Source organism: Salmo trutta, chromosome 36 (assembly GCF_901001165.1).
Source record: "Salmo trutta chromosome 36, fSalTru1.1, whole genome shotgun sequence".
Taxonomy (NCBI): domain Eukaryota; kingdom Metazoa; phylum Chordata; class Actinopteri; order Salmoniformes; family Salmonidae; genus Salmo; species Salmo trutta.
This window is the reverse complement of record NC_042992.1, coordinates 33,708,177-33,818,653: the sequence shown is the minus strand read 5'-3', so window position 1 is coordinate 33,818,653 and position 110,477 is coordinate 33,708,177. Positions and strand designations below refer to the sequence as shown.

General features: G+C 42.3%; 4 protein-coding genes and 3 long non-coding RNA genes across 23 annotated transcripts; 5 read left to right on the top strand and 2 right to left on the bottom strand.

Annotated features, from left to right (window-relative positions):
- The first annotated feature begins 2,948 nt into the window (after positions 1-2,948).
- On the top strand, positions 2,949-11,318 carry LOC115176195 (vesicle-associated membrane protein 2-like). The gene is made up of 5 exons (XM_029736072.1): positions 2,949-3,200; positions 4,217-4,334; positions 5,960-6,118; positions 10,646-10,697; positions 10,926-11,318. Coding segments are annotated over exons 1-5 (348 nt in total). The 5' UTR covers positions 2,949-3,198; the 3' UTR covers positions 10,943-11,318.
- A 5,639-nt stretch (positions 11,319-16,957) lies between these two features.
- On the top strand, positions 16,958-17,685 carry LOC115176202 (uncharacterized). The gene is made up of 2 exons (XR_003872173.1): positions 16,958-17,064; positions 17,293-17,685. It is a non-coding gene; the product is annotated as an uncharacterized LOC115176202 (long non-coding RNA).
- A 6,451-nt stretch (positions 17,686-24,136) lies between these two features.
- LOC115176158 (uncharacterized) lies at positions 24,137-35,772 on the bottom strand. Of its 2 annotated transcripts, XM_029735990.1 has the most exons (8): positions 34,931-35,745; positions 31,726-31,928; positions 29,419-29,523; positions 29,244-29,336; positions 28,903-29,013; positions 28,632-28,755; positions 26,654-28,126; positions 24,137-26,470 (listed from the first exon to the last, which is right to left on the bottom strand). In XM_029735990.1, the coding sequence occupies exons 1-8, from the start codon at positions 35,268-35,270 to the stop codon at positions 24,582-24,584; spliced, it is 4,338 nt and encodes a 1,445-aa protein (XP_029591850.1). In that variant the 5' UTR covers positions 35,271-35,745; the 3' UTR covers positions 24,137-24,581. The 2 variants fall into 2 exon arrangements, with proteins under 2 accessions (XP_029591850.1, XP_029591851.1); XM_029735991.1 differs by lacking the exons at positions 24,137-26,470; positions 26,654-28,126; positions 28,632-28,755; ... (1 more) ...; positions 29,244-29,336; positions 29,419-29,523 and having other exon boundaries at positions 31,614-31,928; positions 34,931-35,772.
- Positions 35,773-58,555: 22,783 nt separating this feature from the next.
- Positions 58,556-61,788, top strand: LOC115176131 (uncharacterized). The gene is made up of 14 exons (XM_029735965.1): positions 58,556-58,721; positions 58,932-59,017; positions 59,101-59,172; positions 59,262-59,345; positions 59,471-59,617; positions 59,696-59,776; positions 59,902-60,051; positions 60,177-60,226; positions 60,347-60,416; positions 60,518-60,604; positions 60,703-60,801; positions 60,926-61,006; positions 61,097-61,201; positions 61,359-61,788. The coding sequence occupies exons 1-14, from the start codon at positions 58,556-58,558 to the stop codon at positions 61,488-61,490; spliced, it is 1,410 nt and encodes a 469-aa protein (XP_029591825.1). The 3' UTR covers positions 61,491-61,788.
- Positions 61,789-63,059: 1,271 nt separating this feature from the next.
- LOC115176199 (uncharacterized) lies at positions 63,060-67,727 on the top strand. Its single transcript, XR_003872170.1, has 3 exons — positions 63,060-63,098; positions 66,506-66,605; positions 66,735-67,727. It is a non-coding gene; the product is annotated as an uncharacterized LOC115176199 (long non-coding RNA).
- Positions 67,728-74,970: 7,243 nt separating this feature from the next.
- Positions 74,971-100,432, bottom strand: LOC115175952 (chromodomain-helicase-DNA-binding protein 4). Of its 16 annotated transcripts, none has more exons than XM_029735622.1 (42): positions 100,346-100,432; positions 99,471-99,618; positions 96,972-97,078; positions 96,432-96,686; positions 95,765-95,883; positions 95,219-95,609; positions 94,451-94,598; positions 92,446-92,615; positions 91,896-92,129; positions 89,247-89,450; positions 88,771-88,979; positions 88,308-88,439; positions 88,091-88,190; positions 87,658-87,849; positions 86,927-87,127; positions 86,618-86,755; positions 86,210-86,331; positions 85,880-86,053; positions 85,491-85,632; positions 85,178-85,309; positions 84,813-84,930; positions 83,465-83,589; positions 83,098-83,190; positions 82,714-82,867; positions 82,574-82,597; positions 81,541-81,716; positions 80,667-80,856; positions 79,603-79,692; positions 79,388-79,488; positions 79,045-79,178; positions 78,794-78,938; positions 78,475-78,643; positions 78,225-78,284; positions 77,929-78,032; positions 77,482-77,713; positions 77,298-77,363; positions 76,986-77,141; positions 76,706-76,814; positions 76,258-76,390; positions 75,852-76,047; positions 75,362-75,531; positions 74,971-75,255 (listed from the first exon to the last, which is right to left on the bottom strand). In XM_029735622.1, exons 2-42 carry the CDS (start codon positions 99,532-99,534, stop codon positions 75,241-75,243), a joined length of 5,994 nt encoding a protein of 1,997 aa, XP_029591482.1. In that variant the 5' UTR covers positions 99,535-99,618; positions 100,346-100,432; the 3' UTR covers positions 74,971-75,240. The 16 variants fall into 16 exon arrangements, with proteins under 16 accessions (XP_029591482.1, XP_029591481.1, XP_029591484.1 ...); XM_029735621.1 differs by lacking the exon at positions 100,346-100,432 and adding an exon at positions 100,108-100,334; XM_029735624.1 differs by lacking the exon at positions 100,346-100,432 and adding an exon at positions 100,108-100,334 and having other exon boundaries at positions 77,929-78,029.
- On the top strand, positions 89,965-91,030 carry LOC115175954 (uncharacterized). The gene is made up of 3 exons (XR_003872124.1): positions 89,965-90,062; positions 90,774-90,836; positions 90,943-91,030. It is a non-coding gene; the product is annotated as an uncharacterized LOC115175954 (long non-coding RNA).
- Positions 100,433-110,477: the final 10,045 nt, after the last annotated feature.

Sequence of the window (110,477 nt, the reverse complement as noted above, 5' to 3'; positions counted from 1 at the left end):
TGACATCAATAAGGGATCATAGCGTTCACGCAGGGGTGGGCAACTCCTGTCCTCGGGGAGCCTGATTGGTGTCACACTTCTTTTCCATCCCTAACAAACACAGCTGATTAATCAAACTGTATTCTGAACTGAAGATCATGATTATGTGATTATTGGAGTCAGGTGTGTTAGCTGGGGCAAAACTGTGACACCAATCAGGCCCTGGAGGACTGGAACTGCCCTCTACCCCCGACCGGTCAGTCTATGTAATGGAAAGAGCAGGTGTTCATCATGTTTTGTACACTCAGTGTATATCGGTCAACATGATTGAAATGCAGGTGACTTACAAATATGAATTTGTCAAACAACAGCATTGTATAGAGACATTATAATGATTAAGTGGTTGCAAACAAAGACTTGTACTCCGTTGAGACCAATACAATTGATCTGGGACTGTGTATACAATGTATCTGTGTAACATCACAACCTCCAGGTTTCTGGAAACAATAGGAAAACAATCAATGTGTTAATGGAAGTGGTGTACAGAATAAAATATCTTGAAGGAGACTGTGGTCCCTGGAGTTGTATATGTTTCCATTCATTTCTATGACAGTAATTTGTTTTGCTTACTCCCTAATGATTTTATAATTCGCTTTCCATTTAGACTTTCCTCAAAGAATGAAATGATGTAAAAAGGAGGAAGCACCAAAGCCAATCAACGAGTGAGCACTAAAACAGCACTAAAACAGCACTAAAACAGAGAACAAGCCCATTGCAAAAACATTCATTTACCAGTTCAGCGCATTTAAACATTGTACCAGTAACCCTTTGTGCCCTCTGGCTGAAAAGAAAAGTGTTGTATTGTGATCTTTGAAGTCACTGTGGACTCCGAGGAGACATTGCTCGAAAGCATGTCTGCTAAGTGGCCTCGGCAGCAGCTGAGCTCAACGTCATCATGATCTGCTGCCCACACTGTATTTCTTGCTTCTGCATGAGCTCGAAGCGGCCTGTAGACACACGAACACAGACACCCACAAAACACTTTATGTTGAGCTCCATTTCTGTTTTGCAGTGGATTTACTTAGACACTGACATGGTTTACTTTCAAGCGTTATTGATCTGAGAAAAACAAAACAAAGCAGTAGGCTATCCCTAGAGGTTCGCAAAAGCAAGTCAGAGCAACTGTTGTTTTTTTTAATGGAATTATCATTTCTGAGAGACGTTTCTTCTGGCGCAAGCAAGTGAACGCTTCCATTTCCGTTCGCTATATTTTTACAATAGTCGACAATGTAGCTCCAAAACCTTGGTCCTAAAAAGTTTTGACTTAAAAAAAAAGTATATAAAAATATATGGTTGTAAAATATATACAGTACAAGTCAAAAGTTTGGACACACCTACTCATTCAAGGTTTTTTCTTTATTTTTACTATTTTCTACATTGTAGAATAATAGTGAAGACATCAAAACCATGAAATAACACATATGGAATCATGTAGTAACCAAAAAAGTGTGAAACAAATCAAAATATATTTTATATTTGAGATTCTTCAAATAGACACCCTTTGCATTGATGACAGCTTTGCACACTCTTGGCATTCTCTCAACCAGCTTCATGAAGTAGTCACCTGGAATGCATTTCAATTAACAGGTGTGCCTTCTTAAAAGTTAATTTGTGGAATTTCTTTCCTTCTTAATGCGTTTGAGCCAATCAGTTGTGTTGTGACATGGTAGGGTTGGTATACAGAAGATAGCCCTATTTGGTAAAAGACCAAGTCTATAATATGGCAAGGACAGCTCAAATAAGCAAAGAGAAATGACAGTCCATCATTACTTTAAGACATGAAGGTCAGTCAATACGGAAAGTTTCAAGAACTTTGAAAGTTTCTTCAAGTGCAGTCGCAAAAACCATCAAGCGCTATGATGAAACTGTCTCTCATGAGGACCGCCACAGGAAAGGAAGACCCAGAGTTACCGCTGCTGCAGAGGATAAGTTCATTAGCGTTACCATCCTCAGAAATCGGCAATTAACTGTACCTGCCAAATAAATGCTTCACAGAGTTCAAGTAACAGACACATTTCAACATCAACTGTTCAGAGGAGACTGCGTGAATCAGGCCTTCATGCTGCAAAGAAACCACTACTAAAGGACACCAATAATAAGAAGAGACTTGCTTGGGCCAAGAAACACAAGCAATGGACATTAGACCGTTGGAAATCTGTCCTTTTGTCTGACGAGTCCAAATTTGAGATTTTTTGTTCCAACCGCCGTGTCTTTGTGAGACACAGAGTAGGTGAATGGATGATCTCTGCATGTGTGGTTCCCACCGTGAAGCATGGAGGAGGAGGTAGGCTGGTGTGGGGGTGCTTTGATGGTGACCCAAAACACACCTGCAGGCTGTGTAAGGGCTATTTGACCAAGAAGGAGAGTGATGGAGTGCTGCATCAGCTGACCTGGCCTCCACAATCACCCAACCTCAACCCAGTTGAGATGGTTTGGGATGAGTTGGACCGCAGAGTGAAGGAAAAGCAGCCAACAAGTGCTCAGCACATGTGGGAACTCCTTCAAGTCTGTTGGTAAAGCATTCCAGGTGACTACCTCATGAAGCTGGTTGAGAGAATTTCAAGAGTGTGCAAAGCTGTCATCAAGGCAAATAGTGGCAACTTTGAAGAATCTAAAATCTAAAATATATTTTGATTTGTTTAATGCTTTTTTGGTTACTACATGATTCCATATGTGTTATTTCATAGTTTTGATGTGGTCAGTACTATTCTATAATGTAGAAAATAGTAATAAAAAAAAATAAGAAAAACCCTTGAATGAGTAGGTGTGTCCAAACTTTTGACTGGTACTGCATATGGTTGTAAAAAATAATATATAAAATAATATATAGGTTTATATACAGAATATTTTTTTAGAACCATCGATTGGGACCGTTACATCCATCGCTGTGTACAGACTGCGAATTGTGCGTCAAAGACGCATCGACATTTTCCACAGGCGTCGGCTCGCAGAGAGTTTGTAAGAAATTGGACAAAAGTGACAGAAACCGGCTGGATTTCTACGGAGTATTGAAACAATCGTTCCCTTGCCTGTGGATAGTACTACTTTCTCAAATATACTGTAGCTATAGTGTATCTCTCTCTATCTTTTTCGTGCGCGCCTTCCCCCACTCCCTACTCCCCGTTGACCGCGGATTATTATAAAGCTGCTACCATCGACATGTGAGTAAACGGAATTGTATCCAGTTTTTTAGTTCAGCTAAATGTATATGATAATATGTGTCCGATATATTTTGAATACGTATTTAAGGATGTTAGAGCAAGTGTATTGTTTTAGCGGTGTCAACTAATTGCAATTATGGATTGTTTTACTGCTAAGCTAAACATCTGTTGAAATACATAATTGCTCTTATATATTCATTTTAGTATTCGAATAGTCTACCCAAACGTAAAATATATCACAGAAAGTAGGCCTATTGCAAATTAATATTAGGCTACATGTCTCTCAGTCTCACCATACCAATAGTAGAATGACTCCTTCACAATGACTCAGTCAATATTCATCATCCATCTTCTTTATGAAGCTAGCTGTTGTAATATTAAAAAATATATGTTTTATAGTTTTTTTGTTATCTACTCAATCATTAGGTACAGCACCTTGCCTGGCTTGTTTATCTGGGGCAAAATGCATCCATCTTTGAAAAGAGCAGCCTTCAAGGCTTTTTCCCTCGAATCTCTCCCCATTATGCTAGTGGAAATCAAGCCTGTCTAATACAGACTCTGTACCAAATCAAACCAGAGTGGTTGTTTACTCAGGATGTGGCTCAGACATGATGAGAGAACAGGCCCCTGTGATTGGCTTTTGTAGTTTAAACATCACATGTATCATTTTCTACCATAGCCGATATATTTCATATTCATTCAGTCTGTGTGCTTATTAGTCCTTAGTGTTTGAAGAGGGCTACTTCAGCAGTTAAGTTATTCTTCACTTAGACACCATTGCTAGTATTGCCTACTTACTATACTGTATGGCTTAGCAAGATCAAATCAAAATCAAACCAAAGTCTATGCGGGTGCAGGGAAATGCTTATGTTACTAGCTCCTGACAATGCAATAACATTTCAAACAGGTACACAAATAATACATAATACATACTTTTATCATTCATTTTCCTTACCGGTTTTGGTGGGGTTTTGGTAGTTGTTGTTGTTAGTAAGTTAATGCCTCTCTCTACACAGGTCGACCACAGACGCAGGAACCCCGGGGGGCCCTGAGGGAGAAGGGGGCCCTCCAGCCCCAGCCCCCAACCTCACCAGTAACCGACGACTGCAGCAGACGCAGGCACAGGTGGACGAGGTAAGACTCAAAGGAGAGTATAATTTTTGAAGTGTTGATCTTTTGATATGTCAGTGCGATTACTCATTTAGGCAGTCGTGTAAACAAGCTTTATTTGTCAAAAATGTACAGAAGGCTTATATGTGAAGTCAACTATTATAAAGACCGTGTGGAAGGTGGGATGAAACGATAATGATGGGGATGAATAAAGGGGAGGATGAAAGGATAAAGCCAGGGGAAAGAAGAGATGAAAGAATGAAGGGACAAACGACACTGCATTTTACTTTATTGTTGTGTGACGAAAGATGAAAATTGGTCCTGAGAGAATCAAAGTCAAGAACGATGGGAGGACGGGGTCCTAAGTGGAGGAGATGGGCAAGGGGATGGGAGGCCGGAAGGGATTAAAGGATGAGTGGTCCGTGAAAGGAAGAATGATCGAAGAAAAGAGGGATGAGTCAGTGAGAGTTTACAAGGGCCTAAACATTGATCACAGAGAGAGACCCCCTGGAATATTCTCTGGTCATCTGTATGAGGTTTACACATCCTACACATTTCTAATCACTCATAATGAGGATGAAGAGGGCCCATAGAGGTAAACACTTTGCTAATGAAATACCGGATCATTCAACCAGCGTGTGCTATGCAGGTATTCTTATTTTTCCTATGGCATTGTTTATACACCGCACCTGTTTCTTGGATGTGGGTGCACTAGTTTTGAAATAACTCCCTTCTTGACCGTTCATTCAGAAATGCTGACTATCCTCACCACCTGTGGCATCAACAACTGTAGTGGAGGCTCACATCATTTCTACTCAGTCAATTGATTCCTTGACCATTGGGTAACTAATGCTGACTGTCCTCAACTCTCAGTGACATTGATATTTACATTCTGATAAGACGTGATTGATTACCTTCTCATTGGGCAATGCCGACTCTGTCCCTTCCTCGCCGTCAACTGTACATTAGTGACATTGGCAGTTAAAAGTTCACATTGTTTCTATTCAGTAAGAATTGATTTCTCGACTGTTAGGTGCAATGCTAGCCTCCACTGCAGATGTTCTACAGGTAACTGCCAAAATAACGGAAACACTTGAGTAAATGAAGGATACAAAGTATTTTGAAAGCAGGTGCTTCCACACAGGTGTGGCTCCTGAGCTAATTAAGCAATTAAAATCCCATCATGCTTAGGGTCATGCATAAAATTGCTGGGCATGCTATTATTTTGGTTACCTTGACTACGCTCCCCCAGGATGACAATGCCCCCATCCACAGGGTATGAGTGGTTTGTTGAGCATGAAAACGATGTAAACCGTATGCCATGGCCGTCTCAGTTATCAGTTCTCAACCCAATTGAACACTTAAGGGAGATTCTGGAGCGGCACCTGAGACAGTGTTTTCCATCAACAAAACACCAAATGATGGAATTTCTCGTGGGAAAATGGTGTCGCATCCTTCAAATAGATTTCCAGATACTTGTAGAATATATTCCAAAGTGCATTGAAGCTGTTATGTCTAGTGGTGGCCCAACGCCCTATTAAGACACTTTATGTTGGTGTTTCCTTTGTTTTGGCAATTACCTGTAGGTTTCTTCATGAACAAGAATACAATGTTGACTGTCCTCTCCACTCCACTCCTGTCCCCTACAGGTAGTAGACATCATGCGTGTGAACGTGGACAAGGTGTTGGAGAGGGATCAGAGACTGTCGGAGCTGGACGACAGGGCCGATGCTCTGCAGGCCGGGGCCTCACAGTTTGAGAGCAGCGCAGCCAAGCTTAAGAACAAGTACTGGTGGAAAAACCTCAAGGTCTGTCTGTCTGTCTGTCTGTCTGTCTGTCTGTCTGTCTGTCTGTCTGTCTGTCTGTCTGTCTGTCTGTCTGTCTGTCTGTCTGTCTGTCTGTCTGTGTATGTAACCGACGCTAATGCAGGAACATTGCCTTTACATTTCAATCACGCTGTAACGCTGAAGTTCCGAAATATGGATTGAATAGAGCCCTTACTATATAAAAAATGTAGATCCTTCTATCCAACTTTCCTTCAATCCATCTTTCTCACAGCATGAATTTATAAACCCTCAACCAACCCCCAAACCCCCCTCTCCCCCTCCCGCCTCTACTTTTGAGCACAGATGGCTGTCCCGTTGCCAGTCCAATCATGTGTGTCCATTGAGGAGGGGGAGGGGTTAGAAATCCCAATCTGGATTACAGTGTGATGCAAGATTAAAAACCCAAAACCCAGCTGTGGCTCGACTCGTGATGTAACCCCTACAGCTCATCCCTCTCTTCCTCTCACTCTAATGCTTCCTCTATTCCTCTCTTCCTGTCATGCACTCTCTCTCCCTTCCTCACTCCCTCCATCTCTCACTCTCGCTCCACTTGTTTCTCGCCTAATCTCAGTCATCTGATCTGCAGCCCCGTAGTTGATTTGTATTTTTCTCCTCTCTTATGCTCTACAGAGCCGGCTCTAATATAATATTCATCATGGCTAAACTCTCTCTCTGAAATCGAATCATTATTTGCCATACAGGCATAAACTACATCACCCAGGTGTGCCTGTTTAGGTCATTGGCTTGCAGTGTCATAGTCATGCTTACACCCTCTTGGCACATAATCCATGTGACGTACTGCAGCAGTATCACATTGGTGCTATTTGTTTATACTATGGTCGTGATTCCAAAAGGGCGTTATAGATCAGTATTTTTATGGTAATTTACGCTTGAACCGACATGCGCATCTGTTTACCGGGTGCGAATATTGGGGAAATTGCCTTTTAAAAAAGGTGCATTGTTGGCTTTCCTGTCACGTTGGTATGAATGGGAGACAGGCGCAGGAATGCGTAATAGGGTTTTTACAGTATACAACACACAGGGTTGAAACCCAAACAAAAGAGCGAGGAGTTCCTTGAATAAATAACACACGCGCACAATGATTATCACACGGGATGAGACCAGTAATCATCTGCGCAATCCACAAGGGCACGAAAGCTCAAAACACACAGCAGAGGTACTCACACACACCAACGGACATGGTAACAATAATCGACAAGACCATGGTGAACAAAGGGCACATATATACAAATACAATCAGTGGGAATAGGGGCCAGGTGTGCACAATGAAAGTTCCAGAGGGAGCCGTGACATTTCCAGTGGACTGTTCTATAACGCGTGCCTTGGCTTGAATCCCAGCCTATGTGACGCATGACAGTTTGGTCTGTTAATGATCGGTATCTATCAATTAATCAATGAAATGTATTTATAAAGCCCTTTTTGCATCTACTGTACATTGTAAATAACGATGGGAGAGAGAGAAGCAACTGAGAGCAATATACGCTGAACAAAAATATAAATGCAACACGCAACAATTTCAAAGGTTTTACTTAGTTACAGTTCATATAAGGAAATCAGTCAATTGAAATAAATGAATTAGGCCCTAATCTATTGATTTCACATGACTGGGAATACAGATATGCATCTGTTGGTCACGGATACCTTAAAAAAAGGTAGGGGTGTAGATCAGAAAACAAGTCAGTATCTGGTGTGACCACCATTTGCGACATTTCCTTTGCATAGAGTTGATCAGGCTGTTGACTGTGCCCTGTGGAATAGGTGTGTGATGTTGCAAAACACCAGTCTCAACGTCAACAGTGAAGCGGCGACTACGGGATGCTGGCCTTCTAGGCAGAGTTCCTCTGTCCAGTGTCAGTTTTTTTTGTTGCCCATCCTAATCTTTTCTTTTTATTGGCCAGTCTGAGATATGGCTTTTTCTTTGCAACTCTGCCTAGAAGGCCAGCATCCCGGAGTTGAGAAGGCCAGCATTCACTGTTGACGTTGAGACGTGTTTTGCAGGTACTATTTAATGAAGCTGCCAGTTGAGGACTTGTGAGGCATCAGTTTCTCAAACTAGACACTCTAATGTACATGTCCTTTTGCTCAGTTGTGCACCATGTCCACCCACTCCTCTTTCTATTCTGGTTAGAGCCAGTTTGCGCTGTTCTGTGACGGGAGTAGTACACAGTGTTGTACGAGATCTTCAGTTTCTTGGCAATTTCTCGCATGGAATAGATTTCATTTCTCAGAACAAGAATAGACTGATGAATTTCAGAAGAAGTTCTTTGTTTCTGGACATTTTGAGCCTGTAATCGAACCCACAAATTCTGATGCTCCAGATACTCAACTAGTCTAAAGAAGGCCAGTTTTAATGCTTCTTTAATCAGAACAACAGTTTTCATCTGTGCTAACATAATTGCAAAACGGTTTTCTAATGATCAGTTATCCTTTTAAAATGATAAACTTGGATTAGCTAGCACAATATGCCATTGGAACACAGGAGTGATGGTTGCTGATAATGGGCCTCTGTACGCCTATGTAGATATTCCATAAAAAAAATCTGCCGTTTCCAGCTACAATAGTAATTTACAACATTAACAATGTTTACACTGTATTTCGGATCAATTTTATGTTATTTTAATGGACAAAAAATGTGCTTCGCTTTCAAAAACGAGGACATTTCTAAGTGACCCCAAACTTTTGAACGGTAGTGTATATGTAAAGAGCGAGGTTACAGCTGTCATGATGAGAGAGTAATGTTGAATGGATTTTAGATTCAGCTCAATCCAGATTAAAAACAATAATAGATTAAGAATTTGCTATTAAATGTGTTTAATATTGAAATGTGTTAGAGAGAATATGGAAGTGGTTTTATATACACTGCTCAAAAAAATAAAGGGAACACTTAAACAACACAATGTAACTCCAAGTCAATCACACTTCTGTGAAATCAAACTGTCCACTTAGGAAGCAACACTGATTGACAAGAAATTTCACATGCTGTTGTGCAAATGGAATAGACAACAGGTGGAAATTATAGGCAATTAGCAAGACACCCCCAATAAAGGAGTGGTTCTGCAGGTGGGGACCACAGACCACTTCTCAGTTCCTATGCTTCCTGGCTGATGTTTTGGTCACTTTTGAATGCTGGCGGTGCTTTCACTCTAGTGGTAGCATGAGACGGAGTCTACAACCCACACAAGTGGCTCAGGTAGTGCAGCTCATCCAGGATGGCACATCAATGCGAGCTGTGGCAAGAAGGTTTGCTGTGTCTGTCAGCGTAGTGTCCAGAGCATGGAGGCGCTACCAGGAGACAGGCCAGTACATCAGGAGACATGGAGGAGGCCGTAGGAGGGCAACAACCCAGCAGCAGGACCGCTACCTCCGCCTTTGTGCAAGGAGGAGCAGGAGAAGCACTGCCAGAGCCCTGCAAAATGACCTCCAGCAGGCCACAAATGTGCATGTGTCTGCTCAAACGGTCAGAAACAGACTCCATGAGGGTGGTATGAGGGCTCGACGTCCACAGGTGGGGGTTGTGCTTACAGCCCAACTCCGTGCAGGACGTTTGGCATTTGCCAGAGAACACCAAGATTGGCAAATTCGCCACTGGCGCCCTGTGCTCTTCACAGATGAAAGCAGGTTCACACTGAGCACGTGACAGACGTTACAGAGTCTGGAGAAGCCGTGGAGTACGTTCTGCTGCCTGCAACATCCTCCAGCATGACCGGTTTGGCGGTGGGTCAGTCATGGTGTGGGGTGGCATTTCTTTGGGGGCCGCACAGCCCTCCATGTGCTCGCCAGAGGTAGCCTGACTGCCATTAGGTACTGAGATGAGATCCTCAGACCCCTTGTGAGACCATATGCTGTTGCGGTTAGCCCTGGGTTCCTCCTAATGCAAGACAATGCTAGACCTCATGTGGCTGGAGTGTGTCAGCAGTTCCTGCAAGAGGAAGGCATTGATGCTATGGACTGGCCCGCCCGTTCACCAGACCTGAATCCAATTGAGCACATCTGGGACATCATGTCTCGCTCCATCCACCAATGCCACGTTGCACCACAGACTGTCCAGGAGTTGGCGGATGCTTTAGTCCAGGTCTGGGAGGAGATCCCTCAGGAGACCATCCGCCACCTCATCAGGAGCATGCCCAGCCGTTGTAGGGAGGTCATACAGGCATGTGGAGGCCACACACACTACTGAGCCTCATTTTGACTTGTTTTAAGGACATTACATCAAAGTTGGATCAGCCTGTAGTGTGGTTTTCCACTTTAATTTTGAGTGTGACTCCAAATCCAGACCTCCATGGGTTGATAAATTGGATTTCCATTGATTATTTTTGTGTGATTTTGTTGTCAGCACATTCAACTATGCAAAGAAAAAAGTATTTAATAAGATTATTTCTTTCATTCAGATCTAGGATGTGTTGTTTAAGTGTTCCCTTTATTTTTTTGAGCAGTATATTTGAAGGTTGATATTTCAGTATATTTGAAGGCTTTATATTGTTTTTTCAGATGATGATTATAATGGCAATCATAGGAGTCATATGTGTTGGAGTTGTCTTCTGTAAGTACCATATATATCTACATTTTCACTTACAGACGAAGTCTGCTTCACTCGATTCTCACACAAAACAACATATGGAAAAATGCTTTTAGACAGTTTTGTGAAATTGTGAAACACATGCGCATGTAATTTTGTATTGCTGTAGCCTAGTAGTCTGATGTTCAAAGTAGGAAACAACTGTTTACTCTGTGATATTTACATGGTCTCTTTCTCATCTTCTCCCTGCAGTGTATTTCTATTATTGAGCTGGTCTCTTCAGGGACGGACAACAAGCGCAAGACGAGATACCAGAATGAAGCCAAATCCACGCTCAATTCCCTCTACTCCTCCTCTCCTTCATCCCTCTCTTCTTACCGATGCCTTCCATCCAAAACCACCATGCTCTTGTAGACGTTGGCGCAGTGCCTCTCCCTCTTCTTTCTTCACGGTCGCTCTCTGCCGTTGTGTCCTTGAGCAAGGTACTTAACTTCTACAATTGCTCTGGCGGCGCTGCTCTGTGGCTGACGCTGTGCTGCTCCGGACATTGTGGGTGTGTGTTGGTGTGTCAGGTTTGGTATTGTGACAGCAAATCGATAAACGTCTGTTGTTAAATGGACAATAAAGTATCTATTCTATTCTGTTGTTGGCGCTTTCTCCAACTCTCTTTTTTGTCTCTCTTCACCCCCCATTTGTAAGTGTGTTTTCCCTTCAAAGTCCAATGTATGTGCTATCCCAGAGGGCTTATCACATTTATGGACTGTATGGACTTCTCTAATACACTACCGGTCAAAGGTTTTAGAACACCTACTCATTCAAGGGTTTTTCTTTATTTTTTATATTTTCAACATTGTAGAATAATAGTGAGGACATCAAAACTATGAAATAACACATATGAAATCATGTAGTAACCAAAAAAGTGTTAAATAAATCAAAATATGATTCTTCAAATAGCCACCCTTTGCCTTGATGACAGCTTTGCTCACTCTTGGCATTCTCTCAACCAGCTTCACCTGGAATCCTTTTCCAATAGTCTTGAAGGAGTTCCCACATATGCTGAGCACTTGTTGGCTGCTTTTCTTTCACTCTGCGGATCGACTCAACCCAAACCATCTCAATTTGGTTGAGGTCGAGGGATTGTGGAGGCCAGGTCATCTGATGCAGCACTCTCACTCTCCTTCTTGGTAAAATAGCCCTTATACAGCCTGGAGGTGTGTTGGGTCATTGTCCTGTTGAAAAATAAATTATAGTCCCACTAAGCCCAAACCAGATGGGATGCCGTATCGCTGCAGAATGCTATGGTAGCCATGCTGGTTAAGTGTGCCTTAAATTCTAAATAAATCACAGACAGTGCCACCAGCAAAGCACCCCCACACCATTACACCTCCTCCTCCATGCTTTACGGTGGGAAATACACATGCAGAGATAATCCGTTCACCTACACCACGTCTCAGAAAACGATGGCGGTTAGAAACAAAAATGTCAAAACTTCCACCATTGCTTGTGTTTCTTGGCCCAAGCAAGTCTCTTCTCATTATTGGTGTCTTTAGTAGTGGTTTCCTTGCAGCAATTCGACCATGAAGGCCTGATTCAGTCTCCTTTGAACAGTTGATGTTGAGATGTGTCTGTTACTTGAACTCTGTGAAGCATTTATTTGGGCTGCAATTCCTGAGGTGCAGTTAACTCTAATGAACTTATCCTCTGCAGCAGAGGTAACTCTGGGTTGTCCATTCCTGTGGCGGTCCTCATGACAGCCAGTTTCATCATAGCGCTTGATGGTTTTTGCGACTGCACTTGAAGAAACTTTCAAAGTTCTTGAAATGTTCCGTATTGACTGACCTTCATGTATTAAAGTAATGATGAACTGTCATTTCGCTTTGCTTATTTGAGCTGTTCTTGCCATAATATGGATTTGGGTCTTTTACCAAATAGGGCTATCTTCTGTATACCAACCCTACCTTGTCACAACACACCTGATTTGCTCAAACATATTAAGAAGGAAAGAAATTCCACAAATTAACTTTTAAGAAGGCATACCTGTTAATTGAAATGCATTCTAGGTGACTACCTTGTGAAGCTGGTTAAGAGAATGCAAAGCTGTCATCAAGGCAAAGGGTAGCTATTTTGAAGTATCTCAATTATAAAAAATTTAAAAAATGATTTGTTTAACACTTTTTTTGGTTACTACAGTACATGATTCCATATGTGTTATTTCATAGTTTTGATGTCTTCACTTTTATTCTACATGTAGAAAATAGTACAAATAAAGAAAAACGTTTCACCAGTAGTGTATATTGAGGGGGGAAGGGGGGAGACTAAGGAGAAACAAAGAGGCAGAAGGCGCTACTATATGGAGAAAGGGATAGAGCTGGAACAACGGGGGAAATGAATATTGTTACCAATGAGAACCCCTAGATTGGCCCATGTTGAATGAAATTCCCTCCTTTTTACCCCCAATCTTCTATGTTTTTCAAATGAATATGATAGGTATTTTTTTGTCATGTTAACCAACTTGTTTGGTATTATAGTTGTCTTTTGATATCCACATGTCCTTTGTCTTTTTCTCTCTGTTAAGACCTGTATACATCCCCCCAGTCTAATCTCACTGTAAAAAGGCACAATAATAGTAAAGAAAGACAACAGGACATGAGAAATGATTGAGTTACAAATAAAGGGGATTAGAAATAATGCAAACAATTAAATTGATGGAATAATAAATACTAGAATGGTCATGAATCGTATGATGGTCCAAAGGTCAGCCATATTGGTCAGGGAGTTGGTCAACCATGGTTTGCCAGTGCTGTGTTAAGATAGTGTGTAAAACAATGAATGTGAAGAATATATCTGCTCTGTATTATGTGTTAGCCAGCCAGTTAGTTTGGGCTATTATGGAGAGCAAAGGCACAACTCCAGAGATAAATAAGTGGTGCAGCAGTGTCACATTTGGTAGCCTGCCTAAATCAATTGCAAAGCTTAGCCAACTTTGCTCGATAGGCATTCACCATTACGCCACTAGGTGGCACAAAAGGATCTCTCCCAAGACTGATCTATTTGAATGACGGGCGCAGGCCCCTACCTGGGAGAACACTACACTGACTAACTACATCATGTCCATGCATCATGCTTAGTTTGGGAAATTGATTTTTGTGTCTAGACAATTGTCTTCCTATTCGGAATCGGACGAAAAAGGTTACAGAATCATAAACTGACTATATTCTACCAACAGCTATGCTGTAATCGTTTGCAAAAAAAAATTCTGCTAGCAAGCCAGGCATCACTTTAACTTTTTTTTATACAGGGCTCTAGAGTGATGCGGCTACAAGAGTGTTCCGCCACTCAGTGGCGACACGTCGTTCAAGGCAGGTGGGGTTTTTGAGCCCCACATTTTTAGCACATTTCCTGAGCCATACATTTCCTGTTTTGCATGTTATTTTGGCATTAATACGTGTCACATCAGTTTGCAAACAATGTAAAAAAAAAAATATATATATATATATCATTGAGTTAATAAAGCTGAATACAAACATGATCTCTTTTTTGTTTTCTTGAGTAAGGCAGTTGCAAAATGCAGATGTTTCAGCCTAGCTCAGTGCTTTCTGTGGTGGTGTGACAGCAGTTGAAAATACGGAGCGTTGGGCCGTGATTGGCTCAGTGTTCTGTCACTCATGGGGACACAACTCAGAACTGTAAAATCTGACTTTGAGTTCAAGACAACTGGGTACTCAGGACAAATGAGCTACGACTAGGAAAATACGTTTTCAACGTTCATCCAACTCGGAATTGTAAATTCAGAACTCGGGCCTTTTTCTTGAGCTACGACCTGAAGATCACTGACATCATCATGATTCAACCTTTTTTTCCCTCTCGAGTTCCCAGTTGTCTTGAAAGCGCCATAAGTCCAGAAAAGGCCAGACTTTGATAACAAAATTTGCCCACGATGGACCGCCGCGCCATCTTCCTGTTCAAGTGAGTACAACACAACAAGGTGAGTCCAAAAATGTCTTGTGGCGGCTGAAACTTGGCCACAAGTGGATCTTCCAGCAAGACAATAACCCCAAGCACACATCAAAATCCACAAATAAGCAGATCAGCTTTAATATTCCAGATAGCTTGTGGGTTCTTATCCATAGAGATCATATTATATTACCAGAGAACTGTCATAATCCATCAAAGTTCCATAATGAGGCCAAAATGGAAGTAATCTTGGTCAGGGAGAAATCCAAAACCAGTTTAAATAGAATGAATGGCAGTAGAGCAGCGTTTGTCAAACTCGGTCCTCGGCACCCCAAGGGTTTTTTCCCTAGCACGACACAGCTGATTCAAATAATCAACTAATCATCAAGCTTTGATCATTTGAATCAGCTGTGAAGTGTCAAGGCAAAAACAAAAACGTGCACCCCTTAGGGTCAAGACGAGTTTAGGAAACGCTGCAGTAGAGGCATAGGTGATGCATTTCCTGCTTTTACTTATGCAGGAAAATAAAAGTAAGGCATGTGACGTATCAGACATGTATTTAACGGAATTAAGGTCAATATAAAATATTGTCATGATTATAAATACAGTTTATACGGCTTTTATACACATTTTCTGTATAAATAGCCAACAAAAATATGAAAACAGACCATAGATGTCTCAGATTTTGTTTTTTTGGAAAGCTGAGAGTGCTATTATATGATACAATATTAGTACTTGTTGCATTTAAAATTTGTTTAATAATGCTAAATAAAGGGAACACTTAAACAACACAATGTAACTCCAAGTCAATCACACTTCTGTGAAATCAAACTGTCCACTTAGGAAGCAACACTGATTGACAAGAAATTTCACATGCTGTTGTGCAAATGGAATAGACAACAGGTGGAAATTATAGGCAATTAGCAAGACACCCCCAATAAAGGAGTGGTTCTGCAGGTGGGGACCACAGACCACTTCTCAGTTCCTATGCTTCCTGGCTGATGTTTTGGTCACTTTTGAATGCTGGCGGTGCTTTCACTCTAGTGGTAGCATGAGACGGAGTCTACAACCCACACAAGTGGCTCAGGTAGTGCAGCTCATCCAGGATGGCACATCAATGCGAGCTGTGGCAAGAAGGTTTGCTGTGTCTGTCAGCGTAGTGTCCAGAGCATGGAGGCGCTACCAGGAGACAGGCCAGTACATCAGGAGACATGGAGGAGGCCGTAGGAGGGCAACAACCCAGCAGCAGGACCGCTACCTCCGCCTTTGTGCAAGGAGGAGCAGGAGAAGCACTGCCAGAGCCCTGCAAAATGACCTCCAGCAGGCCACAAATGTGCATGTGTCTGCTCAAACGGTCAGAAACAGACTCCATGAGGGTGGTATGAGGGCTCGACGTCCACAGGTGGGGGTTGTGCTTACAGCCCAACTCCGTGCAGGACGTTTGGCATTTGCCAGAGAACACCAAGATTGGCAAATTCGCCACTGGCGCCCTGTGCTCTTCACAGATGAAAGCAGGTTCACACTGAGCACGTGACAGACGTTACAGAGTCTGGAGAAGCCGTGGAGTACGTTCTGCTGCCTGCAACATCCTCCAGCATGACCGGTTTGGCGGTGGGTCAGTCATGGTGTGGGGTGGCATTTCTTTGGGGGCCGCACAGCCCTCCATGTGCTCGCCAGAGGTAGCCTGACTGCCATTAGGTACTGAGATGAGATCCTCAGACCCCTTGTGAGACCATATGCTGTTGCGGTTAGCCCTGGGTTCCTCCTAATGCAAGACAATGCTAGACCTCATGTGGCTGGAGTGTGTCAGCAGTTCCTGCAAGAGGAAGGCATTGATGCTATGGACTGGCCCGCCCGTTCACCAGACCTGAATCCAATTGAGCACATCTGGGACATCATGTCTCGCTCCATCCACCAATGCCACGTTGCACCACAGACTGTCCAGGAGTTGGCGGATGCTTTAGTCCAGGTCTGGGAGGAGATCCCTCAGGAGACCATCCGCCACCTCATCAGGAGCATGCCCAGCCGTTGTAGGGAGGTCATACAGGCATGTGGAGGCCACACACACTACTGAGCCTCATTTTGACTTGTTTTAAGGACATTACATCAAAGTTGGATCAGCCTGTAGTGTGGTTTTCCACTTTAATTTTGAGTGTGACTCCAAATCCAGACCTCCATGGGTTGATAAATTGGATTTCCATTGATTATTTTTGTGTGATTTTGTTGTCAGCACATTCAACTATGCAAAGAAAAAAGTATTTAATAAGATTATTTCTTTCATTCAGATCTAGGATGTGTTGTTTAAGTGTTCCCTTTATTTTTTTGAGCAGTATATTTGAAGGTTGATATTTCAGTATATTTGAAGGCTTTATATTGTTTTTTCAGATGATGATTATAATGGCAATCATAGGAGTCATATGTGTTGGAGTTGTCTTCTGTAAGTACCATATATATCTACATTTTCACTTACAGACGAAGTCTGCTTCACTCGATTCTCACACAAAACAACATATGGAAAAATGCTTTTAGACAGTTTTGTGAAATTGTGAAACACATGCGCATGTAATTTTGTATTGCTGTAGCCTAGTAGTCTGATGTTCAAAGTAGGAAACAACTGTTTACTCTGTGATATTTACATGGTCTCTTTCTCATCTTCTCCCTGCAGTGTATTTCTATTATTGAGCTGGTCTCTTCAGGGACGGACAACAAGCGCAAGACGAGATACCAGAATGAAGCCAAATCCACGCTCAATTCCCTCTACTCCTCCTCTCCTTCATCCCTCTCTTCTTACCGATGCCTTCCATCCAAAACCACCATGCTCTTGTAGACGTTGGCGCAGTGCCTCTCCCTCTTCTTTCTTCACGGTCGCTCTCTGCCGTTGTGTCCTTGAGCAAGGTACTTAACTTCTACAATTGCTCTGGCGGCGCTGCTCTGTGGCTGACGCTGTGCTGCTCCGGACATTGTGGGTGTGTGTTGGTGTGTCAGGTTTGGTATTGTGACAGCAAATCGATAAACGTCTGTTGTTAAATGGACAATAAAGTATCTATTCTATTCTGTTGTTGGCGCTTTCTCCAACTCTCTTTTTTGTCTCTCTTCACCCCCCATTTGTAAGTGTGTTTTCCCTTCAAAGTCCAATGTATGTGCTATCCCAGAGGGCTTATCACATTTATGGACTGTATGGACTTCTCTAATACACTACCGGTCAAAGGTTTTAGAACACCTACTCATTCAAGGGTTTTTCTTTATTTTTTATATTTTCAACATTGTAGAATAATAGTGAGGACATCAAAACTATGAAATAACACATATGAAATCATGTAGTAACCAAAAAAGTGTTAAATAAATCAAAATATGATTCTTCAAATAGCCACCCTTTGCCTTGATGACAGCTTTGCTCACTCTTGGCATTCTCTCAACCAGCTTCACCTGGAATCCTTTTCCAATAGTCTTGAAGGAGTTCCCACATATGCTGAGCACTTGTTGGCTGCTTTTCTTTCACTCTGCGGATCGACTCAACCCAAACCATCTCAATTTGGTTGAGGTCGAGGGATTGTGGAGGCCAGGTCATCTGATGCAGCACTCTCACTCTCCTTCTTGGTAAAATAGCCCTTATACAGCCTGGAGGTGTGTTGGGTCATTGTCCTGTTGAAAAATAAATTATAGTCCCACTAAGCCCAAACCAGATGGGATGCCGTATCGCTGCAGAATGCTATGGTAGCCATGCTGGTTAAGTGTGCCTTAAATTCTAAATAAATCACAGACAGTGCCACCAGCAAAGCACCCCCACACCATTACACCTCCTCCTCCATGCTTTACGGTGGGAAATACACATGCAGAGATAATCCGTTCACCTACACCACGTCTCAGAAAACGATGGCGGTTGGAACCAAAAATGTCAAAACTTCCACCATTGCTTGTGTTTCTTGGCCCAAGCAAGTCTCTTCTCATTATTGGTGTCTTTAGTAGTGGTTTCCTTGCAGCAATTCGACCATGAAGGCCTGATTCAGTCTCCTTTGAACAGTTGATGTTGAGATGTGTCTGTTACTTGAACTCTGTGAAGCATTTATTTGGGCTGCAATTCCTGAGGTGCAGTTAACTCTAATGAACTTATCCTCTGCAGCAGAGGTAACTCTGGGTTGTCCATTCCTGTGGCGGTCCTCATGACAGCCAGTTTCATCATAGCGCTTGATGGTTTTTGCGACTGCACTTGAAGAAACTTTCAAAGTTCTTGAAATGTTCCGTATTGACTGACCTTCATGTATTAAAGTAATGATGAACTGTCATTTCGCTTTGCTTATTTGAGCTGTTCTTGCCATAATATGGATTTGGGTCTTTTACCAAATAGGGCTATCTTCTGTATACCAACCCTACCTTGTCACAACACACCTGATTTGCTCAAACATATTAAGAAGGAAAGAAATTCCACAAATTAACTTTTAAGAAGGCATACCTGTTAATTGAAATGCATTCTAGGTGACTACCTTGTGAAGCTGGTTAAGAGAATGCAAAGCTGTCATCAAGGCAAAGGGTAGCTATTTTGAAGTATCTCAATTATAAAAAATAAAAAAAATGATTTGTTTAACACTTTTTTTGGTTACTACAGTACATGATTCCATATGTGTTATTTCATAGTTTTGATGTCTTCACTTTTATTCTACATGTAGAAAATAGTACAAATAAAGAAAAACGTTTCACCAGTAGTGTATATTGAGGGGGGAAGGGGGGAGACTAAGGAGAAACAAAGAGGCAGAAGGCGCTACTATATGGAGAAAGGGATAGAGCTGGAACAACGGGGGAAATGAATATTGTTACCAATGAGAACCCCTAGATTGGCCCATGTTGAATGAAATTCCCTCCTTTTTACCCCCAATCTTCTATGTTTTTCAAATGAATATGATAGGTATTTTTTTGTCATGTTAACCAACTTGTTTGGTATTATAGTTGTCTTTTGATATCCACATGTCCTTTGTCTTTTTCTCTCTGTTAAGACCTGTATACATCCCCCCAGTCTAATCTCACTGTAAAAAGGCACAATAATAGTAAAGAAAGACAACAGGACATGAGAAATGATTGAGTTACAAATAAAGGGGATTAGAAATAATGCAAACAATTAAATTGATGGAATAATAAATACTAGAATGGTCATGAATCGTATGATGGTCCAAAGGTCAGCCATATTGGTCAGGGAGTTGGTCAACCATGGTTTGCCAGTGCTGTGTTAAGATAGTGTGTAAAACAATGAATGTGAAGAATATATCTGCTCTGTATTATGTGTTAGCCAGCCAGTTAGTTTGGGCTATTATGGAGAGCAAAGGCACAACTCCAGAGATAAATAAGTGGTGCAGCAGTGTCACATTTGGTAGCCTGCCTAAATCAATTGCAAAGCTTAGCCAACTTTGCTCGATAGGCATTCACCATTACGCCACTAGGTGGCACAAAAGGATCTCTCCCAAGACTGATCTATTTGAATGACGGGCGCAGGCCCCTACCTGGGAGAACACTACACTGACTAACTACATCATGTCCATGCATCATGCTTAGTTTGGGAAATTGATTTTTGTGTCTAGACAATTGTCTTCCTATTCGGAATCGGACGAAAAAGGTTACAGAATCATAAACTGACTATATTCTACCAACAGCTATGCTGTAATCGTTTGCAAAAAAAAATTCTGCTAGCAAGCCAGGCATCACTTTAACTTTTTTTTATACAGGGCTCTAGAGTGATGCGGCTACAAGAGTGTTCCGCCACTCAGTGGCGACACGTCGTTCAAGGCAGGTGGGGTTTTTGAGCCCCACATTTTTAGCACATTTCCTGAGCCATACATTTCCTGTTTTGCATGTTATTTTGGCATTAATACGTGTCACATCAGTTTGCAAACAATGTAAAAAAAAAATATATATATATATATATATCATTGAGTTAATAAAGCTGAATACAAACATGATCTCTTTTTTGTTTTCTTGAGTAAGGCAGTTGCAAAATGCAGATGTTTCAGCCTAGCTCAGTGCTTTCTGTGGTGGTGTGACAGCAGTTGAAAATACGGAGCGTTGGGCCGTGATTGGCTCAGTGTTCTGTCACTCATGGCGACACAACTCAGAACTGTAAAATCTGACTTTGAGTTCAAGACAACTGGGTACTCAGGACAAATGAGCTACGACTAGGAAAATACGTTTTCAACGTTCATCCAACTCGGAATTGTAAATTCAGAACTCGGGCCTTTTTCTTGAGCTACGACCTGAAGATCACTGACATCATCATGATTCAACCTTTTTTTCCCTCTTGAGTTCCCAGTTGTCTTGAAAGCGCCATAAATCCAGAAAAGGCCAGACTTTGATAACAAAATTTGCCCACGATGGACCGCCACGCCATCTTCCTGTTCAAGTGAGTACAACACAACAAGGTGAGTCCAAAAATGTCTTGTGGCGGCTGAAACTTGGCCACAAGTGGATCTTCCAGCAAGACAATAACCCCAAGCACACATCAAAATCCACAAATAAGCAGATCAGCTTTAATATTCCAGATAGCTTGTGGGTTCTTATCCATAGAGATCATATTATATTACCAGAGAACTGTCATAATCCATCAAAGTTCCATAATGAGGCCAAAATGGAAGTAATCTTGGTCAGGGAGAAATCCAAAACCAGTTTAAATAGAATGAATGGCAGTAGAGCAGCGTTTGTCAAACTCGGTCCTCGGCACCCCAAGGGTTTTTTCCCTAGCACGACACAGCTGATTCAAATAATCATCAAGCTTTGATCATTTGAATCAGCTGTGAAGTGTCAAGGCAAAAACAAAAACGTGCACCCCTTAGGGTCAAGACGAGTTTAGGAAACGCTGCAGTAGAGGCATAGGTGATGCATTTCCTGCTTTTACTTATGCAGGAAAATAAAAGTAAGGCATGTGACGTTTCTGTATAAATAGCCAACAAAAATATGAAAACAGACCATAGATGTCTCAGATTTTGTTTTTTTGTAAAGCTGAGAGTGCTATTATATGATACAATATTAGTACTTGTTGCATTTAAAATTTGTTTAAGTCCTATCATCAATTGATTTCAGCCAGTCTATGGCTGTGGATTGACTGAATAGTTTGAATATCATTTTGGCATATTGGCAGTTAAATAAATTAATGGAATCATTCCTCTAAAACTGTCTGGCTAACACATAATATATTGTGTAAAACAATGGATTATCACTCCCTGACCAACATGGCTGACCTTTGGACCATAAGATTCATTCCATTCTAATTCCTAATTCTATCCATTTAAATTTGTGCATAATTTCTAATCACCTTTGCCCACTCCCCCCATTGCATGTCCATAGATTAACTCATCTTCCCAAGTATAACGCCATTTTGCAATGGTCATCTCAGTCTCCAGACTTGACAACCTGTGGTTTAAATTGAAAAGGGCAGTCCATAAACGCAGATGAAGGGTATCAAGGGTCTGGAAGGATTCTGTATGGAGGAATAGTCAAGATCCCTCCCGATGTGTTCTAAAATGTTCTATGAGTTGGAGAGAAATGTTCAGTGTCGTTATCCTCACAAGGTGAGGCATTGAAAACAGGGGTGTTAATCATTTTGACCCCTACCTTTGAGGAAAACAATTATTACTTGTTAAACAAAATGTCTTTACCTGAGCAATTGTATTAGTAAAAAATATAATTTTGCAACAAAAGAATGTGCACACTATAGCTCAGTATTTTATTTATTTTAAACAGTCGTTATTGCTTATCTTTATCAAAAGGTGTCAATTTCAGACCCCACTGTAGTTTGAATTTCTCCTGAGCCTTGATTATACTAGCTGTTCACCCTACACTTACAGGATATAGGCTATGCTTATAAACCATTTAATCATATTCCTCCCAATAACAAGAAGAATAATCCTTTATGACATTTTTATTTAGGTACCCAAAAAAGAAATGCAGGCAGACAGGAAACCCTTTCAACACCTGGCACAGTGATTTATCTTGGAATAAGAATAATAATGCTACCTTCAATAAAGACAATACATTAATGCTATAAAAACATCAAGCTAATGCTCATCAAGGCCAGTGTCGGAGGTAACGCGTTACAGTAATATATTACTTTTGTGAGTAACAGAGCAATATAACCAGTCCTTTACTTTCATCATCATCATCATCATCATCTCTCTCAGCGTGTTATACACTGTGTACAAAACATGCTCTTCCCATGAAATAGCATTCACCTGGTCAGTCTATGATCCCTTATTGATGTCACTTGTTAAATCCACTTCAAATCAGTGTCGATGAAGAGGAGACGGGTTAAAGAAGGATTTTTAAGCCTTGAGACAATTGAGGCATGGATTGTGTATGTGTGCCATTCAGAGGGTGAATGGGCAAGACAAAAGATTGAAGTGCCTTTGAACGGGGTATGGTAGTAGGTGCCAGGCACACCGGTTTGTGTCAAGAACTGCAACGCTGCTGGGTTTTTCAAGCTCAACAGTTTCCCGTCAAGAATGGTCCACCACCCAAAGGACATCCAGTCAATTTGACAACTGTGAGAAGCAGAATCCCTGTCCATGCCCTGATGAATTAAAGGTGTTCCTAATGTTTGGTATACTCAGTATATAAACTCAGAGAGGCTGGACTGAGGGCTTGTAGGCCTGCTGTAAGGCAGGTCCTCACCAGACATCACTGGCAACGACGTCGCCTACGGGCACAAACCCATCGTCGCTGGACCATTCAGGACTGGCAAAAAAGTGCTCTTCACTGACTGAGCTTGTTGTCATTGCAGGCAATCTCAACGCTGTGCGTTACAGGGAAGACATCCTCCTCCCTCATGTGGTACCCTTCCTGCAGGCTCATCCTGACATGACCCTTCAGCATGACAATGCCACCAGCCATACTGCTCGTTCTGTGCCTGATTTCCTGCAAGACAGGAAAGTCAGTGTTCTGCCATGGCCAGCGAAGAGCCCGCATCTCAATCCAATTGAGCACGTCTGGGACCTGTTGGATCGGAGGGTGAGGGCTAGGGCCATTCCCCCCCAGAAATGTCCGGAAACTTGCAGGTGCTTTGGTGGCAGAGTGGGGTAACATCTCATAGCAAGAACGGGCAAATCTGGTGCAGTCCATGAGGAGATGCACTGCAGTACTTAATGCAGCTGGTGGCCACACCAGATACTGACTGTTACTTTTGATTTTGACCCCCCTTTGTTCAGGGACACATTATTCAATTTCTGTTATTCACATGTCTGTGGAACTTGTTCAGTTTATGTCTCAGTTGTTGAATCTTATGTTCATACAAATATTTACACGTTAAATTTGCTGAAAATAAACACAGTTGACAGTGAGAGGACGTTTCTTTTTTGCTGAGATATATATATAGCAGCTGTGTCATATGAACCCTACACAAAATGCATTGTAGTAGTCATACCTCCTCTGTCCTTGACCTTTCCTAAATAAGTCCATTTAACACACTGACTGACGTTAGAATTTCGATATGACAATCAAGAGTGTGTTCTAAGCACTTTTAGGAGGACATGCATTCCTTTTTTTCCCACGCTGCCCTTCCTTCACCCGACAGTTGACTAACGGCCAATCGAAACACCTAAACTATATTGAAAATAATTTCACACATATAATAACAATAGACGCAGTCTAAAGACCAGATTAAATTCACAAGTCTGATGGGTGACAATATCAGGCTATCAATTGTAATTGTGAATGAAGGATTCAGCACCTAGGATAGCGCCTTAGGGGTGGCTTTGCTCATCTGATACAGGTAGGCCTATAGTGGAGCTCCATGGTGCTGAATGGACAGCGGCAGAAAGAAAAGAAAGAAAAAAAACACAATCCCAACAAGTAATATGTAATATACTACTTTTCATGCAACAATATTGTAACGTGACAAGATGAATTTTCTTAAATGTAACAATAGATTACTTTTCTAAGTAATGAATCCCAACACTGATCACGCCACACAAATCCCCAACATTACAATGATGTGTAATGTAGGGGAGTGTAATGTAGGGGACTTGTGTGGCTATATAAACACGACTTGTTTTTTTGGTGTACCCTCAAAAGTGCTTTACGGTTGAACGCCATGCCACATGCTTGACATTTGAACGGCTTCTCTCCAGTGTGTATGAGCATATGTCGTTTTCTATCTTTGCTGACATAAAAGCGTTTATCGCACACTGTGCATGGATACGGCCGCTCCCCCGTGTGCCTCCGCAGATGCTCCTGCAGCTCACTCTTCTGCCTACAACCTTTGCCACATTCTGGACACTTGAATGGCCGTTCTCCAGTGTGTGTCCGGGTGTGTATCCTCAATTCAGCCGTAGATTTGAAACCCTTCCCACAGAGGTCACAGAGGAATGGTCTCTCGCCAGTGTGCATTAACATATGCCTTCTTAACCATACCAACTGAAAAAACTTCTTCCCACAGTCTGGGCAGATGAAAGCAGCATCTGTGTGATGCAACATGTGTTGTTTCAATAGCTCTTTTCTCTGGAACCTTTTCCCACAAGTGGAGCAAGCGTGGGGTTTTCCCTCGACATGACTCTTCGAGTGTGATTGCAGTAGTTTTTCACTCCGGAAACCCTTTCCACACTCGGCGCAGAGGAACGGTTTCTCCCCTGTGTGAATTCGCTCGTGAATAGTCAGGGTATACTGTGTTCGGAATAATCGCTGGCACACTGAGCACTGGTAAGGAGTGGACTCGTTTCTTTGATGTAAGCGCAGCTCAGTTAACGAAACAAAAGTCTTCTGACAAGAAGGACAGGGGAACGGTCCCGTAAATTGATGAGTACGACTGTAGTGACTCTTCAGGTCCATGCCCTGTGAAAAGATCTCTTCACAAAAGGTGCACTTCAAGACGTCAGGGCACTTGTTGAGACTTTCCTTTTGGTGTGAAGCAATGTGCCTTACCATTGTAGCTTCAAATTTAAAAGTCTTATGGCATAGAGGACATGCTTTAGGAATTGTCTTTTTATTAGAGGACTGTGCTGTAGTGGTGGGGGCTTGAGAGATTGGTGGTTCCTGGGTTGCTGTACTGGAAGGCGGAGGAATGTCATTTTTATTTTCCCTTGGAGCCAGTGACCATGCTGGCTTAGTCCCATGTTTGTAAACTCTTTCTAACCGACAACCTCTTTTATTCTGCTGGTGTCTCTTCCTTTGACTGTGGGATACAAAAGCCTTCAAAGCACTGGGACACTTAAAGCGGCTCTTGTCTGGGGCGTGATGGTGAAGATAGTGGCTTTTCAAACTAGACGTTTGTGAAAACGTTGCATGGCATACAGGGCATGTTTTGGAATGATTTGCATTTAAGGAAAGTTCTGGAATGATGCGAGCAGAAGGGCTTTTTGATCTTAGCTCCTTCCTTTTTTTGACGGCTTCACTTGTAGGACAACCTCTTTTATTACTCTGGTGTTTCTTCAAATCACGGAGGAAGGCAAAACCCTTCAGACAAAGAGGACACTTAAAAAGTATTTTGCCTTTGTGAAATATAATAAGATGACTTCTCAACATATATTGAAATTCAAAAGTCTTATGGCATAGATGGCATGTTTTGGGATCACTACTTGCGTTACTGGACTGTCCTGATATCCTGTCATTCTTTCCATGCTGGTGTTCATTGACCTCCTGTTGTTTCATCATCTCCTCACACTCATGCTGCTGATGTTTATGTAAGTCGTCCTGATGGTCAAAGCCTTCCCCACACTGGGTGCACTGGTGAGGGCTCTGCTCAGTGTGAGTTCGCATGTGTGTTGTCAAATCCTTCGCTTCAACAAAACTCTTCCCACATAAGGAGCAAATTTTGGCACGCTTGCTTCTTTTAGGAGACTGCTCTGCGGTATGGGAAACAGGACCAGGAGCACCAACTGGTGTTGGAAGAGAGAAGTACCATTGTTAGAAGGTTACAGATGTCACTCTCCCCCCTAACTTGAGCCTTGGAATACATTTTCCACACACAACACTAACTTAAATCTTGGAATGAATTATACACACACACACACCTTCCATACATGTCAAAAATATATTGTTTTTAAAAATGTTTTACTCACCTGTCATAAGACTGTTGTCATCAAGTTGGGTCAGCAGCACTACGGGCTGAAGTTCTAAATCAGACACGTCTTCAACCACATGTTGTTTTCTGCTGTCACTTTCATCCCCTTTTCTCTCTTCTGTTTGCTCTCTGGGGAGTGCCTTGACTTTCACTTTTCTAGAAGCCATTTTCTCATGTAGATGCTCCAGCTCTACAGAAGGCCCTTCATCCTGATCCGAAGACACGACTTCGCCATCTGAAACCTTGCCAGTTCCCTTGGAATCAGGCATATCAGGCATGTTGGCGAGAAATGTGTGCAGTTCAGAAAAGAACGGACAGGTTGCTCGGCCACTAATGCTTGGGTTCCTCAGTGCTTGTCTGTAGCTGTGCTTCATGTGCTTAATCTTTGATTGGCACTGCTTCCACGTCCTTCTGATGCCAATGTTCTTTAGCCGCTCTGAAACTTCACTGTACGCATGTTTTTTTCGGTAACTTTGCTCCATCATCTGAAGAACGTGTTTGTTTGACCACACGGAGATCAGCGCTTTCGTCCCCTCCAGGGTCCAGGTCCGCGTGTCATTGTCTGCCGATGTTGTGGAAGACATGCCTTCAACCATCTGTTTGCGACAATGTTTTTTGGGGGGGCTTTTCATCTTGCTGTCGCTTTGAGGGATGCAAAATGTTTCATCCTCCTTTTTCTCTTTGGTTTGCTCTCCGGGGAGTGTCTTGTCTTTCACTTTTCTGGAAATCATTTTTTCACGTTGAGGCTCCAACTCGACAGCCACAGAAGGCCCTTTATCCCGATCCAAAGACATGACTCCTCCATCTGAAATCTTGCCAGTTTCCTTGGACTCAGGCATATCAGTCACCGCGGCAAGAAATTTGTGCAGTTTAGAAAAGAACGGACACGGTCGGCTGCTTGGGTTCCTCAGTGTTTCTCTGTAGCGCCACTTCAAGGCTTTTATCTTATTGTGGCACTGCTTGGTTGTCTTTTTGATACCAAGCTCCTTTAGACACTCTGAAATTTCACTGTAAACATGTTTTTTTCTATAGCTTTGCTCCATCTTATGAAGAATCTGTTCATCCGACCATACAGAGATAAGTGACTTTGTCTCCTCAGGTGTCCAGCAGGTCCATCCAACCTCGTCTGCTGTCATCGATGATGTTGAGGACATGTCTTCTCCATCTACAATCTCTACCTTTAAAACATCATAAGCCAAGTCATGTTGCAGTCTCTCCTCATAGACGTTCTCTCCCCATTCCTCTGTCCTTCCATCCACCATTTCCACTGCCTTCTTAACCGTGTCCAAACTCATCCCCAGCTCCTTCTCTGCATTATCTTGCTCTATCAAAGTGTCCCTTTCATTTCTGGATGCACACGTGGATAAAGACTGGCTATGCGAGCGTGCTTCATCAATGTCCATTTCTATCCTCTCTGAGAGCGAGTGAGACAGTGAAGAGAGGATGCGATCATCAGCACCAGATGAAGGAGCTGAAACATTGGAAAAAAAGATAAATATTTAGTCTGCCAGTGATTGCTACATACATTTTTGGATTTGAATGATATATGCTATGATGATATGATTCTTGAAGAATATAACTTGTAAATGCCTCATGAGCTTAGTTCAACTGTCGTAGCCCATCAAAATGAAAATATACGTTTGTTTTACTCAATTTTATAGCCTCAAATCATGGTTAAAACTATAATTTTGGTATGGATGGTCAGTCCTTGTATCCATAGCTTTGTCTATGAATATGAGAGTGGTTACATTTTTCCAACTCCATCCCTCAGATGTTTACTAAATGAATATCTTGAAAATAGAAACAAAGCATAAATTCCCCCAGAGGCCTCGCTGCTTACGCCCATGATTCCTTTCAAAACAAATGGGAGCGTCTCCGCAACAGTTACACGTCCAGTGTAGCAGCCGTTACATTTAGAAACGTCATGAAAAACTTATTTGCCACTGTATGAAAACAGAGCTGGGAAAAAAGCCTACCATTAGTGAACAAATGGCCATGGCATCTGTTGTGCTGGAGGAGAGTCTTCAAAGGCCGAGGTTGAGTCACAGACTGTGCACACTCCTTCAGCACAGATGGAGCAGGTCTGAGCCAGGATACAGTCTGTGAAGGGGAGGTGGTTTAAAATGAGCAACAAATTCAATTCACCAAATGACAAAAGTAAGGTATGGTATGGTAGACTCCGCAATATAACAACAACTCTAAATCGGCCAAGGTTGCCACTATTGGCTCTTCGCAAATTGCACCTACCTGTTGAAAGGTTGGCGTTGGAAGCAACTTCTCCAGCCTGACGAGGAACTCCCACATCAGAGTCTGCAGTGCTGCGTCATACTTGGGCCCGAATTCTTCTGGAAAAACATCCTACAGGAAACAGAGTGCATCTGAGTGGTGTATAACAGATTAAACAAATGCCTTAATTGGGTGTGAGGCATCCTATTGACATCATTAGTAGCTATACAAGTCAACTCAATATTAGCTAATGCAGGTTGGGGTTCAGCATTACTGAGTTAGCCAGTAACAAGGACTTTGCTGTACAGTTTACCTCTTTGATTTAAATGTCTGTTTAGCAGAAACATTGTTCTCACACCAACCTGGAAGAAGTGTTCCCTCTCAATTGGGTCATCTAGAAGAGTTTGGACGAGTTCCAAGAAGTTTGATTCCGATGCCTCCACCTCTGTATCTATCTACAGCAAGTATACATAACACAGTTAGTAAATGAACCTAGCCAACAGAGTTACAAGGCTTGATCACTTGAGTGGCACTCGCCTCCTTCTCTCTATGAGTGATGATGCAGGTTCTCATCCTGCTCAGGTGTGGCTGGATGGTCTCTGGGTCGGCTGAACAATCAGAGCGACACAACTCCAGAACCAGCTGTCAACAACAAACAGGTAACACTGAGGCATTTTAGATGCAAACCAATCCGGCAGTGAGTATGGTATAAGAATGTTAAAGTAAGTGTTACACAGTATATAAATGCACTTACAAATGCGTATAATATTGAACCCTTATGTATCATCATGCATACTTATTTTCAATGGTTGCACAGTTAAGCAATAGTTATTTTCTCACTTTTGGGTGTGATTGCATTGTTGCTCTGTCCCAGGAACAGAAGAGGTTGGTTTTCATAATGTGTCTTGACCCACATTTGAAACCCTGATGCCCTGATCAAATTTACATCCAGGACATTACTGAATCCTCGTTCCTAACACATTACCCATATGGTTCGTTTTCAGACCAATAGCCCCACATTTGAAACCTTGATGATTAATTGGTACACTTGTTTATTCCAGGGATGAAAGCCTCATCTGAAGATCTCAAGCCATATTATTGGTGTGGTTTGCTGGTTTTGGAGAATTTCCCACGACTTTGTGAGATGTGCACATCTGTGAAACATGCTTGAAATAAAGACGACCTGGAACGTGCCCAGAAGTGTGTTGACACAGACATAACCAGAGTGAATTTACGAATGTGCCCTATCTCCCCTGATTTCAGAGCACTCTCGTCTGTGTGCCAGAGGGCAGAATAACTGATGAATTTACAAAACGCTCAACACCCGTTGAATATGGCCGGTGACAGTAAACATCAGAAAAAAGCTTAATTAAATTGTTGCCAGCAGCACAGTTACCAATGATCTGGATAACATGAAAACAGCGTAACCAGCTCGGCTAGGACAAGTAAAATGGTCATTGAGGTGCTCTCTCATTTATGTCTTGAAGTAGCTAGCAAGCTAGCTAACGTTAGCCAGTTAGCTTGACTGCCTTTGTGAGATCAGAAGTCTTGGATCAACCCTACTTCTAGGCCAAAGCGATCAGTGTGTGCTCTAAACGCTCCTAGAGCGAAACGCTCCGATTTACAAACGGACAATTTACGAACGCCCAGAGCGCACTCTGAGCTCTCTCTGACACTCCAGAGTGAATTTACGAACGCACCCATAGTGCGGTGCACCCATAGTGCATCGTGTAGAATCAGGATGGACATGGATATGAAAAGCGTGCAAAGGCCAGAAAGAAGAGATTGAGCGAAAGGAACGTTCACAAGAAAAAACATTTCAGAGGGTACATTCTCTATACAATTTGTTTCATTTTTGGATACAGAAATCCTGTTGATTATTTAGAAGGAAAGAAATTCCACAAATTAACAAGGCACACCTGTTAATTGAAATGCATTTTCGTGAAGCTGGTTGAGAGAAAGCCAATAGATATTTTGGATTTGTTCAACACTTTTGCGGTTACTACATGATTCCATATGTGTGTTTTCATGTCTTCACTATTATTCTACAATGTAGAAAATAGTAAAAATAAAGAAAAACCCTGGAATGAGTAGGTGTGTCCAAACTTTTGACTGGTACCGTACATGAGAGAAGATGACACTAAACTTCAATGAATGGTGGGTATGAAGAGCAAAACATTAAACATTGTGAGAAGATACCCCCACTGTTTCACCAAACAAAAGTATTACGGTTACCATTTCACACCAGAGCATTCCCCATACTTGGACCATCACAGAGAAGTGGTAAGTGTGTTGATATCATCTAGTAAGCGGTAATATGTTGTGAATGATGATTGAATAATGTCCTGAATGTAAATTTGGCCACGATTTCAAATGTGGGTCAAGACATCATGAAAACCAACCTCTTCTGTTCCTGGGACAGAGCACCAATGCAGATAACTAATTGTTCAACTGTGCAACTATTGAATAGAAGGTTGCATGATGGTACATAAGGGTTAATCTTACATGCATTTATTAAGTGCATTTAAACATTGTTAATAACTGGATGTAAATATTGGCTCACTATTTGGCAAACACAGACCAGTTATTGCACTATTTTGACCAATGCAATATAACTATTTATTCATGATTTATAATGCATTTACAAATGATGAAATGTTAATAACATAATTATAACCCCTTTACAAGTGGAACCTTATAGTAAAGTATTACCGGATTTGTTTTATTTTACCTTTCTTTTAACTGGGAGTCCCATTGAGACCAAGGTCTCTTTCTCAAGGGAGCCCTGCATGCACACAAATGTCACCCTACGTTCTACTTCAGTCATACCCCTCCATCTCTCACCTGTGCTCGCAGCCCCATGATGAGTTGTACTTTCTCTCTGTAACTCATCAGATCAGGGATCATCTCCAACACAGTGGTGACAAACTCCTCCACCAACCCGTAGTCCATTGTGTCTCTCCGCTGAACAACTTGCCATAGAGCTGCCGACACCAGCCGCAGTGGAGGAACCAAAAGACGCAGAGACGACAGAGGAAGAGGAAGACCTGGTAGGAAAGAAAACATTTGGTGACATTCCAGGCCATCTTTTATTGCGATTGTCACATACAGATTATCAGATTGTACACGTCATGGAGTGGTTTTGTTGCTGCGTAGCTAAATGTGGGTGGCAGTAGCCTAGTGGCTAGCCATCTACTGGACAGGTTATGTTCCTACTTCTACACCGTCATAATGAAACAGACATTTGTTAACTACATGAATGAAGGCAACTAAGATTACAAATAATAGAGCCTGCATTTCACTTATAAGTAGCCTACATATATTGAGAAGTGTCAAATAAATGTAACAACTGACCTATACTACAATCAATTTAACATAATGAAGCTTTGGTTTTCAGATGTAAGAAAGGTTTTTTAAGCCTCCCCACCTTAATTACCAAGAAATATCACAGTAGTGCCTTTCTACTTTCTAAATCCATCCTTCCTGTGGGATCAAGATTATATGGATTTTCTGCATTAAAACCAACCTAACCTAATCCTGATTAAAGGTCAGACTGGATTACCACATCCGTATTCGGAGGATGAGAATCTTATTTTTCAGTTTTGAAATACCCAACATTTAATCCAATTAGGGCTGTGACTGTCATGGAATTTTGGATGACTGTAATTGGACAGCCAAATGACCGAGGTCACCATAATAACAGTTCAAAAAACGTTGACCCATATTTTGTCCTCTCCTCCGCTCCTGACTGCATGTGCTGCTATAGAAATTCAATGGACGTCCCCATTCAATTCAATGATGGTGGACTGGCGGCCATTGCGAGTGTACACAGAGCAGCAAAGCAGGAAGTAAAATATGTGCTAAAATATGTGCTGTGATTTTTGGATTCAACTCAACTGACATTACAAAAAAATAAAATGCATTCTATTGAATGAACATTCTACATACAAACACTTACTCCATCATTTGCTCACACACACACACACACACACACACACACACACACACACACACACACACACACACACACACACACACACACACACACACACACATTTATACTGACTATCATCAAAAACGCTGCTGCTACTCTGTTTATCATATATCCTGATGCCTAGCCTAGTCCCCTTACCCCTCTATCTACCTCTATCGATGCAGTATCCCATCACATTGTAAATATGGTACTGGAACTGACCCTGTATATAGTATGCTTACTTTATCTTGTTCTTATTTCTATATCTTGTGTGTTTTTGTTCTAGCTTGCTATTTTTGCATTACATTGTTATAATTACTGCATTGTTGGGGTTAGAGCTTGCAAGAAAGGCATTTTTCACTGTAATTGTGCATGTGATTTTAAGGAAGCGTTCGTAAAATCACTTTGGCCATCTACTCCGATTTCAGTGTGCAGAATAACGGATGAATTTACAAACGTGCAACAACCGTTGAATATGACCGGTGTCAGTAAACGTCTGCAAAAAAACTATGAAATTGTTGCCGCAACACAGTTACAGTCACCAATGCTCTAGATAACATGAAAACAGCTCAACCAGCTCTGCTAGGGCAAGTAAAATGGTCAGAGTGAGGTGTTCTCCGTGTGTCTGGAAGTAGCAAGCTAGCCAACTTTAGCCAGGTAGTTTTGGTGCTTCAGCGAAACGCTCTGAATCTGGATTTATGAACTCCCCCTAAAACTTGAAATTATTGCATCACAATACCAGGCAGCCATTGTGAGTGTACCCATGAGTTTACCAGTCAAATTGCCAGGGTTAGAGGTTATATTCATTATATTCCTGTGTGCTGCTGCTGCATTGTGGTCATTCAGTCAGCTGTTTGTTAGCCTGCAAATTCTGACCCTATCGTTATACTTGTTGACACTACTGCACTGGGGTCTGAACGCAGTCATGGTTAGATTAAAACATTACGGAGCCGGCGTGAGATATGGGTCGGAAAATGTACCTCAATGCAGGGATGGGATGTGCCACTCAAATTTTATCTATATCCAAACTGATACATTGAGAGGATTGAAATACTGCTAGTTTTTCCAGAAAACATACCTTTTCGCCTTATTGTTGGCTAGCAGTAGCCACACTAGCCATTTAGGAATGGCACGTCATGTTGATCAACAAAGGAGCTGATTGGCTGACAATGCCATTCCAAAATGGTTGCAGTGACTACTGCTAGCTAGCATGAGGACGAAAAGGGCAGTTTCCCATAAAAACTAGCAGTATTTAAATCTTCAACGTATCAGTTTGGATATAGGTAAAATTTGGAGTACATCCCATCCCTGCATTGAGGTACGTTTTCTGACCGGGCCCTGCTGTTGTGTTTTTGAGCAAGGCACTTAATCCACCCAGGGTGCTGTGTGCACACTGTGCCTTAATGTGTGTGTGTGAGTGTGTGTGTGTGTGTGTGTGTGTGTGTGTGTGTCTGGGGTTTTGGGAAAGACTGAGGACGAATTTCCATTCTAACTAATCTTGCCCACCTGCCGCTCATCAAATCCGCAAAGTTTCTTAGGAGCTAGAAGCAGAACTGTCATGTTTGTCGGCGCCATCTTGCCATATCGAACCTATATGTGATACCAATTAAGCCTGGGGACAGGTTACATTCTTTACAAAAAGCCCAATACGGATGTTTTTTTTTTTACTAATTAGTGAAAATTAGCTAATCAAACCAGCTCTTAAAAAGATCTGATGTAAAAAGATCTGAAGTGAGGAAAACACCAATTTGTGGGGAAAATATCATAATTGGGCAACCTGTCTAAACATTGCCTTAAACTCTTGAAGATTATTATGTTGAGCTGTTTGACAGAGTTTACACAGGCAGCCACATTTTTATATATTTTTCCACTAATTAGTCTTTGACCAATAACATCAGATCTTTTCACATCAATATATATATTTTTTGAGCTTGTTATGATTGGTCCATTGAAAACAATATCAGAATTGGGCTGCGAATTCTAGAAATTAATATCGCGCCACATTTTTTTTTTTTTTTAAAGAAAACAATTGTCAAGTTTGACACTGAAACTATGAATGTAACCTGATTTTCTTACCAGTATCTTCCTCCTCGTCAGTTTCCTTGGACTCAGGCATGTCAGGCATGGCGGCGAGAAATTCGTGCAGTTCAGAAAAGAACGGACACGGTCGGCTACTGCTTGGGTTTCTCAGTGTTTCTCTGTATCTCCACTTCAAGGCCTTAATCTTGTTTTGGCACTGCTTCCACGTCCGTTTGACACCAAGGTCTTTTAACCGCTCCGAAATTTCGCTGTAAACATGTTTGTTTCTGTACGTTTGCTCCATCTTCAGAAGAATCTGCTCGTCTGACCATACCGAGATCAGCGCCTTTGTCTCATCCGCGGACCATGTCCATCCGACATCGTCTGCCAATGACATTGTCGATCTAGTTTTTTGATAGTAGCCTACAGCAACTAGTAAATGAGATAATACAAGGTTAATATTAGTGTAGCTAAGTCCAAAAGCTTTGGTCGTCTAAACAAAGTGGCGGTCTACTCCCTCTTTGGCTGGCTACTTCGACGTGACGTCATCTACAAGAAAACATGGTCGATTTCCAGGTGGGCTTTGCAGTCGTGCTGTGAATCTGCATTTTGCCAAATATGTTATAAATAGAAAGTAATACGAACTAACTTGCGTTTGATTAAAATGTATCAGTAAAACAGTCCCGAAGATGGCATCAATGTCTGCACACTGAGTTAAATTTTATCATAAGCGGGAAAAAAAACCTAGATCACCTTTACTCCACATAGAGAGAAGAATACAAAAGCTCGCCCTCCACTTGGCAAATTTGATTAACGCTTACAAGCAAAAACTCAAACAGGAAGTACCAGTTACGCACTCAATACGGAAGTGGTCTGACGAAGCAAACGCTAAATTAGAGGACTGTTTCGCTAGCACAGACTGGAATATGTTCCGGGATTCATGATGGCGCTGAAGAGTTTAGCACATCAGTCAACAGCTTTATTAATAAGTACATCTACGACGTTGTCCCCACAGTACATACATAGTTGATTTGCAAATACGAGCACTTTTGTTAAATGCTTTAGAAAATGAAACGTTGAAACGGCTTTTTATCTATCTGAATATTTTCTTCACTCTGTCTGTAGACAAGATAGATTATTGGCTGAGACCATACTTTAAAAAAAATATAAAGATTTGTATTGGTTTCCCCAAATACCTGAGGGGAAATGTCATTACTTCCACGTCATAAAATTTGCTATTTTAGTTGAAAAGGAAGGTGTTTTATATAACATTTCACATGACATTTGTGTTTTATAAAAAAAATTAAAATTACTATTTGTAAGTTTTATCATTGTCATGTCTAAATGTCTATATATGCCTTGATACTCAGAAACATCTATTTACCTAATCAAAATCTTAATATTTTACATTATTTTAGGAAATATCTTAAGAACATACATATAAAGTTCACATATGGGAAAAATCATCAATATCAATTGTAATTTAATACACCCTTTCCTGACTGAGTGTGGTAATGACAGAGTGTGGTGGAAATGACATTTCATATAAAACAACCAATGGAAAATTCCATTAAACATTGTCACAGTTGTACAGGTTTAATTTTATTGAAGATATAGAACAGACCATTCAAACCCCCCAAAAACAGCATATTTTATAACAATTTGGCATTAGGCATAAATACACATACAAGGTTGGAATCACTGGTTGACATTAAACACATGATTGTTCACTGGCTGCAGTCTATTGATTCAGACTCATGAGACAGGTGTGTGCTCACACAAGATTAGGTTTTGCCCTTAATGCACTCGATTGCTTAACAAAAACAAATTTCCTCCCAGACTGCGCCATCAAGCATCACATGCCGTTTTGTCACTGGATGAGGCTCAGGGACGAGCCCAAGCACATTCCCTGGTTGGTACCATACTGTACAATGTCCTCTCATTGGCCAAAATAAGCGGTTGACTCCCACATGACTTTTGACTAGAGCACAGCTCTCTGCATCAACATCTTGTATAATACCAGGGTAAGGGTCTTCATCCTATTTCACAACACACCACTTTCCAATCAGTCCCTCATATATGTCTGCAATGGGCTGATTTTCTCTAGGAGATGGCTGTGATGCTGTTCAAGTTTAAGTGGAAGGTTGTGCTTTGTCTGCCTCTGTTGAATTATCACGGTCTGTGGGCCAAAACAATTACATAGATTTGGAGTCATTTGAGGGGCAGATAGGTCATCATTGTGTAGCTGTAAGACTTAAGGTGATTTTTTTTGGGGGGGGGGGGGGGTGTTCCTTGACAGGTATGACTCCATAACCACTATTTTCTGGATAGCTGATCTTCTGTTACATTGGTTTATTTTCCTTTGTTTCCTTTTTCCCCCCTTTTTTTCCTCACTGGGATTTCAGTTCAACACTTTCTTTTGTCTTGAGGTATCTTTCTTTTTGTTTCTTAAGATACTCCTGGTATCCTATAGGATCTTGTTTGATTTTGTTTTATATACACTACATGACCAAAAGCATGTGGACACCTGCTCGTCAAACATCTCATTTCAAAATCATGGGCATTAATATGGAGTTGGTCCACCCAGTGGCTATAACAGCCTCCACTTTTCTGGGAAGGCTTTCCACTAGATGTTGGAACGTTGCTGTGGGGACTTGCGTCCATTCAGCCACAAGAGCATTAGTGAGGTCAGACGCTGATGTTGGGCGATTAGGCCTGGCTCACAGTCAGCGTTCCAATTCATCCCAAAGGTGTTCGATGTGGTTGAGTTCAGGGCTCTGTGCAGGCCAGTCAAGTTCTTCCACACCGATCTCGACAAACCATTTCTGTATGGACCTCGCTTTGTACACGGGGGAGATATCATGCTGAAACAGGAAAGGGCCTTCCCCAAACTGTTGTCACAAAGTTGGAAGCACACAATCGTCTAGAATGTCATTGTATGCTGTAGTGTTAAGATTTCTCTTTACTGGAATTAAGGGGCCTAGCCCGAACCATGAAAAACCGTTCCAGACCATTATTCCTCCTCCACCAAACGTATCAGTTGGCACTATGCATTGGGGCAGGTAGCGTTCTCCTGGCATCCGACAAAACCCAGATTTGTCCGTCGAACTGCCAGATGGTGAAGCGTGATTCATCACTCCAGAGAATGCATTTGCACTGCTCCAGAGTCCAATGGCAGCTAGCTTTACATCACTCCAGTCGACGCATGGCATTGCGCATGATGATCTTATGCTTGTGTGCGGCTGCTCGGGCATGGAAACCCATTTCCTGAAGCTCCAGATGAACAGTTCTTGTGCTGACATTGCTTCCAGAGGCAGTTTGGAACTCGGTAGTTTGTTGCAACCGAGGACAGACAATTTTTACACGCTACGTGCTTCAGCACTCGGCGGTCCTGTTCTGTGAGCTTGTGTGGCCTATCACTTCGCAGCTGAATCGTTGTTGCTCCTAGACGTTTCCTCTTCACAATAACAGCACTTACAGTTGATCCGGGGCAGCTCTAGCAGGGGAGAAATTTGACGAACTGACTTGTTGGAAATGTGGCATCCTGTGACGGTGCCACATTGAAAGTCACTGAGCTCTTCAGTACATGCCATTCTACTGCCAAAGTTTGTCAATGGAGATTGCATGGCTTTGTGCTCAATTTTATACACCTTTCAGCAATGACTGTGGCTGAAATAGCCAAATCCACTAATTTGTAGGGGTGTCCACATACACTATATATACAAATATATGTCCTTGTCTTCTTCTTGGTTAATTTATGACATCCATGTGCTCCACTGTCACTATTCACATCCATGGTAACCAAGAACACAAACTTTTGAAAGAACGTTATTATCATGTCATTTGCTTGTCGTGGTGGTAATGACCCAATTTAAACATTTAAGTGCCTGAGCTTGACCCATATGTTTTTCTGAAAGTCAAACATGTCCTTTTTCTGATAGAATACTTTTCGTTTTTTGAAGATATAACTTTTTGAAAATAATGTGAGGTCCAAAAGGCTACGCATAGTAGGAATGACCCAACTAACAGTAAAAGATGCTACACCAGCAATGCCCATGCCTGTAAAATACAATTTAATAACAGTCACATACATAACATGTCCTTGTTTTTTTTTTTTACTTGTTTTTTTTAACAAAGCCCCGGGGTTTATGATTTCTTAATCTGGTCCTGGCTATTGCTCCCGATGTTTATATTTTTGATAGCACGTTGTATTCAAATGCTTTTTCTTAGCTTCATATTATTGATTGATGGTATGCACATCTTAGAGTGATGCTTAAAGGAACAGGTCCATTTCAGTCACAGTCAGGAAACCCTTTCAACACTCGGTACAGTGATTCATCTAACTGAACAAAAATATAAACACAACATGTAGGATGTTGGTCCCATGTGCTGAATGAAAGATCCCAGAACTGTTCCATACTCAGAAAAACCTTATTTCTGTGCACACATTTGTTTACATCCCTGTTAGTGAGCATTTCTCATTTGCCATTGTAATCCATCCATCTCACAGGTGTGGCATATCAAGAAGCTGATTAAACAGCATGATCATTACACAGGTGCACGTTGTGCTGGGGACAATAAAAGGCCACTCTAAAATGTGCAGTTTTGCCACACAACACAATGATACAGATGTCAACAATTTTGAGCTAGCGTGCAATTGGCATGCTGACTGCAGGATTGTCCACCAGAGAGGTTGCCAGAGAATTGAATTTAACTTTTTCTACCATAAGCCGCCTCCAACGTTGTTTTGGAGAATTTCGCAGTACGTCCAACTGGCCTCACAACCGCAGACCACGTATATGGTGTCGTGTAGGCGAGCGGTTTGCTGATGTCAACGTTGTGAACAGAGTGCCACAAAATGGCGGTGGGGATATGGTATGGGCAGGCATAAGCTACGAACAATGAACACAATTGCATTTTATCAATGGCAATTTGATACCGTGACGAGATCCTGAGGCCCATTGTCGTGCCATTCATCCACCACCATCACCTCATGTTTCAGCATGATAATGCACAGCCCGATGTCGCAAGGATCTGTACACAATTCCTGGAAGCTGAAAATGTCCCAGTTCTTCCATGTCCTGCATACTCACCAGACATGTCACCCATTGAGCATGTTTTGGATGCTCTGGATCGACGTGTACGACAGCGTGTTCCAGTTCCCGCCAATATCCAGCAACTTCGCACAGCCATTGAAGAGGTGTGGAACAACATTCCACAAGCCACAATCAACAGCCTGATCAACTCTATGCGAAGGAAATGTCACGCTGCATAAGGCAAATGGTGGTCACACCAGATTCTGACTGGTTTTCTGAGCCACGCCCCTAGGTACAGTGCCTTCGGAAAGTATTCAAAAAAGTTAATCAGCAATCTACACACAATACCCCATAATGACAACATGAAAACTGTTATTTAATTTTTTTGTTGAAATCTATTAAAAATAAAAAAACAGATACCTTATTTACATACACTACCGTTCAAAAGTTTGGGGTCACTTAGAAATGTCCTTGTTTTTCAAAGAAAAGCACATTTTTTTGTCCATTAAAATAACATAAAATTGATCAGAAATACAGTGTAGACATTGTTAATGTTGTAAATGACTATTATAGCTGGAAACGGCAGATTTTTTTAATGGAATATCTACATATGAGTACAGAGGCCCATTGTCAGCAACCGTCACTCTTGTATTCCAATGGCACGTTGTGTTAGCTAATCCAAGTTTATCATCTTAAAAGGCTAATTGATCATTAGAAAGCCCTTTTGCAATTATGATAGCACAGCTGAAAACTGTTGTTCTGATTAAAGAAGCAATAAAACTGGCCTTCTTTAGACTAGTTGAGTATCTGGAGCATCAGCATTTGTTGGTTCAATTACAGGCTCAAAATGTCTAGAAACAAAGAACTTTCTTCTGGAACTATTCTTGTTCTGAGAAATGAAGGCTATTCCATGCGAGAAATTGCCAAGAAACTGAAGATCTCGTGCAACGCTGTGTACTACTCCCTTCACAGAACAGTGCAAACTGGCTCTAACCAGAACAGAAAGAGGAGTGGGAGGCCCCGGTGCACAACTGAGCAAGAGGACAAGTAACATTTGTGTCTAGTTTGAGAAACAGACGCCACACAAGTCCTCAACTGGCAGCTTCATTAAATAGTACCTGCAAAATACCAGTCAAAACGTCAACAGTGAAGAGCGACTCCGGGATGCTGGCCTAGGCAATATCCGCTCTATTTTATTCAGCTATGTTCAATTGTATTCTTCATACTATAAAATAATGCCACAGAATTCTAAGCAAATCTTGTCTGCTAAATGAACTAGTGTAGCCCACAGCCATATGGCATAGCCAGATCAGGGCCTAACATAAGGACAACTTAGAGTATGCTATCCTGTTCTTCTGAAATAGACCACATTTTCTTCTTAACATGTTTCTTTAGACCTGTCTAAAATAAACATTGGATTTATTGTGATGTGTTAACTATATTAAATTGATTTATTAGATGTTTTGAAAATGTAGATCTTCCAAAGGACTGCATCAGTGGCTTGTAGGCTATGCGTGGAAGCCAGGAGATGCTAAATGTGTTTGTTAATTAACGGTCAATTACCATGAGACAAGCAGTTATTTGCTTGACAATCACCGACTGACAAAATGTCATGACCGCCACAGCCCTAGCTGCAGGCAGCTTCTCATCCTCTGTATCCACTGATAAAGCCACTTTCTACCACTCTAAATTTCAAGCTTCTGCCTCTAACCCTAGGATAGTCTATTCCATCTTCTCCTCAATCCTCCACCCCCTCCATCCTCTCCGCGGATGACTTTGCCAATCATCCGCTCCTCATTCACTCAGCCTATTGAGTCCACTGGTCCCACTCACAGAGAACTACCCTACACCTTGACCTCTTTCTCCCCTCTCTCTCCAGATGAAATCCTGCAACTAATGAGGTTCGACCAGCTGACAGACAACCTGCCCACTCGACCCCATCCCCTCCTTTCTTTTCCAGACCATCTCTGGGGACCTTCTCCAATTCCTCCTCAACTCATCCCTGACCACTGGCTGCATCCCTTCTGACTTAAAATTGGCTTGAGTCGCTCCCCTCCTCACGAAACCAACACTAGACTCCTCTGAAGTCAAAAACGACATACAGGCAATGTTCCCTCTAATATTTCTTGGCAAATTTCAGGTCTGCTGAGCGCAAACTTTTCTGTGCAACTTCCAGCATGCGTTTACTGTGAATACTGAGACTGTACCTGCTTTAAATTACTGTTTTAACAGTGGCCATGTAGGCTACTGTGGCTATTTGATCATAATGTAGGCCTACTAGAGTGGCCTACCCATAAAAAAAACAAAGGAGAAAATGCATCTCATAACATTTTAACATGGAAATAGCGATTCTATCATTCAGCCTATAGTAGCAGCCAATGTGTGGTGTTCAATGTAGGCCTTCATTCCATGAGACTTTAAAAAAAAAACATGCACGGCTTGCCCCTTTAAGACATAAAAAAAGCACTTTACCTGACTCACATTTCTATCCGTCTTTGAAATGTACAGGTTTTGTGCTCTTATAGGAAGCAATCACTCCCATATTGCTGACTGCAAATGATCTATAACTGGGCTAATAACTCACTAACTAGCAAAGAATACAAACAAATGTGCAGACGTGGCTACGCTTTGATCTCAAACAAGCGCATAATAATCACGACCGCTCATGCTGTAAAACAGTCCCATTCAAAGTGAATTGCACCAATCCATATATGGTCTATTTGCATAAAGGCCTACTGTAGCTCTGATTGGTTATGGTGCACCGGTCTGTAGACTAAAGTATGGGGCCTGAGTCGTGTCTGTCATTGCAAAAGAATCCTACTACGATGCGCTCTGCCTACAACAAAAATTCTTGCATTTCTAGTTTTGCATACCAAGTCTTGCATAGTTTGTTTTGTTTCGGTATGTTGCATTGAAAGTGACAAATATTGTGTTGATTCGATCACAATTCCCACAGTAAAGGGAAACATTGATAGTTCATATGCGTATGTGAATATTGCTATATTGAAAGATGTTAAGAAATAGAGTGAAAGGAATATGAACTAACTTGCTGAAGAACTGGTGATGTCTGACATAATTCCATATTCCACATTACAGAGAAGTACTTCTGCTCTACATTTTATATTTATGAAGTACTTAGGAAAACTCTGAAGGAGTGCCATCTAACACCTTTACACAGACACGTGTGCCAACCGGGCCAATCTCCCTGCCATCCAGGGCCTCTTTATCAGGCAGTCAGAAGAAGGGCTGAAAAATTGCCAATAACTCCAGCCACCCAAGCTATAGACTGTTCATTCTGCTACCGTCAGGCAAACGGTACCGGAGCATCGGCTCTCGGACCAACAGGCTCTGAGACAGCTTCTACTTTCAAGCCACAAGACTGCTAAATAGTCCATTCATGGGACCCAAACTGTCTGCACTGACTTGCTTACACTGACCCTACACACACACTCACTTGACCATTCTAATGAATTAAACATGAAAAGATGAGATGTCTTGAGTCAATAAGTATTCAACCCCTTTGCTATGGCAAGCCTAAATAAGTTCAGGACTTGCTTAACAAGTCACATAATAAGTTGCATGGACTTCAGTAATAGTGTTTAACATGATTTTTATATGACTACCTCATCTCTGTACCCTACAAATACACATATCCGTAATGTCCCTCAGTCGAGCAGTGAATTTCAAACACAGATTCAACCTCAAAGACCAGGGAGGGGCACCTATTGGTAGATGTGTAAAAAATAAATAAAAATGCAGACATTGAATATCCCTTTGAGCATGGTGAAGGTATTAATTGCACTTTGGATGGTGTATCAATACAACCAGTCACCACAAAAATACAGGTGTCCTTCCTAACTTAGTTGCCGGAGAGGAAGGGAACCTCAGAGATTTCACCATGAGGCCAATGGTGACTTTAAAACAGTTACAGAGTTTAATGGCTGTGATAGGAAAAGCTGAGGATGGATCAACAACATTATAGTTACTCCACAATACTAACCTAAATGACAGAGTGAAAAGAAGGAAGCCTGTAGATAATCAAATATTCCAAAACATGCATTCTGTCTGCATCCTGCCTGCAAAAAATGTGGCAAATAAATGAACTTCATGACCTGAATACAAAGTGTTATGCTTGGGGCAAATCCACCACATCACTGAGTACCACTTTTCACATTTTCAAGCCTGGTGGGAGCTGCATCATGTTGTGGGTATGCTTGTCATCGGCAAGGAATAAGGAGTTTTTTTTACAATAAACAGAAACGGAATAGAGCTAAGCAGAGGCAAAGTCTTAGAGGAAAACCTGGTTCAGTCTGCTTTACAACAGACACTAGGAGACAAATTCACTTTTCAGCAGGACAAAAACCTAAAACATAAGGCCAAATATACACTGGAGTTGCTTACCAAGACAACTTTGGATGTTCCTGAGTGACCTAGTTAGAGTTTGGACTTAAATCGGCTTGAAAATCCATGGCAAGACTTGAAAATGTCTGTCTAGCAATGATCAACAACCAACTTGACAGAGCTTGAAGAATTAAAAAAATTATAATATGGAAATATTGTACAATCCAGGTGTGCAAAGCTCTTAGTAGATTTACCCAGAAAGACTCACAGCTGTAATCGGTGCCAAAAATGAGATATTTCTGCATTACATTTTCTAAAAACATGTTTTCACTTTGTCATTATGGGGTATTGTTTGTAGATGGGTGAACAAAAAAATATATTTAATCCATTTTGAATTTAGGCTGTAAGACAATAAAATGTGGAATAGGTCAAGGTGTATGAATACTTTCTGAAGGCTCCGTTCTTTTGGATTCGTTGTCATCCTCTGTGTGGACCAACACGAATCAATCACTCCCGCCCTCAACTTCCGGACTTGTCTCCGTGCTGTTGTGCTGTTTGTTGCTACTTGGTAATTTGCCAAACATTTCGGTTTACATGCTGACCAGACCACTCATGCTCGTGCGTCCGCGTGCGCCATCGCACGCATGTTGATTTTGTCCAACCACACCAGACACAATCAGGACACACAGGTTGAAATATCAAAACTAACTCTGAACCAACTATATTAATTTGGGGACAGGTCGATAAGCACTAAATATTTATGGCAAGTTAGCTTGCTGTTGCTAGCTAATTTGTCCTGGGATATAATCAATGGGTTATTATTTGACCTGAAATGCACAAGGTCCTCTACTCCGACAATTAATCCACAGGCTTCTTCTTTGGACTTTATATGGCTGTTTGAAACCAACTTTAAAGTGCGTTACCACTACCAACTGAACTGGAGTGTGGACCTCAGTTCATCTTTCAATCACCCACGTGGGTATATGCTCCTAAAAACCAATAAGGAGATGGCACATGGGTATATGCTCCTAAAAATCAATGAGGAGATGGGAGAGGCGGGACTTGCAGTGCATCAAGCGTCACAAATAGAACTAAGTTCTATTTTAGCTAGGGATGCATGATATATCGGTGAGCATATCGGAATCGGCCGATATTAGCTAAAAATGCCAACATCGCATCGCCCGATGTCTAGTTTAACGCCGATGTGCAAAACCGATGTCAAAGCTGACGTGCATACCTATATAACGTAAGTAGATAACGTAATGACGCCACAAAAAATACAGCGCTACACAGAACAAAAGCAGAAAGATACTAAGTGCGCACTTCCAACAACTAAACAAGTTCAAGTCGAGCATTCATTTGAAAGAATAAGAAAGTTTCAGTAAGACAACTCAAAAGGAAAATCCATTAACATCAAGATAATGGAATTCATTGCCCTTGACAATCAACCGTTCTCTGTCTTTGATGATGTTGGCTTTCGCCGACTGGTCGAGCACCGGTACACTCTATTTTTCAGATGTCTCTTGCAACAGAGGCAGGGTATATGCAGCAGTTTGGGCCGCCTGGCTCGTTGCGAACTGTGAAGACTATTTCTTCCTAACAAAGACAGCCGACTTCGCCAAACGGGGGAAGATTTAACAAAAGCGCATTTGCGAAAAAAGCACAATCGTTGCACGACTGTACCTAACCATAAACATCAATGCCTTTCTTAAAATCAATACACAGAAGTATATATTTTTAAACCTGCATATTTAGCTAAAAGAAATCCAGGTTAGCAGGCAATATTAACCAGGTGAAATTGTGTCATTTCTCTTGCGTTCATTGCACGCAGAGTCAGGGTATATGCAACAGTTTGGGTCGCCTGGCTCGTTGCGAACTAATTTGCCAGAATTTTACGTAATTATGACATAACATTGAAGGTTGTGCAATGTTACAAGAATATTTAGACTTAGGGATGCCACCTGTTAGATAAAATACGGAACGGTTCCGTAAGCATTCATTCAAACAGCACTTTCGTGCGTTTTGCCAGCAGCTCTTCGCTGTGCTTCAAGCATTGCACTGTTTATGACTTCAAGCCTATCAACTCCCAAGATTAGGCTGGTGTAACTGATGTGAAATGGCTAGCTAGTTAACGGGTGCGCTCAAATAGCGTTTCAAACGTCACTCGCTCTGAGACTTGGAGTAGTTGTTCCCCTTGCTCTGCATGGGTAACGCTGCTTCGAGGGTGGCTGTTGTCGATGTGTTCCTGGTTCGAACCCAGGTAGGAGCGAGGAGAGGGACACTGGCAATACTAAAGTGCCTATAAGAACATCCAATAGTCAAAGGTATATGAAATACAAATCGTATAGAGAGAAATAGTCCTATAATTCCTATAATAACTACAACCTAAAACTTCTTACCTGGGAATATTGAAGACTCATGTTAAAAGGAACCACCAGCTTTCATATGTTCTCATGTTCTGAGCAAGGAACTTAAACGTTAGCTTTCTTACCTAGCACATATTGCACTTTTACTTTCTTCTCCAACACTTTGTTTTTGCATTATTTAAACCAAATTGAACATGTTTCATTATTTATTTGAGGCTAAATTGATTTTATTGATGTATTATATTAAGTTAAAATAAGTGTTCATTCAGTATTGTTGTAATTGTCATTATTGCAAAAAAAAGAATAATAATTGTCCGATTGTTTATTTTTTTGGGTCCTCCAATAATCGGTATCGGCGTTGAAAAATCATAATCGGTCGACCTCTACTCCGGACCTACTCATTGCCACAGTCATACCCTGGATCTAGTTTTGTCCTGTGGAATAAATGTTGTGGATCTGTTTTTCCTCATAATCCTGGACTATCGGACCACAATTGTATTACGTTTGCAATCACAACAAATATTCTGCTCAGACCCGAACCAAGGATCATCAAAAGCCGTGCTATAAATTCTCGGACAACCCAAAGATTCCTAGATGCCCTTCCAGACTCCCTCCACCTACCCAAGGACGTCAGAGTACAAAAATCGGTTAACCAGCTAACTGAGGATCTTAATTTAACCTTGCGTAATACCCTAGATGCAGTCACACCCCTAAAAACAAAAAACATTTGTCACAAGAAATTTGCTCCCTGGTATAGAGAAACAATTTGAGCCCTGAGGCAAGCTTCCAGAAAATTGGAACGGATATGGCGCTCCACCAAACTGGAAGTCTTCCGACTAGCTTAGAAAGACAGTACCGTGCAATATCGATGAGCCCTCACTGCTGTTCGATCATCCTATTTTTCAACCTAATTGAGGAGAATAAGAACAATCCAACATTTATTTTTGATACTGTAGCAAAGCTAACTAAAAAGCTGCATTCAACAAGAGAGGATAGCTTTCACTTCAGCAGTGATAAATTCATGAACTTATTCAATGAAAAGATCATGATCATTAGAAAGCAAATTACGGACTCCACTTTGAATCTGCGTATTTCTCCAAAGCTCTGTTGTCCTGAGTCTGCACAGAACTGCCAGGACCTAGGATTAATGGAGACACTCAGGTTGAATGGGTCAAGTTTCTCTTGACCCATTCATGAAAATAGTTATGGCCTCTAAACCGTCAAGCTGCATACTGGACCCTATTCCAACTAAACTACTGAAAGAGCTACTTCCTGTGCTTGGCCCTCCTATGTTGAACATAATAAATGGCTCCCTATCCACCAGATGTGTACCAAATTCACTAAAAGAGGCAGTAATAAAGCCTATCTTGAAAAAGCCAAAACTTGACCTAGAATTTTTTTTTTAACTATCAGCATATATCGAATCTCCCATTCCTCTCAAACATTAAAAAAAAGCTGTTGCGCAGCGACTCACTGCCTTCCTGAAGACAAATAAGGTATAGAAAATGATTCAGTCTGGTTTTAAACCCCATCATTGCACTGAGACTGCACTTGTGAAGGTGGTAAATTACCTTTTAATGGCGTCAGACCAAGGCTCCGCAACTGTCCTTGTGCTCCTAGATCTTAGTGCTGCTTTTCACACCATCGATCACCACATTATTTTGGAAAGATTTGAAACCCTAGTTGGTCTACTCGGGCAAGTTCTTGCCTGGTTATAGATCTTATTTATCGGAAAGATATCAGTTTGTCTCTGTGGATGGTTTGTCCTCTGACAAATCAATTGTACGTTTCGACGTTCCACAAGGTTCCTTTTTTGGACCACTATTGTTTTCACTATATATTCGACCTCTTGGTGATGTCATTCAGAAACACAATGTCAACTTTCACTGTTATGTGGACGACACACAGCTGATCATTTTGATGAAATATGGTGAAGCCCCAAAATTGCCTACCCTGGAAGCCTGTGTTTCAGACATAAGGAAGTGAATGGCGACACATTTTTTTACTTTTAAACTCAGACAAAACAGAGATGCTAATTCTAGGTCCGAAGAAACAAAGAGATCTGCTGTTGGATCTGACAATTAATCTTGATGGTTTTACAGTCGTCTCAAATAAAACTGTGAAGGACCTCTGCATTAATCTGGACCCTGATCTCTCTTTTGACGAACATATCAAGAATATTTCAAGGACCGCTTTTTTTCCATCTTCGTAACATTGCAAAAATCAGAAACGTTTTGTTCCAAAATTATGCAGAGAAGCTAATTCATGCTTTAGTCATTTCTAGAGTAGACTATTGCAATGCTCTACTCTCCGGCTACCAGGATAAAGAACTAAATAAACTTCAGTTTGTGCTAAACACGGCTGCTAGAATCCTGACTAGAACCCAACAATTTGATCATATTACTCGAGTGCTAGGCTCTCTACATTGGCTCCCTGTTAAGGCTAGGGATAATTTTACTGCTAACCTTTTTTTTTATTGTATTTTTTATTTTTTTTATTTCACCTTTATTTAACCAGGTAGGCAAGTTGACAACAAGTTGTCATTTACAACTGCGACCTGGCAAAGATAAAGCAAAGCAGTTCGACACATAACAACACAGAGTTACACATGGAGTAAAACAAACATACAGTCAATAATACAGTAGAAAAATAAGTCTATATACAATGTGAGCAAATGAGGTGAGATAAGGGAGGTAAAGGCAATAAATAGGCCATAGTGGCAAAGTAAATACAATATAGCAATTAAAACACTGGAATGGTAGATTTGACAGTAGATGAGTATGCAAAGTAGAAATACTGGGGTGCAAAGGAGCAAAATAAATAAATAAATATAGTATGGGAATTTTTGTTGATATATTGAAGCAACATCTCAAGACATCAGTCAGGAAATTAAAGCTTGGTCGCAAATGGGTCTTTTTATACGTTTTATAAGTTGAGGTTTTCAACGCCCAAGTTCACTTCACACATAAACTATTGCAGCATAGATACTGGAGACTGAGACAGAGTAGATGTCCTAACCGACTTCCCAAAACTATAGTTTGTTAACAAGACATTTGTGGAGTGGTTGAAAAACGAGTTTTAATGACTCCAACCTAAGTGTATGTAAACTTACGACTTCAACTGTACATGCAGTACCAGTCAAAAGTCTGGACACAACTACTCATTCAAGGGTTTTCATTATTTTTACTATTTTCTACAATGTAGAATAATAATGAAGACATCAAAACTATGAAATAACACATGGAATCATGTAGTAATCAACCTTTGCCTTGATGACAGCTTTGCACACACTCTTGGCATTCTCTCAACCAGCGTCATGAGGTAGTCACCTGGAATGCATTTCAATTAACAGGTGTGCCTTCTTAAAAGTTCAATTGTGGAATTTCTTTCCTTAATGCGTTTGAGCCAATCACTTGTGACAAGGTAAGAGTGGTATACAGAAGATAGCCCTATTTGGTAAACGACCAAGTCCATATTATGGCAAGAACAGCTCAAATAAGCAAAGAAAAACAACAGTCCATCATTACTTTAAGACATGAATGTCAGTTAATCCAGAAAATTGCAAGAACTTTGATAGTTTCTTCCGTTGCAAAAACCATCAACCATGAAACTGGCTCTCATGAGGACTGCCACTGGAAAGGAAGACCCAGAGATTCCTACCTACCTTGTCACAACACAACTGATTATCTCAAACACATTAAGAACGAAAGAAATTCCACAAATTAACTTTTAGGAAGGCACACCTGTTAATTGAAATGCATTCCAGGTGACTACCTCATGAAGCTGGTTGAAATGTTAACTGTTTGTTAACTGCTGTTTCTTAACTTGGCTTTCAAAGTCCTTAGAAAGGCAGGGCAGGATAGATATAGGTCTGTAAGAGTTTGGGTCTAGAGTGTCTCAACCTTTGAAGAGGGGGATGACCGCGGCAGCTTTCCAATCTCTTATTGGAAAGCTCTTATTCTCCATGGACTTTACAGTGTCCCAGAACTTTTTGGAGTTTGTGCTACAGGATGCAAATTTCTGTTTGAAAAAGCTAGCCTTGGCTTTCCTATCTGCCTGTGGATATTGGTTCCTAACTTCCCTGAAAAGTTACATATCGCGGGGGCTATTCGATGCTAATGGAGAACGCCACAGGATGTTTTTGTGCTGGTCAAGGGCAGTCAGGTCGGGAGTGAACCAAGGGCTATATCTGTTCCTGGTTCTAAATTTTTTGAATGGGGCATGTTTATTTAAGATGGTGAGGAAAGCACTTCTAAAGAATAACCAGGCATCCGCTACTGTCGGAACGAGGTCAATATCCTTCCAGGATACCCGGGCCAGGTCAATTAGAAAGTCCTGCTCGCTGAAGTGTTTTGGGAGCGTTTGACAGTGATGAGGGGTGGTCGTTTGACCGCAGACCCATTACAGACGCAGGCAATGAGGCAGTGATCGCTGAGATCCTGGTTGAAGACAGCAGAGGTGTATTTAGAGGGCAAGTTGGTCAGGATGACATCTATTAGGATGCCTGTGTACAGATTTGGGGTTGTACCTGGTAGGTTCATTGATAATTTGTGTGAAATTGAGGGCACCTAGCTTAGATTGTAGGATGGCCGGGGTGTTAAGCATGTCCCAGTTTAGGTCACCTAACAGTACGAGCTCTGAAGATAGATGGGGTGAATCAATTCACATATGGTGTCCAGGGCACAGCTGGGGGCAGAAGGTGGTCTATAACAAGCGGCAACGGTGAGAGACTTGTTTCTGGAAAGGTGGATTTTTAGAAGTACTGTAGAAGCTTGAATTGTTTGGGCACAGACCTGGATAGTATGACAGAACTCTGCAGGCTGTGTTTGCAGTAGATTGCAGCTCCGCCCCCTTTGGCAGTTTTATTTTGTCGGAAAATGTTATAGTTAGGGATGGAAATTACAGGATTTTTGGTGGCCTTCCTAAGCCAGGATTCAGACATGGCTAGGACATCCGGGTTGGCAAAGTGTGCTAAAGCAGTGAGTAAAACAAACTTAGGGAGGAGGCATCTAATGTTAACATGCATGAAACCAATGCTTTTACGGTTACAGAAGTCAACAAATGAGAGCCCCTTGGGAATTGGGAGCTAGGCGCTGCAGGGCCTGGATTAACCTCTACATCACCAGAGGAACAGAGGAGGAGTAGGATAAGAGTACAGCTAAAGGCTATAAGAACTGGTCGTCTAGTGCGTTCGGAACAGAGAGTAAAAGGAACAGGTTTCTGGGTGCGGAAGAATAGATGCTTCAAACTACAGATTTAATGGTGGTAAACACAATGGCATAAAAAGGCCAAAAGCTTTAAAGATGAAAAAAATGTCTTACAATGGTTCTCTGTATTAGTATTACCCACATCAGCCCATTAAACACATTGGTAGAGCAGAGATGACTTAGAGCCTTCAAAATGAACTCTGGACCTCGAAGCCAGTTCGACTGCATTTTTTCCATTGCTCCCTTCTAATCATGGACTGATTTAGACCTGGGACACCAGGTGTGTGCAATTCATTATCAGGTAGAACAGAAAACCAGCAGGCTCTGGACCTCGTAGGGTAAGAGTTGAATACCCCTGACTTAGAGAAGCGTGACTTTGCAACACGTAGGTGTTTCATATCCCCACTGGGATGATTTTAACAGTGAAACGCCACACATGCCTCATTCTGCTCAGGTAGGAGGGTACCAGAAATACATTAAAAACAAAACGAATGAAAGAGAACACAGGGCCACGGTACTTCAGGAGCACACAGACCAAAAATATCCCTGGCATCAATATTTTCAACTAGCTCGGCTCGCTATTATAGCACCACCAAATTCCATTTATTAAAAGGCTGATTCAATTCCTATCGGGAGGGGTGGCCGGGAAACAGCCGATGAATCTGCCAAAGTCTGCAAAAAGCTCCAGTACCGTTTTGTAAAGTAAAAATCAGGATACACCGTATTTGTTTAAGCTCCTCTGAAAAAACCTGTTACATTCTAGTCTTGCATAGTATGCGACTGTCATTGCGTAGTGTGCCACTGTCGTTGAGGAAGAATATGAACACCATGATCATGGTCAAGTAGAGGATGGTAGTGGTGGTGATCTGTAGCTTGGAGAAGAAGTAGTGCACACCGAAGACTCACAAGACATCTCACCCATTGAGCATGATTGGGATGGTCGGAATTGATGTGCACGACAGTGGGTTCGAGTTCCCACCAATATCCAACAACTTCGCAAAACCATCGAAGAGGAGCAGGACAACATTCCACAGGCCTCAATCAACAACCTGATCAACTCTATGCTAAGGAGATGTGTCCCTCTGTATGAGGCAAATGGTGGTCACACCAGATACTGACTGGTTTTCTGATCCACACCCCTATCTTTATTTAAAAAGGTATCTGTGATCAACAGATGCATATCTGTATTCCCAGTCATGTGAAATCCATAGATTAGGACATAAAGAATGTATTTTAATTAACCAATTTCCTTATATGAACTATAACTCAGTAAAATCATTGGAATTGTTGCATGTTGCATTTATGTTTTTGTTCAGTGTAGATACATACTACACTGCTCAAAAAAATAAAGGGAACACTTAAACAACCCAATGTAACTCCAAGTCAATCACACTTCTGTGAAATCAAACTGTCCACTTAGGAAGCAACACTGATTGACAAGAAATTTCACATGCTGTTGTGCAAATGGAATAGACAACAGGTGGAAATTATAGGCAATTAGCAAGACACCCCCAATAAAGGAGTGGTTCTGCAGGTGGGGACCACAGACCCCTTCTCAGTTCCTATGCTTCCTGGCTGATGTTTTGGTCACTTTTGAATGCTGGCGGTGCTTTCACTCTAGTGGTAGCATGAGATGGAGTCTACAACCCACACAAGTGGCTCAGGTAGTGCAGCTCATCCAGGATGGCACATCAATGCGAGCTGTGGCAAGAAGGTTTGCTGTGTCTGTCAGCGTAGTGTCCAGAGCATGGAGGCGCTACCAGGAGACAGGCCAGTACATCAGGAGACGTGGAGGAGGCCGTAGGAGGGCAACAACCCAGCAGCAGGACCGCTACCTCCGCCTTTGTGCAAGGAGGAGCAGGAGGAGCACTGCCAGAGCCCTGCAAAATGATCTCCAGCAGGCCACAAATGTGCATGTGTCTGCTCAAACGGTCAGAAACAGACTCCATGAGGGTGGTATGAGGGCCCGACGTCCACAGGTGGGGGTTGTGCTTACAGCCCAACACCGTGCAGGACGTTTGGCATTTGCCAGAGAACACCAAGATTGGCAAATTCGCCACTGGCGCCCTGTGCTCTTCACAGATGAAAGCAGGTTCACACTGAGCACATGTGACAGACGTGACAGAGTCTGGAGACGCCGTGGAGAACGTTCTGCTGCCTGCAACATCCTCCAGCATGACCGGTTTGGCGGTGGGTCAGTCATGGTGTGGGGTGGCATTTCTTTGGGGGGCCGCACAGCCCTCCATGTGCTCGCCAGAGGTAGCCTGACTGCCATTAGGTACCTCCATGGGTTGATAAATTGGATTTCCATTGATTATTTTTGTGTGATTTTGTTGTCGGCACATTCAACTATGTAAAGAAAATTTTATTTCATTCATTCAGATCTAGGATGTGTTATTTTAGTGTTCCCTTTATTTTTTGGAGCAGTGTATATGAACGCATTCCTCTGCCTATTTGATCCATTCTGAAGGAAAGCAGTGAATACGTTTTGTGTGTGTGTGAGAGAGAGAATATGTGTGCCTTGTAATTCTAGCAGAGAATCGTTAATTCCGAATGCAAGTTAAACGCCATTCCGTCTATACTGATACCAGACAAATGCATACTTACAAGTATTTTCAAATGTATTTCCAACATACTGCAATGCTTTGTAACTGAAGAGCGGTGACACTGTCTAGGATAGGAGTGTCGATCAGTTTCTGAAGGTCTGTGTTCACTGGCATTTGCTCTCACTTCTGCATCAAATCAACCTCTACTAGAAGTCGACCGATTAATCAGAATGGCCGACTAATTAGGGCCGATTTCAAGTTTTCATAACAATCAGTATTTTTGGCCACCGATTTACCGATTGAAAAAAATATTTTTATTTTATTTAACTAGGCAAGTCAGATTAAGAACACATTCTTATTTTCAATGACTTTGGGGATTCGTTTTTGCAACCTTCTGGTTACTAGTCCAACGCTCTAACCACCTGCCTTACATTGCACTCCACGAGAAGCCTGCATGGCAGGCTGACTACCTGTTACACGAGGGCAGCAAGAAGCCAAGGTAAGTTGCTAGCTAGCATTAAACTTATCTTATAAAAAACTATCAGTCTTAACATAATCACTAGTTAACTACACATGGTTTATGATATTACTAGTTTATCAAACATGTCCTGTGTTGCATATAATCGATGCGGTGCCTGTTAATTTCTCATCGAATCACAGCCTACTTCGACAAACGGGTGATGATTTAACAAGCGCATTTGAGAAAAAAGCACTGTCGTTGCACCAATGTACCTAACCATTAACATCAATGCCTTTCTTTAAAATCCATACAAAAGTATATATTTTTAAACCTGCCTATTTAGTTAATATTCCCTGCTAACATGAAATTGTGTCACTGCTCTTGCGTTCATTGCCTGGCTCGTTGCGAACTAATTTGCCAGAATTTTACGTAACTATGACATACCATTGAAGGTTGTGCAATGTAACAGGAATATTTAGACTTATGGATGCCACCCGTTAGATAAAATACGGACCGGATCCGTATTTCACTGAAAGAAAAAAACATTTTGTTTTCGAGATGATAGTTTCCGGATTCGACCATATTAATGACCTAAGGCTCGTATTTCTGTGTGTTTATTATATTATAATTAAGTCTATGATTTGATAGAGCAGTCTGACTGAGCGGTGGTAGGCCAGCAGCAGGCTCGTAAGCATTCATTCAAACAGCACTTTCGTCACTCGCTCTGAGACTTGGAGTAGTTGTTCCCTTTGCTCTGCGTGGGTAACGCTGCTTCAAGGGTGGCTGTTGTCGATGTGTTCCTGGTTCAAGCCCAGGTAGGAGCGAGGAGAGGGACGGAGGTTATACTGTTACACTGGCAATACCAAAGTGCCTATAAGAACATCCAATAGTCAAAGGTATATGAAATACAAATCATATAGAGAGAAATAGTCCTATCATTTCTATAATAACTACAACCTAAAACTTCTTACCTGGGAATATTGAAGACTCATGTTAAAAGGAACCATCAGCTTTCATATGTTCTCATGTTCTGAGCAAGGAACTTAAACGTTAGCTTTTTTATATGGCACATATTGCACTTTTACTTTCTTCTCCAACACTTTGTTTTTGCATTATTTAAACCAAATTGAACATGTTTCATTATTTATTTGAGGCTAAATTGATTTTATTTATGTATTATATTAAGTTAAAATAAGTGTTCAATCAGTATTGTTGTAATTGTCATTCTTACAAATACATTTTAAAAAACAAGAAGTATGGTTATAAGTCGAATGTGAAGATCCTTCTTTAGGAAAGAGGCAAGAGGTGTTATTCATATACCATTCTCATACTCAAAATCAATATATTATACTGAACAAAAATATAAATGCCACATATAAAGTGTTGGTCCCATGTTTCATGAGCTGAAATAAAAGATCCCAGAAATGTTCCATATGCACAAAAAGAGTATGTCTTTCAAATGTTGTACACCAATTTGTTTACATCCCTGTTAGTGAGCATTTCTCCTTTGACAAGATAATCCATCCACCTGCTGACTGCAGGAATGGCCACCAGAGCTGTTGCAAGAGAATTTAATATTCCTTTCTCTACCATGTCGTTTTAGAGAATTTGGCTGTATATCCAACCGGCCATACAACCGCAGACCACATGTAACCACGCCAGCCCAGGACCTCCACATCCGGCTTCTTCACCTGCGGGATCGTCTGAGATCAGACAACCGGATAGCTGATGAAACTGGGATTGCACAACTGAAGAATTTCTGCACAAACTGTAAGAAACTGTCACAGGGAAGGCCATCTGCGTGCTCGTCGTACTCACCAGGGTCTTGATCTTACTGCAGTTCGGCATCATAACTGACTTCAGTGGGCGAGCAGTTTGCTGATGTCAATGTCGTGAACAAAGTGCCACATGGTGGCAGTGGAGTTATGGTATAGACAGGCATAAGCTACGGATGACGAACACAATTCCATTTTATCGATGGCAATTTGAATGCACAGACATACCGCTATGAGATCCTGGGGCCCTTTGCTGTGCCAGTAATCCGCCGCCACCACCTCATATTTCAGCACTTTAATGTGCGGTCCAATTGCGCAAGGATCTGTACACAATTCCAGGGAGCTGAAAATGTCCCAATTCCTCCATGTCCTAAATATTCGCAAGCATGTTTGGGATGCTCTGGATCAACGTGCACGACAGCGTGTTCCAGTTCCCGCAACTTTAAAAAACCAACGAAGACGAGTGGGACAACATTCCACAGGCCTCAATCAACAGCCTGATCAACTCTATGCTAAGGAGATGTGGGCTCCCGAATGGCGCAGCGGTCTAAGTTACTGCATCTCAGTGCAAGAGGTGTCACTGCAGTCCCTGGTTCGATTCCAGGCTGCATGACATCCGGTCATGATTGGGAGTCACATAGGGCGGCGCACAATTGGCCCAGCGTTGTCGTGTTTGGCCGGGTAGGCCGACATTGTAAATAAACATTTGTTCTTAACTGACTTGCCTAGTTAAATAAAATAGAACAAAAATGTATTCAATTAAATGTGTCCCGCTGCATGAAGCAAATGGTGGTCACACCAGATACTGACTGTTTTTTTGATCCACGCTCCTATCTTCGTTTAAAAAGGTATCTGTTACCAACAGATGCACATCTGGATTCCCAGTCATGTGAAATCCATAGATTAGGGCCTAAAGAACATATTTTAATTGACTGATTTCCTTATAGGAACTATAACTCAGTAAACTCGTTGAAATAGTTCAATGTTGCGTTTATATTTTTGTTCAGTGTAGATACATACTATTTATCCACATATTGCCAGATTATTGCTATCAACTGCTGGCTGCAAGGTATATTACCCTGTTTGTATCTTTTGGAACAATGGTAGTGAGGTTTATTAAAATGATGTAGAATAGATGGGCCACCACAGATGTCACAGGCATCCACAGGTCTTGACCACCATGTTGCGATGCTTCTTTAGGATCACATTGTTGTTGTCGTCGTAGAAGAGTACAGAGATGGGACTGAGCTTGGTGGGTCCGCAGCACGCTTTGGGAACCTCATCTGGCTTCAAAAGGTGAACCTACCATGAAAAAAAGGTCAATCACACTTATTCATACATACACTTTGATATAATCAATGATAATATCCTGTTTATATAAGAGATATGGATTATTATTATGCAGATGCTTCAGTGCTCTCCAACATCAGTGGGCTGTGGCTTTGCCCCCCTTGTCTGAATTTGGTCAATATGTTTTAACCCGGGTTGTTTGTGCTCCACAACACTTTATAGCCCACTGAGCCAAAGCCTAGACTTTCAGAAGTTCAACAACAACTTCCATGAAACAAGCTAAAACATGTCAATGGGCCATTGACCAAGCTAGTGACTTTAAAAAAAAAATGGTATTTTTATTTTACATTATACACACACAACATAGGAAAGCCTCTGGTGACAAAATAGGGTCAATAGAATTAGAATGATGACCAGGAACTGTATAGGATTCTAACGGTAACCATAGAGTTCCAAACTCATTTCTATGGCAACACAGCTGTCAATTTTGTAAACAACAATTTTCAAATATATGTGTTGCCATGAGACATCTAACCGTTAGAACATATCGGCGTTCTATTGAACGTTTTCTGTTCGAAAACAAGAACAACTTGAATTTGCTGTTCAACAACAACAAACTTGACTGATTTTTGAGACCTGAGATTGAAACATCGACTGGAAAATGCCTGGGTGCTTTTCAACATTGACGGAGAGACTGCGAGGACGTCGGCGGCCTACTGCGTCGACAGGTTGTTCAAATTCATTTGTGGTTTGTTTTTCTTCTCTTTTTCCGTTTTGCAGGGTTCGCGATCGTCGGGAGGTGGACAGCGACAGCGACTTCGAAGATGGTATGTGGAGTTTTAAACTTCTTATTTACCACATTCAATATCGACAATATGATTTGTGAAATGTTGTGTATTTCTGTAATCCAGACCTGCAAGCTAACGTTAACTTTAGTAATTGTTGCTAAACGATGCACTTTTGCTAGTAGTATTAGCTAGCGTGCTACATTTTACGTCCTAATAATTGTTTGTTTGTATTCCTTTTCCTAATTTTAGAATCAACTGTACTGGATGAGGTCCAGTTGGATGTGCCACTGCTGCCAGTTATCCTTCATGTCCAGGATGCTGCTATCATCCTTGAGGTACACTTTTCAGAAAGTTTTTGGTTTTATGTTTGAAAAGTATCCCACATATTCATTGTGAAAATCTTTGTTGTCTGCTTTAGGAGGCCACTGGTAATTGGCAGCTGATAGCGATTAGGTTCAGCCCCCTGTACTGTGGGCCTGTTGTGATCAGGGTAAGAGAACCACACACAGTCACATCACCATTACAATGTTTGCTGTTTCTAACCTGAATGTATTGTAATGTCACCCCCCTCTTGTGCAGAACAATGCCGGTCCGGTGGCTAAAGCCTGGAGGACTTTCCAGTTCATCAGCCCCATTATCACCTACATGCGTGGGGGATCCCAGGTATGTGTCTTTGTAACTGTCTAGTCCTAATCTACATTGTCAGAGTCATGTGATCTTGATGGAAATATGTTACAGCGATGGCTGATGTTGTTTTGTTGATGTTGTTTTGTTGTTTCTCTCCACAGCAGGTGGTGGTGAGGATGCACCATGTGAGTAGGGTTCGAGGCCTGGAGACTCAACTGGTGTGGGCCATCTCCAAGGAGACAGCCAGGCTTAGTCCAGAGGGCATCCCCTACTGTGCCACCAAGGTGCAGTCTGTCACTTGGATCCAGGTAAGGTGTAAATAGTATTAGATTAGGCTTTTCTTTACTTATTCCATTTGGCCTTAACATCTCGTCTCTCTCTGTCAGTATGTGGCTGGCAGGGTGACCCAGTATGCATCTCACCTCCGCCACGAGACGTCTGTGGACGTGACGCTTGGCTGCTACCAGGTAAATAAACGTTTTCCTATGTATATAGAATACAAATGACTGGGCATTTGTCCATTAGATATGCTCTGTTTTCTAATAATGTGTGTGTGTGGTAAACAGGTGTGTTGTGTGTGTTTTTGGAGCAGCAGACTGATGTCTCGGTGGTGTACACCACTCTCCACATGGGGCTGGATGGGCTGCTCTCCTCCTCGGCGTGGTCGGAAGCTGCCTCCGTCTCTACACCCACCAATCAGCAGTTCACTGAGCCAGAGCCTGAGGGCCACAACTGCTATGAGGTCAGATGTTAGACACACAGCTACACATTCTGTTGACTAGTAGCATTAAGATCCTTCCATTGACCCATTGTTTGTCATGTCATTGCATTCGTCACTGATGTTGAATGTTTGTTCTGTTGTTGTAGGGCTGGGAGGAGGACCTGCTACCTGAGGAGAGGGAGGTTCCTCTGCTAAAGTGAGTTCCTCTAAATGTCTGTGTAGTCCGGGCTTGTCAGATGCTGAAGGATAGTGGTCACCATGCTGTTATCCCCATTGACTCTAATGGTTGACATGCTCCATTCCCTCCCTCCCACAGCCTCTACCTTACCACCAAGAGAGTGGAGGACATCGCCCTGAGGCTCGTCTCCCTGCGCCAGGCCTTCACTGTGAGTGGACCCACTTTTATTTTTTCTCTCTGTATCTTCTTGTTCTGTCTGTCTCCTAGAGGAAGATGGATGTCTCACCCTAACTCTTCCCTCTTCTCTAGACACTGCTTGGTTCCACCCTGAGCAGGAACCATCTGTTTGTGGCAGGAAAGGTCCTAATGGGCGCACTGGTTCAGGCCCACCACATGGTAGCTCACTAACTCATTATTCATTCAAGGGAAAGAGAGCGTCCTCAGTGGGAAATGTCTTCTGTTCACTAACATCAATGCTCTTTGCTTTGTGATAGGACGAGGCCGAATTCATCCGTGCCTATAAGGACTTTGTAGACTACCTGAGTGACCCCTCCAAGAAGATTGACATTGAGAGGGAGCTGGCTGAGGCAAAGGTGAGTTCATTAACTCTTTCAAGTCTCACTTTGAGTTCTTCCACATGCATGTATTTTATACATCACAGTATCTGATCTATTTGAAATCCTTCCTATTTTCTCCAAACGTGTTTTCTTGTCCTAGATCCATCATGTTAACCTGATAGATGTCCTCTTTGAACTGGTGGTGTTTGGGATGATGACAGCTCAGAAGTCCATGATGGTGGTAAATAGCATCTCACTGGTACATGTTTCCATGTCTCCCTATTAGCAATTTCACTTCAATTTCTCTTCTCTCCTCCTCTGTTTCCTTTAGCACCCTGGTGGGTTCATGGAGCGTCTGTACGCTCTCCTGTACTCCTTCCTGCCCGTAACTTCCAGCATTGAGCCAAAGGCTGAGAGATACCTGCTGCTGCTCAATGTAAGAGTCGAGTTTACTTCCTTATTCCTAGTTTCCTTTTTCCTGATTAACATGGTTTCAATGACGTTTTACAGGGAGTAACTCTCATTGTCTCTTTCCTCTTGGTAAGCTAGTAACTCAGAGCCATTATCTATGTGTTGTGTGGTGTTCTCTTCAGGGCGGGCTGATGGCTCTGCTAGATGACATGTTTGGGCAGCAGCTGGCCTGGTACTTTAACCCAGAATCTCTGGTCACTGAGCTCTCCAGCCTCCTGGAGTACCACCTGGAGAACCTCATGGCCAGCATGTAGTCCTGCTGCAGAGATCTGAAAGACCACACTCTCTCTCTGTCTGTCCATCTCTCTCTCTCTCCGTCCATCTCTCTCTCTCTGTCCATCTCTCTTTCTCTCTCTCTCAGGATTTGAGGACATGAAGTGCTTCGTTGAGCCGTGATTAGTTAACACCCATTAAATTAATGTATTCCCTTGTTTTCTCTCCCCACAGGATTCTTATGACACTTTGCCACCTAACAGGGATCTAGACACTAATGCACTACATTACTTTGCACTGAATTTGACATTTTTAAATAAAATAACTGGTCATTTAAAAGTATTTGTCTCTGTCTTTTCATTTACTTCATCATTTTATCACTATTACCTCTTCCTGGAGTTATGAGGCTAATATTACATGAACAATTATGCTTTATTCTTTACATATGGAAATAAACAACAACGTTTAGTTGATTTACAGGTACTACAGGCCCACACTTTATGGCATTGTATTGTGATGTGTGACACTGTACTGACTCTACAAGCTGTCGAAAGTGTTCCACAGGGATGCTGGCCCATGTTGACTCCATTGCTTCCCACAGTTGTGTCAAATTCGTTCAATGTCCTTTTGGTTGTGGACCATTCTTGATACACCTACTACCATACCCTGTTCAAAGGCACTTAAATACACTGTTCAAAGGCACTTAAATCTTTTGTCTTGCCCATTCACCCTCTGAATAGCACACATACACAATCCATGTCTCAATGCTTAAACATCATTCTTTAACCTGTCTCCTCCCCTTCATCTACACTAATTGAAGTGGGTTTAATAAGTGACATCAATAAGGGATCATAGTTTTACCTGGTCAGTCTGTCATTTAAAGAGCAGGCATATAGTATAAAGTCGACCACTTCAGTCTTGAATGTAACTTCTCACTATCTGTACTCTACATAGGGGGCAGTATTGACACGGCCGGATAAAAAAACGTACCCGATTTAATCTGGTTACTACTCCTGCCCAGTAACTAGAATATGCATATAATTATTGGCTTTGGATAGAAAACACCCTAAAGTTTCTAAAACTGTTTGAATGGTGTCTGTGAGTATAACAGAACTCATATGGCAGGCAAAACCCTGAGACAAATCCTGACAGGAAACTGAAATCTGATGTGTGGATATCACTTCAAACATTTGCCATTGAAACACACAGGGGCTTGTGGATCATTTAGCACTTCCTATGGCTTCCACTAGATGTCCCCAGTCTTTACAAAGTGGTTTGAGTCTCCTACTATCAAAATTGACTGAAAGAGTGCCTGTTTATCTTGGTCACAGGGGATGGGCCATTACCATTGTGACGTCGGCGCCCATGGGTACTCTCCCTTTTCGAAACGTTTTGAAAGACAATGCAACCGTCCCAATGGAATATTATTGAAGCCCTGGTTGAAAAAGCCCCTAAAGATTTATGTTATACAACGTTTGACATGTTTGAACAAACTTAAATATATTTTTTTGCTCATTCCTGACGACAAGTCAGACGCACACGGTACAGCTAACACTATTGGGACATAAATTATTAACTTTTTTGAACAAAACTACATTTGTTATGGACCTGGGATACCTAGAAGTGCCTTCTGATAAAGATAATCAAAGGTAAGGGATTATTTACAATAGTATTTTTGATGGTTGATCGTTCCAAGATGGCTCCAACATTTATAGCCTAGACTTTTTTGCTGGGCATACCACTTCGTTTATTGCAAAGTGTGATTTCCCAGTAAAGTTATTTTTAAATCTGGTAAAGAGATGGCATTCAAGACATGTTAATCTATAAGTCTTTGAATGACAATATTACATTTTAACAATGTTTTCGAATAGTAATTTTGTAAATTGTAGCGCTAATAAACCGGAAGCATTTGAGGGAAAAGATTTTCTGAATGTCATGCGCCGATGTAAAATGCTGTTTTTATATATAAATATGAACTTTATCGAACGAAAAATGCATGTATTGTGTAACATGATGTCCTAGGAGTGTCATCTGATGAAGGTTGTCAAAGGTTCGTGCTGCATTTAGCTGTGTTTTGGGTATTTGTGATGCATACTAGTTGCTTTGAAAATGGCTGTGTGATTATTTCTGGCTGGGTACTCTGCTGACATAATCTAATGTTTTGCTTTTGCTGTAAAGCCTTTTTGAAATCGGACAACGTGGTTCGATTCAGGAGAGGTGTATCTATAAAACGGTGTAAAATAGTCATATGTTTGAGAAATTGAAGTTATAGCATTTATGAGGTTTTGCATTTAGCGCGACGCGATTCCACTGGCTGTTGATTAGGGTGGGACGCAAGCGTCCCACTGGCCCAGAGAGTCTGCCATTGTAGACTCAGTTAACATGGGGATTTTACTTTCAATCTGCCATATTTCCCATTAATGTCTGAGCCATTTACCATCTTTCCCACTGAAACCAATGTTAGTGTTCATGTGAGAGAGGGTGTAGTAGTGCATACTGACCACTAGTTGGATCATAGCGTGGTTGGTGGCGTTCATGCAGGAACCCAGAGGGTATAATAATGTGTACATCACTGTTAAAACCTCTACGGGCCACGGGGGCAGTATTGAGAATTTTGAAAGAAATATGTGCCCATTTTTAACTGCCTCCTACACCAACTCAGAAGCTAGGATATGCATATTATTAACACATTCGGATAGAAAACACTCTGAATTTTCTAAAACAGTTTGAATGGTGTCTGTAAGTATAACAAAACTCATATTGCAGGCAAAAACCTGTGAAAAATAGATTAAAAAAAATGAGAATTTTTTGACTGTACTATTTAGTGTCATTGTTTTAAAGATACCACAGTGAGAAAGGATTCAGTTCGCAACTCCTACTGCTTCCACTAGATGTCAACGATCTTTAGAAAGTTGTTGGAAGCATCTGTCATGAATACAGACCGAATTAGAAAGCTTACAAGTTGACACGTCATCACTTCATTTTTTGCGCCTGCGCATGAATCTGAGAAGAGTGCCTTTGTCATTATCGTTTATTCTAGACACTTGATAGGTTGTGTGAAAATATTACTGATGTTTACTGATGTTTCACGTTAAAAATGGAACAAAAGATTAGTGCTAAACAACGTTTGACATGTTTGAACAAACGTAAATAGATTATTTACTAGGTTTTCTTTAGCTTTTCGACGTGACTTTACACTGCCCACCTCATTTTGTGGGAGCCTACTGAACGCTAACTATTTGGACATAAATTATGAACTTTGTCAAAAGAAACCACATTTGTTCTGGACCTGGGATCTCTGGCAGCGCCTTCTGATGGAGATAATCAAAGGTAAGGGGATATTTAGAATGTTATTATCGATATTAGATGATGCTAATGCTAACGGTATAGCTTAGCATATAGCTTATTGTTGTTAGCATAGTAGTCAGTTTATGCAAAATGTGATTTCCCAGTAAAGTTATTTTGAGATCTGGCCATTCGGTAGCAATTACGAGATGATAATATATTATTCTTTGAATGACAATATTATAATTTACCAATGTTTTCGAATAGTAATTCCGTGATTTGTAATGCTGGATTCACTGGGTGCATTCGAGCCGAAAAAAATTCTGAATTTCACCGCGACTGTAAATGCTGTTTTTGGATATAAATATGAACTTGATGGAACTAAAAATGCATGTATTGTATAACATAATGTCCTATGAGTGTCATCTGATGCAGATTGTCAAAGGTAAGTGCATAATTCTAGCTAGTTTTCTGTCTGTTGATGCCCTTCTTTGAATTGGCTAAACATTACACGCAGCTATTGTCAATGTACTCTCCTCACATAACCTAACTTTATGCATTCTCCGTAATGCCTCTGAAAATCGGACAGCGTGGTTAGATTTAGGAGATATATCTTTCAAATGGAGGAAAATAGTTGATTATTTGATTTTTTGAAATGATTACTCTTGCAGTTTTGAATTCCCCGCCATGGTCACATGACAATGAATCCCAATACCGGGATAAGATCGGGATAAGATCCTCAACAGGTTTTAAGAGGACAATTTGTAGAAGACAGCTAGCTAGGCCTACGTTTTGAATTGTTGCATTTTGTTTTAAGTGGGTCGCCACTTCAATCAATCAAATGTATTTATAAAGCCCTTTTACATCAGCCGACGTCACGCTGAAATCAGTAGAATGGGGGTTAAATGTTGGTGGTGTAGCGCTGTTTGAAGTAACTATATTCACACTTGGAATAACCTAAACACGGTTGGTTAGATGAACGTGTAGCGGAATTACATTTTTATCTTGTAATGTCAGGTGTTGATTTCGGTAGGAAACAGACCACGTTTTTGTTAGTTAACTTTAAACGAATCACGTAGAATATCAACAGTGACAACGGTTTGCTGCTATTTAAGTGACCGTTTGACTGTCAAATCCATGTTGGTGTGTGGCCATAGACTTTTATAGAGACCGTGTTTAATCTTCTGTGCCATTTCATAAACCTATGTGGCATTTCTAAGTCCTGCATAACCCAACGCCTGTGACAAAATCATCGGTACAAAACCAAATATATTAATCTGTTTTAAGCAATCAATCATATGTCATCTTGAAAACTATACACTTTTATACTAGCATCAACAATCTGAGGTAAAATGGATGTGTAATTCCACAAGATTTTATGGGGTGAAAATGCAGACTTGTGGGAAATTAGTGTAATTTATAATAATTTACTATGGCAAAATAATTTAACATGTCAATTTAAGATGATAGTATACAGTATGTTGCCCACTCACAAACTATTGCAACAATGACATCTCTTTCTCACTCATTTAACCATTTAGAGAGTAAAATAATGCTCTCAAACACAATTTAACCAGGTGCTCTAGACTAGAGCCTCCATAGTCTGTACAGCAGCCTGAACGTTTGACATCCCTAACTTTTAGGTTTCTCTTTGTGTCTAGTCCATTGTACTGGCCTGTTATGTGGAGTAGTTTGATGCATCTTATTGCTTTGTTATCGTTTGTCACCAGTCAGTCTCGGCCAACAATTGTTGTTATCCTCAATTCCTTAGACATTCATGCAGTACTTTGAGAGCAAGCATCCCCAATGCCCCCAGAGCTGGATGATGTTGAGGCTTAAAAGACCAACACACACAATGGACCTACAGCTGGGTTAAGATGCTCTCATCATTCAGACTCCCAGTATACATGTTAGAAGCAAACTCTTTCCCCATGCTAAAGTTGTATGACTCAATATGTGGATATGTTGTCACTCATTGCCTTTCATGTTGTGATTCACAGACACACGATGACCACGATTAGAGCGCTGCAACTGGAACTTAATGGCGTCAAGAGACAAAACACCGAGACCCCTGGACATGGGTGGGGGAATATTTGTGTGACAATGGCCTAAATTGGGGGGCAGAAGCACACCAGCACCCCATCTTATATGTCCAACCATCCCTCAACTTCAGACTCTGTTGAAGCATCCATCTTAATTATATGAGCCCACTCTACCTACATCCCTTTGCCCTATGCTGCTTCCTTCATTAATACCTGATTCAATAACATCTAGACTGTTACACATCTAAAAGTGTCATGGTGTTACTGTTTTTGCAACTTTTTCTCAGTTGTGTACTGCTGTCTTTCTTTTACGCCCAACTCTTTTCAAAACCTCCTCCTAAACACTCTTGTGCAAATCATTTCTGCTTTCTTTGAGAATGGTGTCATAGTGGAAATGATTTGTTAATTGCCCAAGACTGAGCCTTGTTCTTCCTGTAAAAGGCCCTGGTCGAAACAGTGCCAAAATCACTTTTGATAGTCGCCGGGTCCACGTTGTAACAATTGTATTTTGTATTTGACCATTTCCAAGAAATGTAGCAATATAAATGAAAGCATTCCTCTGCCTATTTGATCCATTCTGAAGTAAAGCAGTGAATACGTTTTGTGTGTGAGAGAATATTTATGCCTTGTAATTCTAGCAGAAAATCGTTAATTCCGAATGCAAGTTAAATGCCATTCCGTCCATACTGATACCAGACAAATCAGTTTCTGGAGGTCTGTGTTCACTGGCATTTGCTCTCACTACTGCATCAACCTCTACAATAAATATTCTAGTTTATTTTATTACAAATATAGGGGTACACAGTCCTCCATAAATATGTTGACAATGACACATTCCTGTGTATTGGATCCTCTGTACATAGGAAATGGGAAAAAAAATAGAATTTGACATTTTCCATTGCTACTAACGTGTACAGGTTACAGGTAGAATTAAAGAAATGCACAAACTTATGGTCCATATATTTAGCGTTTTAATTGAACCATGTGTTGTACATCTAAAAGAGACAATGAGAAATTCATGGTTCAACAAGACAACAGCCATCGACAGAGTAGAAATGTAGCATTGCACTTACAGTATGTATATACTATACTCTATGCCATCTACTGCATCTTGCCTATGCCGTTCGGCCATCGCTCATTCATATATTTTTATGTACATATTCTTATTCATTCCTTTACACTTGTGTGTATAAGGTAGTTGTTGTGAAATTGTTAGGTTAGATTACTTGTTAGATATTACTGCATGGTCGGAACTAGAAGCACAAGCATTTTGCTTCACTCGCATTAACATCTGCTAACCATGTGTATGTGACAAATAAAGTTTGATTTGATTTGATCATGTTGTGGGGGGCATCATGAGGAACGAAAATTATGTGGATATATTGAAGCAACATCTCAAGAAATCAGTCAGGAAGTTAAAGCTTGGTCGCAAATGACCCCAAGCATACTTCCAAAGTTGTGGAAAAATGGCTTAAGGACAACAAAGTCAAGGTATTGGAGTGGCCATCACAAAGCCCTGACCTCAATCTTATAGAACATTTATGGGCAGAACTGAAAAAGCGTGTGTGAATAAGGAGGCATACAAACCTGACTCCGCTACCCCAGCTCTGTCAGGAGGAATGGGCAAAAATTCACCCAACTTATTGTGGAAAGCTCGTGGAAGGCTACCCGAAACGTTTGACCCAAGTTAAACAATTTAAAGGCAATGCAACCAAATACTAATTGAGTGTATGTAAACTTCTGACCCACTTGGAATGTGATGAAATAAATAAAAGCTGAAATAAATCATTCTCTCTACTATTATTCTGACATTTCACATTCTTAAAATAAAGGGGCGATCCTAACTGACCTAAGTCAGGGAGTTTTTACTATGATTAAATGTCAGGAATTGTGAAAAACTGAGTTTAAATGTAGTTGGCTAAGGTGTATGTGAACTTCCGACTTCAACTGTATGTATGTTTGTATGTATGGCTCCACCCACCTCTGCACATAAGTGGAAGTAGCACAGCAGGATGGTGGCCTTGGAGCAGGTGATGAGGAAGATGATGAACACCAGGAACAGGAGACCAAACATGTAGTAAAATGTTTTAAAATAACATGTTGAGAAAATACTCAACAATCAATCAAAATCAGTCTCCTTACTTAGAGGCTGAGTTGATATTAGTTCAAAGAAATGATTAGGTATTTACTTGTCAGTTAGAATGTAAATGTTAGTTACACATTAATAATCAATGAATTACTTGTTTGTTTCTTTAGGAATCATTATTCAAGCACCACTAGGCAAATTCAGGCTCATATTTGAGTGGCAGACATGACCCTTGTTCTTACCAGATGCTGTTGAAGATGAAGAAGAGCTGGATGAAGATGCAGCCAAGGGGCAGGATACCCCCCATGACGATTCCGGGCATGGGCTTGGTGAAGAAGGAATGTTTATGAATCCGCTGAGTGATATGGTTGGTTCGCACTGAATGATCAATTGCCTGGAGCACAGGGAGTAGCATAGAAACTCATCAACACATTATTAGACCCTTGTTAGTGTGCTATTTGCTCTGATAGTTTTGCCATTGTGAAATAAATTGCAAACACGAGGGAAATGCACATGATGTAAGATGCCCTGAAAGAGTTATTCATACAAACAGTGTTATTAATAGGTGAAGCCGAAGTAGGCTAGCCGCCCATGAAGGTAAGGGCATGGAGATGCCAAACCACAAAGCCAAGATGGCCACCACCGTGCCGAAGGGGATGGCTGCCAAGAAACCATCCACCCACAGGATCAGGTTAACCAGGAAGAAGTCTGCAAACAAGATCCTAAGAGGGAGGGAGAAAAATGGCTGGGGGAGGCGTGGGACAGCGAATATCTCACTGGAAAAATGGGCAACAGCATCACCCTAATAAAATCTAGACATGTTTAAAGATTTTTCAGTCAAGTATGTTGCCATGATGTGTAGAATCTGTTATTGACAAAAAGGAATATTGATCATAAATACATAGTGGTGATTAGCATGACAGTTGTAAGTAACAGCAAACTTTCCAGGACATAGACATGTCTTATATGGGCAGAAAGCTTAGATTAACAAGAATTTAACTGCACTGTCCAAGCTATTACAGTGAAAAAAATACCATGCTATTGTTTGAGGAGAGTACACATCAACAAACAAGGTAAATAATGTACTTACATTCAGTAATCTTGCTCTGATTTGTCATCCTGAGGGTCCCAGATAAAATGTAGCATTGTTTTGTTTGATAAAATACATTTTTATATTCAAATGTAGGAACTGGATTCTACAGTTTGAACCCCTGCTGTCTTTGGTTCCACACCCACCCTGTCCAGCCATCTAGATGAGTGAAAGTTAGTGAATAAGCTAATAATCCATCATGTATGACATTCCTGGGAGTGTGTAAACTTACATTTTGTATTACCATACGATTGTTGTATGATCTCTATAGTTATGTACTTGAAAATGTATCAATTGACCAATTCGGCACATTTGGGCAAACTTGATATAAAATATTGTCCAGTATTGCCATGCTTCACTGGATCAATCTGAAACTTTATACACACACTGCTGCCATGTAGTGGCTAAAATCTAAATTGCGCCTAAACTGAAATAATACATTTTATTTATACATTTTTTATTTCACTTTTATTTAACCAGGCTAGTTGAGAACAAGTTCTCATTTACAACTGTGACCTGGCCAAGATAAAGTAAAGCAGTGCGACACAAACAACACAGAGTTACACATGGAATAAACAAGCGTACAGTCAATAACACAATAGAAAAAAAAGAAAGTCTATATACAGTGTGTGCAAATGGGGTGAGGAGGTAAGGCAATAAATAGGCCATAGTAGCAGAGTAATTACAATTTAGCAAATTAACACAGGAGTGATAGATGAGCAGACGAAGATGTGCAAGTAGAAATACTGGTGTGCAAAAGAGCAGAAAAGTAAATAAAAACAATATGGGGATGAGGTAGGTAGATTGGGTGGGCTGTTTACAGATGGGCTATGTACAGCTGTAGTGATTGGTTAGCTGCTCAGATAGCTGATGTTTAAAGTTAGTGAGGGAAATATAAGTCTCCAGCTTCAACGATTTTTGCAATTCGTTCCAGTCATTGGCAGCAGAGAACTGTAAGGAAAGGCGGCCAAAGGACGTGTTGGCTTTGGGGATGACCAATGAGATATACCTGCTGGAGCATGTGCTACGGGTGGGTGTTGTTATCGTGACCAGTAAGCTGAGATAAGGCGGAGCTTTACCTAGCATCAACTTATAGGTGACCTGGAGCCAGTAGGTCTGGCGACGAATATGTAGCGAGGACCAGCTGACTAGAGCATACAGGTCGCAGTGGTGGGTGGTATAAAGGGCTTTGGTGACAAAACGCATGGCACTGTGATAGCCTGCATCCAGTTTGCTGAATAGAGTATTGGAAGCTATTTTGTAAATGACATCGCCGAAGTCGAGGATCAGTAGGATAGTCAGTTTTACAAGGGTATGTTTGGCGGCATGAGTGAAGGAGGCGAAATAGGAAGCCGATTCTAGATTTAATTCTGGATTGGAGATGTTTAACATGAGTCTGGAAGGAGAGTTTACAGTCTAGCCAGACACCTAGGTATTTGTAGTTGTCAACATATTCTAAGTCAGAACCGTCCAGAGTAGTGATGCTAGTCGGGCGGGTGGGTGCGGGCAGCGAACGGTTGAAAAGCATGCATTTGGTTTTACTAGCGTTTAAGAGCAGTTGGAGGCCACAGAAGGAGTGTTGTATGGCATTGAAGCTCGTTTGGAGGATAGTTAACACAGTGTCCAAAGAACGGCCAGATGTATACAGAATGGTGTCGTCTGCGTAGAGGTGGATCAGGGAATCACCCGCAGCAACATTATGGCCTTTCTCTTGCATTTCAAAGATGATGGAACAAAAACGGTTTGTATTACATTTTACCAGATCTAATGTGTTATATTCTCCTACATTAATTTCACATTTCCACAAACGTCAAAGTGTTTCCTTTCAAATGGTATCAAGAATATGCATATCCTTGCTTCAGGTCCTGAGCTACAGGGTGTTAGATTTTGTGTAATTTTAGGCGGAAATTGAAAAAAATGGTATGATCCTTAAGAGCTTAACCTAACTCCTAAACTTAACTGTAGCCTAGCTAACGTTAGCCAGCTAGCTACAATTGGTAACATATAATACGAATTTTAATTTGTAACATAACATACGAAATGGGTGATGGACATCCACAAATTAATACATAACATAGGAAACATAACAGATCATGTTAAATGGAGCGTCTCGGATGAATTTACGTAAATAATTATACGAAAGGCCCTGACACCAGGTTGGCGCAAAGTGTGTCATGGCCTTTAATGTGATTCACATTTATGGTAAAAAAAACTGTTTTGTACTACATTGTGTAATCCCCAACAAATGATCATGGTCCAAACACACCAAGAAAGTCGTAAAGAGAGCACAACAACGCCTTTTACCCCTCAAGAGACTGAAAACCTTTTGCATGGGTCCCCAGATCCTCAAAAAGTTCTACAGCTGCACCATCGAGAGCATCCTGACCAGTTGCATCACCGCCTGGCATGGCAACTGCTCGGCATCTGATCGTAAGGCGCTACAGAGTAGTGCGTACGGCCCAGTACATCACTAGGGCCAAGCTTCCTGCCATCCAGGATCTTACACTACCAGTCAAAAGTTCCTGCCAAAGTTTTTCTTTATTTGTACTATTTTATACATTATAGAATAATAGTGAAAACATCAAAACTATGAAATAACACATGTAGTAACCAAAAAAGTGTTAAACAAATCAAAATATATTTTATATTTCAGATTCTTCAAAGTAGCCACCCTTTGCCTTGATGACAGTTTTGCACACTCTTGGCATTCTCTCAACCAGCTTTATGAGGTAGTCACCTGGAATGCATTTCAATTAACAGATTAACAGTCAATCCGTACATTTATAAATGCAGCCACAAAAACCATCAAGCGCTATGATGAAACTGGGTCTCATGAGGACCGGCACAGGAGAGGAAGACCCAGAGTTACCTCTGCTGCAGAGGATAAATTCATTAGAGTTAACTGCACCACAGATTGCAGCCCATATAAATGCTTCACAAAGTTCAAGTAACAGACACATCTCAACATCAACTGTTCAGAGGAGACTGTGAATCAGGCCTTCATGGTCAATTGCTGGAAAGAAACCACTACTAAAGGACACCAATTGGCTCCCGAATGGCACAGCGGTCTAAGCCACTGCATCTCAGTGCAAGAGGCATCACTACAGTCCCTGGTTCAATTCCAGGCTGTATCACATTCGGCCGTGATTGGGAGTCCTATAGGGTGGCACACAATTGGCCCAGCATCATCCGGGTTAGGCCGGGGTATGCCGTCATTGTAAATAAGAATTTGTTCTTAACTGACTTGCCTAGTTAAAGGTTCAATTTAAAAAAAATACATTTAAAAAAAAGAAGAGACTTGCTTGGGCCAAGAAACACGAGCAATGGACATTTCAATGGAGCAATGGAAATTTGTCCTTTGGTCTGACGAGTCCAAATTTGAGATTTTTGGTTCCAACCGCTGTGTCTTTGTGAGACGCAGAGTAGGTGAACGGATGATCTCCAGACGCAGAGTAGGTGAACGGATGATCTCCAGATGCAGAGTAGGTGAACGGATGATCTCCGCATGTGTGGTTCCAACCATGAAGCACAAAGGAGGTGTGATGGTGCTTTGCTGGTGACACTGTGATTTATTTAGAATTCAATACACACTTAACCAGCATGGGTACCACAGCATTCTGCAGCGATACGCCATCCCATCTGGTTTGCGGTTAGTAGGTCCATTATTTTCAACAGGACAATTATCCAACACACCTCCAGGCTGTGTAAGGACTACTTGACCAAGGAGAGTGATGGAGTGCTGCATCAGATGACCTCACCCCATTTGAGATGGTTTGGGATGAGTTGGACCACAGAGTGAAGGAAAAGCAGCCAACAAGTCCTCAGCATATGTGGGAACTCCTTTAAGACTGTTGGAAAAGTATTCCAAGTTATGCCAAGTGTGCAAAGCTGTCATCAAGGCAATGGGTGGCTACTTTGAAGAATCTAAAATATATTTCGATTTGTTTAAACCTCTTAAGGATTGTAGCCTTTTTTCCATTTTCGCCTAAAATGACATACCCAAATCTAACTGCCTGTAGCTCAGGACCTGAAACAAGGATATGCATATTCTTGATACCATTTGAAAGTAAACACTTAAGTTTTTGGAAATGTGAAATGAATGTTGGAGAATAACACAGATCTGGTAAAAGATAATACAAAGAAAAAAAACATGCGTTTATTTTTTTTGTACCATCATCTTTGAAATGCAAGAGAAAGGTCGTATTTCCAGGCCAGGCGCAATAATGATTTCAGCCACTAGATGGCAGCCGTATGTGCAAAGTTTTAGACTGAATCAATGACCCATTGCATTTCTGTTCAAAATGTTGTAACACTACCCAAATGTGCCTAATTGGTTTATTAATAACTTAACTTCATAACTGTGCACTCTACTCAAACAATAGTATGGTAATCTTTCACTGTAATAGCTACTGTAAATTGGACCGTGCAGTTAGATTAACAAGAATTTAAGCTTTCTGCCAATATCAGATATGCCTATGTCCTGGGAAATTTTGTTACTTACAACCTTATGCTAATCGCATTAGCCTACGTTAGCGCAACCGTCCTGAGTGGGACTCACCAATACTGTAGAGGTTAACACTTTTTTTGGTTACTACATGATTCCATGTGTTATTTCATAGTTGTGATGCATTCACGATTATTCTACAAAGTTAGAAAATAATAAAAAAATAAAACCCCTGGAATGAGTAGTTATGTCCAAACTTTTGACAGGTACTGTATACACACACACACGCTGTTCACTATCTATGCAGTCACATTACCCCTACCTACATGTACAAATTACCTTGATTGTAACTCTGCACATTGACGTGGTACTGGTACCCCCTGTATATAGCCTCATGTATTGTTATTTTATCGTGTTACATTAGTTTATTTTGTAAAAATGTTCTTAAAACAGCATTTTTAGTTAAGGGCTTTTAAGTAAGCATTCCACGGTAAGGTCTACACCTGTTGTATTCGGGGCACGTGATAAATACAATTGACCCCCCCCCCCACAATCTCACGATAAAAATAAACAATCCTTTATTACATTTTTATTTAGGTCCCAAAAAAAACATAATAACATATCAATAATATTAAGTCAAAAAACAAAACAAATAAAATAGCTATCATTTCCACAGTGTCCAGGGGTCAGCCTGTAGAAACGCTGCAAGTCCATATATATATATATATGTATGTATGTATATATATGTAAAGAGCCGTGGTTTCAAGCTTGGTTGCGTCTTCTTCTGCTGTGCCGATCAGGAATGTAAAGGTGATGGGGTTCGGGGGGGCAAGCCTAAGCCAGGCTACTGCTGCGACATCTGTAGAAGGAGAAAGGAACAACCACATTACAAAGTGTGACAAGACTCATGAACAAAACACACACACACACACACACACACACACCTCTTTGGGCTGGGCGCTTACCTGCTGTTGTTGAGGCTGTGGTTCAGGGCCTCTGCTGGCCAGGCGGCTCAGGATGTTCCTCTCGGACATCTGGAGTCTCACTGCGACGGGGGGTATCCGGGCGATGGTTGCCGGGAGACGGGTGACATCTGCCTTCATGTCACTGAGAAGCTCCTCCAGCTGTTTTAGCACTGAGAGGGAAAAGAGTGAGAACCTGGAAGTGCTTGCCAACTTAAATCTTCAACTAAGCCTCAAGGTACTTTAGGTTAGGTTGATAACGTATTATGGTCTGTTGTCAGCAAAGAGACCATCCTTCCCAATCCTTTGCACAGGGTCACGTTCAGTAGGCATAAAATGGCCAGGGGGAAAAAAACTGTCAGAAACAAAATGAAAAATGGAAAGGTACCATCCAGACCAACTTAATTAAAATGTTCCGTTGCCCCAAACATTTCTAGTGTGCCCTAACGAACTCGACCCAGACGTACTAGGCGAGTGCAAGCTGGCTAGCTACCTTTGTGCAGGACGGCGTTGGCGGGCTTGTTCCCCGACATGGACTCCTTGCTGAGGTGTTGGTGGGACTCGGCCAGACACTCCACCTCGCTGAAGCGCGTGTTGAGGGCCATGGAGGGGTGGGAAGGGTCCTCTGACATGTTGAGGTAGGCTGCCCGGCGCAGCTGCTCCTCGATCACCAGGGCCTGCTCCAGCAGCTAGTGGGAGGGAAGGAGGAGAGGAGATGGGGAAGGAAAGGGGTGGTTGAAAATACATGAATCCAAAACGCGCGGCGTGTACACGGAGCACAACAAACCTGTATATTATTATAAGAGTGAAAATGAGAACGGCTGACAACTGTACTAGAAGAGTTGGCTTTAGAAATGACGCTCATAAAAAGGACAAATGGCTAATAAAGGACTTCATACCTTAAACCTCCTGGCCAGAAACTTGTTTTTGATCTCCAGGAAGTTGCCTCGGTTCATCTCAGCCTTGAAGGGCTCGTTGAGGATGGCGTACTTCACATCGTTCTGGATGTCCTGCCAACGCGCGTAGCCGTGTCTAGGGGGCGCCAGAGTCAAGGGAAAAACAAAACAAGCCCCACTGTTTGTGTTATGAGCAATACTGGCCTAATGTATGTGACCTTTCACTAATGCTTGAAGCTGGTCATAGTTCATAGATATGTTCAGATCATGCTACAGGCAGTCCACCCTGGAGGCAATAATCCAATGATGGTGTTGTACCGGTTAAACGTTTAAGAGAAAGACTTGACAGTAAATCATTGAGTTCTATCAGTTGGAACGCGCCGTCCTAATGTCTGTTTACAAAGAGCCACAGTGGGCAGCCTAGTAAGTCAACACTGGTATAAAAGGATACTGTATTATGCCAGCAAGCAGCCAGTAGTCGTGGCGACGATGCCAGATCTCGTTGGTCTTCTTGGTGACGGTGGCGGCCCTCTCCTCGTTCTGCCACAAGGAGTGCAGTTCTGTAGGAGAGAGAAGAGATTGTTAGTGATTCCCTGTAACAATTGAGAATATTGAAAATGCAGTTTAGTCCAAGAGTAGCGCTTAACCATGTTTGAAACCAACCAAAACTCAGTTGAGACGGAGTTGAGATCTGAGCGTGCGTGTCCCTCGACACTCTCCAGTCCTCTTACCTGTGAATCCGCCGTCGGCGATGTTAAACATGAATCTGGTCTTAGCTTTCTTCTTCTCCTCACTGATTCCGGCCGCCGCTCCCTCCTTCACACTGTCCCCGTTCTGCAGCTTGGCCGGCTCCTCCACCTTCACTCCATCCTTCTCCTCCTTTTGCTCTGCAGATAGAAGAAATAAAAATGGGGCCAAAGAGAGAATGGCGTGAAGCAGAAACGTTGACAAACATCGACCAAGGCACCGAACCTACAGTATGTTCTTACTGCAGTTTGTTGATCGACAAGGGACAAAACGAGAGCGAATGACAGACAAGCTACCTTTCTTTTCCTCTGAGGCAGGAGTGGTGTCCATCTTTTCGGTCTGCTCTTCTTTCTTATCTTCTGCTGCAAATCCATGAAGAGAAAGAGGGGGAGACATTAGCAAACAAGTGTAATAGAAATGGTACTATGGGAAAAATAGTGCTGAGCCATATTCTATTATGACATTGACAGAAAAGTTCACCTTTGGCCTCAGAGTCTTCAGATTTGACCTCCGACACGTCCGCCTTTTCCTCCGCTGCTGGAGACTTGGTTCCCTCTCCTCCCTCAGCACTCTTCTCCGCAGTCTCGCCATCCTTCTTTTCCGCCTCTCCGTTGGTAGGCTCGTCTGTTTCCATGGGCTCCTCTTCCTCTTTTTGCTTTGCTTTCTGTTTAGGGGAAGGGGTCTTCTCATCCTCATCAGGGATCGCAATTATCTGAAAGAGGGGAAAGAGAGAGATTTATTAGAGCCTGAAGCACAGAGAACTAACTAAGTATAACCATTCTGGAAAAGGAGTTCCATCTCCGACTTCACAACAATGATATACTGTAGTATCAATACCCAATGTACAGGTATGATACATTGGGTGGCTTTGGTTGTTATCCATTGCCCTTTTCTAGTCTATTGACCAATGTAGATCAAATTCTTTACCTCTGGGTCTTCCGTCTTCCCGGACTCCTTCTCCCCCTCACTGTCTTTCTGCTCCTCTTTCTCGCCATCCTTCACGGCGTCCTCAGTCCTTGAAGGATCGTCTGCTAAACCAACAGGTCATCCTCTTTAATCCACCTTCCACATCTCCAAGCATTGATTGACAGTTACACATTTTTACACACCAAGCACTCTTATTCTATGGTGGTTTCACTAAAAACCCGCATAGCAGCAGCGCGTGGGTCAGAGTCCTGGAACAGTGAGAGGGTGTGGAGGTGGGGGGGGGGCAGATGGTTTACCTGGGGCGGGCGTGTTGGGTTGCGTGTCTGCGGGTGTGCCTGTGGAGGGAGTTTTGGGGGCTGGGGAGGGCGAGCACACAGAGGAGAACAGGAGTTAAAAGCATTATCGCAGGAGAGGGTCTACTTGCAGAAATGGGCGGGTTTGCAGGCCATAGGTCAACACAGCAGTGAAAGACGGATTGTCCATAAGGAATGCGGAAAGAGCAGGGATCAGGGAGAGGGTTGTGGAAGAGGGCGTAGCGGTCTGTACCTGTGGCGGGTGTGTTGGGCTGTGTGTCTGCAGGCGTGCCCGTGGAGGGAGTCTTCCCTGGGGAGTCGGGGTGGGCTCCAGCTGCAGCGGCCGCAGCCTTTTTACTCTCCTCCAGCTCCATCATCCAGGGCATGGACCACTGGCCGTTGACGTGCTCAAACTCCTGGACCTGGTGGAAAACACGGTCAGAACGCGGCCAGGACAGATAATGAAACACAGGGTCGTATATGATCATGAGACCAGTGTACCGTTAAGACTTTGACTTAAAAACTATGACAGTTGAATTGATCGGCTATCCCAAACAGGAACTGGGCTTTACCTTCTTACGGATCAGTGACATCACGCCGATGCGGGTGAGGACGTGTTGCCGCGACAACCCTTCACGTGGGACGCCGTCGGCGAAGGTCTCGGCTCCGTCTGCGCCGGGTTCACACAGGTGCCTCATGAAGAGCGAGACATACGCCCTGAGAGAGACCAAGAAGGAAGAGAGATGAGTGGATCAGATGTCAACAACAAAGAAAGGGACATATTCAAATGACTATTTACACTATAACAATGTTAGTTACTCACTTGAACTCTTTCTCCGCTTTCCCGCGCAGGTCTCTGACCAGCCACTGGGTGGTGAACGCATCCTGGGGAGGCATCCCATAACGCATCACTGCATTCAGGAAGGCCTTCCTCTGGCGAACGTTGAAGCCCAACACCTGAACACCAGAGGGGCAGGGTTAGTGTCGAGTTAACAGGTAGTCTTACAGATCGACTCCCAACCTGACATTCAAATTGGCTTGTATAGAAATAGTCAGAGGCAAGAGGTGGGTAGGCCCATCTGTAGATAACCTAAATTGCAAACACATTCAGAATCATGCAGAGCATTGGTTCAGAGTGCAGTGATTGATGGACATTGACAGCTGACCTCAATGTTGCCTCCCACTCTGGCCAGCAGGGGGGGCAGTGGCTTGTCCCTGTCGCCCCGCATGCCTTTCCTGTTGGGTCTGCGAGAGTTGGCTGCACCGCCAGAAAAAAGGAAAACATGAAAAGTTATTCTCTTAAGCTTCACAAACCACACACACGCGCTCTTGTAAACCCCACTGAAAGGGACACCATCTCTGTCCACACACTCTCGCTTACCTTCTGCCCGCTCATCAAAGTCCTCGTCACCCTCCTCGGAGGCCACAGAGTAGTCCGAGTTGTTGTCCGATTGGTCATCCTGCCAATCTGCTTGGAGACAGAAAAAGGCACGGGGAGCAATTTCAGTACACAGTCCAGAAACGTCTGAACTTCTTTAAAAATATATATATTCAAAGAGGGGGGAGAAAATTCTACAAGGAAATAGACTGAGTGATAGGTTGACAAACAGACCAAGTACAGAGATCTAGCAGGAAACCACCGTCACACACTTGCCTACACACAATACACGCAGTGCCCGAGGGGGGAGTAGCTAACAAACCACACGTGGGACTTTGGTTAAGCTAGTATGTCTATAGTTAGCAGGCAAGGAAAAAGGCACCGGTTCCCAACTCAAAAGAGGGAAGGGGTACAATAAACACAAACCAAGTAAGCACAACACACACACACACACACAACCCCAATTCAGTCACACACGCCAACTCCTATCTCTTAGGGGACTAGAAGAGTACAGTTTGCGGGGCGGGTGCCGGCATTTTCTTCCTCTTGGTGAGGAGCCTGAGATCATGGTGCCCATACAATGCATTGTGGGTAGAGTAGTCCACACCATTGCAATGCATTGCATTCAGGTGTCAAAAGTGAATTAAGGAAAGCGGTCATTCCAACATAAAAGGGCTTGAACATATCTGCTCATCATATGTAATCCTGAATAGTTTGGATTGTTGTTGGGGATAGAAGATCACTAACATGTGAAGATTTACCAGGCTTTCTGAGGTTTGACACAGAGCCTTGCTGAAGTGGTGAGGTAATGCAAATTGTATGAAAATTCAAAATTTCCAACACAACTGTGACAGAGAGGCGTGCCTCATGCAGGAGGTAAAGAATATTCAAACCAGCCCCGGACACCACTCTGTTACCAAGGCTTCACCGGTGGCGCTCACACAGGTACATACCTCCATGCTCCTACACACTGCATACCTCCATGCCTGCCCTTGCACACATCCACAAAGGGACACACACACACACGTAAGTAAGTAAATAATGGCGTTGGCGCTTGTTGTTGTTACCCCGTCTACTACCTCGGTCCTCCTGGGAGCCGTCGTTGTAGTTGACCTGCTTGCGGATGCGCTTGCCCTTGCCCAGGTTGCGGGCCAGGTCCTCCTGCTGCTGCTCATAGTGGTGCCTGAGCAGCTTCTCCCAGTAGTCTGGGTCGACACTCTCCTCCTGCTTGATGATCTCCCTCTGTACTTCCTCTTCCTGAGGGGGCCAACAGAGAAGGAATATGAGCGAGTGAGTGAGACAAAAGGCGATTCATTGATCAAATCAAAAATTCTATTTGTCACACGCGCCGAATACGATATGTGTAGACCCTACTGTGAAATGCTTACTTACAAGCCCTTAACTAACAATGGAGTTCAAGAAGAGTTCAGAAAATATTTACCAACTAAACTAAAACATTTCAGAAAAGTAACAACAAGAATAAATAACAATAACGAGGCTATATACAGGGGGTACCGGGTCAGTGTGTGGGGGTACAGGTTAATCGAGGTCCTATGTACATGTAGGTAGGGGTAAAGCAACTATGCATAGATAATAAACAGAGAGTAGCAGCAGTGTAAAAACAAAGGGGGGGGGGGGGGGTCAATGTAAATAGTCCGTGTGGCCATTTGATGAATTGTTCAGCAGTCTTATGGCTTGGGGGTAGAAGCTGTTAAGGAGCCTTTTTGAAAAACCTTGACTTGCCGCGCGGTAGCAGAGAACAGTCTATGACTTGGGTGACTGTGTCAAATTAGACACACACACACACACACACACACACACACACACACACACACAACGTCTGGGCTACAACAAAGCCACTTAGGAGTGGACCTTCTAAAAAAGCAAAATTGGATCTAAATCGCCTGCTAAGTGGCTGGTATGTCCAACAAACACACTTACCGCCTCCTCCTCGTCCTTGACCACGTACTGGGCCACCTTGAAGGAGCCCAGGTACTCGTTCATGCTCCCGATCTCCGTTTCCTCCGGGGTTTCGGACTCCTGGTTCCTGTCCAGAAGTCTGTCCACCGCCATGTCATCGTAGTGGATCACCTGACTGTCCTCCTCCTTGTTCTCACCTGGGGGACATCACATTTCCATTATGGACATGCTCCATCTAAAAACATCAGCACACGGTCTAAACATCATGTACGGCAGGGTTTCCCAAACCATCAGTCCTAGCTTGTCATTATGAAAATCGAACGCAACAATGCCAATGTTTTCAATTCGACTTTTACTTTCAAAAGCAGCTCAAACATAGAACATGTAAGAATTATCTATAGCCATTGAATTCCCCCGTGCGTTATTGGGAAAATATGCACGCTCAAGAATGCCCTTCAAGCCAATCAAAAACAAGTATTTATCAATGCCACGGTATAATTAAACAAAGGCCCGAGGGGGTGTGGTATATGGCCAATATACCATGGCTAAGGGCTGTTCTTACGCACGACGCAACGCAGAGTGCCTGGACACAACCCGTAGCCGTGGTATATTGGCCATATACCACAAACCCCAGAGATGCCTTATTGCTATTGTAAACTTTTTACCAACGCAATTAGAGCAGTAAAAATTCATATTTTGTCATAACCGTGGTATACGGTCTGATATACCACGGCTGTCAGCCAATCAGCATTCAGGGCTCGAACCACCCAGTTAATAAAACGTTATACTGTACGAGTTATAAACATTGTCATAACCTTAATCTTGAACCAAATCTGTTCTATACATCATTATGTTTTTAATCTCGGTTTACACAGAACTAAAACCATGTGTAATTTGGTTAGACGCTCCATTCATTTCTAAGGGGGGAGGGGGGGGGAACACATGATAGAAATGTTGAACATTTCACCTAATAAGCACTAATAAGTAATAAACAACAAACTATCAGCTTATTTGACTGTTCGTATCTGCTGGCCTTTGCTCGTTTTCTGTTCACCTGCAACACGCTTCCAGTAACCTGCTGTGGGCAGGTAAAAAAAAAAAAAGGACATTTTGTTTGCTCACTTGCAAGCCAACTGACTGGTGATTTGACAGATGAACAACTATCCACTCCATCCATCATCCCTCCATGTTTACCTTCTTTGTCCCCCTTTCCAAGCTCGTCCTTGAACAGCTCCTCCGTGCCGAACTTGAGGATGTCGTCCAGCTCCTGTTTGGACATGGAGCCCGTCTTGGAGCCCAGACCAGGACGCACCACCAGGTGGGTCAGCATCATCTTCTTCTTGGCAACCTGGAGAGGGAGGGAACATGGACGTTGCAATGCATGCACTTTCTTTCAGCCCATTTAGGCCATAGAAATTAAATGAGTAGAGCTGACAGACAAGGCTCTGTTTCACACACACACACACACAAACATTCATTGGATCCATCAAGAAAGTATAATTTCTATGATACAGATTTGTTGTGTTACGTTGTGAAGATGTCATTGTGATGTTGCGGGAGAGGGGACAGCCTCTTTACCTGAGTGATCCTCTCCTCCACAGAGGCCTTTGTGACGAAGCGGTAGATCATCACCTTCTTGTTCTGTCCGATACGGTGAGCTCTGCTGAACGCCTGAGATGAGGAAGAGGCAGAGAAACTGTATGAACCTGTCATCCTTGCAACCACCTTAATAAAGTTGATACGAAGGAGGACAAGGAAACGATAATCCCAAATCGACCACTAAACACGTGTGAAGAGCTGATTGGATAGGCGTAAGAAATATGGTAATAGCTCCACTTGCCCTGATAGGCTAGGTGGAAGTTTCACCATGTTGCTTAAACAAATCAAATTCTCAAAGTCCTTAGGACTTGATTTGGCCTATGTGTGATGGTTTTAAGTGTGATACCTGGATGTCGTTGTGAGGGTTCCAGTCTGAGTCGTAGATGATGACTGTGTCGGCGGTGGCCAGGTTGATACCCAGACCTCCAGCTCTTGTCGACAGCAGGAAGGCAAACTGGAGCGCTCCCGGGGCTAAGGAACAAAACAGATCAACCACTCAGACCAAAATCACTAAACATATACACAAACATGGATACAAAAGTATGTGGACACCCCTTCAAATTAGGGAATTCGGCTATTTGCTGACAGGTGTATAAAAACGTGCACACGGCCATGCAATCTCCATAGACAAACATTTGCAGTAGAATGGCCTTACTGAAGAGCTCAGTGACTTTCAACATGGCACCGTCATAGGATGTCACCTTTCCAACAAGTCAGTTCGTCAAATTTCTGCCCTGCTAGAACTGCCCCGATCAACTGCAAGTGCTTTTATTCACAGGCCTGGGCAACTCCAGTCCCCGGGGCCCTGATTGGTTCACACTTTTGCCCCAACCCGAGCTAACACACCCAACTCCAACTAATCATGATCTTCAATTAAAAATGCTATTAGTATAAATCAGGTGTGTTTGCTAGGGATGGGGGAAAAGTGTGAGACCAATCAAGCCCCGAGGACTGGAATTGCACAGGCCTGTGCTACTGTGAAGTGGAAACGTCTAGGAGAAACAACGGCTCAGCCGTGAAATGGTAGCCCACACAAGCTCACAGAACAAAAGCGTGTAAAAGTTGTCTGTTCTAGATTGCAACACTCACTACCGAGTTCCAAACTACCTCTGGAAGCAATGTCAGCACAAGAACTGTCTGTCGGGCCATGGCAATAATCTGGTGGCCATCCATGGTTGCAATAGGCCCAATGAATTCAGGAGTATTGATTTTGTAATTATGTTTGAGCATAAAAAAAACACAGCATTAGCCATGGCAAAATGCATAAAATTGCAGGAAATTTGCTTTAAAAAACCTCAACGTTTTCTTTCAGCACATTGGAAAAATATATAGAATTGCCGCAAATTGGCTTCAAAACAGCAACAACGAAAAATGTCAGCTTCATGGAGAAACATGTAGAATTGCAGTAATGGAAACAACAAAAAAATGTATCTGCACCACCAAGAAAGGTGTTGTTTCTTGCCCGGGGACCGGAACAAATTCAGCCGCACCGACCACCACCTAAGCCCCCTTTTGATCCAGAAAAAAACCCTGCTTTCTACATCAGCTATTATCTATATCAATCACTTTCAATATCAAACAACGATAGGATATATACTCCTAAAGACTCAACTATACAATATTCACTCTGAAACTGCAGTATACACAGTGACGTAGACGAGTTGGAATGAGGAAGTCTGTGGGGTGAGCCTCACCGTTGAATCTATCGATGGCCTCCTGTCTCATGCCCCCGGTGATGCTTCCATCAATACGCTCGTACTTGTAGCCCTCGTTCTCCAGGAAGTCCTCCAGCAGGTCAAGCATCTTGGTCATCTAATACAGAGGGAGTGAATGGGCGGTGAGTAAACAAATAAAGTTGATGCACGAGAGGCAAAATAAACGTCAATCTATAAAATAATCTACAAGGGTAAGCAGTGTCCATGTGTATGTCTGTCTGTGTGCTTTTTGTATCTTTAAGTGTCTGTCTCCAAGATATTTGAAATGGTTGAATCCTTCAAGATGTAATGCAATTTGTGGATTCAAAAAAAAGATTTTAAAATGTGAGTGTTGGGTAACTAACTTGAGAGAAGATGAGTACTCTGTGCCCTCCGTCTTTCAGCTTCCTCATCATCTTCTGCAATAGAGTCAGTTTTCCGGCAGACTTAGTGAGGGCGCTGCCGTCGTACATCCCATTGGGCATCTTTGGGGCTTCCTGTTTGGGGGAACCAATCAAGAGTCAGAGCCTCAGTTATATAGAGCTTCACAGCAAAAGACTACACAAGTTATAATGCATATTATACCTAAACTGCAAATACAATCCCTCCCCACACACACTTATCCATCACAATAGCATGGTCCATTCTCAGTCAACAACATTGGTATGTGGGTCATACCATGGCTGCCACAGGGAAGAGGTAGGGGTGGTTGCAGCACTTCTTGAGGTCCATCACCACATTGAGAAGGGATACTTGGTTCCCACCACTTCGTGTGTTCAGGGCCTCAAAGTTACGGGTGAGGATGAATTTGTAGTACTTCCTAAAAAGATGAGACAATAAGAAACACTTAATACCACTTCCCCCAGTCCAATTTTATGGTAAAGTTCTCATGAGTTGAGTATCCCAAGGGAAGATTGTGTTTAATTAAGTTAAGTCTTGGGAAGATAACTAATCATTCTAACTATATATTTGATCACATCACCTTTCAGCCAATAAAATTGGCTATTACCACTATTCCATTTACCCCCTTCACTACATCCTATCCCTCCTTTCCCACGTTCACTCACTTCTGCATGGGGCTGAGCTCCACCCTGACGATGAGCTCCGTCTTGGAGGGCATGTGTTTGAAGACGTCAGCCTTCAGTCTCCTGAGCATGTGGGGTCCCAGCATGTCATGCAGCTTCTTGATTTGGTCCTCTTTGGCGATGTCAGCAAACTCTTCCAGGAAACCCTCCAGGTTACTACACAGAGAGAGGAAGATGCAGGGAAGTAAGTAAAGGTTAACTCTATAATAGCTGGTCTAAGAAGTGCGGGGTGTGATACAGGTGACGTGAAGTGGTCGTTGGGATTGAGTGGGAAAGTATGGGGAGTAATGTGGTCAGAATGTGTACACACACCTGAATCTCTCTGGCGTGAGGAAGTTGAGGAGGTGGAACAGCTCTTCCAGGTTGTTCTGTAGAGGTGTACCGGTCAGTAGCAGCTTGTGCTGGAGAGGATAGTTGTTCAGCACCCTAAAGAACTGGAGGGGAGAGAGAGAAAACTGTTATCAAAAAAAAAAAGGCACACTTGAATTTCTCAATGGTACCATCAGCAGTGGAGTTTCATTGTACTTAATACAAAAATCAGGATATCCAAATAACGAGAAATGTTATTTGGGATGCCTCAATACCCTTATACTTCCAAATTGATATTTTTCCTGAATAAGGGAATGTGTTGCACATAACAGGTAAACTACCTCCCTAGGACAAGCTCTTTAAACCCTCACAATAGACAGGTTATAAGAGTCGTCAACTCTAATCTCTCACCTTGGACTGGTTGTTTTTAAGCCTGTGGGCCTCATCAACCACCAGACAGGCCCAATCTATGGAACCTAGGATGGCCATGTCGATGGTGATTAACTCATACGACGTCAGCAGCACATGGAACTTCACCGATGAGTCTTTCTACAAAGCCACGGGGACGGTTAAAAACGTGACACACACCAGCATATCATTGAAGGAGTGAGCTTATCGTGACATATTGACAAAGCAAGTACTTCCTTACTTCAACAGAACGCCAACTTTAGAACTGTCGTTTAAATCAACAAAGTACATTTGATCAGTTATCATTCTCACCTTCATCTTAGAGGCTCTCTTGCCTCCGCGGATGGCGTTGTTCTCGAAGGAGAACTCGTTCTCTCTGATGACGGCTCTGCTGTCCTTGTCTCCTACGTAGGTCACCACGTACATGTCCGGGGCCCACATCTCAAACTCTCGCTCCCAGTTAATGATGGTGGACAGGGGGGCGCTCACCAGGAACGGGCCCTTGGAGTGACCCTGTGAGGGGAAAAGAAAAAAAGTCCCATACAAATGATCTTCTTTTTAATGTGTGGCCCCAGCTGGAATCTAACCCACTACCCTTGGAGTTGAAAATGCCATGCTTCACCAACTGATCCACAGCTAATTTAATAAAGAAATGTCATTTTTCATAATTCTAATGTAAATACATGGTGTTGTCAAAGGCGTTGCATTCTACACTCCGACCAATAGGTGGCAGTAATCTCCATGTGACCCCCCCAAGAGGGTTGACACAAAGCTCAAGCTTAATGTCGTCAGATTTCACCTGATTTATACAAAATGGCTGGGCTGGTATTGGTCTAGAAGGCTGCCAAGGGAACTATATGCCAAAGTTGGCATTTCTAATCTGTTTCTCTTTAACTAACGGCTAGCACTTCGCATTTTGGCCTTGATTTAATTTTTTTAAACAATGACATTAATCAATAAATAAAAAGTTAGAAGCTATAGTTAACATTTGAAAATTCTAACTGAAAGTTATTATTTCTAATACATAAACATTCACCCCATACCTCTTTGTAGAGTGAGTAGAGAAATACGGCAGTCTGCACAGTCTTGCCCAGACCCATCTCGTCAGCCAGGATAGTGTCTGTGCCCTGTGCCCAGGAGAAACGCAGCCAGTTGAGACCCTCCAGCTGGTAGGGGTGCAGGTTGCCCCCCGTACTGTCTAGGTAATCAGGCTGCCGCTCAAACTTGATGGTGGGCTGAAGAGGGGGGGAGAATGAGAAGTGAATTACTGTTGAAGCCAAGACACTATGCAGTAAATATGCACCATACAGGATTTATGTGCTTGTCACAACTTAGAGCGGCAGACGAGACTAAAAGGCAATTTTAATAGTAATATACTGAAACAATTTATGATGATCAGGAATATCTCCTAATTCAAGAGAAACCATCTCTCATAAAAAGACATAAGACTCCAATAACAGTTACAACTCCACTTACGTCAACGACAGGGTTCTCAGGAGGCCGGTCCAACCTCTTCGTCTTGCCTTTCACCTTCATCTTCTTCCCTGGTTTCCCCTCGTCGCCCATCATTAGCTCCCTGAAACAAACAGATAGAGAATATTGTTACCCTGGTAAACAGACAAAGGGAGAAAGAAGAAACTCCTCCAGTTAGTCTATGCAATATAGAGAAGGTGTACAATAACGCATTAGTGACCTGTGGTTCCAGTACTGCTGTCTGAAGATGTCGAACTCGGGGATGTCCATGTCCTCGGCCTCCCAGGTGGCCTGGTCGTAGGGGAGGTCTTTCCACTTGATGAGGTAGTGGATGTTGTTCTTCTTGTCCTGGCTGCAGCGCACAAACAGGCAAAACTTGGTTAGCAACATTGAAAATTACATCCGGTAGGTATTCGCAACGGATTGGTTTAAATTATTGCTTTGACCAATGTCAGAATTGCACCATGAAGGAAAACCCTTCACCTGACAAACACATGCAGAGGTAATCATGTGTGCGGGAGTTCTCCTTTCCATTGAAGGGAAACTCCCGACTAGACACTATTTACAAAGTGCACGACTCTATCGGCCTGGCAACTAAAAATCTGCTGATATTTTGGAAATGTTAACTCTCAATGAGACTAAAACACATTTCAATCACATTTAGGAGCCAGTCCTTGTCTGACCTGTGGTTAAGGATGCGGTGGATCATCATCCAGGCGATCTTGATGCCGAAGCGGTAGTACTTCTCCTCCATCTTGGCGTAGAGCGGGTCCTTGGCCTTCCTCTTTGTGCTCTTTTCCTCGTCGCCCTCGCCAAAGTCTATTGAAGGAGGCTCGTCCATGTCGTTCTTCCTCTGGTAGTTCCTGAACATCACCTGACAGTGCAGCTCCAACTGGGGAGATGGGAAAGAGTGGGTGAAAGGGGGAAGTGTGTGTGTGTGTGTTCCCAAACGTGGTTGTGACATTAAAGCTCTTCTCTAATCAATTTGAGTGAGAAAGAAGAGAGTCTCTTTGTTCGAACGCTTTTGTTTCAGTGTGCGACTGAGAAATGAAAAAGAAGATGTGCAACAAGCCAAATGAGGGTAGCTGTGTATGAGCGCGATTGCCTGTAAAGTAGCAGCCTGGCGAGAGTATTTTATCATGTGTATGTGCGTACATACCTGCAGCTCTGACACCCAGGAGCAGTGCCAGTAGGACATGTTGCTCCACTTGGCAAAAAACTCCCTGTCAGGGCGCCCGGCCAGAGGGGCGGGGTCGGGCTGGTCAGCCGGGAGGTCTGGGGGGCGGGGGATGGCCGTGGGCGGAGGGGGGTCGCCCCAGCGCCACGTCAGAATCTTCTGCACCTTGCCCTTCATTGGTGGACACTGAGGAGAAGAGGGGAGATCCAATGAATAGGTCAAAAGTATTTAAAACATTCACTTTTCATGACCAACTGATCATAATGACATGGTGAAAACTCCTTGCCTACAGATAGGTATTGTTACATGGCATTCAACCACTTAGTAGTTTTGTTTTCCCATTCACTACCTAAGACGGTAGGGGCTAGGTTTCAATTTGGGAAGTCAAATGTGACCCGTATGTCGCACTTCACAGGAGTGGCATTTGAATGTAAAAAAAAACAATTTTCATCAAAATGCGTATATCTTCTGGAGAAATGCCTTCTTGAACATGTGAACTTTCATGTGCCTTCATAACAAACCAGTACATAATTTGTAAATAAATAAATAAAATGAAATCACAAAGCTGTTTAGACACAACAAAAAAATACAGAATCTTGCCTAGCCATGATTGGTTGATACAACGAGGGGCTGGGACATTCACGAGAAAAAGGCAATTTTGTCACTCAAGGCTTCTCTGTCAAATGGCACATCCTGCTCTCTGCTACCGCGGATATTTGGAAGATCCATTGGATTTCATCATGGACTACATGCAAAGTGTAGCTACAACTTTCAATACCAGTCTTGTCCTGAATAGAGGTGCTGGTATTCACACAGCTCTGTCTTCTGTGATTCAGTCTGCCGTGAATCATTCTCCATACACCAGTTAAGAGTATACAGTTAAAATGCCAAAATATAACTACATGTACATGCGTTACTGTCTCAACTGTATCAAAAAGTTGCTTACTGCTAGCTATTGTACTAGCTAGCTAAACAGTTGCATACATGTACCGTTATAGCTTACTTGGTTCCGAAACGAGCCATTGTTTACAGATGGCTCATTGCGGGACGAAGCAACATTAAGACAGTTAGCTCAGCAGTTGCATTCTGCTATTATAGTAATGCTGATGTGTTAAAGGCATGTATGACGATAATCTTTTTCATGTTAGCTAGCTATCAAAAATAGCCACTGTGGTGCGAAATGCTAATCGATTAGCAAGCTAATCAAACCCCAAGTTACATTATTGGGACAAATGTTAAATTGGATGAAACGATAGCTAAATGACAAGCTAGCTATTGGATTATAGATTGAGGTAATTGTTTTGCATGTTCCACTAACTGGCTTGCTTAACGAATACCATTTATATCTAGCCAACTGGTAATTATGCTAACTAATCAAGCTAATTACCATTGTTGGTTGGAAGCAGATTAAGCATGTACTGGGCATTGTAGTACAGTTGTAGCAGTCAACAACAAGCTATAGGACATTCTTTCACATTTTAACTTATTTTTCTGGAATTTGACTTTCAGCATAAACCTGCTCTCCACCACCAGTACAAGGAGATGATTGAGGGTGACAAAGCAACACTTCAGGTATTTTGTCTTTGTACTTTGAGCTTATTGCTTGGACTTGGGGGGTCAATGAATGTTAGTATGCAAGGTTTTAATGTCTATTTTTGTCTGCTTTCCTCCTTTACAGCTTTAATTGTCTGGAGCCTGGTGTTGCAGCCAAGGAGCTTTCACTTATATGGAACCAGTTTCAGCTGCTGTGCAATGTTGACCTCCTTCCTCCCAGAAATGTGAAAGCATCACCCAGACTGGACATAAACCGGCAAACATATTTTTGAGAACATCAGGACTTTTGCAATGAACCATGGACATTGCATATCCTGTTCCAAAAGGCAGGATCGAAATACGCTCTCAGGCTAGATTCCTTAGCTCACATATAACACTGAACCAAAGTTACTCAAAGGATCTGATGATATAGGCCTAGGTCTAGATAGTTTTCACCTAAGCCTTATGTGTTACCTAAATTGTAGGCTACTACCTTTACCACTTGAAGTTAAAGTAGCACTAAGTCACTGCTTTAGCACATGGCCACATTCGCGTGTTCCAATGTGAATTCGTCAAGAGATAGATCGATATGAGGCTTTAGAGGGTGTGAACGATGCTACATGGGTGTAGACAAAGAACAGCACTGTAGATGTTCAATGTGAAAGGTTACCTTAAAGGTAACCTTTTTTTCTTTATTATACAACAATAGGAAATGTAATACTGTAAATGGTTTCCTAATGGGGCAATTTGGTGAGATAATGTTCAGAGAATCCATTTTGGCAACTTGATTAAAGTATTCTAAATATGTTTGCAAATGATTAATTTAGAGCAAGTGTGAAAATCACAGCAAAATGTTTGTTGCCCTTTTGTACAAAATGGGACTATGTTCATTAACTTTTAAAGCAGCTTTACTTCCCCATGTTTCCTCTAACTACAGTGTATGATATGCCATTTTGAAGCTCAGTGTCTGTACACCATTTCAAATTATGGTACACAAGACTGAAAAGAGACGGTGGGTCACAAATTCACTTCACCCTCTGTAACTGTCTGTGCCCCATGTCAATCACCCTCTGGGTCCCACCCTATTGGTTCACTCACAGTGCAGCGGGGGCAGATCCACTCTCCGTTGGGGATCTCAGGCAGGGGCGGATTGAGACAGTGGATGTGGTAGGAGGAAGGACAGGAGTCGCAGCAGAGCAGCTCACCACCGTCCTTACACACTCTGCAGAACTCCATGTGGTGGTCATCCTCCTCCGGCTCAGGCTCCACCTCCTCCTCCTCTTCTTCTTCTGAGCCATCCTCCCGCGCCTCCCACTGTTTGCCCTCCTTCTCCTGTGGATGGGGGAGGAAAGGGGTTCACGTGAATGGTAGTAGTGCAAAGGGTTAACTGGTTGAATGGTAGGGGAGCAAAGACAATTATTCACTGGAGAAATGTAAGTTCAAATACTACCAGCATATACCATAGTACTACTAGCTAGTAGGTTATGATCATTGACCAATGCTGGTCAATATGAATAGTTCATCGTTACCCTCTGCAATTTTCTCAGATTTTTTTCAGCACTCCAATTGGCCAGACATTCTCGTTGACTAACCAGTACCATTTTTCCCTGGTCACTTACTCCACCGAGCTTAGGAAGGTGTCACTCACACAGTGTGGGCAGCTCCAGGTGCCCTCTGGGGCGTTCTCCATGTCGGGGTCCAGACACACCATGTGGTAGGCCCTGGGACAGGTGTCGCACAGAATGATCTCCCCTCCCTGCTGGCACACCTCACAGTAGTCCTGGTGGTCCGTCTCATAACCGTCACCATCCTCCTCGACTGGAGAGAGGGAATAAGAGGAGAAAAGTGCGTGAGAGCAATACAAACTAAACAAAAATATAAAGACGCAACACTGTCAAAGATTTTACTGAGTTACAGTTCATATAAGGAAATCAGTTAATTGAAATCAATTCATTAGGCCCTAATCTATAGAATTCACATGACTGGGAATATAGATATGCATCTGTTGGTCACAGAAAACCAGTTAGTATCTGGTGTAACCACCATTTGCCTAATGCAGTGCGACATCTCATTCTCAGAGTTGATCAGGCTGTTGATTGTGGCCTGTGCAATGCTATCCCACTCGTCAATGGCTGTGCGAAGTTTCTGGATATTGGCAGGAGCTGGAACACGCTGTCGTACACGTCAATCCAGAGCATCCCAAACATGCTCAACGGGTAGCTTATGCCTACCCATACCATTACCCCATGGTGCCGGTGGGGTTCTCTGTTCACAAAGTTGACATCAGCAACCCACTCGCCCACACAACGCCATACACTCTGTATACCATCTGCCCGGTACAGTTGAAACCAGGATTCATCCGCGATGAGCATACTTCTCCAGCGTGCCAGCGGCCATCAAAGGTGAGCATTTACCCACTGAAGTTGGTTACTACGCCGAACTGCAGTCAGGTCAAGACCCTGGTGAAGACAACGAGCACGCAGACGAGCTTCCCTGAGACTGTTTGACAGTTTGTGCATAAACTCTTAGGTTGTGCAAACCCAGTTTCATCAGCTGTCCAGGTGGCTGGTCTCAGACGATCCGACAGTTGAAGAAGCCGGATGTGGAGGTTCTGGGCTGACGTCGTTACACGTGCTCTGTGTTTGTGAGGCCGGTTGAATGTACTGCCAAATTCTCTAAAATGACGTTGGAGGCGGCTTATGGTAGAGAAATGAACATTCAATTCTCTGGCAACAGGTCTGATGGACGTTCCTGCAGTCAACATGTCAATTGCGTGCTCCTTCAAAACTTGAGACATCTGTGGCATTGTGTTGTGTGACAAAACTGCACATTTTAGAGTGGCCTGTAATTGTTCCCAGTACAAGGTGCACCTGCGTAATGATCATGCTGTTTAATCAGCTTCTTGATATGACACCTTTCAGGTGAATGGATTATCTTGGTATAGGAGAAATGCTCACTAACAGGGATGTAAACAAATTTGTGCACAAAATTTGATAGACAAGCTATTTGTACATATGGAACATTTCTGGGATCTTTTATTTCAGCTCATCAAACATGGGACCAAGACTTTACATGTTGTGTTTATATTTTTGTTCAGTATAGACAGAAATTTCCCCAAAAAAGGAATGCCTCTTCAACATTTGTTGTTGTTTGACGAGCGCCCTTAAAGAAATACCAGGAACACTAACACTTAAGCCGTTACATATTGTAAGGTATGCACAGCAGAAACGCATATTTTTATCAGAATGTATGGCCAAAACTAATCATGTTTATTAAGTGCTGTAGAATGAAACATTACGGAATTGCACATTTTTTTTGTCTCTCCCTTTTACTATGTAGTTGGAGAGTACTTCATTTGCAATTGAAATTAGGAAGCATCTCAATCTCATAACCGATGTGTATCAATGCTCTGACGGAAGAGCTTGTCTACTGAATGTGTTAGCGGGTGTCAAACTATTTAAAGGAAGAAGACGCTGGATACTGCCCTCCTGAAAACAATCTTCTAGTGACTCAGTAAGACTGAGCGGTACTGACTGAGTCATGGCCAATTGGACATGCACAAACTACAGCTATGGAGTCTAGAAACTCGAGACCACTTTTTTATTGGGCTTGAGACATACTGTATCACAGCCATGGAAGAGAGAGACACACACCTGCAGAGTACTGACCCTTCTTCTTCTTGGGCTTGCTCTTGGGCTTCTTGGAGCGGCTGCTGCGGCTGTTGGAGCCGTCCGACACGGACACGCTGTTCATGCTGGCGTCGTCAAAGTCACTCTCCACGTCGGGCTCATCTTCCTCACTCTAATAGGAACACAGCGGGAGTGAGAGAGAAGGGTTAGAAATGTATTTTTCAGGAGAAATTATTCTCTAGGTTGAAGGCCTCTATGCCAAATGACAACCTAAGAAACTCAAAATGAGCGAGAAAGAGGTGACTAAACAGTAATGCTGGGAATTGCCAGGGACCTCACAATACAATATTATCACGATACATATCGTATCAGCACCGAAGTACTGCGATTTTCACGATTCTATGTATTGAGACTCGATACTGTGATTTTATTGCTATTTGATGTTCCAAAAATATTGCTCACGAAATGTCTGCTGCAGAGGGACAAGAGAGCCATGCGAAGATGAGTTATGGTCAGTCATGGACATGAAAGTACTGAAAAATTAGCTCTCTATTTAAAGAGAAGATGGAGAACAAGCTATGAAGGAAAAATACTGGCGTTTTGGTGCAGGTATTGCGATATTGTCAAAACGATACATAGTCAAAAATAATGAACAACTTAGCTACCAATTTTTCCCCCCCTCCATCACTACTAAGCAGGTCCAAGGAGAGAGAATGAGGAAGAAATGGTTGCAAATGGGGGACATGTAGAGAGTGAGAAAGGAGAAGAGAAAAAGAAAGTGAAAGCACTTACTGAGGAGCGTTTCCTCTTGCTGTTGAATCCTCCTAGCTTGATCTTGAGCGGGGCCACCTTCTTTGTAGCCACCTTCTTCTTCTCTACGGGCTTGGGGGTCGGCTTGGACTTCTTACGAGCATTTGGACCTTTGCCCTCTTTGGTCTTGGCCTTTTTCAGAGGCGGGGCGGGCGGTAGCGGAGGCTCGGCGACTGGGGCGGGTGCGAGAGGGGGCGCGACCTCCGCCACCATGCTGTCCACGGCAGCAGACACGTTGGCAGCGGCCAGGGCGGCGTTGGCCGCGGCGGAGCCTCTCAGGGGGTTGTTGGTGCTGAACTCACGCCACTTGGCGCCCAGCACCATCATCATCTTGGACACTGCGATCTTGGGGTTCTTGGCCGCGATGAGGGGTCTGGGGGAGATGGTGAGGATGGTGAGTAATGAGTCAAAAAAAGACAAGATCAGGGGAAGAAAGGAGAAAATATTTGAGTGAGCAAAAGGGGGTAAGAAAGTGAAAGCTTAAAATACTATTCAAGCCGCAAGCATCGATAAGGACAATCTCGTTACCGGACATATTGGCTGAAGGCCTTGTAGTTGGTGAGGGAGCGGTAGTCCTCTTCGCTGAAGACGTGGTCAATGTCCTCCATTCCCCAGTCATCCAGGAGCTGGGATGATGTCTTAGGCTCCTAGATGAAAACATTTTCAACATGAACGTTTGCGTAAAAGTGGTTATTTTCCAGTCTTTTCCATACTGACTGGACTATTGTGGTGGGAATATTTCTTGCCCTCTGAGTGGTACCATTGTTTTCAATAGCGAGATTTCTTGCCCTCTGAGTGGTACCATTGTTTTCAATAGCTACTCTCGCACCGCTTTGGACAAAGCACTTTCCTGCCAGCATTGGCGACTAACGGTTATTTGATGCCGCATACAGTTATACCATGTGCCAAGTTTTGTCTTGACAAAGGATCAATGGCAGGTAGTTCTATGCTGCCAGTGATAGTATGTCATTACATAAGTGTAATTACCTCTAATGGTAGTCTACTCTCAACATAGTAGTATTGTCAACTCTTATATACAGCGAGAGCTACAGGTAGCTTATTCAACCACTTCCTATGGAGCTATTAATGGTTTTAAGTTGCATAATTACAATTAAATTAACATCATGAAATATTATTTGGTTAACTTTAATACCGTACCCCCTCAAACGCTCTCCATCCTCAATCTAAATCTTACCGAGCTATCGTCATCATCGTCCTCATCCTCCTCTTCCTCAGGTTCAGGGTCCTTCCTCTTGTCCTTTCCTCCGCCGTTTCTGTCAGTGCTGGTGCTGCTCCTCTTCTTCTCCTTGGAAGTGCCCCCCCTGTTTTTCTTCTTCTTCTTCCCCGGGTTGTAGTCGCTGCCCTCGCTGTCCGAGTGGGGCACCGCTCGCTCTTCGTCTCGGTCTACCTCGGGGGTCTCCATGGGCTCGGGGGAGCTCATAGGCACATCCTGGAGGGGACACAGGGGGGTTAGGAGTAAGCCCACTGTCTTGACAGGTGGCGTGTCCCTCCACTGAAAGACTAACGCTGCACTATCTGATCGGAGACAATGGGTGTCCCTGAACCATTCCTCTGGAAAGGATGTAAAAATATACAGTATAGTATTTTACCTGCTTTCTTGGTCTACAAGCTAATGTTTGAAATTTTGGGCCAACTGATCAACAACAAACAAGACATGGTGCATCCTAACAATGTACAAATATGACAGGGACATGGTCATATCACAGTAGCCTACCTCTCTGCGAGAGGTTCGCCTCTTGCTGCTTTTGTTCTCCCGGCTCTTTTTGGCCTTCTTCTTTTTCTTCACCTTCGGGGCCTCATTCTCTGACATCTCTTCCTCATCTGCAATGGAGGTCAGAGACACAGCTTAACTGCATGACCCTGGATATAGACGTGTGTATGTCTGTTTTTTGTCTCTCAGCAGTTTCTTTTGGATTGCATCTTTGCAAAGTGAAAACATAACTGCAAATTAACCCATAAACATGTGCATTAATGGGGGCGGCAGGTAGGAGCGTTGGGCCAGTAACCGAAAGGTTGCTGGATCGAATCCCCGAGCTTACAAGGTAAAAATCTGTCATTCTGCCCCTGAGAGATACAGTTAACCCACTGTTCCCCGGGGGCTGAAGACATGGATGTCGATTAAGGCAGTCTTCCGCACCGCTCTGATTCAGAGGGGTTGGGTTAAATGTGTAAGACACATTTCAGTTGTACAACTGAGTAGGTTTCCCCCTTTCCCTAATGCAATAGAGAGAAATCGCAATGGCGTCTTTTTGTAGGCACCAACTTCACCATGGTTCGTTGGACAAAGCCTGTGGGGGAATGAATTATGTTTTTGTAGGGTGTTTGGATAAACACCAAAAACAAGGTCTGTTAAACACATGCTTAGGAGATCTTATATGTTTTTTTCTATGAGAATCTTCCTCAGCTTTTATGTCATTTTTTAAAAACACAAATACTTCATAATTCATAAAGGTCATGTTATCTGACTGATATTATACCATTGAACAAAATGTACAAGACCCCCTAAGCATGTGCTAACTTCAGACATTTTTGGCATTAATCCCAAAATCCCATTCTTTCCCCATAGGAATGGCTGAACGGAGCAAAGGTAACTCATTTCCGGTTTAGAACTACAAGCTGGTGAGCTCTATTATGGTTTCGGAGAATAGAACCGCCACCATGTCACTTGGCTGGCTAGATTTCAAATAGGCTGCAACTACTACCTACCCCCCCATAACTGTAATGTCAATTCAATATCCTAGGTATCCCCCGTTCCTTGCAATCCTGGTAGCTGCAAAGTCATATGGAATGGAGTTCAAAGCCTATTATGTAATTACTCATGGTACATTTACCCGTAAGCAAATGGCCGTTGGCATTGAAATCAAGACAAAGTGGCAATGGTCTGACGTGATAAGCTGTCTGTAGGTCAAAATGAGGGGGGCTGGATGACCAATTATATGCCATCTGATTGCCATGTCATCATTATCTCGATTAAGTTCAATTCCAGTTAGCCCAATTCCATAATGTGATTTCCCACAAACAAATTGGAAAAGATGCCTCTTCCAAGTAATTATTTTTATTTGAGTAAGGTTATGGTCAATGATTTCCACAAGTGAGAGGTTTGAAAGGAAAGAAAATAAAAAATCACTAGCATGCTAATAGAATTTACCAAATAAATCATCCATGCATTTTAATGTGATCATTTCTGTAAATGAATGCGAGTGGTTTAATAATTATATTAGTTTGCTACTATCTAAAAGGTGGCCTGGCGACGCATGTTGTGTTTAAAAATCAGAAAATTCCATCGCCTTAACTTCCCCCCTCAAAGATTCTAATGGTATATGCATTGCCTTCATATCCGAATCCGTTGTTGTTGTGTAAACAAAGTTTTATTGTACGATAGTTAGACAGCTATATGTCAAATTCCGTTAACATTTTCCAGAGCTGTATAGACAGCATTTATTTCTACCACGCAAAGCGGCGCTACCAACCACTCGATAGAGGAGGAGAAAGCCACCGTCGTCATCTGCCATCTTTCAAGCTAACTGGCTGGCTCCATCTTGTCATCCGCACGTAAAAATACCGGTAATATTTGCTAGGCCGCAAGAATATGCCGGTGGGTCGGCATGATTTTAGTAGCTCAAAGTTTAAGTTGTGCCCGTTGCCTAGGTATGGAAAAACAACTGGCCGTTTTACCAAATTCAATTTAAAAAGGCAAGCAATCCAACAACTGAAACCCAACGTTAACTAACGTTAGCATTGTTAGCACACGCAAGCTAGGCTAAGTTAGCTTCGGCCAGCTAGCTTGCCAGGCTAGCTTCTGGCCAACTAGTTAGTTAACCAGCTAGTCACTCAGTTAACCAGATAACATTTAGCTTAGACTGATGTCCATTGTTTCAGAAACGTACTTTAATTGGCTAAAACGCTTTTCCATTACTAGTTGGCCAGCTACATAAGAAATTGTGATAATGCTGCTAGCTAACTAGAGCCAAGTTAGCTAACCATAATAACCAGCCAAGTTAGCTAACTATAACCAGCATCAACTAGCTTAACGTTACCAGTTAGATACAATAGCTATTCATAAAATGTTATGTTGACAGTACACAGCCATAAATTGTATTATTTGGCCTAGTTATACGATTTACCCGTATTATTTACATAAAGTACAGCAAATGTAGATAAATCAATTTCGTTGCAATGAATATGTAACGTTAATTTGTAGAAGTGGTCCTACCATGCATTAGAGACCGATCCTCTGGGGCTCCAAAATCATCCCTATCTTCTTCGCTTCCAGACATACTGTTAGCTAACTTTAAATGTAGTTAGCTAACTAGCTAAATAAAGTTTTTAAATCCGTTTTGCCTCCCGAGTCCTGTCCGAGTCTTCAGTCCGTCCAGGTCGAGCATGGAGTCAAGGAGGACAGGTCCGCAAGGAGGTGGAAATAAGAGACAAAAAGAAAACAGAAGTGAATATTCTTGACTGGTTTCGTTTATTGAACAATGTAAATACATGGAATGCCTTAGTAGGTCAAATACAATTTCTGGTGTCAATTGTTTCAGCCAGCACTAGACTACTCAAGATTATCAGCATTTCAATCTATGCGTAGTCTCGCTAGCTACATATAGCTAGCTAGCCATTTGACATGCCATCATCGTGCGGCTAGCTTGCTACTAGTTTTCCGTCCCACACTTGGTTAGTTAGCCCGCTAACGTTAGCGCACACCGGCTAGGTTCAGAAGCACGATTCACCTAATCATCCCAAAATATAACTATCAATAAATGACTAACTTCAATTTGTTTAATTTCGATAATAAAAGGTCTGTCACAAATACATTTAGAAACAATGCAACAAACTACAGTAACGTTACTCACAAGTTGAATGATTCCACTGTTTGAAACCAGAAACAACGAAACGGTATGTTTTTCTTTTTAGGTTAAAATAACTAGCTAGTTCCAATAATTAAAATGCAGTCTTTTTTCTTATGTTGCACACGACGTCTCCCTCTCTCGCACTAAACACCCGCGCACGCACACACACAAAGAGATCAGGGGGCAGACATCCCATAATAACCCCACACACGTTCACCCCTCCCCCACTCTGCATAGTTACCTTGCAATGTACAGACCATAATAATCCACCCCCCCTCACATGCAGTCTCTTCCCCATTCCTCCATTCCCCCCTAGCAACCGACGTTACTATGGAAACACTCACCCCCCCACACCCTAACCAACATCCCATAATAATAATGAGCACAGTCACTGACATCCCACAATAAGCATAACTCCAAAAAGAGAGAGAGGGATGAAAAAAATACGTCACATGGCAACTGTGCACCACATGACTGCATTTAACTTCAGTCTCACAATCTACATGTATGTTGAGACACTGTACTGTACAGCCTAAGAGTATATTGCATCATGGACTGACACAAAACATTGCACACGCATATTATATATATAGAAGCCTTATGAACACTTATAAACCATATATTCCTTTTGGAGGTTCACCGCAGGGCACACATTCAGGTAAACACTGTACTGTGAACTTGGGCAGGCCCATTTGAAAACCATTGATTGATTCCAATGATTTGCTCAACCCTCCATGATATGTCTACACACAACCAAACGACCATGACTCAAATAAAACATGTTGTTTCCAGTCAAAGCAGACACAAAGACAAAACAGAAGTGCCATTAACTCAGAGAGACCATGGTTATAGGTTCAAAAGTCACCATGCATCATAGACACAAACTAATGAGGCCTTATTCAAAGCCACGTCTCATTTAGGCCTCTGTATTATCCTAGTGACTAGTCAGATTTAGCTTATACAGCGTAACCAACAGCTGAGACCCAAGGTCTGCAAAGGAGACCTTATGATAGGCCAATACTGTATTGCACTCAATGGTGAGAAAATGGTTGGAATCCTAACATGATTCCGTTATGCTATATCCTGACTGGATATTAGAGTGCAAAAGTACTGCATATGAAGCTAAGCCAAAGCATTGATAATGTACAATGTGGATATTAAATGTAGGCTTACGCAATTATCTCATGAGTGATGCAATCAGCCTTTTTCAGTACTGGCAAAAAAGGCACAATGTATCTACCAGTTAGGGATCATTTGTGTTGTACTGTGGCAAATGTGGTGGCACACTGTGGTATTTCACCTAATAGATATGGGAGTTTATCAAGATTGGATTTCTTTCTGTGTAATCTGAGGGAAATGTGTGTCTCTGATATGGTCATACAGTTGGCAGAAGGTTAGGAGGTGCAGCTCGGTTTCCACCTAATTTTGTGGGCAGTTGGCACATAGCCTGTCTTCTCTTGACAGCCAGGTCTGCCGATGGCGGCCTCTCTCAATAGCAAGGCTATGCTCACTGAGTCTGTACATAGTCAAGAATTTTCTTAATTTGGGGTCAGTCACAGTGCTGCTGTGTACTCTCTGATTAAGGCCAAATAGCATTACAGTTTGCTCTGTTTATTTGTTGATGTGTCAAGTAATTATCTTTTTGTTTTGTCATAATTTGGTTGCTGTCCTGCGGCTCTGTAGGGTCTGTTTGTGAGTAGAGTCCCCGTACCAGCTGACAGAGGGGACTCTTCTCCAGGTTCATCTCCCTGTAGGTGAGGGCTTTGTTAGGGAAGGTTTGAGAATCACTTCTTTTTAGGTGGTTGTAGAATTTAATTGCTCTGGATTTTGTTCTCTCTCTCTCTCTCGTCTCCTCCCTTTGTCCCACTCACACTAGCCTCTTCCTGGTTTCTCTCTCTCTCCTCTCTCTCCCCCCTCTCTCTCTCTCTCTCGTCTCCTCCCTTTGTCCCTCCCTTTGTCCCACTCACACACTAGCCTCTTCCTGGTTTTTCTCTCTCTCTCTCAAGGTGAGGTAGAGTGCCGGCACAAAGAACAGCGGAAATGAAGCACATGCACACTCCTAAATTCTCTCTCTCTTCTCGCTATTTCCTCCCCTCCCCCCTACCTCTTCTTCACTGTGGACACAGTGTTCATGTGTGCATTTGGAGGGGGAAGGGGGGTTGTGTAACATCCCATAATCACCAATCAGAAGGATATGTGGTGGTTGTCATGGATATCCGCACGCAGCCCGCCCCTCCCCCACACCGGCGGACGCACCACTAAACATCCCATAATGTAATTTCTGAGTAAAAAGAAAGTACAGACCATAATATTCCTTCTTGTCCTGGTTGTCGCTATGGAGATGAACACACGCGAGGGGGGTGGGGGTTACAGGCGGGGTCAGATTACCATGTAAGCCAAAATGCAGACCATAATACTCCTTCACCCCCCCCACCCACACCAGTCCTCCCTCCCTCCACACCCCCACACCCTCTCAATTCCAGACATCCTTTAATGTTTCACTGTTACTAGGCAAAGGAGTGCATATGGACATGATCATGCACACCCACTGATATAAGCAGAAAGCTCACCGACAGACAGATAAGAAAGCAACTACTTGGCGGAGAGTCGGACAGGTAGACACACGTGATGGTGTGTATATAGGTATTGACTTGTATATAGGTATTGACTTGATAACCAGACAATGCACATACTGCATTGTGAAAAGAGTACAATGTGCCATATTTCTGTCATGGACAAAAATAGGTATAGCCTACCTATTTGCATAGCCATTATGATCATTCATTACCACCATCCTGAGCAGTAGGTGTCTTCAAAAATAGAATGCATGTAATTAATCTGAATGAATCTATGGGAGACTGCAGGAGACAAGACAATAAGCTGAGACAGATAGCCAAGGAATAGAATAGAGTTGATTCTATTTCGCCTGTGGTCCAAGAAAACCAGATGATGTCTCTTTTTTGGTCAATATTACTTCTGGAATTCAGTGTCAAGGTTTCACCTTGCTGTTGTACGCAGCATTTCATTGGCTTGTTGAAAAGGAGACTTTGTTCTTATCAATGGGGCCAATGTATGAGTATATACATTCTGGTTTCATAGTGCAAAGATCTCCAACCCTTCATCAAGGTCTATTTGAAGAATAGTGATAAGGTATGAACAGAAAACATATTTTGGCAGATTTCTTCCCACAAGCCTAGACTGAGTTTCCCAGACAGAGTCTCTCAGGTCTGTCTCCTTTTTTATTCAATTCACACCTGAGGATAAACATCCCATAATACTCAACATGTCGTAGAGCCTTGATCTCGATCCGTACGCAGGGCTCCCTTGGTAACACAGGCGCATTCTCAGGCAGGGAGGAGGGAGGGAGGCCACGGTACAGCACTCAAAAACAGGCCTAGGCCAGACCATAATATTCCACCAGCCACCCCCTCCCTCCCTAATCCCCCCTTCCCTCCCTCCTCCCTTTCACCTCACCCCTCCCTCCCTCCCTCTCAACCCCCCTTAATTTCCACCCCACCCCTCCCCCACATAACAACACCCTGCATCCCATAATATGCAGAGCTGCTGCCCACCATCTCTCCCTCCCCCACACCGCTGCCACTCCATAATAATCGGAGTGCTAATTCGCCCTCCCCAGCTCTGTCTCACTACTGTCTCATAAGCACTCCTTACAGAGTACAGTGCGTCTTTAAAAAAATGAAACTGGGGGCACACAGGAGCCCCAGAGCTCAAAATACACTTTATGACGTCTGTAACGGACTTCATCATGCACAAGGGTTCTTCTCTCGCTTTTTCTTTTTTTTTCTCTTTCTCTTTCTCAGGCAGCCTTTATAAAACCACAGTATGGTTTAAATGTTTGTGCACACCATTCGCGGATATAGGCTACATCGGGCCCCATTTTCAAGTGTTGGCATGTCACAATCTGTGTGGTTTCCTTAGATTGTTTGTGCTATCTGGGTGCTGTTTAAATAAACCTGACTGTCTTGAGAGTCACCTAAGGGAGATGGCCAATGGCAAAACAGGCTGAATGGATAAATGGTGTAATGTACTCTATCATGAGAATGCCATGCAGATCTGTCTAAGTCCTTACATCCAGAGAAAGGTTGCTTTCTCTCTGCTCCCGGGTCCACTCTAGAGGCCTAACACACACGTCAACATGTATTTCTCCCCCCCCCCCCCCCTCCCATACCAGGACAAGTCATGACAAACAAAGAACATCCCATAATATCACAGTTGGCTGCCTCACCGTCACAGTATACATGGTAACCGGTTATGTCAGAGATAGAGGGACTGGGACGCTTGACTGTACTTCGACATACAAACCAACGCATGAGCCTTTAAGTTGTTCACATACAATTATCATTTCCCCATAGATGCAATGTACATGCTATTGTTAACCGTGTATGTCTAAATGTCTGCATGTATGTTTTTATGTACATTGTATAAATATATATCACCAATGTAAACAGGTACTGTCCTTTGGATGCAGAAGTTAATTCAAGAGCGATATATGCCTTATCTATTTTCAAATCTGTTGTTGACGTATCTTTGTTTAGGCAAACCGTAAGTCCTCTGAGAGAAAAAAGAATGAGAATGAGAGGTCAGGTTTCTATCCCATAATTCCTCTCTTCTGCCCCCCCCCACACACACACGGTTGCCCATGACAACACTCTTATAATGAGGTCAAATTGGCATCCCATAATATGCACTAACCACTCTGACTCAGGCAATGTGGAACATACAGCAGTCAATGTGTCACTGGCTAACACCAACCACTTGACGACGCAAGAAAGCTAACTTGTGTCTAATTTCTCTGTGGATAACGAAGGACCCCCTTACTCCATGAGACCTTTCTTGGCTTCTTAACATCAAGCTCATCAGCTTAGTTCTAAAAAAGAGCTGACATCTGTACTGTTCGGGATTATATTTGACAGGTAGTTTGTTGTCCTACACAAGTTACAGAAAGGCAACTATCAATACATGTTATTTTAGGCGGAGTAGCTTATGGGAGCATTCACTAAAGTGGGCTAGACTCCACAGTAAAAAGGGTCTCTAAGACTATGTCAATGAACAGATCATATCCGGACACTTGTGAGTGATTCTCCGGACCATGGTATTTGGATAACAGGGCCACAGTAATCATGATCGACGCATTAAAAATGCACCAACTGAAGATACAGGGTTAGTAAGAGTCTACACTCACTGATGTCAGGATGGGATTATATTGAACACTTTGAATTCCCAACGATTCACACATAGGCCTACAGTATCCTTCGGTACAGGCTTTTAAGAGAGTTAGGTTGGGACGGAGATCTTGAATGTAGCCTCACTTGTGAGAACAGAGGCTTTACCTTCAATGGCCGTATTGTGATGTTGAAAGATGCTAAATTCATAAAAGATAAGAACATGAATGATAAAAGCGCAGTGGCTATAGCTAAGCTTTGTAATGGAGGGAAATCCGTCTGTGGGAGAGGTATGGTGAAAGAATTTAGAGACTAGTATGTCAGACTGATACACCTTTACTGTGACATAAGATGAGATGTAGCACTACACATCATTCTGTTGAAGAAATAGAGGTGAACCTGGACCTCCATTTGTCTGTGAAGACCTTTTGTGGCTATTTGCTTACTCAATCAATTATCCGTAGAGTGGAGTTCCCCAATGTATTTGCTGTCCAGGGTTTCGACAAAAACCTAAAGATCGTCTACACATACCAATAAGATCATTCCATTGGTATGCACTATGCAATGGACGAGCAGTCATCTTAATGCTAAGGATTATCTTTGTTTTTGTTAAACTCGCCCGAGAACTATCTTTTTCACTTAATCAAATCACACAAACCAACACACTGCTCTGCTTAAATCTCTCCACTACGTTTCCCTCATGGAGACTAAAGCCAATGGTTCTTCATTTAATTTAATCACTTAATTTTATTGGAATGAGATCCATTTTAGATCACCAATCAAAATGGGACTTAAGCAATGAGCTCGACTCAAAACAAATGACATACCTCCCCCTAGTGGCCATAAGATTTAACAAGTTAACCCTCAAGTCTTCCACCCCTGAGGGGTTACTAGTGTACATGACTATTCTCTTTGTCCATCCACTTCAAATACTGGTTTCATCAACGTGTTTCAGCGCTATTAACCTCTGGGGAAAAGGATACTTTGATTGCGGTTGTTTCCATTTAGAATGACTGAAAAAGCATGCATTAATTACATACAGAAAAGCCTACTGAATTTGCTACAAACCCTTATGAACTGAATCCCTCATGATGAGCAGGGTTGAGCAGCCCAGGGATAGATAAACTTACTGAAGGAAGGACATTGCATGTTTATTTTTCTATACATCTTATTTCTCTCAGAACTGTTTGCATTGCTTGCATTGGATTCAGAGAATGTTAAATAAATAGTATGGGACATGACAATAAGAAAACTAGGAACATCACCCATCTCTAATCATGTAGTTATATTTAGTATTTTCACTCTACCATGAGATAGCGTGGATATAAACACTATTTCCTCAAAAAGTGGACAGTAGTAGTTTCTAAGCAGCTACTTTGTTCTTTCACCACTTTTATCAACTTTGGTATTGCATCTATTCTGAACAAAAAATATAAATGCAACAATTTCAGTGATTTTACTGAGTTACAGTTGATATAAGGAAATCAGTCAATTTAAATAAATTCATTAGGCCGTAATCTATGGATATCACATGACTGGGCAGGGGCGCTGCCATAGGTAGGCCGGGAGGGCATAAGCCCACCCAACTTGATTGCCAGGCACACCCACTAGGGAGCCATACCCAGCCAATTAGAATGAGTTTTCCCCTCACAAAAGGGCTTTATTACAGACAGAAATACTCAGTTTCATCAGCTGTCCAGGTGGCTGATGAAGAAGTCGGATATGGAGGTCCTGGGCTGGCGTGGTTACACGTTGTCTGTGGTTGACGCCGGTTGGACGTACGGCCTTTTGTCTCCAGCACAAGGTGTAATGATCATTCTGTTTAATCGGCATCTTGATATGCCACATCTGTCAGGTGGATCGATTATCTTGGCAAAGGAGAAATGCTCACTAACAGGGATGCAAACAAACTTGTGCACAAAATTAGAGAGAAATAAGCTTTTTGTGTGAATGGAACATTTCTGGGATCTTTTATTTCAGCTCATGAAACCAACACTTTGTGTTTTTACTTTTGTTCAGAATAGTTTTGATATTCCTCCCTAGACATGTTTTCAGATAAGCCCAACCTTTTCAATAGATGAGACTTACCTGAAAATATATACAGTGCATTCGGAAAGTATTCAGACCCCTTGCCTTTTTCCACATTGTTACGTTACAGCCTTATTATGAAATTGATTAAATCCTTTTTTTCCCCTCATCAACCTACACACAATACCCCATAATGACAAAGCAAAAACAGGTTTGAAACATCACATTTACATAAGTGTTATGTAGCACCTTTAGCAGCGATTACAGCCTCAAGTTTTCTTGGGTATGATGCTACAAGCTTGGCCCACCTGTGTTTGGGGAGTTTCTCCCATTATTCTCCGCAGATCCTCAAGCTCGGTCAGGTTGGATGGGCAACATCGCTGCACAGCTATTTTCAGGTCTCTCCAGAGATGGTCGACCGGGTTCAAGTCCGGGCTCTGGCTGGGCCACTCAAGGACATTCAGAGACTTGTCCCAAAGCCACTCTTGGCTGTGTGCTTAGGGTCGATGTCTTGTTGGAAGGTAAACCTTCGCCCCAGTCTGAGGTCCTGAGCGCTCTGGAGCCGGTTTTCATCAAGGCTCTCTCTGTACTTTACTCCGTTCATCTTTCCCTCGATTCTGACTAGTCTTCCAGTTCCTGCCACTGAAAAACATCCTCACAGCGTGATGCTGCCACCACCATGCTTCAACGTAGGGATGGTGCCAGGTTTCCTCCAGATGTGATGCTTGGCATTCAGGCCAAAGAGTTCAATCTTGGTTTCATCAGACCAGAGAATTTTGTTTCTCATGGTCTGAAAGTCTTTAGGTGGCTTTTGGCAAACTCCAAGTGGGTTGTCATGTGCCTTTTACTGAGGAGTTGCTTCCATCTGGCCACTTTATCATAAAGGCCTAAATGGGGGAGTGCTGCAGAGATGGTTGTCCTTCTGGAAGGTTCTCCCATCTTCACAGAGGAACTTTGGAGATCTGTCTCAGTGTGACCATCGGGTTCTTGGTCAGCTCCCTTCTCCCCCGATTGCTCAGTTTGGCCAGGCAGCCAGCTCTAGGAAGAGTCTTGGTGGTTCCTAACTTCTTCCATTTAAGAATGATGGAGGCCACTGTCTTCTTTTGGACATTCAATGCTGCAGAAACTTTCCCCAGATCTGTGCCGACACAATCCTGTATCGAAGCTCCACAGACAATTCCTTTGACCTCATGGCTTGATTTTTGCTCTGACATGCACTGCCAACTGTGGGACCTTATATAGACAGGTGTGGGCCTTTCCAAATCATGTCCAATCAAATGAATTTACCACAGGTGGACTCCAGTCAAGTTGTAGAAACATCTCAAGGATGATCAATGGAAACAGGATGCACCTGAGCTCAATTTTGAGTCTCATAGCAAAGGGTCTGAATACTTATGTGAATAAGGAATCTGTTTTTAATTTTTAATACATTTGAAAAAATGTCTAAACCTGTTTTCACTTTGTCATTATGGGGTGTAGATTGATGAGGACATTTTTTCTATTTAATCCATTTTAGAATAAGGCTGTAACATAACAAAATGTGGAAAAAGTCAACGGGTCTGAATGCTTTCCGAATGCGCAGTAACAAGCAGCCTAAGCAGTTACTGCCTCAAGTTTAAAAACTCACTGAGTGACAAATAGATGTCAAGTCAAATAGTTGTTTTTTGTGTGTGGGTAAAGCCTGCAAAACAAGGATAGCATATTGTGTACTTGTAGATACTTTAAAGATATTTTTTAAAAGGATCCTTGTGACGTTTTGTAGCTGTCATATATATATATATATATATATACACACACACACACACACACACACACACACATACATACACAGTACCAGTCAAAAGCTACACCTACTCATTCAGGGGTTTTTCATTATTTTTACTATTTTCTACATTGTAGAATAGTAGTGAAGACATCACAACTATGACATAACTCATATGGAATCATGTAGTAACCAAAATAGTGTTAAACAAATTGAGATACTTCAAAGTTGTCACCCTTTGCCTTGATGACAGCTTTGCACACTCTTGGCATTCTCTCAACCAGCTTCATGAGGTAGTCACCTGGAATGCATTTCAATTAACAGGTGTGCCTTGTTAAAACTTAATTTGTGAAATTTCTTTCCGTCTTAATAAGTTTGAGCCAATCAGTTGTGTTGTGACAAGGTAGGGTTGGTATACAGAATATGGTCATTTACCAAGGGCAAAGTCCATATTATGGCAAGATCAGCTCAAATAAGCAAAGAGAAACGACAGTCCATCATTACTTTAAGACATGAAGGTTAGTCAATGCGGAACATTTCAAGAACTTTTAAAGTTTCAAGTGAAGTTGCAAAAACCGCAAAGCACTATGATGTAACTGGCTCTCATGAGGACCGCCACAGGAAAGGGAAGACCCACAGTTACCTCTGCTTCAGAGGATAAGTTCATTAGAGTTAACTGCACCTCAGATTACCGCCCAAATAAAGAGTTCAAGTAACAGACACATCTCAACATCAACTGTTCAGAGACTGTGAATCAGGCCTTAATGGTCGAATTGCTGCAAAGAAACCACTACTAAAGGACACCAATAAGAAGAGACTTGCTTGGGCCAAGAAACACGAGTAATGGACATTAGACTGGTGGAAATCTGTCCTTTGGTCCGATGAGTCCAATTTTGAGATTTTTGGTTCCAACCACCATGTCTTTTTGAGACGGAGTAGGTGAAGGGATGGATGATCTCTGCATGTGTGGTTCCCACCGTGAAGCACGGAGGTGTGATGGTGCTTTGCTGATGACACTGTCTGTAATTTATTTAGAATTCAAGGCACACTAAACCAGCATGGCTAACACAGCATTCTGCAGCGATACGCCATCCCATCTGGTTTGCGCTTTAATATTATTTTTTAAATGTAACCTTTATTTAACTAGGCAGAGTGAAGGAAAGCATACTATACTATTATTTTTATGTATGTATGTATGTATGTATGTATGTATGTATGTATGTATGTATGTATGTATGTATGTATATATATATATATATATATATATATATATATATATATATATATACACACACACACACAGTAGCAGTCAAAAGTTACACCTACTCATTTAAGGGTTTTTCTTTATTTTACTATTTTCTACATTGTAGAATAATAGTGAAGACATCAAAACTATGAAA

What these genes read in the sequence shown, in the direction of transcription:
- LOC115176195 (XM_029736072.1), top strand. An exon ending in CGCAGGCACAGGTGGACGAG is followed by an intron (nt 4,335 to 5,959) that starts GTAAGACTCAAA and finishes TGTCCCCTACAG; the next exon opens with GTAGTAGACATCATGCGTGT. An exon ending in ACTGGTGGAAAAACCTCAAG is followed by an intron (nt 6,119 to 10,645) that starts GTCTGTCTGTCT and finishes TTGTTTTTTCAG; the next exon opens with ATGATGATTATAATGGCAAT.
- LOC115176158 (XM_029735990.1), bottom strand. Translation starts at nt 35,270, where the DNA reads ATGTCATTGGCAGACGATGTCGGATGGACATGGTCCGCGGATGAGACA. An exon ending in TGACGAGGAGGAAGATACTG is followed by an intron (nt 31,929 to 34,930) that starts GTAAGAAAATCA and finishes CTTTCCTACCAG; the next exon opens with GTCTTCCTCTTCCTCTGTCG. An exon ending in TCATGGGGCTGCGAGCACAG is followed by an intron (nt 29,524 to 31,725) that starts GTGAGAGATGGA and finishes TGTTGTTGACAG; the next exon opens with CTGGTTCTGGAGTTGTGTCG.
- LOC115176131 (XM_029735965.1), top strand. Translation starts at nt 58,556, where the DNA reads ATGCCTGGGTGCTTTTCAACATTGACGGAGAGACTGCGAGGACGTCGG. An exon ending in GTGGGCCTGTTGTGATCAGG is followed by an intron (nt 59,173 to 59,261) that starts GTAAGAGAACCA and finishes CCTCTTGTGCAG; the next exon opens with AACAATGCCGGTCCGGTGGC. An exon ending in GATACCTGCTGCTGCTCAAT is followed by an intron (nt 61,202 to 61,358) that starts GTAAGAGTCGAG and finishes TGTTCTCTTCAG; the next exon opens with GGCGGGCTGATGGCTCTGCT.
- LOC115175952 (XM_029735622.1), bottom strand. Translation starts at nt 99,534, where the DNA reads ATGTCTGGAAGCGAAGAAGATAGGGATGATTTTGGAGCCCCAGAGGAT. An exon ending in GAAGGGTCAGTACTCTGCAG is followed by an intron (nt 92,616 to 94,450) that starts GTGTGTGTCTCT and finishes CCCTCTCTCCAG; the next exon opens with TCGAGGAGGATGGTGACGGT. An exon ending in TGTCACTGATCCGTAAGAAG is followed by an intron (nt 78,644 to 78,793) that starts GTAAAGCCCAGT and finishes GTTTTCCACCAG; the next exon opens with GTCCAGGAGTTTGAGCACGT.